Raw genomic sequence first — 144,179 nt, 5'->3', positions numbered from 1 at the left:
TGAAAGTCCTGGTGAGTGAAGCCAGGTGAAAGTCCTAGTGAGTGAAGCTAGGCAGATGGAAAACCCTAGTGAGTGAAGCTAGGTGAAAGTCCTGGTGAGTGAAGCCAGGCAAGGAAGGAAATCCAGATGGATCAAGGATGATCGGACATCTGGTGTTGGGAAGTCCAAGTAGGTCAAAGGATTGACTGGATACTTGGCAAGGAAGGAAGTCCAGATGGGTCAAGGTTGACCAGACATCTGGTGGAAGTCCAAGTAGGTCAATGGAGTGACCGGATACTTGGCACGACGAGTAAAAGTCCAAGTGGGTCAAAGGGAGTGACCGGACACTTGGTGGGGAGTCCTAGCAGGTCAAGGGAGTGACCAGATGCGAGGCATGATGTACCAACAGGTCAAGGTTGACCGGATGTTGGTTAGGAGGTTTGGGACTTGGTTTTGGGCAAAAACCAAGTCGGATCGATCCGTGGATCGATCCAGCCGTGGATCGATCGGTGGATCGATCCATTCTTCTGCAGAACGCTTGGATCGATCCGTGGATCGATCCGAGGTCCCGATCGATCGGCCGATCGATCGGATGAGTCCCCGCGATAAGCTCGGATCGATCCGTGGATCGATCCAGCGCTTCTCGCGCAGAGCGCTCCGGATCGATCCGTGGATCGATCAGCATCCCCGATCGATTCGGAACATTCGAATCAATCGGGATCCGACCGCGTCGGGTTTAAAGCCGCAGGCAAGCGTGCGGCATCGCTTTACGAGCTCTTCTCAGATTCATTCCAGCTCCTCCACAGCTCTCTACAAGCACGTGATCGCCAGTTCTTGAAGGTTCTTGGAGGCTTTCCAAGTCAAGAGGCGGATCTATTGCAAGAGGAAGAAGTTAGGGTTAGGGTTTTTACTGCACATCTTGTAAGCTTTTGCTTAACTTGTATTTCCCTTTCTTCTTCTTGTACTGAGAGTCTTGTAGGGCTTCTCCGCCCTCGGTAGTTACCGAAAAGGAGTGTTTCATAGTGGAGGGTGCATGCGTGGTGTGGATCCTTGGACTAGTCACCTCTTGTGAGGTGGATACCAAGTAAACCAACCTTGTTAGCGTTGTGTGATTTGTTTCTATATTTTCCGCTGCATATCCTTGAAGAAACAAGCAACGCCAAGCGACGAGCTATTCACCCCCCCCCTCTAGCTACTTTTGGTCCTAACAAGTGGTATCAGAGCGAGGCCGCTCTTCACCGGAATCATCGCCGGAAGGGTCAAGCATATCAAGAAAAGCTAGAGGGTGAAGAAGTTGGAGCAAATTCTTCAAGTTCAAGACTTTATCAAGCTCAACTTTAAGATGCAATTCCAAGATGGGCTTGGATTTGACACAAGGGTGGCTCCACCATACACTTCTACGAGTTTCGATTCTTGGAAATCAAGAATCGAAAATTTTCTTATGATGGAGATAGAGCAATGGTTTGCTCTAATGGAAGGCTTCAAGGCTCCAAGAAATTCAAAGGGTAAAGTTCTCAAGAGGAGCAAGTGGAGCCAAGAGCAAGTCCAAAGGTGCGAGGCTAATGACAAAGTGACCAAGCTTTTGGTCAATTTACTGCCAAGCACCATCCTTTGCAAAATTAGAGAATTTGAAGATGCAAAGGAATTATGGAGCAAATTGGACAAGCTTCATAAAGAGATCCTCCACTGTACAAGATCATGAAGAATCCAGAGGGTGACTCTTTGGAGCAAGATCAAGAGGAGGACTCCGAGGTTGAGAGATGCTCAACCTCCAGAAGAGGAAATCCAAGAAGCTTCATCCTCAAGGGAATGCAACGAAGGGAACAAGGAGGAGCATACTCCTTGTTTCATGTTCAAGATGATGAAGCCTCCACCTCTAGGATTGAGGGGGAGCAATCCTTGGTGACGCCGGATCAAGAAGAAGGAGAAGCTTCTACATCCGGGTCAAGTGAAGAAGAAGAAGATGGTGCCACCTCCGAAATTCAAGAAATATCAAATGGAGGAGCAAGTGTCATCCCTACACAAGAAGGTATAAACATTTCAATTAATAATAAAAATCATATCATATGTTTTGAGTGTAGGGAAAGTGGGCACTACAAGAGCAAGTGTCCCAACTTGGCCAAGAAGAAGGGTCAAGTGACGCAAAAGGGCAAGGAGAAGCCCGAGGAGACCATTCCCGGAACAAAGAAGAACAAGGAGCATATCATATGCTTCTCTTGCAATCAAAAGGGGCATTATCGGAGTCAATGCCCTAAGGGGAAGAAGATGGTCAAGGCTCAAGGAGGAAGCTCAAGTCAAGGGGGAGCCTCTAAGGTAAAAAGGAAGGTAACATTTATTGAGCCTACCCCTTTACATTATGGTAAAAAGCATGATAGTTCTAACTTTTATCATTTTAATGCAATTTACCATAAGAATAGGAAGCATGAGGGCTTTAAGGAAAAGCATGTGGCCCTACATGCCAAAACTACTACATCTAAGGCTAGGAATGTAGGTAAAAGTCTAGGCAAGAACTCTAAGGATTGTAGCTACAAGCCTAGAAACAAAAATGCTCATGAACTTAATGGAAAAACAAAAACTAAGGACTTAGTGATGGAAAATCAAGTCTTGAGGTCAAGACTTGATAAAATGGAAAAGACCCTAAAAAGGATGAAAAATATCCTATTAGGGCAAAAAGAGCATAACCTAGGTTTAGGGGTACAAAAGCCATCCAATGGCCATAGAGGTTTGGGATACAAACCAAAGGCTAAGAAGGATGTGCCCTCTTACCATAGAGTTCCATATAGTTATGGAACAAACCCTAGGTCTAGTGGTCAAGCCAAAAATACTAGGGAAGTCATCCCTAAGAGTATTTTTGCAATAAATGTGACTAAGGCTTCTAAGAAGTCTAAGAAAGTCACAAACAAGGTCACAAGGGAGGCTATCCCTAGAGTTGACCTAGAAAGTGTGACCAAGGCCTCCAAGAAGCCAAACAAGGTCACTAGGAAGGTATCTAGGGAAGTTATCCCTAGTGAGTATCTAGAGCATCCAAGGAGCACCAATAGGTGTTGGGTTCCTAGGAGCATCTTCTCTACCCCATAGATGGGTTAGAGAGTGTCAACTCCGCTTAGAAGGGTAGTTAACCCAACTTTGAGGAAATTGACACTCAAGGAGCATTTTCAAGGTTTTTGTTAACCTTTGAAAATGAAATGGAACTATTATTTACTCCTTGAAAGAGTAAAATGTGCCTAGTGGTGAAAATTTGATTTTAATCTTAAAAGGCACATATTGGGAAATTCATAAGAGCTACCAAGTTGGGATTTTGGTATGTTCTTAGGAAATTTAAGGCAATCCGGGCCTTAACTTTGAAGTGCTACTCTTGTGGAAAAATGAAATATGCCAACATTTGAGGATATGCTTAATTTCAATTGGCATAAATTAATCAAGGGAATTAGAAATGCCAATTTAGGTTTTGGCGTTTTCGTGACGCACTTAAGGGCAATCTAGGATTAAGTTGTAAGTTTAGCTAAGGTTTTAAGGATACTTAGATAGTTAATCTAGGTATATTTTATTTATGCTAAATCTTGCCATGATTGTTTACCCATCATATGCCATGACATCATGTCTACTTTTGCATTCATGACTTATTATGAAAAATACAAAAATACCATGTCATGACATTCATACATCATGTAATTATAGGATATTTTCTTTTGAAAATTATTTCTTTTTTATGTATGTCATAACATTATCATGCATTAAGTTTAATTCCTTGTAATTAAGGACAAAAGGCATTTAACAACACTTATTAACAAGTGACATCCTAGGTGGGTGTCTAATATCTCCAAAATGCCTAGATAGATATGCATGATCCCTAGATTAGGGCAAAACTAAAATCTACATCTCACAAAGACCTATAAGATGACTTGTATGTGTTTTAGTGCACATTAGATACAAGTGAGATGTTAGGATGATGAACAAAACTCAAGATGTTGATTTAGTGCATTCTTTTGAGTTTTAGTTTCATCAAAACACATAGATATGTGTTTTCCCATCATTGGGAAAGCTAATGTACAAGTCATGTGCATTATGCCCAAGGAACATGGTGGGATATTGGTTTTGAAAAAGTTTTTCAAAATGATTTTGGAAAACCTTGGTGAAGGCTATCTTTTGATAGTAATCACCATTGAATAGTTAGACACAAACTTGAAGAAAACACTAAAGTTTTTGCAAGTTTTCAAGTTTGTGTCAATCTTTGAAAAGATGATGTATTTTCATAGAAAACTATTTTTCCTTGATAATATATGCCCTAAACAATGTCTACACGAAATTTCATAATTTTTGGATTTTTGTAGAATTTTCTAGGGGTTTCTGAAGTTGACTGAAATGGAATTTCAGCAACTATCAGAGCTCCGATCGATCCATGGATCGATTGGAGTTCCTGAATCGATCCATGGATCGATTCAGAAGGCAACGCTGGATCGATCAGCCGATCGATCCAGGTATTCTGAATCGATCAGTGGATCGATTCAGAAAGGTTCAATCGATTGGAACCCAACTCCAATCGATCCAAGTTGCTGATTTTGGCTAGGAAAGCCTGATTTCAGCACTTTAAACCTATTTTAGTCTAGGTAACCATTCCAAACCCTTAAAATACATTTGTATACATAAAAAGGGTGTTTTTGTGTTGAAAACAAGGATGGAATGGTTAAGGAAGACTTCATTGAAGTTTAGGTTGAGGTTTGTTTCAAATTTTGAATATTTGAACCTCAAAACTTCTAAATCTGGGTTTCCTAAAGGTTTAGGGATTCCAAGTCATTGTTGGTGCAATGACAGAAGTTACCACCATGTCTTTAGGGGGAGGGACTTTTTAAAGACATGAAAATTATTTTTCATAAACCTTGGAAGGTGGTTAACCTTCTGTTAAGAGAATGCTCATGGATGAGCAGTTGAACTTGAAATGGGGAGTGGATATCCTCATTATTTCAAGTGGGAACTCAAGGGGGAACTCAAGTGGTTAGAAAATGCTCAAGGTTGGGTATTTGTCTACATTGAGGGAGAAGTTAAGGATAAATGAAGGGTATGGGACCTTCATTATTGTGTTGATCACAATGAGTGAAGTTGTGATCACGATGAGCAACTCTTCAGGGGGAGAGTCTTCAACAGATGAAGTTGTTGAAGTGTGCCCAAAATTGGAGCATAGGTTGATGTGTGTCCAAAGACGGGTTGATGTGTTTTATGAGTAGGGGGTTGATGTGTGCCAATAGGGGAGAATGAAAGGAAGTAAGTTAGGTTTTCATTACCTAGAGGAGTTTGCCCTCTTAGGGGAAAATGAAAAGCTTAACTTATGTGTTCATTACCTAGTGGCATGAAGAAGGAGGCTATAGGATTAGCCTAACTTACATGTGGGATTGTAAGTGTTATTGTGGTATTGTCAAACATCAAAAAGGGGGAGATTGTTGGTGCAACATCCCTCAGGTCAAGGTTGACCTGGTTAACCAAGCTGAGTCTTGGTTTGGGTTTAGATGTTTGACAATAAGATATTGATCGAAGAAGAGTCAAGTAGGTCAAGGTTGACCGGATACTTGACTGGGAAGTCCTAACTGGCAAGTTAGGCAGAAGGAAGTCCTAGTGAGTGAAGCTAGGCAGAAGGAAATCCTAGTGAGTGAAGCTAGGTGAAAGTCCTGGTGAGTGAAGCCAGGTGAAAGTCCTAGTGAGTGAAGCTAGGCAGATGGAAAACCCTAGTGAGTGAAGCTAGGTGAAAGTCCTGGTGAGTGAAGCCAGGCAAGGAAGGAAATCCAGATGGATCAAGGATGATCGGACATCTGGTGTTGGGAAGTCCAAGTAGGTCAAAGGATTGACTGGATACTTGGCAAGGAAGGAAGTCCAGATGGGTCAAGGTTGACCAGACATCTGGTGGAAGTCCAAGTAGGTCAATGGAGTGACCGGATACTTGGCACGACGAGTAAAAGTCCAAGTGGGTCAAAGGGATTGACCGGACACTGGGTGGGAGTCCTAGCAGGTCGGGGGTGACCGGATGCGAGGCATGATGTACCAACAGTCAAGGTTGACCGGATGTTGGTTAGGAGGTTTGGGACTTGGTTTTGGGCAAAACCAAGTCGGATCGATCCGTGGATCGATCAGCCGTTGGATCGATCGGTGGATCGATCCGCATTCCAATCGACAAAGCTTCCGGATCGATCCGTGGATCGATCGAGGTCCCATCGATCAGCCGATCGATCGGGACGATGTTGCTTCGCGCGATAAGCTCGGATCGATCCGTGGATCGATCCAGCGCTTATCGCGATAAGCGCCGGATCGATCCGTGGATCGATCCACTCTCCGATCGATTCGGAACATTCGAATCGATCGGGATCCGACCGTTGCGTCGGGTTTAAAGCCGCAGGCGAGCATGGTCTTCGGCATCGCTTTACGAGCTCTTCTCAGATTCATTCCAGCTCCTCCACAGCTCTCTACAAGCACGTGATCGCCAGTTCTTGAAGGTTCTTGGAGGCTTTCCAAGTCAAGAGGCGGATCTATTGCAAGAGGAAGAAGTTAGGGTTAGGGTTTTTACTGCACATCTTGTAAGCTTTTGCTTAACTTGTATTTCCCTTTCTTCTTCTTGTACTGAGAGTCTTGTAGGGCTTCTCCGCCCTCGGTAGTTACCGAAAAGGAGTGTTTCATAGTGGAGGGTGCGTGCGTGGTGTGGATCCTTGGACTAGTCACCTCTTGTGAGGTGGATACCAAGTAAACCAACCTTGTTAGCGTTGTGTGATTTGTTTCTGTATTTTCCGCTGCATATCCTTGAAGAAACAAGCAACGCCAAGCGACGAGCTATTCACCCCCCCCCCTCTAGCTACTTTTGGTCCTAACAGATTGGGCTATTGTTTGTCGCAACACTGTGCCCAATTGATCAGCTGATCGATTAGGCTTGGTCCAATTTGATCACTTGATCAAATTGACCAATCCTAGCTCGCCCGAGTCAAATCTAGGGCTCCCAAACCCAACATCCAATCAACCTTGACCTATTGGGACTCCTCGTGCCTAGCATCCGATCAACCTTGACCTGTTGGGACTTCTTCACCATGTGTCCGATTAATCCTTTAACCCACTTGGACTTTTCTCCTCGTGGCAAGTGTTCAGTCAACCTTGACCCACTTGGACTTACCGTCTCTTGTCAAGTATCCGGTCCTCCATGACCCACTTGACTTTTCTCCACCAGGTGTCCGATCACCCTTGACCCATCTAGATTTCCTAGTGCTAAGTATCCGGTCACTCCTTTGACCTACTTGAACTTCCTGACACCAGGTGTCCGGTCCTCCATGACCCACCTGGATTTTCACGTGTCTGGTTTTACTCACCAAGACTTTCTATCTGCCTGGCTTTACTCACCAGGACTTTCCATCTACCTAGCTTCACTCACTAGGACTTTCCGTATGTCTGGCTTCACTCACCAAGACTTTCCCACTGTCCGGCTTCACTCACCCAGACTTTCACCTACTTAGATTCACTCACAAGGTCTTTCACCTAGTTTCACTCACCAGGATTTTTCCAACTACCTAACCTCTAATTAGGACTTTCCCAGTCACGTATCCAGTCAACCTTGATCTACTTGACTCTTCTTCATATTAAACTGGTCATCCCTTGACCAGAGGGGATTGCACCAACAATCTCCCCAATTGGATGATTGCATATGCAATCTCCATATATTGTCAAACAGCGAAACCCAAACATCAAGACTCCAGCTTGAGCCAACTCAAGCTTAGTCAACTTGGTCAACCTTGACTTAGGAGATATTACACCAACAATCTCCCAATTTTTTTATGTTTGACAATATCTTTAAGTTAGGCTAATCTCATAGCCTCAACTTCTTCTTCATGTCAAATCATAAATGAGGGTTTCCTTCATTCTCTCCCATTCCTAGAGGGTAAACTCCCCCTTTGGATAATGAAGGCCTAACTTAAACCCTACATTCTCCCCCTTTGGCACATATAAAAAATTCTCCCCTTGAAGAGTTACTCCAACGTTGTTCACAACACCACAATGAAGGTATCATACCCTTCATTGTGTCCAATGCTCAACCTTGAGAATTAACCACTTCACAATGCTCATCCTAGAGCATTCATCATTCAAACAATGAAGGTCACATACCCTTCATTGTATTCACTTCATAATGCTCATCCAACATCCACAACTAAACAATGAAGATATTCACTCTCTATTGTTTTTCAATGCTTAACCTTGAGAATTTACTCTATAGTGTTTGAAAAAAAATAAATTGCATGTCCTTAAAGAGTGACTCCCCCTAAAGACATGTTCCAAACTTCTGTCATTACACTAACAATGACTTGGAATCCCTAAATCTTTAGGAAACTCAAAACCTAAAGTTTTGATGTTTAAGTATCAATATTTGAATGTAAACCTCAACTTAAACTTTAACCTAGTATTCCTTAACCATTTCTCCTTATTTTCATCATGAAAACTACCCTTAAATGCATATAAATATATTCCAAGGGGTTAGGAGTGTTTAATAAGATAAAATATGACTCAAAAATGCTAAAATCATACTTTCCTAGCCAAAATCAGCCTTCTCAATCAATTGGTTGGGACTCAATCGATTGGCACCATTTCAATCGATCCACTGATCGATTCAGTGTTCTGTTCGCAGAGAAAACTCTTGAATCGATCCACTGATCGATCCAGGCAAGAATGAATTGATTGGTTGATCGATTTAGTGAGCTTCTGCTCGTGGGAAACTTATCTCAATCGATTATCCGATCGATTAAGACACTCCAATCGATCGGGTGAACGATTGAAGGTCTGATTTCCTGAAAGTGAATTTCAACCAAAATTCAGAAATGTTCTAAAAATTATACAAAATTTTAAAAATCATAAAACTTCTTGTAGACATTATTTAGAGTATATACTATCATGAAAAAATAGTTTTCTAAGAAAATACTCCCTATTTTCAAAGATTGACACAAACTTGAAAACTTGCAAAAACTTCAATGTTTTCTTCTAGTTTGTATTTAACTTTTCAATGATGATTGCTATCAAAGATAGTCTTCACCAAGGTTTTCCAAAGTATATTTAAAATTATTTTCAAAACCAATTTCCAATGGGCTCAATGCACATGACTTGTATATTAGCTTTCCCAATGATTGGAGTACACATAAATATGTATTTTGATGAAATCAAAACTCAAATTGATGCACTAAATCAACATCTTGAGTCTTGTTCATTATCCTAGCATGTCACTTGTATCTAATGTGTACTAAAACACATACAAGTCACCTTATAGTGATTGTGAGATGTAGATTTTGGTTTTACCCTAAACTAGGGATCATACATATCTATCTAAGAATTTTAAGAATTATGAACATCCACCTAGGATGTCACTTGTTAGTAAATGTCATTGTCCTTAATTACAAGGAAATTAAAATAATTCATGATGAGTTATGGCATACATCAAAAAGGAATAATTTTTAAAAGAGAATATACTATTGTTACATGATGTATGTATGACATGACATGATATTTTTATTTATTTTTCATAATAAGCATGAATGCAAAATATGATATCATGGCATATAATGGGCAAATAATCATGGCAATTAGCATAAATAAAATATACCTAGATAATCTAAGTATCTTAAATCCTTAACTAAACTAAAATTGATCCTAGATTGCCCTTATTTTCTCAAAAAAATGTCAAAACCCAACTTGACATTTCTTTTGCTCTTTCCTACTTGTGCTAATTAAAATTAAGTCCACTTCCTCAAAGTTTGGCACATTTTACTCTTCCAAAGAGTAATCAATTAATCATTTTCATTTTCAAAAGTTATCAAAAACCTTGAAAATACCACCAAGTGTCAATTTTATCAAGGTTGGGTTAATCATCCTACCTATTTAGAGTTGACACTCTCTAAACCCATCTAGGGTGTAGAGAATATGCTCCTCGGTGTTGGTCCCCGTGGTTATTTTGATGTGATCAACCAAGTTAGGTTAGGTCCTGTTTAGTTTTGATCCCTGTGTCTAAGTGTGTAGGAGCTTAGGAGCGCAAAAAGTCGAGCAGGAGACGCAGCTAGCGAGAAGGACGGCACAGGAAGGAAGCTGACGGGCTCGGTGCGCCCGAAGGATGAGAGAGCTGCGGAAGAGTACACCGGTGGACGAGAAGAACGTGTGCAACGTTCGAGGGACAAGAAGTCAGAGCGGAAGCCTGCTCGAGGAGAAGGTCGGAAATTGGATTCGAGTGAGCCCTATTTCTATTGGCCGCAATCACCCAAGCAATCAGGACTTCGGAAGCTAAAAAGGAGAAAAAGAGAAGCTAGAGCTATTTATACCCTATAGCATTGAGGGCGCTCTCATGGCGTTGAGGGCGCCCTCCATGGTGTTGAGGGCTCCCTCAACCCAGTTTTTGTGACTGTTGGCATGCGGATAAAGCTTTATCCGCTTATCCCCTTAGAGGTGCCCTCAACCCCTTTGGAGGCGCCCTCAAGACTCGAGATAGGATTTTCATGAGCTATATAAAGATCCCTGGAGCTAGAAAATGATCATTCAACTCTGTATTCAATTCCTAGCAACGCTTAAGAGCTTTCATTGTGTAAAAGGCTTCTCCGCCTTCAAAGAAGGAGATTCTATCTGAGCTGTTTAACTGCCTTGGATTAACAACCACCTAAGTTGTAACCAAGTCAAACCCCTGAGTCTTCTTTCTTTCTTTTCTGTTATTTGTTTTTATTTTATTTTATTGTTGCTATTTTAGAGTTGAAAGAACGAGGAGGGTATTTTCTTATTGTAGATAATTCACCCCTCCCCTCTTGTCGGCCCCGCTGTGCCAACAAGTGGTATCAGAGTTAGACCGCCTTAGAAGGACTGACTGCCAACTGAAACATCAAAATCAAGATGATGGTCGGTGCAAGTATTCATCCCTCGAAATTCGATGGAGATTTCGCTACATGAAACGTCGAATGGAGGTATTTTTCAAAACAGAATTTGATATTCTTTTAGTTATGAAATATAGTTTTGCAGTCCCTAAAGACAAGGAAGAATACAACTGGACAAAAAAGGAACAAGCTGATTTCGTGGCCAACAGAAACGTAGAGTTCCATCTGCTCAGCGTTCTGCCACCCCAGGAGGTAAGTCGGATCGAAAGCTATAACTCCGCCAAAGACCTCTGGGAAAAATTCCTGGAGCTCCATGAAGGAACCTCAGAAGCGAAGTTAGCAAGATGCGACATTCTCCAGACTCAGCTTACAAATCTCCTGATGAACAATGGCGAGAAGGTGGCGCAACTCCAAGCAAAAATCAAGGAACTAATAGCTCATTTGAACAACCTCAGAGAATCAGTAACAAATCGAGACTCGATCCGGTATGCGCTCAACGCCTTTCCAAGAACTCCAGAATGGGTGTCCTTAGTAGATGCATACTACATCTCTAAAGAATTTGAGATAAGTACGTTAGAAAATTTATTCTCTACCTTCAAACTTCTCGAATTGCAGAACCTAAACAAATAGAGAAGTCAAATCTCAATGTTGCCCTACAAGCCGAGATGGACGATCCCGACTCTGAAGCGTCAATCGACGAAACTGAAGCGGCGCTATTGGTAAGAAAGTTAAATAAGTTTATTAAGACTAATAAATTTAGATCGCAGTCGAGGAAGCATCAACGCAACAGAAGGACGGTCTGATGCTACAACTACAACGAGGAAAGGCACATCAAGGATGACTATCCAAAATTAAAGAAAAAGGACAAGGAGAAGTCTCAAAGACCTACATCCTCTAAATGCATGAGTCTGAATGCTACATGGGATGAATCATCATCCTCCGAATCAGAAGTCGAAGCCTTCTCAGGAGTAGCACTGATGGCCAACCATCAAATTAAAGAAGAAACCATCTCAGAGATGAGCATAGATGAAGGGGAGAATCATCAGAAGAATGCTACGATAAAGGGGGAGCATCAGAAATAGAGGTAAGTAAGGTACGTACTCTAACCCCTAAACAGTCTTTTAATTTTATCAAAATTCTTACAAAAGACTTAGTAAAATCAGAAAAAGAAATTGTTGATTTAAAATTAATGTTAGATAATTTAAAATTAGAAAACGATAATTTGAAAATACAAATTGAAAATCTGAAAACGGATGGATACTTGAAACTAAACAAATTTTAAAAATCAAAGCTTAGAATTGGAAAGTTGAATTGGTATATTAGAAAACATCAAGGACAACTTAGAAAAGTTTTCAAAAGTTATGTACCTCCTAAATACTTGATTAATCCAGTAGAAAGGAATATATATTGGGTTCCAAAATCTTTTCTAAATTAAATTTTTGTAAGTTAGCGCTTTCAGCAAGAAAAATTAAACAATTAATTTCTTTATGAGACTTTGTCTAAGAAAGTGGTTGTTGCTCCAATAACCAAGAAGGCCTAGTGCCTCGCCACTACCTGAAAGCCAAAATATTGAAATAAAATATTTAATTAACTTACTGATAAAGCATGAAATTAGAAATTAGATTTGTGGAGGTGGCACCATCTTCTTCTTCTTCATTTGACCCGGAGGTGGAAGAAGCCCAAGGAGACCGTCCCCATGACAAAGAAGAGCAAAGAGCACATAGTGTGCTTCTTGTGTAATCAAAGAGGACATTACCAGAGTCAGTGTCCTAAGAGGAAGAAACCAGTCAAAGTCAAGGGAGGTCTACACTCACGATGTTGGTTAATCCTAGGAAAACATACCGGTTCCACTGTACAAAAAAATTTTATACCAGTGTCGAACCTTTCCTTAAATAACCTATTGTGTTCTTTAGAAGTTAAATTAGGAATCGCAGACGGAACTTAACATCATTGATTCCAAATTTAACTTATCTGTTCTTAATGGTTTAGATTTGAATCGCAAGCGGAACTTAACACTATTGATTCAAATCTACCTAAGTTATTAATTCCATAAATATTAATTTCCAAAATTGGCTTCCAGGACTGCATGGCGAGGCACATGGCCTTCTTGGATATGGGAGCAACCACCACCGCCTAGGCAAAGCCTTTTAAGGAAAGCTAATATTTTTTTCCTTAAATAACTCTAGGTTAACCAAAAAGAACAATCGAATCACAAATTCAAAAAAAAGAAAACACAAAATCAAAAAATAAATTCAATAAACTAGATCTAATTGTCTCTTGTATTTAGAATTCTTACAAAGAAAATAACTAGTATGATGCGGAAGAAAACTACTAGTTATACCTTCTCTTTGTAAGCTAATGACCTCGAGATCTTCTGCCGTATTCCTCGCCTCGCCTTGGACGTTGTGTGGGCGACGATCCTCCAAGATGAACACCACCCAAAAGAGTCCTTCCTCTTCCTCTAGAATTCGTCCACCACCACCACCAAGGAGAAGAGAGCAAAGGGAAAGGGAGAAGGGAGAAGGGAGAAGGGAGAGGGTCGGCCACCAAAAGACCTCCAAGCAATAGAATAAGAGTTGTGTCACATGAAGCCCCCTCACCCCTTCTTTTATATTACTTGCCCAAGGCAAATAAGGAAAAATTTTTTACAAAAAATAAAATCATCCAAGAGTATTTCCTTTTCCCTTTTTATTTTTCCTTTTCTTTCCTCTTGATTGAATCAATCACCAAATTTAATTTTGTGATGATTTTAAATAATTTAATATGGACGGCCACTTGCTTGGGCACCAAGCAAGGTGGTCGGCCACCTCATTAAGGGAAAAAAGGAATTTTATTTTTATAAAATTTTACAAGAAAAACTCTTATAAAATTTTACAAGCTCTCTTTCCTAAAGTAGGAGTTAAAAAAGGAAAGTTTCTAAAAATTAAAACCATGTTTTAAAATTTAGAAACTCTCTTATAAAATTTCCTTTTTTAACATGATGATAGAAAATTTTAATTTTAAAACTTATCTCTCTTTTTTTCCTAAACCATGAGGATGGTTAAAAAATGAAAGTTTTAAAACTTTTAAAACTCTCTATTAAAACATGTGGCCAAATTCAAATAAGGAAAGTTTTTAAAATTAAAATCTCTCTTTTAAAACTTATAGTTTTCTACAAAGAGAAGATTTTAAAAATTCAAAAACAACCCTCCTTGTTTGAATATTGTGGTCGGCCCCTTCATGCTTGGTCACCAAGCAAAGGGCCGACCCCTATAGGAGAGGATGTGGCCGGCCCTTGCTTGGTCACCAAGCATTAGACTGGCCCACTTCTTGGACACCAAGAAGAGCCTTACATTTGGATGGACTTGAGGCTATAATGAGGCTACGACAGTGACCTAGAGGAGAAATTGGTTTTGGCCTTCCAATGAGCTTGAGTATCCCGTGTTCGCCCCGAACACACAACTCAAGTTCATCGATAATAACTCATTCCACTAGAGAGTTATTACCGCACTACCGCACCAATCCCAAATTACATTATGGGCTCCTTCTTATTATGAGTGTGTTAGTCTCCCTGTGTTTAAGATTACGAATGTCCACTAATTAAGTAAGTTACTGACAACTCACTTAATTAATATCTAGTTCCAAGAGTAGTACCACTCAACTTTATTGTCATGTCGAACTAGGTCCACCTGCAGGGTTTAACATGGCAATCCTTATGAGCTCCTCTTGGGGACATTCTCAACCTAGATAACTAGGACACATATTCCTTTTATAATCAACAACACACACTATAAGTAATATCATTTCCCAACCTATCGGGCATATTGATTTATCGAGCTAAACCTCCCCCTTTGATAAGTCAAAGAAATAAATATTAAATATATGTGCTTGTTATTATATTAGGATTAAGAGCACACACTTCCATAATAACTACGGTCTAGTTCTTTTACTAAGTCAGTACAAAAAGAACTTACCTAAATGATCCTACTCAATACACTTAAAGTGTATCAGTGTAATTTATTAGTCAAGATAAACTAATACTTAATTACACTATGACTATTCTGATGGTTTGCTCCTTTCCATCGTAGTCGCGAGCAACTATTTATAATTTATAGAGAACCGACAACATGATCTTCTGAGTGTGACACCACACTCCATGTTGTCTACTATATAAATTAATTGAACAATTACATTTAATAAATAAATATAGATATTGACCAATGTGATTCTTTTATTTCAACAAATAAATGTTTACAAAAGCTAGGCTTTTAGTATACACTCTAACACACGAGCACTCTCCACTATGAAAAAAAACTCCTTTTCGGTACTACGAGAGATGGAGAAACCTCTTACAACACCCCACATAAGCATACAATTCAACGCAAGAAGAAAAATACAAAGAATGCAAATGAAAAATCTTCTTCTTGCTCTTTTGTTGCTTGTAGATACCTCTTGAACCTTGAAAGTGCAATAACACTTGTCTCCAAGAGCTTCCAAGAACTGGCGGAGAGTAGTCGGGAAGTCATGTGAAGATCGGGAGAACTCTTGCGAAGAAGAAATCGTGCAACGACTTTATACTTGGCGCTTCTAGGGCTCCCAATCAATTACCACGTCAGATCCCAGTGACCCCAACTGTCCAAAACCTACAACCTATGCAACGGTCATAACCCAATCAATCAACAGATCGATTTGGGAGGCTTGAATCGATCTCCCGATCGATTCAGCGCGCTTTTGTGCGCTTGCTTCCTTGTGATAATCCCAGCTCCAATCAATCGTCCGATTGATTGGCGGTGCCCAATTGATCGGTTGATTGATTGGGTTGTTGTTTATTGTAGCACTTGCCTAATCGATCAGTTGATCGATTGGGCTTGGTCCAATTTGATCACTTGATCAAATTGACCAACCCTAGCTCGCCCGAGTCAAGTCTAAGGCTTCCAAACCCAACATCTGGTCAACCTTGACCTATTGGGACTCCTCATGCCTAGAATCCAATCAACCTTGACCTGCTGGGACTTCTTTACTAAGTGTCCGGTCAACCTTGAACCACTTAGACTTACCGTCTCTTGCCAAGTGTCCGGTCCTCCATGATCCACTTGGACATTTCTCCACCAGATGTCCGATCACCCTTGACCCATCTAGATTTCCTTGTGCCAAGTATCCGGTCACTCCTTTGACCTACTTGAACTTCCAACACCAAGTGTCCGGTCCTCCATGACCTGCCTAGATTTTCATGTGTCTGGCTTCACTCACCAGGACTTTCCATCTTTCTGGCTTTACTCACTAGGACTTTCCATCTGCCTAGATTCACTCACTTGGACTTTCCGTCTGCCTGGCTTCACTCACCAGGACTTTTCCACTGCCCGACTTTACTCACTAGAACTTTCACCTGCCTACCTTCACTCACTAGGTCTTTTACCTAACTTCACTCACCAGGATTTTCCCAACTTCCTAACCTCCAGTTAGGACTTTTCCAGTCACGTATCTGGTCAACCTTGACCTAAATAACTCTTCTTCACATCAAACTGGTCATCCTTTGACTAGAGGAGAATTGCACCAATAATCTCTCCAATTGGATGATTGCATCTGCAATCTCCATATATTGTCAACATCGAAATCCAAACATCAAGACTCCAGCTTGAGCCAACTCAAGCTTAGTCAACCTTGACCTAGGAGATATTGTACCAACAACCTCCTCCAAAATTTAGGATAATTTATACTAAAATTTAGTATATTTTGTAGTCAATTAAGCACTATCTACAATAGGTCAATCAATAACTTGGGGCACTATTGCTCGAAATATTTTTAAGAGACATCATTGGTCATAATGGTACATAATTGCCAATGATGACACTATTAATTAGGTACAAAAGTCCAATATGAGGTATAGTTTCTTCTAAATTTAGCATAATTATAACTAAATCTCGTATAATTTCTATCAAAATGAGCACTATCTATAATAAGACTATCAAAATTTGTTAAAGCTATGTGACAAAATATAAGTATAAAAAGTCCAAGATCAGGTATACTTCCCTCTAATCCAGCACAATATTTACTAAATCTAGTATAATTCCTATTGAAATGTGCACTATCTACAATAAGACTATTAAAACTTATTAGAGACATGTGATAAAATGTAGCTGCAAAAAGTCTAAAATTAGGTATACTTCCCTTAAATCGAGCACAATGTTTACTAAGTCTAATATAATTCCTATCGAAATAAGCATTAGCTACAATAGGACTATCAAAACTTGTTAGAGTCATGTGACAAAATATACGTATAAAAAGTTTAAAATTAGGTATACTTCCCTCTAAATCTAGCACAATATTTACTAAATCTAGTATAATTCTTATCAAAATGAGCACTATCTATAATATAATTATCAAAACTTGTTAGAGTCATATAACAAAATATAGGTACACAAAGTCCAAAATTAGGTATACTTTCCTTTAAATCCAGCACAATATTTACTAAATCTTGTATAATTCCTATCAAAATAAGCACTATCTACAATAGGACTATCAAAACTTGTTAGAGTCATGTAACAAAATATAGGTACACCGAGTCCAAAATCAAGTATACTTCCCTCTAAATTCAGCACAATGTTTACTAAATCTAGTATAATTCCTATAAAAATGAGCACTATCTATAATAGGACTATCAAAACTTGTTAGAGCCATGTAACAAAATATATGTACTCAAAGTTTAAAATCAAGTATACTTCTCTCTAAATCCAGCACAATGTTTACTAAATTTAGTATAATTTCTATTGAAATGAGCATTATCTACAATAGGTGAATATTTTGCATATGAATATGTGATCACATGATGGTACATAATCACTTGGACAATATTTCATAAGTAGAAGAGAAAAATACATGGGATATTCACATGATGTGATATACACCCATAACCAAATTCTATAAGAGGTTAATGTTTGTGAGTTGTTTTTGGCCATATCACCTTGTGTACATACTTGATTATATAATATGAATTCAACCTATTTCTTGTAGAAATTTATGTATAAATTCACTTTATTAGTATAAGCTATGTATAAATCCATGAAATATCTCAATTCATATATAAATATAGTATAAGGTACATAATCCACTTTATTAGGTATAATTTAATTGAAATAAAGTATATGTGTACGCAATTTCAGTACAATTTGTAAAGTATCGGTTACAATTGGATGCAATATAGTATTAATTAGGATATTGTGGAACCTACTACTTTGCATTCAGTGTGGTCAATAGCATCGCCAGAGATGATTATTTTCATCGGTAGGGCAAAAGTCAGATTATCACATCATGCGAATATCCCATACATTTTTCTCTTCTACTTATGAAGTATTGACTCTCATATTGGGTCACCCATAACCAAATTCTAGAAGAGGTTAATGTTTGTGAGCTATTTTGGTCATATCATCTTGTGTACATACAACTTATTTCTTGTAGAAATTCATGTATAAATTCACTTTATTAGTATAAGGTACATATAAATCCACAAAATATCTAAATTCATTTATAAATATAGTATAAGGTACATAATCCACATTATTAGGTACAATTTAATCAAAATAAAGTATATATGTTCGCAATTTCAGTGCAATTTGTAAAGTATCAGTTACAATTGGACACTGTTGGGTTTTTCGGGCCACAAAAATCTCTTTTTGCGTTGCGGAAACCCCGAATCTCATGCCACCGAATCCGTGCGGAGTTATAAAATTTTGTAAAAACTTCGTGTACATGTTTTCTAGCTTAGATCTTCACTAGATCTACAAGGAAGAGACTTATACCTTTGTAGCGAAGCCCTTCGTGTATCCCGCTCGTCCAAGGTTCGCCGGATCTCAAGGTTGTCAAGTGTACAATCCTCTATGTGTATCCACACGAACAAATCGATGGAGAGAACCTCTAAAGATATGCTAGCAACCTTAGAGGATCAACAATGGTGGAGGAGAGGGAGAGAAGAAAGGTAGGGAGGAAGAAGATGGAGTTACACAAACCAAAATGAAACTCACACACAACCATAAAGTGGTCGGTCACTTCAAAGCCTTTTAAACCTCCATGGGATACCAAGAGTCACAACTCTTGGTCTCCCTCATGAGGTGGCACACACATGTGCTAGCCTTGATGATGTGACACATCATTATTAGCTCACTTAATGTCAACTCACATATGAGGTGGCAAATGGTCAAGTCAAACTTGACCCTTCATCTTCCTCTCAAGTCAAGTCAAATTTGACCACTTCTCTCCCATGGTTGATCAAATCTAACCATTGGTTCAAGTCAATTTTAATTTAATAAATCTCTATTCATTGAATTAAATTGGCTCAATGAGTCTAAGTCCAAATTAGACTCATTTAACACATGAACCAAATTGAGTCCAACTCAATTAGTTTACTTTGAATTACTCTTAATCCAATTTAGTTCATCAAATGAACCTAATCCTCTAGGTACATCAAATGAACCTAATCTCCATCTAATTGTCCTTTGTGTGTGACCCTATAGGTTCTTATAACGTTGGCAATGCTCCTAAACTCATTTAGAAGCATAAGTAATGAGCGGTATCTAGCAACACAACATTACTACCCAAGTTACAAGAATGTTGAGATCCAACATCACCTTGTGACTACTAATTGTGACCCCTCACAATATATTACAAGTGTCCTTCTATCCTTGACATCTAGATTGATCAATATGAGGTATAGACCGAGTCATCCTCTAATCAATCTAAATATTGAATCCCAAGTAGACTCACTCAATCAAATGAGCTCAACATCTCATATTGACTCATTTGGACATGGCCATGCACTTAGTGGTCTCACTCTATCAAGAATAATGATGTCACTCCCGTCATATAGAAGGGATAGATCTCATCTACATCACTCACATCCCTCCGCATAATTTGTTACATACCCAGTAATCGCTTTTATAGTCCATCCAGTTACGGGTGACGTTTGACGAAGCCAAAGTATGTAACTCCTTATGTAGGGAACCATGGTGACTTCAGGTCCAAGGACTAATAGTCATACTAATAGCCATATGAGAAAGTATATGACACTCATATAACGATCCATGATACTTTCTCATGGCGGGTCATTCAGTATACATTCTCCAATGCATACCCATGTGTCAACTTGATATCTCTATATCCATGACTTGTGAGATCTGTTAGCTAGAGCCCTAGAGCCAATCATTTGATGATTTTATTTTGAACTTGTTGTATCATATTCTATCTATATAAATAAAGGCATTTGGATTTTGGTTATTATACTTACTTGTATTGGTGCCAAATAAACTAAGTATAATAATGTCCTTGAGTAGACGGTTCTCACCTATATCAATCGGTTAGTTGAACTGATAGTGAGATGATATAGGGAACACTACGCTTAATCATTCCTAGTCAAGTATTAACATTCAAGGACAATGTTAATGCAATAAGACTAGCATGTAGGTCAACTCGATGACTTGATCTAACAAGTCATGGATATAGAGATATCAAGTTGACACATGGGTATGCATTAGAGAATGTATACTGAATGACCAACCATGAGAAAGTATCATGGATCGTTATATGAGTGTCATATACTTTCTCATGTGGCTATTAGTATGACTACTAGTCCTTAGACCTGAAGTCACCATAGATCCCTACATAAGGAGTTATGTACTTTGGTTTCGTCAAACGTCACCCGTAACTGGGTGGACTATAAAGGCGATTACTGGTATATAACGAATTATGCAAAGGAATGTGAGTGATGTAGATGGGATCTATCCCTCCCATATGACGGGAGCGACATCGGTATTCTTGATAGAGTTAGACCACGAAGTGCATGGCCATGCCCAAATGAGTCAACATGAGATGTTGAGCTCATTTGATCGAGTGAGTCTACTTGGAGTTCAAGATTTAGATTGATTAGAGGATGACACGGTCTATGTCTCACATTGATCAATCTAGATGTCTAGGATAGAAGGACAATATCATATATTGTGAGGAGTCACAATTAGTAGTCACAAGGTGATGTTGGATCTCAACATTCTTGTAACTTGGGTAGTAATGATGTATTGCTAGATACCGCTCATTACTTATGCTTCTAAATGAGTTTAGGGGCATTGCCAACGTTACAAGAACCTATTGGGTCACACACAAAGAACAAGTGGATGGAGATTAGGTTCATATGATGAACCAAGATGATTAGATTCATTTGATGAATCAAATTGGATCAAGAGTAATCCAAATTGGGCTAATTGGGTTGGACTCAAGTTGATTCATGTATTCAATGAGTCTAATTTAAATTATGAATCATTAAATCAACCTAATTTAATGAATTAGATTCATTATATTAAGTTGACTTGAATCAAATGGTTAGATTAGATCAACCATGGAAGAGATTTAGTCAAGTTTGACTTGACTTGAGAGGAAGAGGAAGAGTCAAGTTTAACTTGACTAATTGCCACATCATTAGTGAGATGGCAAGATGTGGACCAATGATGATGCTCCACATCATCAAAGTGTGCCACCTCATGGGAGTTACAATTCCATTCTCTTTAATGGCTACATTAATTGTGAATGGGGGGGGGGGGGGGTGCACTTGTGAATGGCCGGCCACTTTAGCATTGGAATGAAAATTGGTTTTCATTCATGTGATTATTGATTTCATCTCCTTCCTCTAGCCATTCTCTTCTCCCTCTCCTTTTTCTTGTCCGTGAGTTTCAAGGAAGAAACAAGGTGAGTGGTTTTGTGTTTCATGAAAGAAAAATAGAGTGATTGTCACATAGAAGAAGAAGAAGAGTGTTCTTGTATTTCATCTTCTCTATTTTTCCTTTCCAATCCCATCCGAGAGCCCTAGAAAGTGCTAGCACACTTGGGGTGCTCTCTTCTCCATCCTTGAGTGTTAGAGAACACATCTTGTTCGTGTGGATATCACTAGAGAGTTGTCTACGTTGACAACTTTGAGATCCGGCGTACCTTGGACTTGCGGGATTTGTGAGGGCACGCATCGAAGGTATAAAATGTTTTTCCTTTGTAGATCTACTGTAGATCGAATTTTAAAACTTGTACTCGTATTTCTGAAATTTTTCTTCGCACAGATCCAATGGTTAAGGGGGTTTCGGGGTTTCCGCGACGTGAAAAAGCGCTTTTCGCGGCCCGAAAAATCCAACAGTGGTATCAGAGCCACGTGCGAAGCGAGTACTACTTTCAATTAGTATTTTTATGAAAAATATGCATACTATAACATTCTGTGAATTTCCTAATTTTTATGATTTTATGGGTATTTTTCTCGTAGAAGCGAAGCACAAGTGTTTCGGCACTTGTAGGCTTCGACTACCGAGAAGAATTTTCCAAAACGTTAATGTTTCGACCCAAAATCTTTTGGGACAGCGGGCTAAGGCGCTCTTGGATCGCTTAGGAGCAACTCGCGATGGTTAGATCGCGGGTAGGGGTACTGCCCCTAACCCCGAAAGGGGATTTGCTCCGCGATTGCGCCCGAAATCGCTAATCGGGACCGCCGGGAAAAATTTACTCATAAAATCTGTAAAATTATGAAAAATTACAGAAAAATTATGAAAAATATATAATTTTGAATTATATATTATTTTTGTGATAGTCATGGCCCAAAGACCCAATTCGATTGGACAATTGTGTTGTAATTCATAATACGGCCTGCGTGTCGTTATGTGATGTGCGTGCTGTATTTATCTTATTTTTATTTATTTAATTTTTCGCGACCTGTGCGTCGTGCCTTCCTTTTATTCTGGTTGTAAATTAGATTTAGACTCGAATGTAACTCAAGTTTCAAAATTGTAATGTAATTTTGAAGCGGTGGAAGGTTCACACGAGACGGAGTTACGAGGAGGGCGCGAGCAACACAAGGTGGTCAAAGGAAGAAGCTTGAGAAGCTGTTGACCTTAGGTTGACCATCCGATCTTCTCATTGTCTTGAGAAGATCGTAGTAGGGCCATGACACAATCACAAAATAATTTAATTAATTGCTTATATGTATGTGATGCATGTTTAATTAAATAGTCAATTAGTGTCTAGCGATTAGATAAGATTTAAATCGTGCACATGATGCACCCCACGATTAGATTAGATCTAAATCAAGTATTTGATACGCATCATCATTTAGATTAGATCTAAATTGTTAGGATCCTTCGTACTCGGCTAGAGAGGGGGGGTGTGAATAGCCGCCCCAAATTACTCGTTTCTTCCTACAATTCGTTAGCGCAGCGGAAAAATAAAATAGAAACGAAAGGAAGAATATCAAACCTTAACACAGCGATGTACGAGGTTCGGAGATGATGCTCCTACTCCTCGGCGTGTCCGTAAGGTGGACGAACCCAATCAATCCGTCGGTGGATGAGTCCCCAGAAAACCGGCTAATAAAAACACTCCTTCTGGGTGGAGAAACCTCGCCACAGAAACTTCTTGCAACAGCAAGAAAAGAGTACAAGGAAAACAAGAAATAAAGTACAATACAAATGTAAACTTTCTTGCCTTCTCTTCGACTGGAAGAAGCAGCCGCTTCCAAGCGCCTACAACAGCAGGTGACCAGCCGGAAGCTCACGCGAAGCTTCAAAGCAGCTCAACAAAGCTCAACAGCAAGCTTAGCAGCACCAAGAACAGGAAGAAGGAAGAAGCAGAAGCTTCAGCAGCAGTAGAAAAGAAGAAGAAGAACCGTGCAGCAGCAGCCCTCGACCCCTATATACCTGCGAAGAAGACAGCGAAGAAACTAGCCGTTGCAACGCAACGGCTAGAACCTGGACCGATCAGGCTTCAGCCTGATCGGTGCCCGACGGCGTGGGGACCAGACTGACCTGATCGGTCCCCGACCGATCCCCCTCTCACCGTGAGCGCCATCGGTCGTGGAAACCGATCAGGCATACACCTGATCGGTCCCTGGACCGATCAGGAGCTTCTTTCTTCACTTCTGATCGTCACCTGATCGGTTCAGGGACCGATCAGGAACTCCACAGTATGCTACTGAGTGGAATCTGATCGGTCACCAGACCGATCAGGAAACATTGAGTTTCACTGGATCGGTCTGCAGACCGATCCAACTCCTAGGTTTAGAGTGCCCTCTCTAACCTAGTTCGGAGAACGAGCTACCGAGCCCTCTCCGACTCCATATGCCAAGCTTCACTCACTTGGACTTCTCAACACCAGATGTCCGATCACCCTTGATCTATCTGGATTTTCCCTTGCCCGGCTTCACTCACCAGGATTTCCACACTGCCTAACATCCCAGTTAGGACTTTCTCACTGCCTGGCTTCACTCACCAGGACTTTCCAACTGCCTAACATCCCAGTTAGGACTTTCCCATTGCCTGGCTTCACTCACCAGGACTTTTCCACCTGCCTAACATCCCAGTTAGGTCTTTCCCTCGTGCCAAGCTCCCTGCTTGGACTTCTCCGTGCCAAGTCTCCATACTTGGACTTTTCTAGTGCCAAGTCTCCATACTTGGACTTTTCGCGTGCCAAGCTCCCTGCTTGGACTTTTCCAGTGCCAAGTCTCCACACTTGGACTTTTCCATTGCCAAGTCTCCATACTTGGACTTTTCCAGTGCCAAGTCTCCATACTTGGACTCTTTCCCGAATCAGGTCAACCAGGTCAACCTTGACCTACGGTTGCACCAATAATCTCCCAAACATCTATTCTTGTCTCATATCAAGAATAGAACTTCTCTTGCGAGTGTCAAACATCAACATGCAACTCAACTAGGTCAAGGTTGCACCGACAATCTTCCCAAGTCAAACATCAAAATACAACTCGAGTCAAGTCAACTCGAGTCGGGTCAACCAGGTCAACCTTGACCTAAGGTTGCACCAACAATCTCCCCCTTTTTGATGTTTGACAAAACCCATAATCAAGTTAGGTTAACCCGATAACCTAACTTAGGTTTTCCAACCATCTTCCAATGTCCAATGTTCTTTCCTTGAACATTCTCCGGACATTCTCCCCTTAGGTTAACCCGATAACCTAACTTGGGTTCTCCAATAATTCTCCCCCTTTTTGAAACACATCAAAAAGAATTCCAATGTTCTTTTCTCGAACATTCCTTGACATTCTTCCCCTAGCTTAGGTTAACCCGATAACCTAACTTGGGTTCTCCAATAATTCTCCAATGAACACTCTCCCCTTTTTGACACACATCAAAAAGAAAAAGGAGGGTATCAAGGTCAAGAGTTTCTTCCTAATGAAAGTCCCATACCTCTCATTGAAACTCTTAATTTCCCCCTTGATACTAAACTCAACAATCAACTTAGTGATAATCCCATATCACTAAACCTCAAAAATCTTAAGGAGTAAAAACTCCCCCTAAAAGTCAACTTCCCCTTGACTAATAGGTAAAACTCTCCCTAAAGGTCAACTCCCCCTTGACCATTGCACCAACAATGTCTTGGAGAGTTTCAAACCTTTAGAAACCCGAAACTCAACTTCCACAGCTGAAATTTCAGACCACAGTCGAAATTCAGTAGATGAGAACTCTAGGTTGACCACAAGTCGGCCCGGACGAAAGACCTTTAGGATATACTTGTGAAATAGATGGTTGTCTTGATTTCTTTCTCCGAAATTCAGAAACTCACAACAAATTCCAGAAAATTCAAAAAATTGTGAAATTTTGAGGATACATTCCTCATACCATATTCTATCAAGGAAAAATAGTTTTCTATGAAAATAATTTCCATTTTTTAATCTTGATACAAAGTTCAAAAACTTTGAAATAGTTCAAAGTTTAACTTAACTTTGTATCACAATGTTCAATGATGAATGCTATCACGAGGATGGCTTCATCAAGGTTTTTCAAATCAATTTCAAAATGATTTTAACCCTTTTGAATTTAGGACCATAATCTTAGGGCTAGATGTACATGACTTGTACACAAGCTTTCCCTATGATCCTTAATTTCTTGAATTAGGGTCATCTAGGTACAAGGACTATGCACCTTGATCCTAACTCATGATCCTAATATCTCACACACATCTAAGGTGTATCAAACCACATTCAAGTCAATTTGATGTGAAATATGGGTTAAGGTCAACTTAGGCTAAGTTCTCATGCATTTTCTAAACACCAATTTGATCTCAATATCAAATTATATGTTTGTCCTTAAATCAATTTCATTGATTATAATGCAAGAGATGATGACATGACATATAATGATATCATAAGTAAAAACATGTGCCAATGTCATGATGTCATGGCATAAAGTTTGAAAACTTAAATAAAACATGACATATAAACTAGCCTAAGTATTATCATGACATTTCAAATGATAATAAAATAAATATGATGTCATGGCATGGCATATGGCAACCAATCATGGCAAGTTAGAACAAATAAAATACCTAAATTCCCTATCTAAGTATCCTTAGCCTTAGCTAACTTAAAATCTAACCCTAGATTGCCCATATATCCCTAAGAGAAAACCAAAATCCCAATTATGGTATTTCTCTAGGTATTCTTAAATTGTGCCAAATAAGATTAAAATCGATATTTTTCAAATATGGCACAATTTACTCTTCAAGGAGTAAATAATAATTCTTTTTCATTTTCAAAGGTTATCAAAACCTTGAAAATGCTCCTTGAGTGTCAATTTCCTCAAAGTTGGGTTAACTACCCTTCTAATTGGAGTTGACACTCTCTAACCCATCTATGGGATAGAGAAGATGCTCCTAGGAACCCAATACCTATTTGAGCTCATTGTGTTCACTAAATATTCACTAGGGATGACTTCCCTAGCAACCCTCCTAATGACCCTCTTAGGCTTTGAAGCCTTGGTCATTTGGGTCTCATCAAGGTCAACTATAGGGGTGACTCCTCTTGTAACCTTGGTAATGGTCTTCCTAGCCCTAGGTTTTGTTCCATAATCGAATGGAATATTGTGGTAAGTGGGCTTGACCACTTGGGACTTAGATTTGTGACCCAAACCTTTCTTGTCCTGGGACTTTTGACCCTTAGGCCCTAGGGTTGACTTCTCTAAATTTTTAAGGGCCTTTTCTAGGGTATCAAGCCTTGACCTCAAGACTTGATTCTCCTTTTCTATTATCTCAAGTTTTGATTTGTCATTCTTTCTTGAGGTGTTCCTAGGCATGTGTCTAGTTGATTTAGGGTTTCTACCTAGGTTTTCCTTAACCTTAGAAGTGTTAATCCTAGGGTTAGCATTCCTAGTAGTATCCCTATCTAGGTTGACATGTTTAGCACCTAAGCACATGTATTGATTTCTAATGTTAACATGCTTATCATTATTGACTAATGCAATAAAATTACTAGCATGTATCCTACTAGAATTGCACGAATGAGCCTTAAATGTTACCTTAGGGTTTGCCTTAGCTCCCCCTATCAAAGTGCTCGGTCTCTTGTCCTTGTGAGATTGCCTCCCCCTCAGACATTGACTCCGATAATGTCCCCTTCGCTTGCACTGAAAGCACACCACGTGCTCTTTGCCTTTGCGTATCGGGACTCCGGCTTTCTTGACCTTTGGCGCCGGTGGAGTCTTCCTAACCCTCTTTGGACACTTACTCTTGTAGTGCCCAAATTCCCTACACTCAAAGAACATTATGTGTAATTTGCTTGAAATCACAGTGTTTGAGTTACCTAGGGTTGTGGATGTAGATGAGCTTTCTTTTTCATCCCTTCCGGAGGTAGATGCCTCTTCTTGCTCCGATCTTGAACAAGAGCTCTCCTCCTCTTCTTCCTTGGATGTTGAGTAGCCCTCAACTTCCAATTCGCTTCCTCCATGATGTGAGCTACTTGGCTCACTAGGCTCCTTTTCATGGAATTTTGCCAAATTGTTCCACAATTCCTTGGCGTTGTTGTACTTATCTATCTTGCACAAAACATTATTAGGCAAAGCAAATTCAATAATTTTTGTTACCTCGTCATTGATTTCGGATTGTCGGATTTGCTCTTTCGTCCACTCCTTCTTCTTGATAGGTTTTCCTTCCTCATCCATCGGAGGGGAAAACCCTTCTTGTACACAAAACCAATGTAACATATTAGTTCTAAGAAAATACATCATCCTTACCTTCCAATATGTGAAGTTGTCGTGAGACTCGTAGAAGGGTTGAATCGTGACATCTTCTCCATAGAGATCCATCTCTAGCTTGTGCTCCCCCGGGTGTTGATCCGTCGAAGAGCGGCCTCGCTCTGATACCACTTGTTAGGATCCTACGTACTCGGCTAGAGAGGGGGGTGTGAATAGCTGCCCCAAATCGCTCGTTTCTTCCTACAATTCGTTAGAAACGAAAGGAAGAATATCAAACCTTAACACAGCGATGTACGAGATTCGGAGATGATGCTCCTACTCCTCGGCGTGTCCGTAAGGTGGACGAACCCAATCAATCCGTCGGTGGATGAGTCCCCGGAAAACCGGCTAATAAAAACACTCCTTCTGGGTGGAGAAACCTCGCCACAGAAACTTCTTGCAACAGCAAGAAAAGAGTACAAGGAAAACAAGAAATAAAGTACAATACAAATGTAAACTTTCTTGCCTTCTCTTCGACTGGAAGAAGCAGCCGCTTCCAAGCGCCTACAACAGCAGGTGACCAGCCAGAAGCTCACGCGAAGCTTCAAAGCAGCTCAACAAAGCTCAACAGCAAGCTTAGCAGCACCAAGAACAGGAAGAAGGAAGAAGCAGAAGCAGCAGCCCTCGACCCCTATATACCTGCGAAGAAGACAGCGAAGAAACTAGCCGTTGCAACGCAACGGCTAGAACCTGGACCGATCAGGCTTCAGCCTGATCGGTCTGGGGCTTGCCTGATCGGTCGTGGGGACCGATCAGGCCCTGTGCTGATCGGTCCCCAGACCGATCCCAGCTCTCTCAGCCGTGAGCGCACTCGTCTCCTGATCGGTCGTGGAGACCGATCAGGCATACACCTGATCGGTCCCTGGACCGATCAGGAGCTTCTTTCTTCACTTCTGATCGTCACCTGATCGGTTCAGGGACCGATCAGGAACTCCACAGTATGCTACTGAGTGGAATCTGATCGGTCACCAGACCGATCAGGAAACACTGAGTTTCACTGGATCGGTCTGCAGACCGATCCAACTCCTAGGTTTAGAGTGCCCTCTCTAACCTAGTTCGGAGAACGAGCTACCGAGCCCTCTCCGACTCCATATGCCAAGCTTCACTCACTTGGACTTCTCAACACCAGATGTCCGATCACCCTTGATCTATCTGGATTTTCCCTTGCCCGGCTTCACTCACCAGGATTTCCACACTGCCTAACATCCCAGTTAGGACTTTCTCACTGCCTGGCTTCACTCACCAGGACTTTCCAACTGCCTAACATCCCAGTTAGGACTTTCCCATTGTCTGGCTTCACTCACCAGGACTTTTCCACCTGCCTAACATCCCAGTTAGGTCTTTCCCTCGTGCCAAGCTCCCTGCTTGGACTTCTCCGTGCCAAGTCTCCATACTTGGACTTTTCTAGTGCCAAGTCTCCATACTTGGACTTTTCTCGTGCCAAGTCTCCATACTTGGACTTTTCGCGTGCCAAACTCCCTGCTTGGACTTTTCCAGTGCCAAGTCTCCACACTTGGACTTTTCCGTTGCCAAGTCTCCATACTTGGACTTTTCCAGTGCCAAGTCTCCATACTTGGACTCTTTCCCGAATCAGGTCAACCAGGTCAACCTTGACCTACGGTTGCACCAATAATCTCCCAAACATCTATTCTTGTCCCATATCAAGAATAGAACTTCTCTTGCGAGTGTCAAACATCAACATGCAACTCAACTAGGTCAACTTTGACCTAAGGTTGCACCGACAATCTTCCCAAGTCAAACATCAAAATACAACTCGAGTCAAGTCACCTCGAGTCGGGTCAACCAGGTCAACCTTGACCTAAGGTTGCACCAACATAAATCACGTCAACTCTAATGCCTACCGTGCCGTGATACCTACTACTACCTCGATCGCATGTAGTTGTTGAAGCTGCCAAAGCAGAGCAACACATACTATCTTGGTAGGGTACGGAGGGACAATCTTGGTCCCACCTATCAACGCATGGGTGAGTACAACTCAATTAGATTGAGTATTCCTAGTTAACTCGGTTGGATCGAGTATAACTATAGGCATTCTTCCAACAGTTGGAAAGTTAGGTCAAAATCACATATATATTAACTCTCAGGCGTATTAGCCAAAGCTAACTCGAGTTTTAATATAAATGCGGATTTTTGATTCTATAAACAAGAGTTGCATAGAGATGTAATTGGTAATCGTTACCTACCGATCATACTAAGTCTTGGGCGTATTAGCCAAAGCTAACTCAAGGGTTAGTATGATGTGGATCTTGTCCCACATGAATTATAGAATTTAGTGGGAGCATCATTTACTTAAAGACCTAATTAAATGATTAAGAATATGATACTTATTTCTGCATTTATTTCTGTTGTAGAATTGTCATGGCGTCAAACACGAACATCTTCTCTCTGCGCTCTGTCCTTAAGAAGGACAAGCTCAACGGATCAAATTTCCTGGACTGGTACAGGAATCTGAGAATAGTTCTCACCCAAGAATGTAAACTGTACGTTCTGGAGCAGCCCATTCTGGAGGCTCCTCCTGCCACTACCACGCGAGCAGACCGTGATGCTTACAAGAAGCATCAAGAAGACGTATTAGATGTGTCCTGTCTTATGCTCGCGACCATGAACTCTGAGCTTCAGAAGCAACATGAGTTAATGGGCGCTTACGATATGGTTGAACATCTTTGTCACCTATATCAAGGACAAGCAAGGCACTGGAAGAGGAACCCCAAAGAATACCTGGAAGATCTTAAGAAGAAGAGAAATAAGATTTCTACTTCAGGTATACATGTTATAGAAGTCAACCTCTCTATTTCTTCATCGTGGGTATTAGATATCGGATGTGCTTCGCACATTTGTACTAATGTACAAGCGCTGAGAAATAACAGGGTATTGACGAAGGGTGAGATAGACCTACGAGTAGGCAATGGAGCACGGGTTGCTACTATTGCTGTAGGAACTTACCATCTATCTCTGCCCTCTTGGCATGTACTAGAATTAGATGATTGTTGTTATGTGTCTGCTTTAACTAAGAACATTATATCTGTTTCTTGTTTGGACAAGAAAGGTTTTCGTTTATAATAAAGAACAAATGTTGTTCCGTCTATTTAAACAAAATGTTCTATTGTAGCGCACCTCTGATAAACGGACTCTATATTCTAGACCTTGAGAGCCCTATCTATAACATAAATACCAAGAGGTTCAAGTCAAATGACCTGAACCAAACCTATCTCTGGCACTATCGCTTAGGTCATATAAATGACAAGCGCTTATCCCAGCTCCATAAGGATGGTTTGCTGGACTCATTTGATTTTGAATCATATGAGATATGCGAGTCATGCCTACGAGGCAAGATGACCAAGACTCCCTTTAGTGGGCACAGCGAAAGAGCGACTGATTTGTTAGGACTCATACATAGTGATGTATGTGGCCTTTTCAATGTCGCTGCTAGAGACGGTTATAGGTATTTCATCACATTTACTGATGACTTCAGTAGATATGGTTATGTGTACTTGATGACACATAAGTCTGAATCCTTTGAAAAGTTCAAAGAATTCAAGAATGAAGTACAGAACCAGCTTGGCAAGAGTATTAAGATACTTCGATCCGATCGAGGTGGAGAATACCTTAGCCATGAGTTCCGTGACTATCTAGCTGAGTGCGGGATTCTATCCCAACTCACTTCTCCTGGAACACCACAGTGGAATGGTGTATCCGAAAGGAGGAATCGTACCCTATTAGATATGGTACGATCGATGATGAGTCACACAGATCTTCCAACATACCTTTGGAGCTATGCTCTAGACACGGCAGCTTTTATACTCAACCGAGTTCCATCAAAGGCCGTGATAAAGACACCATATAGGATATGGACTGGGAGAGATGTCCATGTGTCTTTCATGAGGATTTGGGGTTGTGAGGCTTACGTTCGACGTCAAGTCTCAGACAAGTTAGGACCCAAATCCGGCAAGTGCTACTTTATTGGATATCCCAAGGAAACTAAGGGATATTACTTCTACATTCCCAGTCAGCACAAGGTAGTTGTGGCAAAGACTGGGGTCTTTCTAGAAAGGGACTTTGTTTCTAGAAAGACTAGTGGGAGCGCGTTCGATCTTGAAGAAGTTCAAGATGCGAACAATAGCACTGATGCCTCGATGGAAATTGAACTGGAACCACAAAGTGTTGTGGATGATGTTGTTCCACAAGGAGTTGAGGAATAACAACCAGTTCAAGTAGGCATACCTCTTCGCAGGTCTGATAGGGTACGTCGTCAGCCTGAGAGATACTCATTTCTCTTGTCTGACCATGATGACATTGTGCTCATAGAGGATGAGCCTGCCACCTATCAAGAAGCTGTGATGAGACCAGATTCCGAGAAATGGCTAGAGGCCATGAGATCCGAAATGGAATCCATGTACACCAACCAAGTATGGACTTTGGTTGATCCACCTGAAGGGGTAAAACCCATTGGGTGTAAGTGGGTCTTTAAGAGAAAGACTGACATGGATGGACTTATCTATAAGGGTCGCTTGGTAGCTAAAGGTTTCAAGCAGATTCATGGTATTGACTATGATGAAACCTTTTCTCCAGTAGCGATGTTTAAGTCCATTCGGATCATGCTTGCTATTGCAGCCTACCATGACTATGAGATATGGCAGATGGATGTCAAAACTATATTTCTGAATGGAAACCTGCTCGAGGATGTGTACATGACACAACCTAAGGGTTTTGTAGATCCACAGCATACTAGCAGAGTATGCAAGCTGCATAGGTCCATTTATGGACTAAAGCAAGCTTCTCGGAGCTGGAATCTTCGATACGATGATGCAATCAAACAGTTTGGTTTCATCAAGAACGAAGATGAGCCTTGTGTCTACAAGAAGGTTGTAGGGGGCATAGTTGTCTTCCTCATATTGTATGTGGATGACATACTACTCATTGGGAAGGACATCCCTATGCTTCAAGACTTGGCTAGGGAGTTGCTTCTTAATGAAGGACTTAGGTGAGGCATCCCGCATTCTAGGGATACAGATCTATAGAGATAGATCTAAGAGATTGCTTGGCCTAAGTCAGAGTACATACATTGACAAGGTACTCCTTCGGTTTGCCATGCAGAACTCCAAGAAGGGATTTCTGCCGATGTCACATGGCGTGAGTCTTTCGAAGACTCAAGGTCCCTCTTCTAGAGAGGAGAGAGACCGCATGGATCAGATCCCTTATACCTCAGCCATAGGATCGATCATGTAGGCCATGCTATGCACTCGACCTGATGTCTCGTATGCTTTGAGCATGACGAGCATATACCAGTCAGATCCAGGTGAAAGTCACTGGATAGCGATTAAGAATATTCTTAAGTACTTAAGAAGGACTAAAGAATATTTCTTGATATATGGAGGCGAGGATCAGCTAGCTGTAAAGGGTTACAGTGATGCTAGCTTCCAGACCAACCAGGATGACTATAGATCGCAGTCGGGGTTCGTATTTTGCATTAATGGTGGTGCTGTGAGCTGGAAGAGTTCGAAGCAAGACACAGTAGCTGATTCTACGACAGAGGCCGAGTATATTGCTGCATCAGAGGCAGCAAAGGAGGCAGTTTGGATCCGCAAGTTCATCACTGAACTTGGGGTGGTTCCTAACATTGCTGACCCCATTGAGCTCTATTATGACAACAATTGAGCTATAGCACAGGCGAAGGAACCTCGCTCACACCAGCGGACCAAACACATACTATGGCGCTTCCATCTCATTCGAGAGATCATCGAGAGAGGAGATGTGAAGATTTACAGAGTACCTACAGAGGCTAACATCGCAGATTCCTTGACCAAGGCTTTGGCACAGAGGAAGCATGATGGTCACACTAGGTCATTTGGGCTTAGAGCCTACACTGATTGGCACTAGTGCTAGTGGGAGATTGTTAGCTAGAGCCCTAGAGCCAATCATTTGATGATTTTATTTTGAACTTGTTGTATCATATTCTATCTATATAAATAAAGGCATTTGGATTTTGATTATTATACTTACTTGTATTGGTGCCAAATAAACTAAGTATAATAATGTCCTTGAGTAGACGGTTCTCACCTATATCAATCGGTTAGTTGAACTGATAGTGAGATGATATAGGGAACACTACTCTTAATCATTCCTAGTCGAGTATTAACATTCAGGGACAATGTTAATGCAATAAGACTAGCATGTAGGTCAACTTGATGACTTGATCTCACAAGTCATGGATATAGAGATATCAAGTTGACACATGGGTATGCATTAGAGAATGTATACTGAATGACCCACCATGAGAAAGTATCATGGATCGTTATATGAGTGTCATATACTTTCTCATGTGGCTATTAGTATGACTACTAGTCCTTAGACCTGAAGTCACCATAGATCCCTACATAAGGAGTTATGTACTTTGGTTTCGTCAAACGTCACCCGTAACTGGGTGGACTATAAAGGCGATTACTGGGTATATAACGAATTATGCAAAGGAATGTGAGTGATGTAGATGGGATCTATCCCTCCCATATGACGGGAGCGACATCAGTATTCTTGATAGAGTTAGACCACGAAGTGCATGGCCATGCCCAAATGAGTCAACATGAGATGTTGAGCTCATTTGATCGAGTGAGTCTACTTGGAGTTCAAGATTTAGATTGATTAGAGGATGACACGGTCTATGTCTCACATTGATCAATCTAGATGTCTAGGATAGAAGGACAATGTCATATATTGTGAGGAGTCACAATTAGTAGTCACAAGGTGATGTTGGATCTCAACATTCTTGTAACTTGGGTAGTAATGATGTATTGCTAGATACCGCTCATTACTTATGCTTCTAAATGAGTTTAGGGGCATTGCCAACGTTACAAGAACCTATTGGGTCACACACAAAGAACAAGTGGATGGAGATTAGGTTCATATGATGAACCAAGATGATTAGATTCATTTGATGAATCAAATTGGATCAAGAATAATCTAAAATGGGCTAATTGGGTTGGACTCAAGTTGATTCATGTATTCAATGAGTCTAATTTAGATTATGACTCATTAAATCAACCTAATTTAATGAATTAGATTCATTATATAAAGTTGACTTGAATCAAATGGTTAGATTAGATCAACCATGGAAGAGATTTGGTCAAGTTTGACTTGACTTGAGAGGAAGAGGAAGAGTCAAGTTTGACATGACTAATTGCCACATCATTAGTGAGATGGCAAGATGTGGACCAATGATGATGCTCCACATCATCAAAGTGTGCCACCTCATGGGAGTTACAATTCCATTCTCTTTAATGGCTACATTAATTGTGAATGGGGGTTACACTTGTGAATGGTCGGCCACTTTAGCATTGGAATGAAAATTGATTTTCATTCATGTGATTATTGATTTCATCTCCTTCTCTAGCCATTCTCTTCTCCCTCTCCTTTTTCTTGGCCGTGAGTTTCAAGGAAGAAACAAGGTGAGTGGTTTTGAGTTTCATGACAGAAAAATAGAGTGATTGTCACATAGAAGAAGAAGAAGAGTGTTCTTGTATTTCATCTTCTCTATTTTTCCTTTCCAATCCCATCCGAGAGCCCTATAAAGTGCTAGCACACTTGGGGTGCTCTCTTCTCCATCCTTGAGTGTTAGAGAACACATCTTGTTCGTGTGGATATCACTAGAGAGTTGTCTACGTTGACAACTTCGAGATCCGGCGTACCTTGGACTTGCGGGATTTGCGAGGGCACGTATCGAAGGTATAAAATGTTTTTCCTTTGTAGATCTACTGTAGATCTAAGTTTAAAACTCGTACTAGTATTTTCGAAATTTTTCTTCGCACGGATCCAATGGCTAAGGGGGTTTCGGGGTTTCCGCGACGCGAAAAAGCGGTTTTCGCGACCTGAAAAATCCAACAAGATCAAGTCATCGAGTTGACCTAAATGCTAGTCTCGTCGCATTAACATTGTCCCTGAATGTTAATACTTGACTAGGAATGATTAAGAGTAGTATTCTCTATATCATCTCACTATCGATTCAACCAATCGATTGATATAGGTAAGAACCTTCTACTCAAGGACGCTATTATACTTAGTTATTTGCCATCAATACAAGTAAGCATAATAACCATAAACAAATGACTTTATATACATAAGAAATATGATACAATGAGTCCATACAACAATCATCAAATGATTGGCTCTGGGGCTCTAACTAACAGACGCAATATAGGCATTAATTAAGATGTTGTGGAACCTACTACTTCGCATTTAGTGTGGTCAATAGCATCACTAGGGATGATTATTTCCATCTGTAGGGTAAAAGTCAAATTAATATAAATATGGACGAACTAATATGAGAGTCAATACTTCAAAAGTAGAAGAGAAAATGTATGAGATATTCACATGATGTGATATACACCCATAACCAAATTTTATATAAGAGGTTAATGTTTGTGAGTTGTTTTACCATATCACCTTGTGTACATACTTGATCATATAATGTGGATTAGAGTCAATGATACTATTGCTCCACTTTATTAGGTATAAATTTTCAAAATTTAGCATAATTGTATGTTAATTTGGTATAATTAAATGTCTAAATTTTTATGTCATTGATCATATAAATGCAGTTTAATTAGGTACAAAAAGTCCAAACGGGGTATAATTCCACCTTAATTTAGCACAATTTAAACTAAATCAAGTATATTTTCTATCTAATTGAGCACTATCAACAATAGGTGATCAATCAGCAGTATGTACAAATTAGGTGCAGTTAATTAGGTACAAATTATTATAAATAAACTATAAACGTAGTTTAATTGAGTATAATTATACAAGATTTGAGTATCCAGGTATAAAGCCCTCTCATCTGAAATATGTCCCTACCATGTTGTTAAAACAAAATACTTAACAGTGGTTGTGCATGTGATTCTCACGTGCATGGGTAAAAAATCTTAAAAGCAGAAGCAGAAGCTATAAAACCCTACCAAATCCTAATCTCTCATCTCCCACCCAACTCCCTAAAATCGATCCTCTCCCTCCCAACTCCCTCTCATAAACTTTGATATGTATCCTAAAATCGACGACGACGACAACAGAGGCAGCGACAGCAAGATAAGCGGTGACGACAAGAGAGATTTGAGTGCTAAAATGGTAATCCCTAAGATTTTATTTCAACATACTGTCTTAGAAGGGATTTATGATTGAAATATTTGTTTATTATAAATATAAGGGAAAATGTATGTTATTTTTGTTGGAAGGAACCCCAGTGTTTATGATAGTTGGGAAGAAAATCATGCTCAAGTTAACAAATATAGCGGCGTGTTGCACAAATCGTATCTGAGTACAGAGGAAGCATTGACAACTTTTAATTCATACAAGGAGAGACAGCGTGCTTCCTTCACCCCTACTTTCAAAAGATGTTCGAGCTCAACTTCGGCATCAACTTAAACTGCCTCTTCAAGTTCTAGTCAAAAAAAGAAGCAAATTAAATAACTATCAAAGTTAATCAATATTCAGCTAGAGTTAGCTGATGAGTACTGTAGAAATGCATCTAAGATCGCTAACATATATGAAGAGTTAATAAACAAATTACATTCTCTATATATTAGTCATTAAATAATATATTTGTTTAAGTTAGATGCATGTATCTCTTATAAACTATAGTTGGATGAATGTACCTGTAATTGTTTTCTACATGAACTTGTTGTTGGGACCGCTGGGTCGGCTAGAAGGGGGGTTGAATAGCCCGCACAAAAAAAAATAGAAAATACCCTTCTCGGACTTAAATGAACACTTGCATAAATAATATTAGAATAAACAAAAAACAAAGGCTCAAGGGATTTACTTGGTTATAACCGGGGAGATTGTTAATCCAAGGAAGTGAAGCACACTAAATACTTCTTCAGGCGGAGAAGCCTCTTACAACAGTGAAAGCACAGAAAGATGAAGTTAAACTAACAAAGGGAAGTGCACAAGTGTCGTAAATGAAATTGCTTGTTGATTTTTAGCTTTTGGACCAAGGTTGTATTTATAGCCTTGGTCGGGGCGCCTGAAAGAGTTCCAGGCGCCTGGAAGGGGATAAAACTTTATCCCTTTCGCAACAAATCGCAGTCAACTGTGATCTGGATAATATCGCATTCTGGACACCCAGAAGGGTTCCGAGTGCCCGGACCCTTAAAGTCAACACTGTTGACTTTTTTTTATCCGGGGCCTCTGCTCCGGTACTGCTCACCTCGGTCCGGGTCTTCCGCTCCGGCTCCGCTCGCTTAGGTGATTTCGGCCAACCAAAATAAGGCTCACCCAAACCCAATTTCGACCTTCTCCTCGAGCAAGTTCTGCTCAGGCTACTCGTCCCTCGAACGTCGTGCACGTTCTTTTCGTCCACCAGTGTACTCTTTCGCGGTGCCTCTTCCCTCAGACGCATCGAGCCCATCGGCTCTCTCCCGTGTCGTCCTTCTCGCTAGCCGCGACTTCCGCTCGACTTCTTATGCTCCTAAACTCCTGCACTCTTAGACACAGAGATCAAAAATCAACAGGGCCTAACTTAATTTGTTTGGTCACATCAAAATAATCTTGGTATTCCAACACTTTTTTCTTGTTCCTTTCTTGCTTGTGTGAGCTGAATATGACCATCTCATTTGCTTATGGAGATTTTGTCATACTTAGTAAGATTAATTAAAATTCATTATCTAAAAATATCAAGCACAAGACTCCAATTTAAGTATATATTTACACAATGTCAGTACAATTTATAAAATATTGGGTGCATTTAGACAAAAGTTAGGCACTCTTATGCCACCCCACTAAAAACACTACTTGATTCGGTATAATATATCCAAATTCAAGTTGATTGAGGGATTGTACATTGTATACCACATGTTCCTAGATATTTATTTAGGGAACATTATTACATATCATATATCCAATTTGTCACACCAAACGTGTCTACGGTACCGTATTTCAGTTAATTGGTTATTATCATCATATACCTAATTTCTTAATATTTGTACTCATCCTTACACATCATATATCCAATTTATCAATATGTGTACTCAAGTTTCTATCGAAATTGGCCATGGTCATTCATAATCCCACCACTTGAACCAAAGTATACAAAATAGTGCATATCAAATATCAAAACACAAACACATATTATTCATGTTCCTATCATCATCCACAAACACAATAGTAATTATTACATGATACAAAGTCAACATAAACCACAAACACAACTCATACATGTTTACATATAAAAATATAATAGATCATAGTATACTACATAAATAGACAAACCAAGTCTTACACAAGATTTTCAAAAATAGAATTATCATACAATGCCTAAATCACCAATGCTACTACTCGGGTAGGCCTTATAGTATGTAAGATCATGTTTGATTCTCTTGATTCCCCTTCTAGCAATCTCTTTTTCTGGTGGAAGTGTAAAAAAAGTATTAGCTACCTACAAATAAACTATGTGCCATATATTTACTAACAAATGACAAATCAAACACTTAAATATCATTTTAATGAAACAATTACTAGTTTATAGCTTCTTTACAACAGCTGCGTCTATTGTGGCCTTTCTGATGACAATGACTATACTTTGACACACGTGTTTCAACTTGAGACGATATCATCTTAGTCCTCCTACGACCTGGCTGACTGCGTACATCAGGAACATTGATTACATATCCTTCATCAAGAGTTGACTCATTAATGTCAAAAGTAGGGATTGGATTAATAATTCCTTTATATGCTTGACGATACATTCCAATCTTGAAATACTTATCACAAAAATCATACAATGGCAATGACCTCGACTCAATAGCGGTGCAAGCGTGCTTGCTTGGAAGCTTATTGATCTGCCAAGCTCTGCGTGAATAACTCTTATCCATTAAATCAATAGCAAAGGATTTTTCACCATCAACTACCTCAAACCTCCAATTACATGACCAATGCACTCTCAAATTTCAGGATTCAAGATATACTCTAGCAATAGTCTTCTTCTTTCGCGAACTTAATTCCTTAACCATCGCCATTGTCGATTCACATCGCCGGTGCATTATGTTCATGATCTTCATGCATATGTGGTCCACCATAGCCACAATAGGGAGATAACGAGCTAGTTTAACCCAATTATTTCAACACTCGACTATGTTATTATTCATAACACCCCATTTATCACCAAGAAACAAAGCATTTGTCCAATTTTGAGGATGAGATTGTACTATAAACCCTCTGGCAAGTGGCATGGAGTCGATGATATTGTTTATATATTGTTCATACTCTTGCAAAGATGGAACATACACAGCTTTCTTGAATACCGAAGATCAATGTTTTTTATTATATTTTGGATAACTTCGCAACACCTAGAATGAGGCAAATAAATCATTTTAGATTCAAAACATGTATCTGGACAAAAGTAAGTAATTAATTATTTACCCGCTTCATAAAATTATCCACTAAATGACTCAAATAATAGGAATGGTGACTGCCTACAAATAATTGCTCAACTGCCTTCATAATCTCAGGATGTCTGTCGGAGAAAAAAGTGTACTCATTGAATGAAATGCTTTGACACGAAATTAGGATACTTCTCAAATGATAACAAAATCATTCCCAATTAGCATCATTCTCTGCATCCACTACAGAATAGTCAATTGTAAAAAGATCATCGTTGGCATCCTTTAACACAACAACTAAGATATAACCTTTATACTTATTCTTTATATGAGTCTCATCTAAAAAAATTAACAGCCTATAACCAGTAAGAAAACCAACTACATATGCATGGAAACAAATGAATAACCGTTTGAATTTAGATGTTACAAGATCAATCTCGCACTCAACAATACTACTAGGTTTTGTTTCTCAAATAGCACAATAATACCATCTTAGCCTATCATAGCATCCCTTGTATGTGCCATAATTATCATGCATCTCTAACTCCTTGCCTTTCCACACTTTGTGATAGTTTAATTATACCTCATAATCTCTTTGCAAATCTTTCTGAATTGTATAAGGGTGATAAGAGGGCTCTCCTCTCAATTTATCTTTCACCACATTAGCAATCCAAGTTATATCAGCTTTAAGATGCCCTCAACTACGCAAATTATTCTCACCATATGTATGTCGCAGGTTACATTTTTGGATCGTAAATATACTATCTGCTTTATATTTTGAAGAATAAATTCTTCATCCACAACTCCTTTCACTACAAATAGCAATTGCCTTCTCGCATTCTTTTTTATAAAAAATGAACGTCTTGTAGGAACAGCATAGTTTTAAACACATCTTCTAAAATCAACGACATCCTTAAAATTTTGCTCTTCGCCATGGATGCAGTTAATCCAAACATCTATAGTATGTAGCAACGAGGCATGTTCGATCTCCTCATCACTCCTTGACTATGTCTGTTCCTCCTCAACCCTTACCAATTTGATACGTTAATAGTGTCAACTTAGCTATATCATATACACTTGTACTATATGTAACATATAATATTATCAGAACCACAATATTGCCTTCCCAAAATTTAGGTATGGCCGTCTCCAAATCTCTAGGCTCAAATTGATTCATGCTCACCTTATCACTCAAGTATCATATTGAGCATATCATCATCCTCATTCAAAGTCACATACATCTTATGTTGCAGAGCTAAGCAATGCAGAATTATAGATTCGGGAGTAATCTCCGCATATTTTTTGCCAAGACTCGCATATATATATCCATCAAATTACAACCACCGAAAATTGAAATCACAAATAACTGGTTCTTGCACTTACAACTCCCAAAAATTCAAGGTTGCAAGACCCACTTCCAGAATCCATTTTAACCTAATCCACAAAAACATAATATTCGATTCAATCATATAAAAACTGAAGATCAAATCTTTATTCTTATACAATTCAAGAATTTTTTTCAGAGATTTCCTAATAATTTATGATTTTTCCTATTCAAGAACTAAACAATCAAAATTTACCATCAATTTGTCTCTAAATAACACAAACCAACTAGGAAACTAAACCCCTATCTTGTTCACAAACTCAGTTTTATTCAACATCACAAAATTTGAGCATCATACTGCTTAAATTGGGTACAATACTATATTTATTATTAATCACTATAAAATATCCACATATCTCATTCTTTTCTTGAATTGATGAAGCTGTAATATAAACTCATTCATAAATTTACAATTTCAAAACAGAAACTAAATTTTATTCAACCTCAACCTCACAAAATTGAAAACACCCATGAACTAAAACACACATGATCTAAAGCTTCGATTTTTCGCACACGAATAACAAATTAGTCGAAATATATGTCAGAAAATTATAACTTACCGATGATTCTTAGGTTGAAGGTGAAAGTAGGATTCTGTCGATTCTATGATTTCTTCCTTCAACGTCTATAGAGATGTTAGGGTCAAAAGTAAGTGGAGGTTAGGTTGTCGCCGATGGTTTGGAAAGTCAGGGTTTCGTCACCAATGACTTAGAGTCGTAGAGGCTCGAAGTAAGGGAAGGGAGTGCATCGATAATTGGAAAAGAAATAAGTAATATTTGAAGGTTTTAATTTAATATGAGGACAAGTTGGTAAATTCACATGAACTAAGTCTAACACAAAAACTGAATGCAAATATTTAGGTTTGTAAAAAGATTTTAGAGCAATTTCCCCTATAGTTATACTCCTAGTGATCCTATAACGTTATTCGTGATTTATGTTTTAAAATTTTCAAGTCTTTGAGGGTCATTAATGACTTTCTATCAAAACGTTATTGATAACTTTTAGGAGGCATTTAGTTGAAGACAATTATTAATAATTTTAATTATCGAATTAAGATTATATTATTTAATTCTATTTAATTTATATAATAAATAATTTTAAATAAGCAATCGCACCCGCCACATCAGTAAAATCATCAAAATTGGAATGGGATTAATAGAAAATATTTCTGAAATTATCCTCGTGGCTCTTGGCTCTGCGCGCGGAGGAGAGGAAGGAGCGGACAAGGAAGGAGCAGAGGGGGTTGGGGCAGGGGCAAACGAAGGGCCGAAGTGCAGGTTTTTCTTATTTCCCTTCCCGAAAACCCTAATCCCATCCCCCATCGGCTTGGCGTCCTCCTAGTACTCCACCTACTGTCCACCTCCTCCTCTTCCTCGTACTTGTAAAATGTATGAGTGTGCAAGTAGAGAAAAGTGATGGTACGCAGTTGATTTCAAGTATGTGGAGGCAGGTCAGAGAAATCCTACTGCTTGTCGCTGTTGATCACACGCTGAAACCTGCACATTGCAAAACAAGGCAATAATGAGCAAAACAATCTTCGAGACCGAATTAGGGACCCGAGCTCACCTGTGTCGGCCTTCAACGTTGTTGTTATCTCCACCTTGATTTGGGAAAAGTATTAATATTAATATTAATATTATTAATTTATTTAAAAAATTAATCAAATATTAAATTTATTTAATTAAAAAAATATATCTAATAGTAAACATCAAATTAGATTATAATATTATCTAAAATTAAACCAATCAGTATTTCATTATATTTTATTCTCCATAACTTTCGTTACATAACTTGAACCAAGCGTTCCTTTAAAAGGTTCATATTTATTTTAAATTTAGATTGGTGTCTCTTGAATCGGGAGCCCTTTGTCTATGTTAGGATGTCAAATTGGTTAGAGAGCAATACATTTATTATAATGGAATAGAGATTAATTTTTAACTGATGCATGTTTTCAGGAAAAAAAACTCCTCCCACCCCTAGCTACTTGACGATCGACTATAAACTGACCTCGTGATTTACCTCTCTTCACATAATCTAGGGATGGACTATGAGAGATGTCTAGGGTGAACGTAGAGGTGTAAACGAGTCAAACTGCTCGTGAACTATTCAAGTTTCGGTTCGAAAAAAAATTCGTTCAATTAAGTTAACAAGTCGAGCTCGAATCTGATTTCGAGTTCAAAAATATTATCAAGCCGAGCTCAAGCTTAACACTATATGGTTGGTGAGCTCGTGAAGATGTTCATTTACAGGCTCGCGATATATATATAAACGAATATAGTTCGAACCAAACTCGTTTAACCTTCAAACGCGCCATTTTCAAGTCGATCTCGAGCCGTTTGCGAATTATTTAATTTTATTATGAGTCATGGTCGAGCTTAAGAATTAAACCTCGAATCGAACTCGAGCTTAGAAAAAAGAAATGAAGCTCAAGCCACTTACTGTTTAATTTGACTCAGGTTCGATTACACTCCTAAGTCAGCGTGATCACTGTTTTATCACAATTGAATCTGGAACCATCCGGGGACAATTGTTTTTGCTAAAAGGTCGAGCCACCAATGATGTGAAATTTACATTGTTGAATTCCTAATACCCTCCTTTGCAAAGGAGCCCTTTAGACCCATTATTGACTTTGTGCCAAAAGTGTCTAATGACCCTCCACAAATATTGTTTGGTGGCTCTAAAGTTTTAAAATTCGTGCCAATGAACCCGGTTACACTCCTAATGACTCTTTTAGTTTGTCCCCTTTTTTTCAAGATTTTAAGCCCTTTAGGATAATCAGTGAATTTTTTGTTTTCAAAAATATCCTTAATAGTCTTGAAGAGTATTTCAAATTTGTATCATTGAGTGGCATCTATGTTCTTCTTTTCTCATATTTTAAGCCATTTAGGGTCGTTAATGACCTTTTACCAAAAAGTCATGACCTTAAAAAGCTCAGATTTGTTTCAAATTTATACGTTACATTCTTAATGATTCCCTGAATCCATCCATGCTCCTTTCCCCATCCAAATTTGGGGTCATTTCGAATCATCAATGACTTTGTGTTAAAAGTGTTTGATATCCTTTGATGACTAAGGTGGCGTTTGATTTATAGGTTTGGGAATGTAGGAATGGATTTATTCCCAAACCTTGTGTTTGGTTGATGGAAATGGAATCAAGATTTTAGAATAAAACCCAAAAACTTGGGTATGGATGAAACTCACCCCCTCCCTTGATTTTGATGGAATAGAAATGTGAATTAAGTTTTAGACAAAAATACTTTTAGTATATTTGTTCATTTTTTTTTAATTTCACACTCTCTCTCCTTGTTCTCTCTTATCATATTGTCTCTCCTTATTTTATCATCACACCTTCCCTCTCAACATACTTTCTCTCTCCTCATTCTCTCTTATCACACATTTTCTACCATTTTCTCTCTCTCCCATCATATACTTTCTCTCCTCATTCTCTCTCTCTTCATTCTTTTCCATCACACTTTCTCTCCCATTACACACTTTCTCCTTATTTTTTCATCATACTTTTTCTCTCATCGCATTTTCTCTCTCATCGTACTTTCTCTCTCCTCAATTTCTCTTAGCATACTCTCTCTCCTCATTTTCTCTCATAACACTTTCTCTCTCTTCATTCTCTCTCATCACACTCTCTCTCTTTATTTTCTCTAATCATACTTTCTCTCTCATCATAGTTTCTCTCTCCCAAGTCTCTCATTTTCTCTCATCACACTTTCTCTCTCATCATTTTCTCTCATCATATCTTTCTCTCTCATCTAATTTTTTCTCTTATTTTCCTGTAAGGATAAAAAAGGAAATTTAGGTTCATTCCGATGGAAAATATTTAACTAATCAAACATCATTTTTAAGAATGATACCCAAGCTCATACACATTCTCATTTCATAATACTATGATACTCATTCACATTCCGATTCCTAAGAGAGAACCAAACGCCCCCTAAAAGTGTTAGATGAATTTGTGCTAAGAATCATTAATGATTTTATCATGTATAATTATGAGAAATGAAACATAATTTGATATTATTTAATTCAATTAAGGTGATTAAATAACACTTTATTTATTTAAAGATTTTAACGTATAATCTAGTGTAATATTTTACCATATTATCTTTAATTCAATCTTAAATATGATGATATTATATGTTTGTCCAAATTTAAAATTAAAAAAGCTGATATTATATGCACGTTCGCACCCTCTATTTACGTATAAAAAATTATATTAGTCGTCGGATCGACAATCTTTGATTGTATTTATTTTAATTTCTAAAAATTAAATTATATATATATAGTGATATGTAAAAATAAATAAAATAAGATAATATTTTATTTTTTTTATTATTTTAGAATTTTTGTTTAGATACTTTTATTGAGCTTTAGATTAAGTGAATTTAGTTTATTCCAAATATAGCTAGGAGTTGGTTGATTTAATTACTAAAGTTTTCATTAAAATATCAAAGTTTCAAAAGAAAAAATCATTGTCTTCCTTCTCTCCGCTCTCGTCGTTGTTGGAGCAATTTGGTACCTTAGGTTTTGATATTTGAGTAAAGATTTAAGTTAGATTTATTATTGTATTTGATATGCATTGTGAGTGTGCAAGATACAGGTACAACAAGGAAAGTCCAAGTGTGATCTTGCAAAGGAGGAAAGTCCAAGGGTGAGTCTTAACGGTGTAAGTCCAAGCATATAGTCTTGGCAACGTAAGTCTAAGTATGACTTGATAATGGATGAAGTCCCAGAGGCACAGTCTCTTAGCAAAGAAAGACCCGACAATAATGACAAGACCTATGGAAGCTCTAGAAGGCAAGGCGTGAGGGATAAGGAGACATCCGAGGGACGCAAGGCTGATAAAAGATGCTAGAAGGCTAGGTTTAGGTTATGCGAGCAAGGACGAGTGCATAAGAAATTGTACTCAGGGTAAAATTCTAGGTCTAGGGTTTTATTGTAGTAGTTACTGTAGCAATTACTATAGCAGTTACTGTAGCAGTCGACTGGTATTTTCATCAGTCAACTGGTAGCGAACAAAATACTTTTGTTCGTTCAACCCATGTGGATCAGTCGACTAGTGCTTTCATCAATCGACTGATATCGAGTCATTGGTCTGTAACGATCGAATTCTAATTAGGACCAGTCGACTGGTGGTTTTTACCAGTCGACTGGTGGCGGAAAAATAACTTGGTGTTTTCCTCTCGAGTTCTATTTAATAGAGCTCAGGGTGTTTGGGCATGGTTGATGAAATAGACTTGGTTAAAGTCTATTAGAAGCCTCCTAGGTGCTCCAAGCCTCTCTTGTGATCTAAGGGTGTTTGGATCAAGGTTGTAGTAAGGTTTCTCCATCGAAAAAGAGGTTTGAGCTAGCCAGAATTTTTCGGGGAGTCATCCACCGACAGATCGAAATCATCCACCTTATGGACAGTCGTGGAGTAGGAGTTTTATCTTCGAACCATGTAAACAAACGTATCTTTGTAGTTTGCTTGTCTTCATTCTTCTTGTTTTAGTTTAGCTTTCTATTTGTTAGTTTGTTTTGTATTCTGTCCCCCTCTAGTGGACGTCAAGGTCCTAACAAGTGCTATCAGAGTGGGTCACTCTTCTGCGGGCTAATCGCCGAGGGAGAAAAATGCTAGAGGAAAATGGAGTCCGAAGGACCTCTTAGATGGGATATTCGGATCTCACCTCTATACAAGAAGGATGATTTCGAATATTGGAGGAAACGATTGGAGATTTGGTTCCAAATGGAGTGGAACCATTGGATGGCTTTGGAAGAACCATTCAAGACTCCAACGGACAAGAAGGGGAAGCGTCTCCGACCTTAGTATTGGACCGAGGAGCAAAGGGAGCAATCAGAGGCGAACAAGGAGGTAACTAGAATTTTAATTAATTTATTACCTTATAATGTTGTATTGAATGTAGGTGAGTACAAGAATGCTCATGAGCTTTGAAGCAAGGTGATTGTGCTCCATAAAGATCTACACAATTACAAGGAGTGGAGGAACCTAAGGAGAAGGGCTCATTGGTCCAAGGGAAGGACCAATCGGATGTTGACACATGCTCAACATCCGAGGAGAAAGAAGAGGAGGTATCATCCACATCTTCAACGGAGGAAGAAGTTGAATCATCTACATCTTCAAGTGAAGAGGAAGAAGAGCAATCTAAGAAAGAGGAGATCTTGGAAGCTCAACCCTCCACGTCAACTATCAAGAAGAGCACAAAAAATCACATCAAATGCTTTGAGTGTGATAAGATGGGGTACTATAAGAGTATATGTCCTTCGCTCAAGAAGGTAAAGGAGGTAAACTTTAAACTCACTAAAATTAATTTAGAAATTAATGTGAGTTGTAGGAAGAAGAAAGAGAAGAAGAAGAAAATTAAATGTTTCACATGTGGTGAGTATGGTTACTACCACACTAAGTGCCCAAGGAGAGGAGAGCTCAAGAAATTGGCCCACTTGAAGAAATGGGAAAAAAAGAGAAGCTCAAGTCGAGGGAGAACTCCAAAAGTAAAAAAAAGGAAGGTAATCCCTATTTTAAAGTTTAATCCAAATTCAAATTCCTACATGCTTGTTAGGAAAAATAAAAATTATGTACTCATGCATAATTATGAATTTAGGTATAATGATAGGATAGGGTTAACACGATAGATAATCCTAGAAAATCATGTACTAATGTTAGACCTAATACGACTCAAACCACTTTACCTAAGGGAAGGAAAGTTGGTGAAAATCTAGACATTAATCCCAAAAATGGGAGACATATGCCTAGGAAGATGGCTAGGTCTAGGAATGTCCAAGGTGGACAAGTTGACTCTAGGGCTAGAATCCTAGAGTTAAAAAATCAAGCCTTGAAGTCAAGGCTTGAGGAAATGGAGAAAGTCCTACATAGGTTCATTATTAGACTTAAAGGACTTGACATATGTTTGGGTAGTCAAAACTCAAAAATATCAAATTGGGTCCCTCCAAGGTCAAGAGGAGGTCAAGTGCTAGAGTGACACATGACAATGACAAGGGAGGAGTGACCAAGGGCAAGGGAGAATCATCCAAGGTCCATGATAAGAAATATATAAGGGTCGCATATGATTATGGAAAGGATGAGGTGCCCAAGATTAAGAAGAATAAGTCTACTAAGATACACCATGTGGATGTAGCCATGGTAGATGAATCACCTAGGGAGGTGATTAAGATTAAAATTTCTAAAGTTAGAAAGAGCCTCTGGGACCTATGGTTGATGGGTTATTAAATGTGCTAATTAGTTAGAAGACAGACTTAAGTCTCTAACCTAGTGGGTTGGCACAATTATGGAATGATATCATGCATAAAAATATGGCATTGGGGTCATATTGCATAAAAATTAGTTTTTGATGTATATATATGTCATATAAACCAATGCTAGGAATGCATTATGATTTGGTATGAGTAGAAACATCAAGAGAAAGCCAAAACTATGACTTTAAGTCAAGGTTCAATTGAATCATTTAAATAATTTTAAGTTTTATGTCAATCTTGGGATCCATGATAAATATATATTTTTATATATTTTTCCAAAGTAGACATTGGTAAAATAAACCTCTCCTCAAAATTTAAGAATTTTTAGAGGTCTATGAAATTTCTGGTGCATTTTTAAAGTTAGGTCAGAAATGTTATTTTTAACTAAAATAGTGTACCAGTCGACTGATACAGTTACTAGTCGACTAGTAGCACTGTTCACGAGCACAGAATATCTCTGTAAACTCATTTTAAAAATTACAATCGACTGGGGTTAATGACAGACGACTGATATAGTTTGAAAATGTGTTTTAGCAATAGAAAATGATCAAAAGGATAGTGAACATGTATGTAACTTATGGGAGATTAATACATGATGTTTATGGTCATTAGAGGTTAAAGAGTTCGACGATTGGAATATTGTTGGAGCTTTTTTTGATGTATGGTAAATGGGGAGAAGTGTCGGGTTTAAGTGGGAAACCTACACACCTTTGTATGAAATCCTAGCTCAAGAGGGAACTTAGGTGAATGGAGAGCGATTGCTCATTTATTGGTAAAGGGGGAGAAGTTTACCTTTGCGGGAAATCATAACTCAAGGGAGAGCTTAAGTAAAGGGGGAGCATAGGGATTTAGGTTCCATTATTTATGCATGAGTTAATTTACACATTTATTTGCATATGTATTGTTATATTATTTCCCTAACTTAAATGGGTTGTCAAACATCAAAAATGGAGAGATTGTTGGGGCAATTTGGGTGTCATATATAGTTTTGATGTTTAGGCAAATATTTAAGTTAGATTTATTGTTGTATTTGATATGCATTGTGAGTGTGCAGGATATAGGTACAACAAGGAAAGTCCAAGTGTGAGTCTTGGCAATGTAAGTTCAAGCATGTAGCCTTGACAACGTAAGTCTAAGTGTGACATGGCAATGGATGAAGTCCCAAAGGCGCAGCGACCTAACAATAATGACAAGGCCGATGGAAGCTCCAGAAGGTAAGGCCTGAGGGATGTGGAGGCATCCGAGGAATGCAAGGCTAATGGAGGAGACTAGAAGGTTAGGTTTAAGTTGTGCGAGCAACGAGTGCATGAGAAATTGTACTCAGGGTAAATTTCTAAGCCTAGGATTTTACTGTAGCAGTTACTATAACAATTACTGTAGCAGTACTATAGCAGTTACTATAGCAGTCGACTGGTATTTTCATCAGTCAACTGGTAGCGAATAGAATGTATCTGTTTGTTCAACCCATGTGGATCAATCAACTGATATCGAGTCGTTGGCATGTAACAGTCGAATTCCAACTAGGACCAGCCGACTAGTGATTTTTACCAATCGACTGGTGGCGAAAAAATAACTTGATGTTTTCCTCCCGAGCTCTATTTAATAGACCTCGGGGTGCTTAGGCATGGTTGACGAAATAGACTTCGTTAAAGTCTATTAGAAGTCTCCTAAATGCTCCAAGCCTCTCTTGTGATCTAAGGGTGTTTGGATCAAGGTTGTGGTGAGGTTTCTCCACCGAGAAGGAAGTTTGAGCTAGCAAAGTTTTTCGGAGAGTCATCCACCAACGAATCGGGATCATCCACCTTACGGATAGTCATAGCGTAAGATCTTTATCTCAAAACCACGTAAATAAACGTGTCTTTGTGATTTGCTTGTCTTCATTCTTCTTGTTTTAGTTTAGCTTTTTATTTGTTAGTTTGTTTTGTATTCCATTGTGCACTAACATTATATGAAGCAAACGATTTAAGTAAGACATTATTCACCTCCTCCCCCTCTAGCGGACGCTATTTGTAAAGTTTGGCGCAGTAACTATTCTATGTACGTAGGTTTAAATTATTCTTCTTGCTTTTCTTCCCATGTATATCTTTTCCACAATTATAAGTTGAAAATTTAGTATTTTAAAGTATAAATATATTATAGAATATCAAATATATTAAATTTATTTACTATAAATTTATTATAATAAAATGTCTTCATCTCCTGATCTGCATGTCTCCATGTAGTATCAGAATTGCATACTCGTTCTTTAAATTTTTCCAGTAATATAAGTAGCAACCCGGTGGCTTTCAGAAATAAATCTATAAGAAAAAATATTAAAATATAAAAATTATTAAAGTAATATATGAACTTGAATTACTAATAATAAAAAATATTTACGAGTCTCTGACAACTCTAAGAACCTTGTAGCCACGAGGTGCTACTACTTACTACTCTACATAATAATATATGTAAAATAATATTACCCACAACATAATAACTTAGTTGATGAATACAAAATAATATGGAAGCATAACTTACTTGATGAATAATAATGTTAATATTTAATCATCATTAACATCTGACTAATCAATATTGACATTTTCTAAGTCCTCATCGCTAGAGTCTGTTAGTTCAACAAAATCATCATCGTTGGACATCTCTCCATCATCTATCTCCTCGTAAGTGACATTAATATCTACAAGTAATTGAGAAATGGATTGAAGTTGCGAATCAACTGAATGTCTCTCCACTTCATCATTCTAAAATGCATCATGATTTTGAGCAGTGATTCTGTTCAACATATATATGGTTGAGCAAGGCTTGATCCAATAAATAGACAATCATTCACTATATTTTCTCTTTGTAGGATATTCAAGATAGAAAACTTGACTCACTTGTACCCCAAAAATGAAAGGTTTAAACTTGTTGAATCTTTTATTTGTATTAACCTCAACTAAATTATAATTTATGATAGGATCGAGTAGCGCGATAGAAGGGGGGTGAATATCGCGTTCTTTTAAAACTAATCGTTTCTTTGAAATCAAAGTCGTGCACAGCGGAAAGTAAATAGAGACACAAATGTTTTACTTCGTTCAGAGTCTAGCTCGACTCATACTCGAAGGCCCACGGTCCTTCACCGCACAGATGGGTAAAGCACTAAAACCCTTCTCTCCGAACTCCTCGGAGAGAAGCAGATCGTACAAGTACAATAGAATAAGATAATAACAAACTTACTATCTTATTAGCAATTAAGTATAAAACAAAAAATAAGTATACCGACAAATGAATCGAAGATGTAGCGTAGGTCGGTTCTTCCAAATGACATAGCTTTGCACTGAAGATGAGTCGCTTGCAGAGTAGTAACTTGTGATCAGAAAGTTCTATATAGTCTCTGTCTTCGAGTCTAAATTTATAGGTGGACTGAGGTTCGATCGACCGATCCCTCTGTTCGGTCGACCGAACCAGCTCCAATCACTCACAGCTGGAGTCTGACGCTGGCTCGTAAATTCTGCACTAACTGGCCTTCAATGGTTCGGTCGACCGATCCCTCTGTTCGGTCGACCGAACAGGCTCCTTCCCTGTTCGTTGAGATTTGCCGTGATCTGCATTTACTGTGCCTTTAATATTAATGGTTCGGTCGACCGATCCATGGGTTCGGTCGACCGATCAGCTTAGCTTCCTTTTGCTTCTGATCGTTGCTGACATAACTGATCTGTGCTGAGTCAACTTGGTTCGGTCGACCGATCTCTCTGTTCGGTCGACCGATCCGGCTATACCTGCAACACAGAGTTAAGTAAAGTATCCCTGCAACACAAAGATTAGAACAGTAATATATAATGCATGAGTAATATAAAGACAGTAGGACTGTCTTGATCTCAACTTGGAAACCTTCCCGATTTCTTCAGTTGGATCAGCGACCTTAGGTTGTTCCCTTTAGGAACCCGACCTCACTGTCGCTCCTCCAGTTATTTACCTCAACTTACCTGCCAAACAAGTTCCTCCAGACATGTTTGGACTTTTGCCTGCTCAGTGTCTGATCGCCTGATCTACTAAGACTTTTCCTGCAATACTACATTAGCCAACAGCAATAATAGTAATACAGAAAACAATGATAAACCTAAACCTAGATTTACCGAGATCCGCTGGTCCGGTCGACCGTGCGCGGTCGACCGGAAACCATCCGATCAACCCTGCTTGGAGTTCACTCCTCCAAGACTTCTCATTACCTAAGGTTACCACCCCTAGGATTTTCTCCACTTGGCTTCACTTACCAAGACTCAGTATTCGGCTACCCAGGGATCAAGTCCTCCAGACCTATCCACCTGGCTTCCACAACACACTGAGATTTCCCTTACCTATCCTACAACTAGGACTCAGTATTCGGCTACCCAGGGATCAAGTCCTCCAGACCTATCCACCTGACTTCCACGATATACCGAGATTTTCTCTCCTTGCCTAGCCTCCAACTAGGACTTCCCTAGATCAAGCTCCATACTAAAACATTCTTACTTAAACATATTTGTCTGACATTAAAACCTAGAAGGTCGATTGCACCAACAATCTCCCCCTTTTTGATGTTTGACAAATATGTTTAAGTTAGGTCAATTCAAAAAGATTTAGATTTCTAACTTAAACCTCTTTTCTCCCCCTTTTGTCATACAACAAAAAGAACCCCTCATAAATGACTTTTAATTGCTAAGGATCCCTAAGTTTTGCACCAACAATGATGGAATACTTATAAATATTTACAAGATATGCCTAAGGTATTCCCTCACCCATTAGATGTATAATAGAGTTTTCAAAAATGAGTCATAGAGATTTTGAAAAAGCCTTATTCCATTAAAAAATTGAGTAAATTTACAATATCTTTTTCAAAATAATTTTAAAGAATGCACTAAGTAAAATCTCTCAAGAATATGTTTCAAAAAGTATTCCAAGACTTAAAGTATTTTTGCAAAAACATGATATAAAAGTTTTAATGCTTGCAAAAATTTCTTATAATTTCATTCAAAAATACTTTTCTTATGCCCTAAGTATATTTTTTTTTCTTATTTGCAAAGAATATTTCATAGTATTTTTTAAGCTATGATTTTTCAGAAAGTATGAGTTTGAAAAATATAATTTTGAAAAGATAATGTTTGAAGAATAATTTTATAAAAGTAATAATTTTCAAAAAAAAAATTGATTAAAAGATTTTAAGATCAAAAAAGTTTTATCAAGCAATTTTCAAAGAGTGTTTTGAAACATTTTTCAAAATATGTTTTCAGAAAATATGTCCTACAATCAAATCTCTCCCCCTTAACTAAACACTATTTTTAGATATCCTTGTTACCCAAAAGGAAGACTTTTCTATGTGTGTCTAAGGGTCACGATTGGCTTAAGGTTCTAAAAACTTAGGCAGTGAATAACAATAATTTATATATATAATACACTCAATCAATCATCAATCAAAATTTGAAAATAATTCTTAAGAAAATAAGTTTTCAAAATATGTTTAAAATAATTGTAAATTTTAATACTCTTAGCATCTCACCCATTCTAAATTTTCAAGTATGGTAATCCTATAATTGTGTGAGATAACTTTATTGATTTTGAATTTGGTGAAACTTAAATTTTAGTTAACCTTTGATTATTGTAAGTTAAATAGATGGCAACATTTATTTTGTGAATTAATTGAGTTAATGTTTAGTTTAGAAATTGTAAAGTTATTAAGTGGATTTGGTTAAGAATTGTTTTTAATAGCTATGGTTATAGGTTGATTGCAAGATTATTGATTGATTTAAACATAATTTAAAATGAGATTCAATTTAATTTAGTATTATTATTAATTAGAGTAAGAATTGTTGATTAAAGTTTAGATTTCAAGTTGAGATTTATTAAGAATTAATTAAGTGTATAAGCTTTAAAATAAGTATAAAATAATTTTAATTAAGTTTTAAAATAATTTTAATTAAGTTTTAAAATAATTTTAATAAAGTTTTAAAAATAATTTTAATTAAGTTTTAAAATAATTTTAATTAACTTTTTTAAAATAATTTTAATTAAGTTTTTAAAATAATTTTAATTAAATAATTTTAATTAAGTTTTAAAATAATTTTAATAAAGTTTTCAAATAATTTTAATTAAATAATTTTAATTAATTTTTTTTTTTAAATAATTTTAATTAAGTAATTTTAATTAAGTTTTAAAATAATTTTAATTAAGTTTTTAAAATAATTTTAATCAAGTTTTTAAATAATTTTAATCAAGTTTTAAAATAATTTTAATTAAGTTTTTAAAATAATTTTAATTAAGTTTTAAAATAATTTTAATTAAGTTTTTAAAATAATTAAGTTTTAAAATAATTTTAATTAAGTTTTAAAATAATTTTAACAAAGTTTTTAAAATATTTTAATTAAGTTTTTAAAATAATTTTAATTAAATAATTTTAATTAAGTTTTTTTAAAAACTAATTTTAATTAAGTTTTTTTAAAAAAAATAATTTTAATTAAGTTTTTTTTAAATAATTTTAATTAAGTTTTAAAATAATTTTAATAAATTTTTAAAATAATTTTAATTAAATAATTTTAATTAAGTTTTTTTTAAAATAATTTTAATTAAGTAATTTTAATTAAGTTTTAAAATAATTTTAATTAAGTTTTTAAAATAATTTTAATTAAGTTTTTTTTTAAAAATAATTTTAATTAAGTTTTTTTTTTAAAATAATTTTAATTAAGTTTTAAATGATTTAATTTAATTTGGTTTGAATTAGATTTGATATAATTAATTTTGAATTAAATTTTGAATTTGATTAAATTTTGAATTAAAGTTTGAATTAGGTTTGAAATAATTAATTTAAAAAGATTGTTGAACCCATGTTAGATTCAAACTTAGCTTTGGGTTAATCAAGCAGGCTTCCTAAGGATAAGCTTTCAGTTCAGTGGCGAGGCATACGGCCTACTTGGATATCATTAGACCACTTGCTGAAGGCTTTCCAAACTGTTCCCGCCCAAAAAATTTAATACTAAATTTTGGTCTAACTAGCCCATGTTTGACTGTGGTAGCTTCGGTCAGATCCACTAAGTCTAGTGCACCAGGTAGAATTCCATATTCAGCCTAGACATGCCTTCGACAAAGTTTCCTTGACGTACTATCATCCCAATCCATTCCGATGTTATGTTGTTAGAGTTTGATAAATCGTTTTAATCTAACCATTCTAAATTAAGAAAATATGCATGACATGTTAAATAATAGATAAGTATGCATGAACATGACAAGTCATACAATTTAAACAAATCATGCATAATACAAATTGTTTATTAATATTCTTGTTTTGTTATTATTGTTTTATTATTGTTATTGTTGTTTTACTTAAATTGTTATTATTTAATAATAATATTATTATTATTATTTAGTGTTGTTGTTTTATTCACTACAAGAAAACTGATATTTAGCTACGAATTATTTCGTCGCTAACCTATTAATGTTCGTCGCTAACCGATCTTTACGACGATAATATTTCGTCGCTAGGATCGTCGTTATAAGCTTGTCGTAAACAATTTTTAGCGACGATATTTTTATGTTTCGTCGCCAATATATTAACGACATCATTAAATCGTCGCTAAAGAATTTTAATCGACGCTAATATTATGGCGACGAATGAATATTACTCGTCGCTAAGAAATTTGTTTGCGACGAATTCAATTATTTCGTCGCAAACATGTTAGCTACAATTTACCTTATTTCGTCGCTAATGTCATCGTAATGCGTCGCTAACACATTTTATTTCGCCGCAAACGACTAGGGAAGACATCAATATGTTTAGTTATTAGCGACGAATTCGGACCTCTTTCATCGCTAACACATTAGCAATGATTTTCTTAACTTCATCGCTAACAATCTATTTCGTCGCTAAACCCATTTCATTTCGTCACAAATGTTTACGATAAGGTTCGATATGTTCAGGTTGTTAGCGACAAATTTCAAAAAATTCATCGCTAACCTTCATTTTTTTTTAAAAAAAATTGTTTTAAAAAAAAATTATACACATTTACAAACTCATACAATCATCACAACTCTAACAACAATATTCACAATAATCATAACTCTAAGAATAATATTCACAAACTTATACAAATACTAACTCTAACAACAAATTCACAAATAAACTCACAAACAACTAATACTTCATCAAAGTATAAGTTCACAAATCTAGTAACATTCACAAACAAGAGATGCAAGTACTCAACATCAATGTCTAACATCAAGTAACACAACAAATTAAGTACACAAGTAACAATCCAAATAAAGTAAAAACAAGTAACAAGTTCAAAACATTAAGTTCACATCCAGAAATCCACAACATCATAATCTACAAGAAATAAACTTCGCAACATCATGTTCATATCCAAAATCCACAACATCAAAGTCTAAGAATGAGTAGGAGGAGGTGGAACCGAAGATGAATCATGGATCAAGGAATCTAATGCTCCAGGTGCCAATCGGTTAAGAATTTGTTCAAACTTATCTTGTCTTGATTTCATTGATGCTAACTCATCTTGGGTGCTTGCTAATTGAACTTTGGTGTTTGCTAACTCTTCTTGAGTGGATTCAAGCTTTTCACGTAATGCGGTGTTAGTTGATCTGATTGAGGAGGTGGCATCTGAAGAAGTTGACCTAACTGGCTTTGGCCCACTTCCAAGTCCTCTAATGTATCCCGAACGAGTACCGAGGACCTAATACAAGTTTCAACATATTTAAAAATAGCACATGACTGTTTAATAAATAGTAATTGTGAATCTCTCATTTAAGCTAGTTATTAAGGAATAAGTATGGAAACTGTGTTTGCCCAGAAAACTTCTATTATCTATGGCGAAAAGTGACAACGGTACAGTGACTAGAAAAAAACTGCTATTATCATTCACTATTCCTTTCTATCAATGAACACTGTAAAAATGAGGGTGAAATTTGTGAAAAATATAAGTAATAAAGCATGAAGTAATAAAACTTAAGTAATAAAGCATCAAGTAATAAAACTTAAGTAATAAAGTAATATAAGTAATAAAGCATGAAGTAATAAAGCATGAAGTAATACCTGCATCGTTAAGTCTCCAACATGTAAGTAATAAAGCTGCAAAATATACTTGTAAATTTACTCTCAAATTGTCATGAATTTGCTTCGTGGACTTGTAGTGGAAATCATATTAGGCTTTTGTTGGCTGGAAAGATAAAAACTTAAGTGTATCTAGAGCAGGTATCCAAGTCTGAGCAGGTATCTCCAAATTTGCTACTGGTATCCAAGTATGAGCAATATAATATTAGAACATGAATGCAACTTTACCAAAAAATGTGATAGGATAAGAGAGTAAAATTATAGCAAGCATCCTTGATATCACTATCATTATACTAACTACAATTAGCAAGTTCGTGTCTGCAATATTCTTTTATATCAATTATTAAGTATGAAAGTCGATCAAACATTGCAAATGTATTAGAGCATAGTTTAGTAATGAGATAAAGCAGAAAAAAATGAGCTGATGTAGATTTTCAAAGTGACCGAAATGTAATTAGTCATTGATTTTGTGATGCTAGATATCAGATTCTCTAGGGAAGGCTGAATACGACTGTATCTACAGGTTTAGTATGTGAATACAAATTTTAGTATGGCAGGAATGCATAAGAACGAGTATCACGGACCTGATCACAAACTGTATCTGCAATTTCAACTACATTGATGACCTCTTCTGGATTTTGTGTTTGAATACACTCATCACGTAGTCTCACCATATCATCCTAGAAAAAATAAACATGTTAAAAATATCATAAAACATAATTATACACAGTTAAGAACATATTCACTAAATATGGACATAACATACATATGCAGTTTTGGCCGTCTCATCAATCCATCCTTTTGACGAGCTATAATGAGTTTCATTAAAAACAGTAATCCGATCTTTTCTTTGTAACTGATCGGTCTGAAAAAAAATTGTTAATTTTTAATCACAAATAATATATGAAAACTATAAAAGTAGTACTTACACCATCGTAACTATATTGAATGAATGATTTAGAACCTCCGCGATGGTTATATGGGAGTTTCCCTCGATTTTCAGCATTTATGGTAGATCGTTTCTACAACATAAAATTTCGTACAAATAAAATAAAAGTTATAGACAAAATAATTAAATTTTTATATAAAAAAGACATTTATTATAGAATGAGTTACCTGAAATGACTCAGATTCAAACAAAGCACACATATAGTCCCAATCATCTTGAGTCTCACAAAACTCGATCGGAATATGTTGTCGGCGCTCAGCAGGAGGCAGGTGTGATAGCTTCTTATAATGGTTATGCATTTTGGTTCTATTATCTCTATACCGTGAACTCATTAGTCGGTCAGTCTCTTTTATGACTGACGATGCACCCTCCTGAAAATTGATATCAAAAGCAGCCTGAAAAAAATAAATTTATTTCGCATATGGTTAGTAATAAAGGAGTGGTTATAAATATGTTAAATTACTTGTACTTACTGATAATCGATCATATATCATCCTTTTGTTATCAGCAGGAACATGCTTCCAGCTCTTAACTTGTAAGGGAGCAAACTTCTTTACCGAGAGACCTAACTCGGTCATAAATGAAGCTGCGTTTGGGCCAATTGGATGTCCATCGCTTTGACGAAAAGTAATAGGTAATCTACCCTGGGCAGAGATCTGGCGTCGCAGCCGATCAGAATGTGTGCCACGTGTCTCCCTACGTAGTGGTAGGCCTGTAGATGCAAAAGTGTTAACAATTAATAAATTAAATACACAAACAAAAATTTAGTAATTTAAATATAAAACAACTAACCATTACTAGAAGAACTACCATCAGTCGATGTTTGCATAACTGGTAGATGCTCAATCCTCTTGGGCGGCATGACTGTCACATAATCATCATGTATAAATCAACAAACAAATATCCATCAACATATATATGTATCTCCAATTCTTTAACATTATCTTATATAAATGAATTAAAAATGAAGTAAAACATACATACCATGTAAATAAAAATTAATCACTATCATCATCTGAAAGAGATATTTGATCATCTGCTTCACTATCAATTTCAGTATCTTCATCTTCATCATTAAGAAAACTTTGAGCATCCCTAGTTGGCTCAACTTGTACATTTGACATATTTATATGTTGATCCTCAACATCTAATCTACAAAGTTGGGCTATCTCTAAGTCGTCACCAACTACTGAAGTTGCTTCATTAGAAGAAATTTCTTGGTTAGTCTCAATATTGAAATTATTTCCGGATTCAATTTCTTCAGATACTTCATCAATTTCAGTTACTTCGTATATTTCTCGATGTTGAACCTTTTGTACTACCTTCCAATGACCTCCACGCTTTATATCATTTAAATAATAAACTTGATTTGCTTGGTTGGCCAAAATGAATGGGTCATCAGTGTACCATGTTTTAGAAGTGTCAATACATAAGAGACCAAACTCTTCAACCATTGATTTTTTTTTTGGATTACATTGGAACCATTCACACCAGAATAATTGTACTTTATACTTGAAAGAGTAAAATAGTTGAACAACATCCTTTAACACTCCAAAAAAATCCAAATTGTCACCATCATCAGATGATGGTACGCTAACCCCACTATTCTGAGTAGTTCTACGAGAATCACGAGACCTTGTATGATATCGAATACCATTTACAATGCAGGCATCATAGAGCTGAACTTCAACATCAGGTCCCATTGCTAAATAATACAACTCGTTTGTGATTTCTGAATTTGTTAAATTCTTTAACTTTATCATTCTTTCCCTAAACCATTGTGGAAAATCTCTCTCATGATATTGGAGAAGTTGATTTGAATGAACTTTATGTGACAGAAGTTGTAGATGTTCACTGCATAAATAAATATTTAAGTTAAAATTTTATAACGAAATATAAACAATAAAATTACATAATGTAAAAACTTACTTTCTATATTGGTCAACTTCTTTACAATTGTTGAGAATATACCAATGTGCTTTCTTATACAAAGCCAAAGGTAATTTCAGATTATGTTGGTTGCCAAACACTCTTGCTTGTTGTGAGAAAACACTTAAATTGCATGCTACTGGTTGAACATCTTTGTTTCGTTCTGGCCTACTAAATCTTGTCTCAATTTGACTCATATATAAAGAACTGAAAGTCAATGCCTCATTTATAATATACCCCTCTGCAATAGATCCTTCAGGTCTTGCTTTATTCTGAACATATTTTTTTAGTCTGCCTAAATATCGTTCAAAGGGATACATCCATCGTGACGAAACAGGTCCAGCTAACATGGCTTCACGGGGTAAATGAACTGCCAAATGAACCATAATATCAAAAAATGCTGGAGGAAATATTCTTTCCATCTTGCACAATATGAAAACTATTTCCTCCTCCATTTTATATAAATCCGCTACGTGTAAAGATCTTGCAGTTATCTTTTTGAAAAAATCACATAACTCAATTAGTGTGCCACATATATCTTTTGGGAAGAATTTACGTACAGCAGCTGGAAGTATTCTTTGCAACAAGACATGACAATCATGTGATTTTAGTCCATGTAACTTTCCATCATCTACATTCACATTTCTAGATATATTAGCAGCATATCCATCAGGAAACTTCACGGATTTTAAAAATTGACAAAATGCACGTCTTTCTTCCAATGTCAACGTGTAACTTGCATATGGTTTACTGAACTTGTCTCCAACTTTCTTTAAATGCAATTCACTTCTAATCCCCATATCTTGCAAGTCTAACCTTGCTTTAAATGTATCCTTTGACTTTCCATCTATATTGAATAATGTGCCAACCAAAGCATCACAAATGTTTTTTTCAATGTGCATCACATCTAAGTTGTGTCTCAACTTTAAATCTGGCCAATACTTTAACTCAAAAAATATAGACTTCTTTACCCAATTTGATTCATCCAAAGATCGTTGTCGTTTTTACTTAATGTAGGATGCTTACTAAATGTCACCCGAGGTAATGTATCTAATTGTGCTAAAATCTCATAACCACTAAATCTTCGTGGTGGTCCTTCTTGTTCAACCTTTCCATTGAAATTCTTATTTCTACGCCATGGGTGATGTACATTCAAGAATCGACGGTGGCATGTATAACATATTTTACTCCGTAATCTTTGAGATTTAGTTTCAACTGCACATACTGGACATGCTTTATAACCCTTTGTGCTCCATCCGGATATTGTTCCATATGCTGGAAAGTCATGAATAGTCCACATCACAGCAGCATGCAATCGAAATACTTGTTCAGCCGATGCATCATATGCTTCCACCCCATCATCCCATAGCTCCTTCAGTTCGTTGATCAAAGGTCGTAAGTATACATCTATCTCTTTCCCAGGTGATTTAGGCCCAGGAATTAAAAGAGACATAATCAAATATGATGGCTTCATCATTTTCCATGGTGGCAAATTATAATTCACAAGTATAACAGGCCACATACTATAAGCATTTGACATATTTCCAAATGGATTAAAACCATCTGTAGCCAACCCTAAGCGAATATTTCGTGGATCACTAGCAAATATTTCATGTGATGTGTCAAATTCTTTCCATGATTCACTATCTGCTGGATGCCTTAATACACCATCTGTTTCAACCCGTTTTTCTTTATGCCATCTCATATCTTTTGCTGTATGTTTCGTAATAAACAACCGCTTAAGTCTGGGCTTCAAAGGAAAATATCGAAGAATTTTCTGAGCATTCTTTTTCTTATTCATCCCATCATACTTGTATCTAGGCTCCTTGCACACCGGACATGTATCCTTATTCTCATGCTCACCCCAAAATAATATACAATCATTCTTACATGCATGTATCTTCTCATATGTCAATCCTAACTCTTTTAGCATTTTCTTTGCTTCATAATGAGAGTTTGGAATCGCATTCGGTTTGGGAAATGCCTCTTGCAATAACTGGAGTAACATATCTAAAGATTTATTGCTCCAGCCATTTAACACCTTCACATGCATTAACTTAACCAAAAAACTGAATACAGAAAAATTAGTACAAGTGTGATATAACTCTTTTTGTGCTTCTTCAAACATTGAGCTATAACTTCCTCTAATATTTTCTGCATTCATGTTTTCATTAATATCATCTAATTGAGGCCCAATGGTATTGATATTTTCTGCATTTCTTAAATCAGTGAACATGTCTTGAAAATCATCTTCTTCAAAATCACAATCAAGTCCCTCTTCATTAACAATATTTATATTAACAGATGATGTAGAAGCCTCACCATGAAAATTCCAGACTTTGTATAATTTGTCAAATCCCCACCTATAAAGATGTCCTCGAACATAATCCAACTCATATTTAAATAAATTACCACACCTTCGACATGGACAACGAATATTAGATAAATTTAAATTTATCATATAATTCTCTGCCACCTTTAAAAACTGATTTAACCCATTTATATATTCAGGGCTAATCCGATTCTCAAGCATTATCCAACTTTTATCCATATTTATAAAACCTGGTTAAACATATAAAAAAACATATTATTTAATAAATAACTCTAATAAATAAGTTTGATGATAAATTTCAATGAAATTAATAAGCAACTTACATTAAATAACTTAAATTAATTAATGACATCAAAATAACTAAAAAATTATCAACTACATAGCTTCCAAGAGAAGTTCAAGAGTAATTTGGTTAAACATGATCCATCGAGGCAAAATAAGTACATATCTCTTGTTCTTCAAAATAAATACATATCTCAACTGGAAACATGAATTTGGTTATAGCATGTTGAAGTTATTTTGATGCTTGATATGTACTCTTACTATAAGCGAGAGCTACAGGAACAAAAAACTGAGGATGGGAAGGGATTGCGTATAATGTGTATAGGTTTCAATGGTTATTTAAAATTTCCATTATATCCTCCAGTTATATCCATAAAATTTCCATTATATGCGTATAATGCATATAATGTGATTGTGAATTTACTGAATGTAAATTTACCAAACTCAATGTAGTAAGAAATGACAACAAATGTGCGGAATTATATATGTAACATTTAGCTGCTTTATATTGCATTGTAAAAGTAGCCAATCAGATAGTACTTAAGAGATATTCATTATCTTTGATTCAAAATTTAAGAGTAAGATAATTTCGGAAAATGAAAAACAAGACAAGCACACTTCTAACAAGATCATATAACTGGTAACGATTATTAGAAGAAACAGCAAGGAAAACACCTGTGAATCCAAAAGAGGTTACTGCTAGTAATTACCCTTATTGAGGGACATGTATGAGATTTACCTGCATGTATTGAAGAAACCCAAATACTGCTTTTATGGTATATTAATTGAGAGCATAGAGTGACATGCAGTATTGGCTAGTATTGACATGTATTGACATGCAGTATTGGCTAGTAGGCTAGTATTGAGAGCATAGAGTCACATAGGGAATGACTGCTAAAGAAAATTACGAAAAGCTTGAATGTAGTTCCATGCATAAAACTATATATGCTTTTAAACGTGTTAATAATGAGAAAAATGATTACTAATGTTGGATACATATAGTAACCTTGATAACTTGTAGCATTAGAACATTGAAAATTCAGAGTTAATGGAAATTTGTTAAAAAGCATACCCTCGAGAGCAGCACTTTTAATCAGGGGTGGAACTGGAATATCGTCTTCTTTTTTGTTTACACTCCTGCACATGGGAGATATAGTATAAATGATGCATCATAAGGCAGAAGCACTAGAGGTGTAGGAGATTTGAATGTTGCATTTGATTCTTTGGTTTTAATGGGATAGGTGTATCAAGTGCAAGGACACAAAAGATATTTATTAGGCAGTCATAATGTCGGTTAACAATTGTACCAAACAATCAGCTTCAAATCATGCATTATTTGATTATAAAATCAAAAAGAGAAGCAAACAATTTTTATCTTAGAGGAAAAGCTCACAAATATTTTTTGAACATAGTCACTCTAGTCATTCAGTGAATCTAAAGAAGATCTTGTAATGCTATGGGTTCCATTTTCACCAGTGTAGTAGGGAGTAAAGTTAAAGACATGCTATAGATATACCTTGAACACCAAGCGCTGCCACCATAAACAAAACAAGAATCCCATGAGTAAGAGATGCAGATCTAGGATCAACTATTTGAAGGTAGTGCAAATAGTTTAGGAAAACAAATCTCGGATAAAATTTGTTTTTTTTGTTTAGGAAAACAACAAATTAGAACACCAGAGGCAAGCTCATCCAGAATCTCCCAAACCAAACAACACCAGGGCATCTCCCAAACTCAACCTTTCGATCCAAACTTTCTCAACACAAATAAATCCATCAGGAACCACCCTCTAGGGACATCCTAACATCAGAATCACCGAGTCTAACAACGGGAGAACGAAAAGTAAAATCCAGTGGCACTCACCTACAAGTGCGGAAACACGGAGAGAAAGCCTCGATCTTACGGAGGGCTCGAAGAAGGCGGCTGAGAAGTCACCGGCGCCGGAGCAGGAGGAGAAGTCACTGGAGCGGAGCAGGAAAGAAGATTCCTAGCGGAGCGGAAGTCACCGGCGTGGGAGGAGACGAAGAGATCACGCACCCAAAGCCAAACCCTAAAACCTAGCGTCCGAGGAGAAGAAGAGAGCGCACAAGCAGCAGCAAGCGGGCGGAGAAGAAGACAGCATGGAGGAGAAGAGAACGCACAGAGTAGAAGAAGAGGATAGCGATGTGGAGGAGAAGAAGATATCACGATTTGGGGAAATGCCGATTCGGGGGATAAGGTTAGGTATTAGCGACGATATTTTAATTTGTGATTTTGCCGCAAATAATAAGGATTAGCGGCGAATTGTTATAATTTTGTCGCTAATAAATATGATTAGCCGCGAATTATCTGATTCGTCGCTAATACTTATTTATTAACAACTTACAATAATTACATATTAACGGCGATTAACATAATTCGTCGTTAATACTAAACTGTTAGCGGCGACTATGCTAACTTCGTCGCAAATATAATGACCTTGTAAAAAAATTATTTTTTTAATATTATAATTTGCGACGAAATTACGTTCCGCCGCTAATAGTCTATTTTTGCTACAAATGACTATTTCGTCGCTAATATTTCGTCGCTATCTTACTGTTTTCTTGTAGTGATTATTGTTATTATTTATTTATTATTCATAATTAAAAGGTACATTATTATAATGAAAGTTTTGTTTTAAATTTGGTTTTGATTTATAATTTAAATCTAGATTTTGTGAGTTTATAAAATTATTAATAATGTTTTCTAATTTATTAATTTTATTTTTCAAAACATTATTTTGTTTTTCTAGTTTTCTAAATTTTGATTTATAGTTTAATTTCTTATTGTTAGTTAAATTTTGTTTATTGTTGGTTAAGTTTAGATAATTGTTATTTTGATTTAAATTCAAATTATCTTGAATAAATAAGTTTTGATTAACTAGATCTGAGTTTTGATTAAGGTTTGGGTGATCAATTTTGGTTATATTTAAAGTTTTATTAATTAAATTAGTTTTGTTAAGTAATGTAGGTTTTTCATGATTTTTAAAATTCTTAGCACAATTCAAACAAGAAGAGTCTAAAACATGCAAATTTTCGTATAAATTAAATTTATTTACCATATTTGCTCCCCCTGAATCCTTGGGTCTTTTCTCCGGACATTGAAACTTGTAGTGTCCCGTCTTTTTGCACTTGAAACATTCGATGTGGTCCTTCCTTTTCTGTACTCTAGGCTTCGGCTCCTCCTTTGCCTTCGGTTGTGCAGATCGACTCATCGGACATTTATTTTTGTAGTGTCATTTTTCTCTGCAACTAAAACATGTTATGTGGTCTTTAAATTTTGAATTTAAAATATTACCTTTTGAATCCTTATTAGGATTCTCCCCCTTGACCATTGCCATTTCAAAATCAGGCTCGAGTGTTTGGTCGGGCTCGGGTTTAGATCCATCAGCCTCCTCCTCAGCTACTAGTGCGATGAAGTTGATTTAGTCTAGATCTGGTTCTGAGGATAACACTCCGGATTCAGATTCAAGTTCGAATTCATTTTCGCCTTGATCTTCTAGCCTCGACGAAGTCTCGTGAAGCTCGATCAATTTGGTCCACATCTCGAATGCGTTCTTGTAATCTTGTAATTGACACAAAACATTATTAGGCAAAACACTAATTAAAATATCTATTACCCTTGTGTTTGCTTCTGAGTTTTGAGAAAACTGTCTAAGTGCGATCCAGTTGTCGAAATCGTTGCTTCCAATGAAGCATTCCATCATTTGCCTCCAGGAATTGAAGTAAACTTGATTGTACAGCGGAGGGTCGTAGATACTTCTCCCTTCTTGATAAGATGTCAACATTCTTGCAAGAAAGAAAATAACAAACCGATTTCCAAGACTTTCGTCTTGGGATTAGTAGTGCTTAAAAGAAAATTATTCTAAAAGAAAATAAATTGAAGAAAAAAAAAAGTTTTAAAAATGCTTTGAAAATCAGTTAAAAAATTTCAGAGCTAACCTGGCTCTGATACCAATTGATAGGATCGAGTAGCGTGATAGAGGAGGGGTGAATATCGCGTTCTTTTAAAACTAATCGTTTCTTTGAAATCAAAGTCGTGCACAGCGGAAAGTAAATAGAGACACAAATATTTTACTTCGTTCGGAGCCTAGCTCGACTCCTACTCGAAGGCCCGCGGTCCTTGACCGCACCGATGGGCAAAGCACTAAAATCCTTCTCTCCGAACTCCTCGGAGAGAAGCAGATCGTACAAGTACAATAGAATAAGATAATAACAAACCTACTATCTTATTAGCAATTAAGTATAAAACAAAAAACAAGTATACCGACAAATGAATCGAAGATGTAGCGTAGGTCGGTTCTTCCAAATGACGTAGCTTTGCACTGAAGATGAGTCGCTTGCAGAGTAGTAACTTGTGATCAGAAAGTTCTATATAGTCTCTGTCTTCGAGTCTGAATTTATAGGTGGACTAAGGTTCGGTCGACCGATCCCTCTGTTCGGTCGACCGAACCAGCTCCAATCACTCACAGCTGGAGTCTGACGCTGGATCGTAAATTCTGCACTAACTGGCCTTCAATGGTTCGGTCGACCGATCCCTCTGTTCGGTCGACCGAACAGGCTCCTTCCCTGTTCGTTGAGATTTGCCGTGATCTGCATTTACTGTGCCTTTAATATTGATGGTTCGGTCGACCGATCCATGGGTTTGGTCGACCGATCAGCTTAGCTTCCTTTTGCTTCTGATCGTTGCTGACATAACTGATCTGTGCTGAGTCAACTTGGTTCGGTCGACCGATCTCTCTGTTCGGTCGACCGATCCGGCTATACCTGCAACACAGAGTTAAGCAAAGTATCCCTGCAACACAAAGGTTAGAACAGTAATATATAATGCATGTGTAATATAAAGACAGTAGGACTGTCTTGATCTCAACTTGGAAACCTTCCCGATTTCTTCAGTTGGATCAGCGACCTTAGGTTGTTCCCTTTGGGAACCCGACCTCACTGTCGCTCCTCCAGTTATTTACCTCAACTTACCTGCCAAACATGCTCCTCCAGACATGTTTGGACTTTTGCCTGCTCAGTGTTTGATCGCCTGATCTACTAAGACTTTTCCTGCAATACTACATTAGCCAACAGCAATAATAGTAATACAGAAAACAATGATAAACCTAAACCTAGATTTACCGAGATCCGCTGGTCCGGTCGACAGCGCGCGGTCGACCGGAAACCATCCGATCAACCCTGCTTGGAGTTCACTCCTCCAAGACTTCTCGTTACCTAAGGTTACCACCCCTAGGATTTTCTCCACTTGGCTTCACTTACCAAGACTCAGTATTCGGCTACCCAGGGATCAAGTCCTCCAGACCTATCCACCTGGCTTCCACAACACACCGAGATTTCCCTTACCTATCCTACAACTAGGACTCAGTATTCGGCTACCCAGGGATCAAGTCCTTCATGTTGATACAGTCTGACCTGGCTGTTGTTTTGATGTTGACACTGATTTAAGTTTGTTTCAGATATTAATTAAACTCAGAATGACTACTGATCGAGGTTGATCAGTTGGGAGGGAAAGTCCTGGTGAGTGAAGCCAGGCAAGGGAAATCCAGATGGGTCAAGGTTGACCAGACATCTGGTGAAAAGTCCAAGCAGGGAGCTTGGCACGGGAAAAGTCCAAGTATGGTGACTTGGCACTGAATGGTCAGAGAGGGCTCGGTAGCTCGTTCTCTGGACCGGACGAAGTCGGAGAGGGCTCGGTAGCTCATTCTCCGGACTAGGTCAGAGAGGGCTCGGTAGCTCGTTCTCCGGACGAAGTCGGAGAGGGCTCGGTAGCTCGTTCTCCGGACCAGGTCGAGAGGGCTCGGTAGCTGGCTTGGCACGCGAAGTCGAGAGGGCTCGGTAGCTCATTCCCGGGATCAATCCTAGTATCACATAGGCGTTGGATCGGTCAATGCACCGATCCGGAGATTTGATTGCCCGATCGGTGCACCGATCCGATGAAACTAGGTTTGCCGATCGGTGCGGTGACCGATCAGAAACACCGAGCACATCGAGTAATCGGTCAGACCGATCAGAAACACCAAGAGCTCATCGAGTAATCTGATCGGTCAGACCGATCGAGATGATGTCGCGAGAAGGAAAAAGGGATCGGTGCGTGGACCGATCCATATGCACTCTGATCGGTCTGCAGCCAGACCTTCTCGATCGGTCTTGGGACCGATCAGTGACGATCTTAGGAGTGCGAGGAACCGCACTCATTAAGCCCTGATCGGTCTGCAGACGGATCAGGCCATACCCTGATCGGTCTTCACGACCGATCAGACATCAATTCAAAGGTGTGGATCGGCCCGCTGACCGATCCACCACACTGTCTGCACACACTGTCAGGTTCTGCTGGTTTCTGATTCATTTGAACTAATCAACTTCTGCTGTGAGCTTTATGTGTTGCAGGTTGCAGGTTCCATTCCAGTGCTTAATTTCAAATTAAGCCTCATCAAAGGAATAAGACAGAGCTTACTTTCTTCTGTGTATCACTGCGATGAGGGAAGATTGAGCATCAACGGATACTGATACTAACAGACTGCAATCTCTGTTCGCGATCAGCTTGACTCCTGTGGGTTGGTTGGAGCTCAGAAGACACCAGCAAGACCAAGGATGGTATTGGTGTGAGTTCAGAGAACTAGCTAAGGAGGAAGTGTGATTGGCAATGCTTGTGTTTACAGCAGAGATTCGACGCAGAGTTTCGGCAGCGAAAGAGCAGAGGCATAAGAAGAGAGACGAGGAAGCAAGGAATAGAGCTCTCGGTTGATTGTGTGAAACAAGTTGTACTGTGCTTTGTGCTTGAAGAGAGGCTGTATTCTTGTGTTCCTGCTTGTGCTTATTCTTCGCTGATTGTGGCTGTGAGCTTCCTTTGATCATTTCACTTGAGCCACTACTGTAAGTCTTGTGCTTAATTTCTTACTGCTGTTAAAGACTTTGTGGAGAGGTTACTCCACCAAGAAGGAGAATCCTTTAGCCGGATAGCTTCCGGGGTGTGATCTACCTGAAGATCAAGGGATCGTCCACCTTACGGACACGCCGAGGAGTAGGGGCAAGTTATCCCCGAACCTCGTAAATCTCTGAGTTAGTGTGCTGTGTTCTCTCGTTGTTTTAGTTTTCTAATTCCGCTGTGCTAACAAAGTTCTTGAAGAAATTTGTGTTTAGTATTTTTCAAAGAGGCTATTCACCCCCCTCTAGCCATCTAAGATCCCAACAAGTGGTATCAGTGCCAGTTTCTCTTTGATTCGGATTAACACCCAAAAGAGCAAACAAGGATGGCTATGAAGGAAGGCTTTAGCACAAATCGACCACCCTACTTCGAAGGAGCAGATTTTCAATATTGGAAGGGCCGCATGGAGTATTACCTCAAGACCGACATTGCCATGTGGTTCCCAGTCAAGGAAGGTTTCACACCACCAAAGGATGAAGAAGGTAAGGAACTCGATTCATCAAGGTGGTCTACCGAACAACTCCGCAAAGCACAAGCCGATGCCAAGGCTATGGTCACTTTGCAATGTGGAATCGCCAAGGACCAACTCGTCAAGGTAGGTCCGTTCTCGAGTGCAAGAGACCTATGGAACAAACTCATCGAGCTCCAAGAGGGAACTCGAGATTCTCGGATTGCCAAGAGGGACCTATTCTTGAATCAGCTCTAAAATCTAACCATGAAGGACAATGAAACGGTAAGTGAACTTCATGGGAGATTCAAGGAGATCATGAACGGTCTACACTCTGTGGACGAACGAGTGGAGAATCGCGATCTTGTAAGGTACGCTCTTAAATCTTTTCCTAGGAATGCCTTGTGGTCATCTATGGTAGATGCCTACAAGGTATCCAAGGATCTTTCCATTGTTAAACTAGATGAATTTTTCTGTGAGATGGAACTTCATGAGCTTGCTAACAAAGGTCAAAAAGAGAAGGGTATTGCTTTATTTGCAGGACCAAAGAGCAAGGATGGAAGAAGGAAGAAGGAAAAGGAGATTTCCTCATCCACCTCTTCCTCTGAATCCGATGATGAAAGTGGATCATCATCAAGTGAGATGGCGAACTTCGTAAGAAGGATTATGAGAAGAAGCCGAAGATACAAAGGAAAAGGTAAAACTAATGATCAAAATTTTGATAAATCTAATGTTATATGTTATGAGTGTAGCAAGAAAGGACACATTCGGAGCGAGTGTCCGAAATTAAAGAGGAAGGAGGAACGAGCCAAAAAGGAGGAAAGAGTCAAGAAGAAGAAGGCTCTCAAGGCCACTTGGGATGAGTCCTCATCAAGCTCATCGGAGGAAGAAGAGAAGATGGAAAAGAGCACACGACAATTAGCACTCATGGCAAGGGAGGTTTCGGACTCCGGAAGTGAGGGAGATTCGAGCGATGCTTCAACCGCGGCTTCATCATCGTCGGATGATGAAGAGGTAACCTCTTCTCATATAGAAAAGTGTTATAAGACTATCACTCACTTATCTACATTGCTTAAAAAGTCAAAAACAGAAAATAAATTGTTAAAAGAAGAAGTAAAAACCTTAAGGACCCTTAGGGAAGATGAGGTTGATGACCTACATCTAGAAGTCCTTGAGGATGAGAACAAGGCTTTAAAGGGTGAGGTTGAGAAACTCAAGAAAATGCTTGAGAAGTTCTCAACTAGCTCTAAGACTCTAGACATGATTCTAAATACCCAAAGGGCAGTCTACAACAAGGCCGGGCTAGGGTATCAACCCAAGGAGTCGAGTTTCATTTCTCTAATGTCTAGAACTTAAAATAGTAGATTACATGTTTCTAAGGCTCATGGAACTAGGAAAGGTATGACCAAGGCATGGGTTCCTAGGTCTTTCGTTGTAGAAGCATTAGGTCCTAAGATTTGGGTACCTAAAACCTCTATCTTCCGTGTCTTGTAGGCATTGGTCGAGGGGGAGCATCTATCAACTTGGTTTGTTGATAGTGGATGCTCCAAACACATGACCGGGGACAAATCACTGTTTACAACCATTCAAAACAAAAGTAGAGGTAATGTGTCTTTTGGTAATAATGGTAACCTTAAGGTTGTAGGAGTTGAAGACATTCATATATCCAAATGTCTCCATATCAAGAATGTCCTTCTAGTCAAGGGGATGACTTTTAATATCCTAAGTGTCAGTCAATTGTGTGATACGGGTTACACAATTGAATTTCATTCAAGTCAATGTTTGGTTAAACACATTGACACACTTGACACGGTACTAGTAGGCACAAGGGTTGATAATATTTATCAAGTATCGTTTAAAAGTGCTACTAATGCTTTGATTAAGTGTTTCATGTCAAAAGAAGAAGAGTCTTGGCTATGGCATAGAAGGTTGGCACATGTAAACATGAAGAACATCCGGAAGTTGGCCAACCAAGGATTAGTGCGAGACTTACCCAGCATCAAGTACCACAAGACCAAACTATGTGATGCATGTCAAAAGGGTAAGCAAACAAAAGTTGTTCATAAAGGTAAAAGCACTGTAAGTACATCTACTGCTTTATATTTATTGCACATGGACCTATTTGATTGCAGTAGTGTAATATCATTGAATGGAAGTAGATATTGCTTGGTAATCGTTGATGATTTTACTAGATACACATGAACTTTCTTCTTGAAACATAAGGACCAAACTATAGATATTTTTATTTCTTTTTGTAGAAGAACTGAAAATGAAAAATCGACAACAATTAAAACCATTAGAAGTGATCATGGTGGGGAATTTCAAAATCATAGGTTTCTAGAGTTTTGTCAAGAAAAGGGATATAGGCATGAGTTCTCTACTCCAAGGACCTCACAGCAAAATGGGGTTGTGGAGAGAAAGAACCGAGTCCTACAAGAGGCTGCACGAAGCATGCTCAATGAGTACTCACTACCGAGCTACTTATGGGCTGAAGCTGTGAATACAGCTTGCTATGTGCAAAATCGAGTTTTAATACATAGATTTTTAGGAAAGACTCCCCATGAACTTTGGTTTGGGAAACCGCTTACAATTAAACATCTTAGGGTGTTTGGTTGTAAGTGTTTATCTTGAACACCAAGGATCATCTTGGGAAGTTCACGGCTAAGGCTGATCAAGGGATACTGGTCGGGTACTCTCTTACCAGCAAAGCCTATCGAGTCTACAATGAGAGGACTAAATTGATTGAAGAGTCCTCGGATGTAGCTTTCGAAGAAATCCCTGATAATCAATCAAGGAATGTAGAAGAAATTCAATTCGAACTTAGAAGGCTAGGTTTGAATGATCCAAACATGGAAAGAGTCGAAATTGACTCTGATGATGATGAGCAAGGGCAACAAAGAACTCAGGCAGACCCGTTGCCTGATACTGAGTCCTCGCCTGTGCCGAGTGAGACCACTCATGAGGCACCGCCAACACCAAGGCAGTCTAGGTTAGCCTCTAGTCATCCCCAAGACCAAATTGTGGGAGACATCCAACAAGGGGTTAGGACTAGGTCATTCTTTAGAAATGAGTCTAATGAAGTCGCATTGATTTCAGAGATTGAACCAAAAATAGTTGATGAGGCATTGCACGATCCTGATTAGATTTTAGCTATGCAAGATGAGTTAGGTCAATTTGAAAGGAGCCAAGTGTGGGACTTAGTTCCTAGACCTAAGAAGACCACCATTATTGGAACTAAATGGGTTTTTAAAAATAAGTTAAACCAAAAGGGAGAAGTCGTAAGGAACAAGGCGAGACTCGTAGCCAAGGGCTATAGTCAAGTCGAAGGCCTCGATTATAATGAGACTTATGCTCCCGTGGCACGATTAGAGTCCATTCGTTTATTGCTAGCTTTTGCTGCACATAGAGGTTTCAAGCTCTATCAAATGGATGTTAAATCAGCCTTCTTAAATGGTTTCATTAAAGAAGAGGTCTATGTTGAACAACCACCGGGGTTTGTGAATACCGAAGTTCCAAACCACGTGTACAAGCTCAAGAAAGCTCTTTATGGGCTTAAACAAGCACCTCGAGCATGGTACGAGAGGTTGTCAACTTACCTATTAGAAAAGGGTTTTGTAAGAGGCCAAATAGACCCAACACTATTTCTGCGTAGAGATGGTGAAAACATTTTTGTAGCCCAAGTATATGTCGATGACATAATTTGTGGCTCAAATAACAAGGGCTATTTGAATGAATTCATTTCTCACATGGAAAGTGAGTTTGAGATAAGTCTAGTAGGAGAATTGACATTCTTCCTCGGACTTGAAATCAAACAAACTCGAGATGGAATTTATGTCCATCAGACAAAATACACTCAAGAGATGCTTAGAAAATTCAATATGAGTGACTCTAAGGAAGTGTCCACTCCAATGGCGACAAACACTCGCCTTGACAATGATGAGAGTGGAAAACCAATTGATCTAACGCAATATAGAAGCATGATTGGTAGTCTTCTATATCTCACAGCTAGTCGACCGGACATACTCTTTGCTGTGGGCATTTGCGCTAGGTATCAAGTCTGTGCCAAGGAATCTCACTTAATTGCAGTTAAGAGAATTCTGAGATACCTTAAAGGCACAATTAGAGTAGGTCTTTGGTACCCACGTACTGAGTCTTTTGACTTGATAGGTTATACCGACTCCGATTATGCTGGGTGCAAATTGGATCGGAAAAGTACTAGTGGGGGCTGCCAATTTTTAGGTTCATCTTTAGTTAGTTGGTCAAGTCGGAAGCAACATTGTGTTGCTCTCTCCACGACCGAGGCCGAATATATTGCCATGGGAGAGAGTGTATCACAGTTGTTGTGGATGACACACACCCTAGAGGATTATGGACTTTCTTATAAGGGTGTACAAGTGCTATGTGACAATATTAGCACGATCAACCTAACTAAAAATCCAGTCCATCATTCGAGGACCAAACACATTGAAGTGCGTCATCACTTCATAAGAGATCGCGTAGCTAGGGGAGACATTGCACTCACATATGTTGAGTCAAAGTCAAACATAGCTGATATTTTCACCAAACCCCTTCCGGAGAATGAATTTAGTCATTTAAGGAGGGAGTTGGGAATGTGTTTGGCTCCTTAGGTCATTAGAACTTCACCATGATCAATAAGGACTAGTAAAATGACAAGAGTAATTGGGATAATAACTTGGGCAACTTGGGAACATCTCACACAAACTATAAAGTTTAACAAAATATTTTTGTTTGCTAGAAATGGGGTGAGATGCTAGGATCAACCAAATTATTCAAAATGTATCATGCATCTCTTGAATAATTAGGTTGAAGAGACATAAATTGAGTATGGGGAAGACCATTACATAATTCATGTGTATTTGGTTCCTAGATCTTACTCATATATTCCAACCAAGGAATCTTGGTTGGACTTTTGCCTAGAAATTATCTAATTATGGTTGATGGCTGATGTGTTGATTGATATTGTTGGTTGATTCATTTCATGACTTTGATTGATTGATAATAAGATGGGTTGTTAAAGGAAATAATAGCAACTTGGATATATTTTGACAAACTTGAAACTGATCATAGCAATCCTAAGTCTTAATTAATACCTTGGTTCACCTTAGGTAATAGTTTTATAAGGTTTTCTGAGATTGGAATCCTAAGATTCCAAATGTCTGAGTTTTTGGTTTTAAAGTCTGAAACTTTCTGGCCCTAAACAAGCTCAGACCATAAGAGCTTATTTTTTTTTAATATACTTGTGGGTGTTGATTCTTAGATTCTAGGTTATGAATTTGGGAGATTCTGAATTCTTGAGTTCTGAACTTTTCAGAATTCTCGATAGATAACGGCTCATAATTTCACGGCTCATAATTTCAGTTACTGAAAATTATATCAGACACTGATCGGTCCAGGGACCGATCAGGATGATGCCTGATCGGTCTCCACGACCGATCAGGAGATTTGACGATACCTGATCGGTCTCCACGACCGATCAGGACATTCCTGACCACAGAAGGTTCACTGATCGATCCAGGGATCGATCAGGAGACACCGGCACACATCGACCCTACTGATCCACATCTGATCGGTCCAGGGACCGATCAGGAAGCTCCCTGATCGGTCCCCACGACCGATCAGGACGATCCCTGACCGATCAGGACGTTCCCTGATCGGTCAGGATTGCTCCTGTTCGGACAGCCGTCCGATCATTTCATCACTGTTTACCCATCAGTAAACCATTAAAAACATCCCGATCTCTTCTTTTCCTTTTTCACGCGGAACCCTAGCCGACTTCTTCCCTCACCTCACTCCTTCTCTTCTCGTTGCACGCGGACCACTAGCCGAACCCTAGCCGAAGCTCTAGCTCGGAAGTCCTAGCCTAAAATTCAATGGCACCAAGGTAACTTCTAACTTCTCTAGAACTTGCATTTTGTTTTCATTTCTCACTGAATCTGAATCTTCCTTTGTCACGGTTCTTGATTGTTGGTGGCTCCGGTGCTCACTCATTGCCCCATTTTACCACATTGTTAACTCTTAGAAAGAAAGTAGTGGGTGAAGGGACCTCTAAATCTAAGTCACCTGAGAAATCGAACCCTAGGGCTACTTCCCGACCTCAACCATCTGTCTCGGCTAGATTTCCAAACCAACATTATGAGGATGCCTTCAACCAAAGAACATTCAAATTACTCCCTTGTAGGTCCGTGGATCGAAAATTCATGGACGAATTTTGCCCACAAGTGTCAGAAGTCATAGCCTACTACAAACTCGATTCACTAGTCTACTTGGAACGGGATATCAACTATGACTTGGTCTCTGAGTTCTATAATAACCTTTATCAGACTAATGATCTAGGTTATAAAACAAGAGTTGCTAAGCGGACTCTTGATTTCAGTGTCTCATCCTTTTTTGAGTATCTCGATTGTCGGAGGAGTACCGGTAATGTCTCTTCGATATTTCCTGACTTACCAGATCCTTTACTTCCACCTTTTGATATCTCACCTGACGATATTTATGAGTACTTCTTCAGACAGCCTAGACAAGGGCTAGATGAGCTAGATGTTGACTTCCCTACTTTTGCAGCCTTGAGATTATCTCCTCAAGACTACATTCTTTTTAAGATTGTCACGAACTACCTTCTACCTATCACATCTAAACCATTATCTGAGATCCGATCATATCATTGTCTTATGCTTTATGGTTTGCGTCGGCGTCTCGATTTTGAAATCATGTCGAGCATCTACTCCTCGATCATATCATATTCTAAGCCTAGCAGTTCCACTATTTATATGCCTTATGGGCATATAATTACTGATTGGCTCGAGACCCTTCAGGTTGATGTCTCTAAGGGTAGAATAGTCAAAATGGTCAGGCAGGATTGCCGACTTGGGAAACGGGCATTTTCCAAGTCTGGCATCATAGGGCAAAATGGGGATGTTCGGTGGAAGGATGGGAGAGCACTAGGTGAGTTACCACGGGGAACTCCACGACAGGTTGCTCCTGTTGCTGCTCCTCCTGCTGCTGACGATGGAGAGGACGATCCTGATCTGCGCTGGCAGATCGCTGCTGAGCTCCATGGACTGCGTGTTCGGATCGACCAGCGCTACGATGACTTGCGCAGTCAGCAGCTGGTGACGCAGCAGCTACTTCTGGGCTGGATGGCCAACTACCCACCTCCGCAGCGATTCTCGGGCCATCCATCTTCGAGCTCCAGCATGCCGCCTCAGGATTACGTGCCTCCCGCAGATGATGATGATGTTCCTCATGTTGAGGACATTGATTGATACATTCATTTTGACTGTCTATGTATTTTGGATGCTATTTGTTAGTTTTTATGTCTGACCTGGATGTTTGCACTTCTGATGCTACTCATGTATTTATGCTACTCAGTTTTATATTTGCTTGCTCTTTATTATGCTTGATTTTCTATCGGCTATTAATATGCTGTTCACTTGCATGTCTTGTTTGTCCTTTATTTCCTTATTACTGTCTTATAATACACTTAGAGGGAATTCTAAGTGCTTTAAAAAACAGACAGTAAGGGTTAAGGGGGAGTTCTTTAAGTTATCTTACTTTTTTCGCACCTTTTCGGTGTTTGACAAAGGGGGAGAAGATAACTAAGTTTAGATGAATGCAAATTTGATTTTAGAAGACCCTCACATAGTGTTGTATCCGTCTTAGGGGGAGGATCTTGATTCCCCTAAAATTATGAAAATTTGAACAATTCTGATCTAAACTTAAATCGTGTTGTCAAACAACAAAAAGGGGGAGATTGTTGATACAACCGACCGTTGTTTTGATGTTGACAACGATTTAAGTTTGTATCGATATTAATTAAACTCGAATGACCACCGATCGAGGTTAATCGGTTGGGAGGAAAGTCCCGTGAGTGAAGCTGTGCAAGGGAAATCCAGATGGGTCAAGGTTGACTGGACATCCGGTGAAAAGTCCAAGCAGGAGCTTGGCACGGAAAAGTCCAAGTATGGTGACTTGGCACGGAATGGTCGGAGAGGGCTCGGTAGCTCGTTCTCCGGACCGGACGAAGTCGGAGAGAGCTCGGTAGCTCATTCTCCTGACCAGGCCGAGAGGGCTCGTGAGCTCGCTCTCCGGACCTGACGGTCGAGAGGGCTCGAGCTCGTTCCTGACTAGGCCGAGAGGGCTCAGCTCGCTCGGACCGACGGTCGAGAGGGCTCGATAGCTCATTCCCGTGATCAATCCTAGTATCACATAGGCGCTGGATCGGTCAATGCACCGATCCGGAGATTTGATTGCCCGACGCGTACGCACCGATCCGATGAAACTAGGTTTGCCGATCGGCCGGTGACCGATCGAAACACCGAGCACATCGAGTAATCGACGGCCTCAGACCGATCAGAAACACCGCAGCTCATCGAGTAATCTGATCGGCCGTAGACCGATCGTGAGATGATGTCGCGAGAAGGAAAGGCGGGATCGGTGCGGACCGATCCATATGCACTCGATCGGCCCGTAGGACCGATCAAAGATATCCCGATCGGTCTTGGGACCGATCGGTGACGATCTTAGAGTGCGAGGAACCGACTATTCTCGATCGGTCCGCACCGATCGTGCCATACCGATCCTTCACGACCGATCAGACATTAATTCAAAGGTGTGGATCGGCCCGCTGACCGATCCACCACACTGTCTGCACACACTGTCAGGTTCTGCTGGTTTCTGATTCATTTGAACTAATCAACTTCTGCTATGAGCTTTATGTAATGCAGGTTGCAAGTTCCATTCCAGTGCTTAATTTCAAATTAAGCCTCATCAAAGGAATAAGACAGAGCTTACTTTCTTCTGTGTATCACTGCGATGAGGGAAGATTGAGCATCAACGGATACTGATGCTAACATACTGCAATCTCTGTTCGCGATCAGCTTGACTCCTGTGGGTTGGTTGGAGCTCAGAAGACACCAGCAAGACCAAGGATGGTATTGGTGTGAGTTCAGAGAACTAGCTGAGGAGGAAGTGTGATTGGCAATGCTTGTGTTTACAGCAGAGATTCGACGCAGAGTTTCGGCAGCGAAAGAGCAGAGGCATAAGAAGAGAGACGAGGAAGCAAGGAATAGAGCTCTCGGTTGATTGTGTGAAACAAGCTGTGCTGTGCTTTGTGCTTGAAGAGAGGCTGTATTCTTGTGTTCCTGCTTGTGTTTATTCTTCGCTGATTGTGGCTGTGAGCTTCCTTTGATCATTTCACTTGAGCCACTACTGTAAGTCTTGTGCTTAATTTCTTACTGCTGTTAAAGACTTTGTGGAGAGGTTACTCCACCGAGAAGGAGAATCCTTTAGTCGGATAGCTTCCGGAGTGTGATCTACCTGAAGATCAAGGGATCGTCCACCTTACGGACACGTCGAGAAGTAGGGGCAAGTTATCCCCGAACCTCGTAAATCTCTGAGTTAGTGTGCTGTGTTCTCTCGTTGTTTTAGTTTTCTAATTCCGCTGTGCTAACAAAGTTCTTGAAGAAATTTGTGTTTAGTATTTTTCAAAGAGGCTATTCACCCCCCCCCCTCTAGCCATCTAAGATCCCAACACTTCAGACCTATCCACCTGGCTTCCACGATATACCGAGATTTTCTCTCCTTGCCTAGCCTCCAACTAGGACTTCCCTAGATCAAGCTCCATACTAAAACATTCTTACTTAAACATATTTGTCTGACATTAAAACCTAGAAGGTCGATTGCACCAATGGATACAATTATACGAGGCTCATGCATCGCATGGTTGATATCCTTACAACTCTTAGATAATGCTGATATTCAATTTCTATGATTTCGCCAAGTCTACCATAGTAATCAAACTCTGTGTTATTGTTGTCCATAAACCCTTTGACGAAAACATCAGAATTATAGGTTAATCTCCGTGAATCTTGTTGTATCATGTGAAATTTAAGCTATTAACATAGTAATCATAGTAGACCTTTATTTTACAAAGGGGTCCTGATGTAAGATTCATTATCCTATCATATTGCACATTTGATATTCTACGATATTTTACCTATAAAAATAGTATGCATTAGGACACTACTTAATACACATGAACTTAAAAATTTGATAAATTCTCTAACTTACATATATTTAAAATTATAATGCAAATTCGGCCTCTAACTTTTCAGCTACCTCACTTACACTCATTGATAGATTTTGTAGATATAGTTATTGTTCATATAAACTAAGAAAGAAGATAATTTTAAGACGAAATTAAATAGGGGATAAATGTTTGATTAGAGAAGTCAACTTACTTTATGTATGGCTTGACCTCATCACAGTTTAAGAGTATGTATGTTCTTGCAGCATGGCTTACCAAGAAACTTGAAAATATAAAGCATCGATGGATCTATCAGCTGAACATCATCAAAATATCTAGGGCACTTACAATGTCTGATTTTTACATTATCAGCAAAATAATAGGAACAGAAAAAAAATACTTCTTCAATTAGATAAGCATTACATATTGATCTCTCAACTCTTGCTTTGTTATAAACATTATTCTTTAATTTCCTCAAAAATCGTTCAAATGAATGCATCCATCTGTACTGCACAAGACCAGCTATTTGTGCCTCGTATGGTAAATGTACTGGTAAATATTCATTGAATCAAAAAAAAAACTAGGTGGAAATATGCGCTCCAGCTTACATAGTATGAGAGGATTGTCTATTTCTAGCCGAAACATATCATCCATCATAATGCACCTCACTGTCAAATCTCTAAAAAAATATACTCAATTTTGTCAGTGTTTGTCAAATATTATGAAAAAGTAAATCATAAAAAACTACTGGAATAAGTCTTTATATGAATATATAACAGTCATGACTCTTCATTCCAAACATCTTTAACCTAAAGTATAGACTGTTGGAGAAGGTTTTCTGACTACAACATTCTCTAGTTTTTTTTTTTTTGATTTCGCCTGAAAGGGTGATCAACTGGTAAAAATTACGGTGATTATCAAAACAAGATATCTTCCCATTGCAAGGTAATGAAAATACATCAAAATCTGTCACGCAGTGTGAGAATGTTAATTTACTAGTCGTGCTCCATCTCAACAACGTTGAGTATGTTAGAAAATCATTGATCGTCCATAATAATGCAGTATGTAATTTAAAATTAATTTTACTTGTAACATCATAAGTCATCAACTCTACATTCCATAATTCATTCAACTCGGCAATCAGATGTTGCAAGAAAATATCTATATTCTCTTTAGGATTGGTTGGACTAGGAATAAGCACAGTAAAAAACATAAATTCATCTTTCATGCACATCTATAACGACAAATTGTACGGTGCTAATATAACTGGTCAAAATAAATATTGTTATCCTGACTCACCAAATGACTAAAATCTATCTACAAAAAGTCCTAATCTCACCCTACCCTCTGAGTCTCGCCATATTCTCTTTTTTTTAAAAAATGAGCTCTTTAAACTTGTTACCAACAAAGTTGAGCACCAAGCTTCGGGAGCTCTTTATGCAATGTTCTAAGATCTTGCACACTGGATGCACATAGCAAAAAACATAGGTTAATCCTAATTTAATTCTTTTGGGGAATGCACCAAAACACCTAGTCAAATCAAATTAATTGGATCATCATTCATTCAACAAGCTCTACTTAATGATGATTGGCATATCAATCATGCGTATTAATTCAGAATATTTCTCTCCCTTAAAGTTTGGCATGTAAAAAATATGGAGACATATATTTGTATGATAAACAATCTAAAAATAAAATATTCTTCTAAGTAATTAAGTTGTAACTAATTCAATACTTAGGTTTTCATAAGCTGACGTTAGTGCTGTTCCTGAATAATCAAGCGAACATCATTTCAGCTCCAATCACATCCCAAATGTGCAGCAAGAACTCCGTATTAAAACCATTTAGTCCTACTCTTCTATCCTTGCTAAAACTTTTACTTGCCTTCAAAACTCTTTAGAAAATGAAAAATGAGTGTAAAGATCACCCCACTGCATTCATTTTTTGTTCTCTAATAAATGGCAGAGTAACCAACTTTTGACGATCTAGTCTGCCAATTTCTGCAAAACATTTAGATCCTTCAAACATTAATGCAGGCTACCTCAACCAAAATCACCCTGCAAGAGTTTCAGTCTCTCATACGACATCTAAACATTAAATTTGGATTGTTTCTACACGTTTTTAATATTAAATTCAACCAAATGAAATTTTAAAACATAATGATAAATTACATACACAATATTTACAGCGTTACCTTAACTGCTGACTGCTGTATCCCTAATTTGCCTCGACATAAAAAGTGCTAACTGTAAAGCACGTTGCTGGCAAAGTTTGAGAGGATTTTTAAACATAGTGATACTTGCTTTTTTATTGTCTGAAAGTACGACATGAGCTATGTTAAACGAGTCACCCATCTGTGCAGCAAATTGCCACTCCCGCGTTGATATTTCAAACCAGTATTTGTTTGCATATCTGGTAGTCTTCACTTCAATATATTCCTTGTCCCCTACGATCATGTCGTATGGTAAGCCAGTCTCAGTCTGCTCATTCACCCATCTCACCATATTTGGACCAAGCTTTGCGGTTAGATAGTTATAAGCAATGGCTTCTCCAACCCTGCCTGTCATAAATGTTATTGGGTCCTTAAGTGCTTGCAAATGGATATTATCTGTTTCAGGGAAAACTGATGAATATTTGAAGCTCAAATCTGGACCACATGGATCGACTAATTGATTTTTTGATTCCAATCTGGAATTAATCATACTGAAAGAATCAGAAGAATCCACCAAGAGAGGCTGCTTGTTGATTGTCTCTAAATCTTGTGATGATGATGCATTTTCTGATGGCAATCCTGATTCCACAACCCAATCTTCTTCAACTTCAATGCAATCAGAAAGAATTTCAGCTTGTTCAGTAACTCCTAGAGAACTGTTACTTTCTGTCTCAGATGCAACATATGAGCCAAACCCTTGCCTCAAAGAGATAGAAAGTTTTGTACGTGGGGCAGTTTTCCAGTCTGTAGGTGGCCAATTTGGGATAATACCTGGTTTCCTTCTAGATGTGGATGCATTTTGGTGAACATTTAAACAAGGAGTAGGATTTGGCAAGATACTATCAAAATTGAGTTCGGCCGTCATACAAGATAGAGTCCACATGGGTTCTTCATGAGGTAGGCTAGGAACTTTCTGACTATTGATAATGAAAAATTCTATCTGCTCGATGCTTGATCCAGATTCTTCCATGGTCACAATCATGTGAAGAAAATTGGCGAAGTGTAGCTCAGTTGACCCATCAAAGAAGAATCGAGAGAGTTCCAAAAATATGGAGTGTGAATCTGAAGTAGTAGTAGCATACAGAATATTCCCCTGAAAATACAAATAAATTTTAATATCATAGAAAAGATAAAAAAACGATGCAGCAAGGATCACTTAAGCATATGAGCATGAAGATCATATAAGAGCTAAATGCAATTTAGAGATACATCTTTCGCATTTACTTATTAGATGATATACAAAGTCCCATTTCATTGTACCCTGTAAAATTATTTGGAAGGAAGAGTTTGATGCATAGAATTATAACACTTTATGAAAAAGAGATTATTTTTAAGTCAACGGGCACCATTCTTCATTGGCAGTTTTCAAGATGAATGAAAAACTTAGCTAAATAATCACTCTAGCCCAATCATAAACCATAGCTTCATAAGCATTATATTTTAATAAATATTACATATTACAAGCGTAAAGTTGTGACAGTTTTCCTTTCTGAATCTGCCTAGGCAGTCACCTTTTAAAACAATGTTAAAGTACCTACTTTATTCAATCTAATATCTTATCAATCAGCATAATGCAATATGGAAATAAAATACATTATGAAAGTTTATCATGAATATGATATCTAACTTAGTAGTAATGTAAAAGAATAGGGACTTAAAGTCAATCCTAAAGTGAACTTACTTGAAAGAAAATCATATGAAAAAAAACTTACTTTCAGCTATTTTTGTTCCACTCTTTTTCAAGTATTATTGAAAGAACTTCCATTGATTCAATGAGCAAATTATTGAGGGTTCATGTTTAGATGGGTTGTCTGTAAAAAGGCAGTCCGGAGCGCGAAGCTCTTGCCAATGCAGGGGACGCAGCCATACCCTGCATTGCAAGAGGTTTCCGCAACTTCACCAAGTCATATGGTGGCAACTTTAATGTTGCACCGAGGCTCCCCTTCAGATATGTTGTCTTTGCTAGAAAATATAGTTAGCCCCACAAAATAGTTAATTCCACTATTTGCTCAGGATGAAAAAAGCTAATGGTACACCATCAAACTAGAATTTTTGGTAAATGTTCGAGGTCTCACAGCCTCTAATATTGTAATATTGTCATCAACTCTCTGCTAACAAAAGATACCTTAAATATAAGTTGTTATTAAGAAAACAACTTTTACTAACTCTTCATCTCGTTAGAAATTTAATTCTGTAGTTTCAAGTGGCATACAAGAAATAAAACAGACGTTTCTTGCATCAACGTTTCTTAATAATATTATTTCAGACCTATTCTGACACTAATTATGCAAGCTTTCAAGTGCCATTAAATGTCCTGTATAGATAGAAGCAATGTGCTGGGGATATACTATATGTCATCAAACGTTGTTGCACTGCCAGTTAAAAAATATATATAAGAAATTTTAAATAAATAAATAAGTTATGGCACGTTTGTGTGCCCTGATGTGTTTTAGGTGGTCAGAGAGCAGGACTGAGCATACCAGATACCTACCAAATAGTATTGCTGAGGAAGTTACCCGGTGAACGTGCAAGTTTGAAATGTGAGACAATCAAGTAAATGAGGGGAGTTGATTCTAGAGAAATATGATTATATAGAATCCAAAACATTCACAAATAATAGGCTATTAAATATAAAATCAACCATAAAAATTCATGTTAGATGTTGATATAGTGTAATCTAAAATTAACAGAGATAATGATAGGAGATCAACTCATGAAGACTTTTAGATCTATCTACAACATAGACACAAATATAGTTTGCCAAAAACTAAACATGAACACCTTACAGTAGGGGTGTCAAAAATGAATCCGACCCGATGACCCGACCAAGTCGATCCGAAAAAAATCAAATTCGGATTGGGGATTTTCGGGTTCGGGTTCAAGTCGGGCTCGGGTTGGAGGGTTTTCTGAGTTGAAATTTTTTGGGTCGGGTTCGGGTTGACCCAAATTTAGGGTTTATGGGGTTTTTTGAAGTTAAATCAAATTTTATTTTAAAAATTAAGATGCTTTTATAAATATTAATATTAATGTTAGTATGATAATGATAGAGTATTTAGATAAAAGTGAAAAATTATTGGGAAAATAGCTAAAAAAAGACATTTTGAATCGGATTATTCAGGTCAGGTTCAGATTGATCGGGTTCGGGTTTAGGAGTTTCCGGTTGTATTTGGGTTCGGGTGGGGATTTTTCTTTTAAAAAAAACTCTAACCCGACCCAATCCACCTAAATTGACACCTCTACTTATAGCATAAGAATAGAATAATTGAAGGATCAAGGCTAGAAATTGCCAAATGGGTAATCAAATAGATCTATTTTTAAGTTAAATGAAATCTGCCTCAGAGCTTCAAGTTAAGGAAAAAGTCCAAAGCAAAATTTTCACCTCCTTAATGGTCAGGTTAATATAGAACAGGTCAGCTTCCATATATCATTCAATTCAGGTATGGTTCAGCTAAGGTTGCATTTTTGGTACCGATTTCTGTTCTAGCTGTAATACTGCAGTTGACTCGAAGCTGTTTGGAACATACTAAACTAGCTCTAGATGGGTTTCACCTCTTTGATTTCCCTTCCCTTCGCCTATTTATAGTCACATAGAAACAGCTTGAAAAGATACCTAATACCTTATTCATCATATGCAATTTTGGTTGTGTTTAAATACGAGAATAGGGTTCAAAGGATTTAAATGCTCAATGTGTGGAATTTAGATCATGTTTCTTGGGGCCGAAGGAAACTATGGTGAAACCAACCTAGTGAATGTTTCCTAATCATGCTTTCCCTCCATCTGCACCCAAGGAAATGGAGGGAAGAAAACAGTGAGGGTATTATTTCCCCTGACATTCAGGTTTTGGCTTTTGCCCAAATCAGATGGAGCTGCAACTTAGCAGAAACTTTCCTAGTTTATTAAAAAATTTATTTCTTTATTTATCTTGCATTGAAATTAGTTTTTCTCTTTTTATAAAAAGTAAAATTTAAAATTGGAGTTTGCTTCCACATTTTCTTCCCTCTAAGGAAATGATGACAAGGGAAACTCGTCTTCTTTCCTTCTTCCTAAGGAAATACAAAAGAAAAAAAAAACTATCCTTTCACTATAAATTATTCCCCTAACCTCTTTCTTTGGGATCAATTTAGACTTTTAGTTTGCCAAACTGAACTATTTTTAATTGAAGTGAGTTCAATGTGAACCAGTTTATTTGGACAGAGGTAAACACGTGATTGCAGGAGGATACTATTAATTAGTTCCTATCTTCTTCCTTCCTGTTTGTGTTAGATAAGCAACAGAAAGAGGGAGAATGATTCAACACATCAACCAATAGTGGCAAAGGATGGATGATTCAAGTGATCCAATTGTCTTGGCAGCAATCACATAGCGGCAACCGTACTTCAGATAGTGGACGAAGATTCATGAGTAACCAACCGAGTAAACCACCAGATCAAGAAGAAGAAAAATGAGGAAGAATACAAGCTATTTTCACTCATCCTTCTTAGTTGTTGTCAGAATATGTATCACTAAATAAGCCAAATTAAAATATTAGCAAAACAAGCAAGTTTTGCTATGTCATCCTAGCTTTAATTTGGTCCACTCTGCAACAAGATCCTTCACCCATGCTAAAACAACATTTGATACTACAGGTTAAGCCCCCAATTTCAGTGTCTTTCAAGAATTTCTTTGCTGAAGTTTTTAAGATTTTATTCATGATCATTTAACCCTTTTGCATGATTTAACTTGAATTGGTAAATGGGATTATGATTGCTTGATTTAAAAAACATTTACACGCTCTTAAAATAATTTATAGGTCCTTATTTTACTTTATTTAATCAAAGTAAGGCTAAATCTTCTGAACTTTTATAACAATCTCAGAGACTAGGAATTTCCAGAAACAAACATGTAAACATATATAAATAAACCCAACCTAACCCAGATTGTTGAAAAGATTAACTTGAATCTTTTTACAAGCTAGCCCAGCTTTTAAGAGTAAACAATTAGTTAAACTATTGCAGAAGCATTGCAATATGAACAGTTGCTGTAATAGTAACAAAAAATTTATAGCATGCAGGAAAGAATTCATAGTAAACTTTGTATTTGAAATAATAAGGCAAGTGTATTGAAAAAGGTTCTGAACCTGCAAAAGACAGCTACATTCAACCCGTTTATTTGAAGTAGCATCACATCCTTTCAAAGAGTGCTTATAGAACAACTTTTCAACAACAACAACTTGTAGTTGGTGTAGCTTCTCAAATCCAGTTTGCTTCAAACGCAAATATACATCTGGATACAGTTTATGAATATAGCGTTGGGCATACCGTAGGATCCTATTTATCAAGAACATCATTCCTCTGCTATCTCCTGTGCCATAAAATATTGCTTCTTGCGACACAATCTGAAGAATACAGCAATGACGAAAGATTGAAAAATAAAGTTAACTTAAACTTCAAAGAAAAACATCACATATCTTTGAAAGATAAGGAAAAAAACAACACCACATACCTCTGAAATAGAAGGAACACCTAATTTTTTCAGTAAGACAGCAACCTTTCCTGAAAGCATTTCTTTCTCCTCATGATCAAGCTGGCCAAACTGTAAAAAGTCTATCCCTTTAGAATGTATAAATTGCTGTTTCAGGTTATCATCATCAGCCCAACATATGATACCAAATGAAGGATGGAGTGAAACCCATTTATCCAGCATGGTTGGAAGTACTTTACTTTCTAATTTATGAAGATTATTCTTCAAGTCAATAATTTCCTCAGAATTCACCAGTCCAGATTTAATATCATTACACCATTTCAAGAAAACATGAAAAACCTACAAAGAGGAATAATGGCATTTATCAACATTCTTGAATGCGAGACATAACAATCTATGAAAAGACTATCATCAAAAGTTTGATTATGCCACAACTTCTGTAATAGTTTGAGAGAACTTACTGCTTGAGCTGCTTGAGAAGGCAATGCAACACTTGACAAGAGTTGTAGTAATTGAAGATAGGTACCAAACGGAGGAACCTCAGGTACATTGCATACTTGTACAAAAAAATCATGAAGACCAGGATAAACAGACGACAGAACTTGGCTTGGAAGAGAATCTACCTCAACCCTCTGACCACACTGAAGCGCTTCTCTTATCTTATCGAAACAACCAGTAGGATCGTACCAAAACACATCTTTTGATGAAACAAAAGTTCCAAAAGTTCCATCAGGGGATCTATAGGTATCGAGAAATGGTACAAATATAAAATGACTTGAAATGAATTCCTTAGTCATGTTCATTCTAGAAGCAGCAACTCCCTCAGATATAAAGGAATATAAGTTTGACATTTGACTGACACTGAGACAATGACAAGGCAACATCTTGATGTTAGCATGAGGAAAAACAAAAAAGGCAGGCATTGCAATAAACAAATTTGACCAACTCTGATTGTAATAAATGAAATAGCATGTAATAACCTATTTGTAGAAATTAAATTGCTCCATAGAGCAATTAGATGGAACAACTTCTTAGTGGCACAAATCTAAAGATGGGGAAATGGGTAACCTGGTAAAAAATAGATTCCTTCAAGAGCAGAACTAACTTTATTAAAAAAAATAAATGTATAAATCAAAATTAATGTATAACTCACTCAACTTTTCCCTAATCACCAAAGATCTTTCCTAGTCTAATACAAACTAAGTGAATGTATGACTCATCTTTTTCCAAAAAAAAAAAAACTTTCCTAGTCACGGGGTAAGGGTTTATTAACCCATCTAGGCCTGAATTAGTGGCGCAGTTATCAGTAGTTCCCATTTCTAACAAATTATTTTCTCAAAATATACACAGACATCACTGCTTCCACATTCACTCAATTATTCTGCTCCGAAGGATTCTTCTTGCAAAAGAATTTTGAAGAAGAAAACATTTTTCCTAAGCCAATATTTCTTTTAAGATTTTAAATTCAATCAAATTTTTTTATAGAATGATGATTTGATTTATTTTTTGTCATTAAGGTTTTAGCCTTTAAGTTTTATTTAATGTGTCAAGTTAATGAAATATGATTTGATTTCTAGGGCAACTCCTATGTTGACGGTAGAATAATGCACTAGATAAATTTAGGGTTTAGTTTCAGAGTTATTTTGATTCCCAATTTAAAATTTTTAAAAAGTTTGTTGTATATATTCAGGTAAGTCGCACCTTGTATTTTAGGAGTTATAGATAAGAAGAGAAGTCTTTAATTGTTCTCAAAAGGGGCCCTAAACCTTGAATTCATCTTTCAATTTAATAAATTTTCCTCTTCTTGAGTTTTCATTCTATGTATGATTGTTTATCCCTTGTGTTGCATCAAGTGGTATTCGTGTTCCATCAAGGTATCGACTAAGAACTAGAGAAGACAAATGGAAGAACAATAAAAGAGAATGAGTTAGGGTTTTGCGGAATAGGGAGGAGGTGGAGAGGAGGAATCATGATTCTTCAAAAGAGAGGGATGGCAAATCATGACTTTGGAGATTGGGTAGGACCACATCGACATTTGGCAAGTGAATTGAGGAGATCATGATCACAAATGAAGGAGAGATGGGGGCCAAGGAGAAGGCATGAGTGAAGAAGAGGACAATCAACATGAGTCACATGAAAGAAAAAGAGGTGAATAGAGGACAAGTCTTGCACTGGGGTTAGTTCGTGATGCAGCAAAAGTGTAGGCTTGTGCAACATGGAAGGGGGAGAGAGCAACATGGTTTCAATAGAGGAACAAGGAGCATGCATTGTTAGGGAAGGAAGAGGAGGGAGTCTGATAAATTAGCGTGTGTCATGCCGCAATACAAAAATGCCAAAAAAAAAAATTCTTAACTTAGGTAGGCAAGGGAGATAAGGGAGCAAATTAATTTTCTTAGGGAACGCATAGCCACAAGGCTTCACAAAATGTCTTTGAGAGGGGAAAGGTTTAGCAATGTGATTGCATTGGGTGAATTGACAAAGTTAGGAGTGGGAAAGAATCTAATTTTTCTTCTCTTTTTTAGATTGGTTAGTACAAGGAGAGGAAAGGAAATTGACTTTAAGGGGAAAAACATTGCTGTTTTTTTAGGGGAGGCACTTGTAGAAAAGAAGAATAGAGAAAAATGTGTGCGACAAAATTTTTCTCTTCTTTACCTCGTGCTTCTTGCATGATCTTTCAAAAACTACATAATCTTAATAGAATTATTTTGTTATAGTGAGTTGCTACTAAGGATTTTCATTGGTGAGGCCTTGAGGCACTGATGGAATGGCTGTGATATCAATATTAGGAGCCTCATAAGGGATTGAGTATTATGGGTGAGTATAATTGCATTTGTTTGGTCAAAAGAGTGCAACATATTAAGGGTGTCTATTTGAGGGGAGGAAGGGGGAAAGAAAAGAAGAGAGCTGACTAAGGGAGGCGGCATTGGAAGGAAGAGAGAGGATTCCTTGTTCTGTCTACTTCAGAGGAGAGAAAGAAGGGAAGATGAGAAAAATGTCAAAAAGTGGCCTTCCATTTTGTTGTTCCTAAAGACCTACAAGATTAAATTGGTCTTTTCCAACTTTATTATTAATCCCATTGCTCCTCCATCCACTTTTGGACAGCATCAATCTGAGAAAAGGAAAAGAAGAATCGCTCCCTTGTTCCTCCTTTTTCTTCTTCAATAGAAGTTAACAAAGGATCCTTACTCCTTTCCCCCACCGTTTGCTCTACTTTGGGATATGTTCCCCTCCAGTAGACATGCCCTAAGTATTTGTCGAGAGAAGAAAACACTGATCTTCTTGGATTTGTCAAGAGAAAACAATGCAATCTTCTGATAAGAGAATATAAAGAAGAAGAAATTATTTGTGATTAGTCTTGCTTTAGGCATATCATTACTATGAAAACATTATATATACATAGTCGACTCCTACTAACATAGTGACAAGATACTTTTTTGGACTACTACAACAAAGATCTTTGGCCCATGGTGGATTGATTCCCTGTATGATTTTTCTAATTAATTATAAAATATAAAAATCAAAATAAAATCAACATTAGATTGAATGCAATAAGTAGTTTTCACTGTTGAAACGGAGCTCAAGTATGACATGAATGGCAATTATTAGAATAATAATAAAATTATTAACTTAAGCATAGTTAAGAGCATTCACTGTAAGTAGAGGAAAATGTACCTTGCACAGAAAGAAGACTTTGACATCCTCCAATTTGTAAGAATTCTGACGGCATCATCATGTGATACCTGCGTCTTGAATCCAATCTCCTTCAATAAGAAATTGCTAGCCAACTGTACATCAAAAAATTGGTGTATATCAAATATTACTGAAGCATGTATTCATAACTACCTATTGCTGAGAACAAAAATGGATCATTTCAAGAATCTGAAAAAGGAATGTGTTAGGAAGGATTATAACAACTAAGCTTATCCCACTAGGTGGGGGTGTTAGGAAGGAATCAAGTCAAAAAATGTTGTAGTTGAATACACTAAAATAACTGCTAGCAACCTGTGGGACAGCATAGGGTGCCATGTCACCTAAAACAGATCGCACATCCTCACAGTCATAAAATAGATCTTTGGCTTCATGAAGTTCACAGTCCGAGCTCGATGCTATCCATCCAATCTTACATATATTCTTCATAAAAGTTGATCTAATAGGTCTCCTGTGACCAGTAGTTTCAGAAAACAAGAAACTTTTGGCTTTTTCGCTGTAACAGTTGTCCCACATTTTATCAAGAATCTCTAGAAGATAAATGCACTTATCTCGACACTTTTTAAAAGAAAAGGTAGCTAACATATGATCAAGCTCTGCTGATTCCCAATCACTGATGAATGAAGTTTCTATCAAATGTTCCTTGTCAAGAACTGTACCAGCAGATAATAAAACGTCAGTCCCATGCTTTTTAGTGCAATTAACTTGCACAAAATCAGTGACGCCTAACTCTTTCAAGAACTCTCTCCAGACTTTAGGCACAGATGGTAATAAATGGATACTAGGATGCTTCAGATAGGCAGCATCAACCTCAAACCACTGAAGATCTAATGTCCCTATCAGCTTACAAATATCGACAGGATTTCCATACTCTTTCGAGAAATGAATTGGTTCACAGGCTGGGCATCTATAACCATCATTTGTCAAAAGTAGAGACTTTGTGCGTAGCTCAGTTATAATATCTTCCTTCTCCAAATGACAACTTGAACAAGAGAACTGAAAATGAACCATTATGAAAGACATGTATTCAATCATCCAACTTCTATCTTCGACTTCCCTGTTTTGATTTTTATCGGAGAAGGCAACCAGAATGTGACTTTTTATCACTTCATGAGCAGACAATTGTTGAACGCCAATTCTTTCTAGCATCTGTATCAGGTAGCCCACCTTTTTCTCTTCCAAACAATTTGTGATCATAGTAGCAGAGAAAAGCAATGGATTTACAATCCTAAGTTTGTCATACAGTCTAGGAAAATAACTTTGATATTGTCTGCCTTCAAATCCAACACTGCTGGTATCACACGGTAACCATATGGGTCCATCAGATGTGGACCCATAAGACCCATCCGAAAGTGGAATAATTGGAAGTTTTCTGAGTGTGTTAATTAGATTAGATTCCATCAGAGAATTTGCAGTGGAATGAATTGAAGGGGATGAAAGAGTTGAATGAAGAACAATTAACCAGGAAGATAGCCAATCTAGACCCATCAACTTGATACCATCTCTAGATTGACATAAGGAAGAGATGAAATCAATCAATACTTTAGGTCCATAATCTTGAACACCGAGGGCCTTAGCTAATGTATCAGACAAAATAATGTCCTTATTCAAATATCCAAACCCAAGATGCTTTTGAAGCAAACTATCAGGTAAAGTAATACGAGCAAGCTCATCCCAACCTCTCAAAGTTCTGCAAGGCAAAACCCAATCAAAACTATTACTGTCCAACAACAAGCAATTTGACATACGCAACTTGGAAATAATCATATAGGGAAGATGAGAAAAAAACCCATGAACTTCCCCTATAAGTGGAACAAAACTCATATAGGCTGTAACAGCCTTCCCTAGATTTTCATTATAGCAAGGAAGAGCGCAAAATGATTGTTCTGCATCGACAAATAAGGATGGAAATTCAGATAATAACCATTGATTCCAGGCGCTATCTTCATCAACCTCTTCTCTAGAAGATGGTAATGTAAAATCCCCCTGAATAATAAACTTAAGACCATATTTTCTCAGAGGAAGAAAAGCAAATACAGGCTGCTGGATTAGGAAAGGAGTATATTCTTCAGGCTCAGACTCCTGCAGTGTGAAAGCAACAGCAATCTCTGTGCTTTGTACACCAGAGCGAATAACATTTGCCAGCAACCTTTTATTTACCACCAACCAACTCATTGTCTCATTCCTATGGGAAACCTTTACAATACCATTACCCATTGTTTCTCTTCTCATAACAAGAGACGTGTTGTTGAGTACATTCTTAAACCTGATGCATCTGAGCCTATGCAAGAAAAGTAACAAGGATGGATGAAGATCTGAAAACATGGATATGATAGAGCTCATTGTTGCTTCTTTTTGGACCTTAGATCTGAATGGAAGAATAATACAGGTATTCCAAGAAGTACAACCAACTTGTGGGTCCCCTTCAAACAACATCTGTCCCAACATTGCTATATCACAAGGAGAAACAACCGTTGGCAATACAAAACCAATTTGGCCCTCAGTGATGTCAAACTTTACATGAAATCCATTAGAATGGATTTCTGGAGCATCTGTTACCTGAAGTGAACAAAAATAGATAAAAAATTATGTTAAGCCACGAATAAATTAAAATAATGATAGACTACATATGAAAGTCCTCTCGTGTCTGTTTTCCATTTTCTTCCTTGATAATTTAAACTTTCAGGATCAGTGATTATGCATCTTATTTTACACATTGTCCTCTTACATTAAAAAAAAAGCATCTTGATTATTCCAAAACCCCAACTGACTTTGGCTTGCACTCTCTTGCCATTTGGTACACAATTCCAGAGTTTAACAATTACCAAATAAAGGTCATAATTCCACTACCTAGCAATAGAAATCAATTGAATTCAACTAAATATTTTTTTAAAAAAAAATTGTGATGACAGCAAGTAGTTGGATCATTATGTGAAGGAGAATGATGTGATCTTACAACATAGGAAGGATAAAGAATAGCACCTCCATGGAATCATGGTCTATTAGTCCAAAAAAATCAAAATAGATCATATCAGACAGATAGGATTAAATCATAAAAAAATGTGATTAGCAAATGATATGCAAAAGATAAATATTTGAGCAAAGAATTAAAAGATAAAATGAATCTGGAAAAAATAGTAGGTAGGAAGAAAGAAAGTCATAACTAAGTCTAGTAAATCCAGAATAAAACAAGAATAAGTTTAGAAACCAGGAGATAATTTCAAGGGTGATAAAATTAAGTTGCAGTCTAATTGGCAAAATATAAGGGCAGCCCGGTGCACGAAGCTCCCGCCATGCGGGGTCCCGGGGAAGGATCCATTGTACGCAGCCTTACCCTACTTTTGTTGCGAGTTTGTTGCGAGTCGGCACACATACCATGATGGAACCAAAAGGCATAGACCACAGACTGATAGGAAATGGTTAAGATAGACTTGTTGATGCAAGGCTAGCGAAAACCATGTGTTTCAGTTGGTGATTTCATAGGTTTAAATGCCTCAATTGATGATCTTGCAACAAAGAGAAAAGAGAATTCTAGAACTAAAGTTTTACACTGTGCTTACATGGGACAAGAGGACGGAGAGAAAGAAAAGGAAAGAGAGGAGGAAGGCATAAGGTCAATCACTTTGTGATGGGAAAAATAGAAGGAAAGGAGGTGGGAAGGAGAGAGAACCAAATTGTCCTTGTCTTCTTTCTGTTCTCCCTTTTGTCCCAATACCGGTAATGAAGCTGACTCAACCATGCACTAGCAAGAAAGCCAACCTCCATAGCAAAACCTGCCTCCCAAGGACCTCCCACAACAGCACCCTTGAATACCAAGAAGCTTTGTGATGAACTTCTCGTACATCATCTATTGGAACTTGAATGTTTAGCATATTTAAATTTTCTCGTCTTAAATTAATTTTAAAATTTTTAGACAATAATTAACTTGAACTAAACCAACAAATTAGGTCTTGGGATTGAGTTAAAGGCAGGTCGGATTTTGATGAAACTCATTGTGTAGACATAATGAGTGGGGGCAAGTGGGTTCAAATCGGGGTTTATTGGGAATCATTTTGGCAAGTCTAGGGTTGGACCAAGATACTCCATTTTAGTAGTTGGATTGGCTTAGTGGAATTTTTAGATGCTAGAGATATAAATTCCCTTTCTTTAGCTCTCCACATAATCCCTTCTCCTACTCGGCCCTTCTCTTTCCCCTCTTTGCACAACAACGCCACCTTGACCCTCTACACACCACCCTAGCTCAGCCACAATAGTGGTCGACCATGACAGGCTCCAACATCTCCTCTCTCTCTTGCTTTTGTTTACATGGGTAACAATGTCACTGCTCAGAACCGAGACAAGTGGACACCACCATTGCTCCTCCTTTCCCTCCCTTTTGTACCCGGCCAAGGCACCCACTCCTCTATGCCTTGTCGACAACCTTAGTGTACCACCACCACTAAAGCTAAGGCAAGCCTGAGCCACCAGACACTCTCCATCTGGCTCTCTCTCCCTTTTCTATGCCCTGTGCCATGACACGCTTGTTCCCAAACCCATGCACATTCCAACATCGTCACCCACACTAGCACACACCACAACATTGTCAAACAGATCTCATGCACCTTAAAGTGAATCGCCTAACCCTCATGTGCTAGTACTAGGAAACAATCACCTATTTTGAATTAATAATTGCTTGTTATTTAGGTTTGATTCGCTCAAGTAGAGTATATCATTGAAAGTTCTATTATGTCCCATCAACATAGGAAAAATTGCAAGATAAAGTTTGATCTTATATTTTTATTTTAGGTTTGTTCTCGTATTTATGTGGTACATTTGGTTTAGGATGGGAGATTAACAAATGTTTTAGTGGTGAAAGTTGAGTTGTTTAATTTGGATTGCCTTAGGATAATTAGACTAGAAAATGGTAACAATTAATGATGGTTTTATTTGTGATAAACTAATGGTAATGATTAAGTGACTATAACTAACTATAAATATTAATATTATCCTCAAGAATAATGATGCTTATAATAAGTTAGTTGAATGTGAAAGTGCAATATGAACTTTGATTATGCTATTCCTTTGAATTTTTAAAGATATCAAATTCATGCAAACCACTTTTGTTACCCACTTTGCAATTTATGCTCACTTTCTAAAGTCCTTTGACCTCTAGGTGTTAGTGTCATTGGGGTAGTCATGCTACCGGTCATACCAGTCATGTTTTCTTTTAAGGTATGCATTTTAGTTAGGTTTAGTGTTGTAATTTGCTCTAAAATTATTGTAGATCGCGCGCAGCGAGAGAGGCTTGCTTCTAAGTGGGCTTAGCTCAGGCGAGGAGTGACCATGCTTATTAGAGCTTCAAGAAGATGTTCTTCGATCTCTCAAGGAAAATGTCATCATAGTCAAGTTCACACAAAAGGGGTGAAGGCTTAGCATGATAGGGGACCTAATAAAGAACCGACTTAAATCAATGTTTTAGGAAAAACTCACAAACCGCAAATCTAGTAAGGTCAAACAACACAAGGAGCATCATCGTCTTTTTAAGGATTTCCTTTGATTTTGCCATATTTGGTGGGAAAGTAAATTAGCTCAAATCCCATTCTAGCCGAATCATCTTTAGACTCCCTTACATTCCATTTGCAGTAATCAATGAAAAGAAAAGGGGTATCCAACTGTTCCCTTTTTGCGGATCCTCCTCCAAAGTAATTTTAAAACAGTAGAATAAAATAAAAACTTTTTACAAGTTCAATTGGTATTATGTAGTGATTATTTTCATTGACCCATTATATTTTCAAAAAATCAATAATTTTGAATTGCATCATTTTCCTCCACTAGGAAGAATTTCACCCTATCAAAAATAAAAGCAGAGTATGGAACCAAGGAAGTTGTTGGGGAAGCTGATATACAACTTGCCATTGAACTTTAGAGTAAGTTCATTTCTTGCTGCTCAATTTCAAGAATCCATCCAGTGCAATTTGGCATATATCATTCCTATGATCTAAGTGTCACCTATATCTAATAGTCTTTTCTAATGGATCTGGTATGGCTGACAGCTTCTACATGTCAATTATGTCCTCATTTGAGGTATTAACTATATTGTGTAGGAAGTGCAAACACCGGAATTGAAGCACAATAGTTTATGGGAAAGTGAACAAACATACATGAAGGCTTGAATATCCTTTGATAAGGTAACCAATCCACTGTATTAAAAATTGGCCGATATTCAATTTCAGTTGGACAGTCAAGACAATAATCATTATTACAATGTTTCTTTAAATGAAAGGGAATCCTATCTCAGGAGCAAAAATAAAGGTTATCCTTTCTAAAAAATGTGGAATCAAAATAATGAGACAGCAACTATGAATCTAGATAGCATATACCCGAAATACTGATTTAAACCCAATGCCTTTATGCCCTATATATCCTGCAGCTTCTCCTTTCTTGGTTGAGTTCCCAATATCACAAAGAGCTCTAATGTTGTCTGCAGAGAATCCAACCTCATTGTTTAAAACAACAATACCAGTCTCCTGAAGAATGAAGACTAGTGTTGGCTCCACACACTGAGAGTAAACATTGTCATCAGCATTTTGTACCTAAGTTCCCAATCAAATGTCAGTATAGAATTTGTGGCATATAAACAAATGTCAGTATAAAAACTGAAATATAGGCCACAATATATTACTGAAAGGAATTAAGATTACCTTAAATGTAGATTTTCAAGCAAAATATATCATCAAAGCTACTACAATAGTCAAAAGCAACAAACACAGTAAAGGTAACAAAAAGAACAAATGGCAAGTGATTGCTAAAGCAAGTTAAATCAAGCTATACCAAAATGTTTCACAAAACAGTGCACCAAGAGAATGTCATGTTAAGCACAAGCAAGTATCAGGGGCACAATTATCCTGAACTGAGTTTCGAAGGGTTATAGCAAATATTAGGTGCACAATTATCCTGAACTGAGTTTTGAAGGTGGGATCATAGCACACAAATAAAACCATAACAATCATGAGTTAGAAAAAATATTGGACCTTGAAGTTTACCTGTCAAACCAAGCATTACTGTCAAAATATAAATCAGCAAAGACAAGCATTTTTGCTCTATTTTTTGACATGCACTGAGTGATGAGATATACAGAATGATATACATTTCATTATCTTGACACCACGCTGATCAGCATACAAAATCCATATTGGCATAAAATCCACATTAAATTTGTGGTACCAGTTAAATCATATGTTGAAATACAACAATATCAAGGGTAAAGTCCCAGTTATTTGGTGTAGAATACCATTGGGTTGAATGAAAACATATCTTTGGTTAGCCCATTGATATTCACTAATAGTGAGCTGCATCTAGGCTGTTTGCTTGGAGGGATCAGATTGAAGAGAAAGGAAAGGGAGAAGAGGGAGAAAAGGGGGAGGAGAAGGAATAAGATATTTTTATTGAGAAGGAAGAAGGGAGAGAAAAATATTTTCTATATCCTCTTCCCAAACCTCTCTCCAGCCAAACTTGGAAAGATAAGGGCGGTGACCAGCAATGTCAGGCAATCGGCCGACAATAGGTGGCGGCTGACAATAGTTGGATGTTCACCAAAGAAAATAACAGACAGTGATGGTCAACAGTGTTCTTCAAATAAAAGAAAATCGATGGTAGACAGCCAATGGTTGATAGTGGTTGATAGTGCTGGTGTCTACCAGTGGTGGTGAAAGAAAAAGGTTATAATGTTATTTTACCCGAGGTTTAAAATTTTGACTCATGCCGAGGTTTCAGTCCGGGGCAGTTTCGATATTTTTTAAATATAAAATATATTAATTAAAAAAATAAAATATTTAAAAAATATAAAATAATCTTTTTAAAAGGGAAAAAAAGGAAAATAAAAAATAAACAATTTATTATATCCTTTTAGAATTAAAATAAATAAAATATATAATTTTTAGATAATTTTATTAGAGTTTAATAAAATCTCTTTAGATTATCTCTATCATAATTAGGAGTTGATTAAAATAAACCTAACTTTTAATTTAAAAACACTAGAGACACGCGACACCGACTCACGCGGCACTAGCACAGCAGCGCAACCCCTCAGCGGCAATCGACGGGTCACGCGGCCTTGGGGTCACACGACCCTCCGGCGCTGTCTCGAGGTTCACGCGGCCCCTCCGTGACAAATGCTGGGTCGCGCAACCCCTCCAGTGCGGTCTCGAGGGTCACGCAACCCCTCCGCAATGGATGCGGGGTCGCGCAACCCCTCCGAGGCGATCTCGAGGACACACGACCCCTCCATTGCAAACACCAGCGGCAAACACAAGGTCGCGCCTCCACGGAGGATATATTAATAACTCGAATTAAAATTGATACATCAAAATTATATAAATTAATTTTTTATTCATTAAATTAATTATTAGTTTAAATAATATATATTTAAAATAATAACAAAATAACAAAACATCAATTTAACAGTAAAAAATATAAAATGATAATAATAAATTATCAGAATATAAATATGATTTATTAGAATTTTTAAATAAAATTTAAATAGCAAAAAAGGAATTTTTATAATACCAATTAATCAAAATTTTAATTTTTAAATATATTTTTTATAGATCTTATAGAGATAATTTAATTAGGATTTATAAAAGTCTATTGGAGAGATCACACCCAATTAAATTAGGATTTATCTTATAGAGATAAATTAATTGAATCTATTTTTTCCTAACAGTAACACCATCACAGCACCAGAAGCGTCTGTAAGGCTTCCAGCGGCGACGTAGGTGTCGTGCAACGGTTCTAGCAGAGGCGTCGTGCAACGGTTCTAGCAGAGATGTCACGCGACGCTTCAGGCGTCGACGTCTCACGACGCTTCCGACGACTGGGGAGGCGTCCCGTGAGACTTCCAACACCGCTGGAAGCGTCACGAACGCTTCTGGCGATGCCGAAAGCGTCACAGGACACTTCCAGCAGTGCAAAGTCATCCTGCGATTATCAATCTTGCATAGATGACACGCATTAAGTTTATTCGCATGCAATGTCGATTTCGCTTCCGCACCAGAAGTAAATTCTAGCAATTTCAAGCGGCACAACTCGACACTTCAAACACTGGCCTAAATTAACTATTAATTAGTTAAATTTTAACTTTTACTTTTTTTATTTTTTATTTAATGAGATAAGTACCCAATCATATTGATCAACTTAAACAACCACAGTTCTTTTCATTTAGAATTCATATGAATAATCATATTTGTTATATGTAAGTCATAATCGTGTTGTATGATTCTAACAACTATGATATAAACATTAAAGTGGAGTCAATACAATGTGTATTTGTTTACAAGAAAATGCCAACTCATACAAATTCAAAGGATATAAAATCAATCAGTTGCAAGCTAAAAACATAAATCCTTGCAAAGTTTAACAAACTGGAAATATTCCATCATAAATGGCATTAACTAGTTAATCAGCATGAGGTTCAAAATGATTAAGATGATGAAGCCCTGTTTGTGTTTGTTCTTACTATTTGCAATCGGCTATAAGGGGTATTATTAATAACAAAAAAAATAACTTCACCAAAATTCATCAATGGAGTTATCAAACATTTTATAATATATTTTATTAATCATGATTAATCATAGCTAGCAATAGTTATACAATAAATATATGGGAAAATTACATGAGAACCCTAAATGGCATAAACTTGAAGATTTCAGTTTAGTACAGCTGAAGGAACTATAATGAAACCCAATTTATACTCCATTTCAGATTAGTGTTTAAGGATTTAGGATTTAAGACTTAAAAATCAAATAAATGTATTGTTATGGTCCCGAGTGCAGGATTGAGTCACAAGTCGAGATCCGAATCCGTACTTAGTCATGCAACACGTAATGGGGAAGGGAGGGGAAAAGACTCGTCCTAGACAAAGTCCAAATTACTCTATTTTTCTTTCTCTCTTCATTAATAATAGCACTCCTTATATAAGAAGTCAATTACATGGGCTATTCAAGGAAAAAAGGAAAAGATCAATCGCTAAAGGAAACAAGGAATTAAAAATAGAAAGACCCTTTATCTATTTCTACTTATAACAGTAGCAAATTTTGACAATAGTAGATTTATTCCATCAGCTAACTAGGTAATAGCAAATTTATTCCAAACTGGCAATTTAGATAGTAGCTGATTTATTCTATAACGCCACTAATAGCATGGAGGGAAATTTCCGAATCCACTTCCACCTCTTCCTCACCTTCCCTGTCATCATCAGGCACTTCAATCCAAAATAGGCGTTTACACTTGTGACCCGCGGAGTAGGACTCATCACAATTAAAACAGAAGCCTTTGGCTCTCCGTTCTGCCATTTCGGTGTGAGTCAGATGCTTGAAGAATGAAGCAGGTGGAGTATCCTTGCTGATGTTCCCTGTTATCTTGGTTTTCTCCAAAGGAGGGCCTCCACTGCTGATGTTGAGCTTGGTTGTGGTCCCGCCCTAATTCGTGCGCAGCAGCCCCCCGCCTTGATGGAGTACTGCTTCCGTTCTAATGCCCTAGCCATATTCATTACAATGCCTAGGTTTTCAGACTTCTGTAGTTCGATGTCAATACGAAGATCTTCGACTAGCCCTGCAGTGAACAAGTCAACCTGTTGTTGTGGTCCGAGGTCCGAGGTCCGAGGTCCGGGTGAGGTGGGACTGGAACTGCCGCTGGTAGTCTTCTACCGAGCCTGTCTGCTTCAGATTTGCTAGCTCTCCCAGTGGGTTGTTACTCATAGGCGGCCCAAAGCGGATATGACAATGGTTTTTGAATTACTTCCAAGTCATATCAGGTTCTTCCTGTTCCATCTGATCAAACCAAAGTTGGGCTTCCCCTACCAAGTGGAAGGCAGCAAGGCCAACCTTGTCGGTTTCTGTGGTCCTTTGATTGGCAAAGAATTTTTCGCACCTTTTAATCCAGCCCAGTGGATCCCTTTCTCCAAAATAGGTGGGGAACTCCATCTTCGAGTACCGTGGAACCAGGGTGCCACTAATTGGTGGTTCAAGTCTGACCTCCGAGGCTTTGGAAGGGTCACACTCCATGCTAGTAGGGTTGTTTGCGGTAGGCACCAGCTGTTGTCTTGTCTCTTGAACAATACGAGATAACTCGATTGTCTGCTCCTTTAGTCCCCGTTGGCGGAAGGTGATCTACTCCATGAAAAGTTGTTGTGAGATTAATCTTTCTATGAAGGTATTGAGTTTGGATGTGATTGGATCCGTGTCGCCCATGATCAACTCTGATACCAAGTTGTTATGGTCTCGAGTGCAGGATCAAGTCACAAGTCGAGATCCGAATCCGTACTTGGTCATGCAACATGTAATGGGGGGGGAAGACTCGTCCTAGACAGAGTCCAAATTACTCAGGGGGAAAGACTCGTCCTAAACAGAGACCAAATTACTCAATTTTTCTTCCTCTCTTCATTAATACTAACACTCCTTATATAAGTCAATTACATGGACTATTCAAGGAAAAAAGGAAAGAACAGTCGCTAAAGGAAACAAGGAATCAAAAATAGAAAGGCCCTTTATTTATTTCTACTTATAGAAGTAGCAAATTTTGGCAGTAGCAGATTTATTCCAGCAGTTAATTAGGTAGTAGCAGATTTATTCCAAACTGGCAAGTTAGATAGTAGCAAATTTATGCCAAGCTGGTAATTTACTTCCAATTATAGTGGCATCCAACAAAGGTGTCCATATCATGTATCTCCAACTAAATCTATAAGAAAGAGAAAGTTACTTGCATATATCATGAACTTACAAGCTCTAGAAGAAGATGTGAATCTTGTGAATATAATTCTTGTGACAAGCAATGAAGTGCTCTTCCAAGCCGAGCATGCTGCTTCTTTAACAAAAAACTTTCATTATCTGTAAGGTTTTGGTCCAAACCAAACTCCGTACGGCGAATCTCCTCAATAACAAGGGTTGCTTCGTGGATCTGTTCGTAATTTGACATGCTAGAATTCTCATTAACCACATGACTAGCAATCTCCATGCTTAACTCACCCTTCAACCTTTTATGGAAGCCATGATGCAGCTTATCGCAGTCCTCTTTACCCCCAGTAAAAGATTCACTTCCCTTATCTGGGAAAATGACATCACTTTTAATGCTAAGATTAGCAACATTATTATTAATGGAAGGATTGACAGCTAACTCTGGCACATGCCTCCCATCAATTGCAGATTCAGAACCTAAAGAATTAGAATCTGGTTGAGAGATCCTCCTGTCCATTGCAGCTGAGGAATTGAAATCATGGTAATCTTGAACCCATTCTGTTACTCTAAGTGTTAATCCAATATCATGAATCATTAAACGTTGACTTGATTGGTTACACTGATTCAAAATGATGAGAGGAGCATGTCTAGTAAAGAATTGAAGCCCAGAAAATAATATATCTGCAGCAAAACTCCAGAATTCGGGAGGTAGAAGACCAAGGCATTCAAGTATAAACCTTGCAAGAACAGCAAAAGCATTATTCACCTTGGAAATGTGTTGGCTGATCATACCATCCTGTCTAGATTGAGAAGTTGCTAGAAAATCACCAGAACAAGGACCCATATTAAAGTCTTCAACAGAAGCTGATAAATCTTGCAGAGAACATGCATCAATTGGGTTCTCTTTGGTGATCTCCATTTCACTTGAATCAATGAAATTTCTTATCACAACTTCCATGGCTCGTTGTACATAGCACTTTAGAAGGGCTACAGGAGCATGGCATGTACCTCTATACAAAGATATTAGTGATAAGAAACTTAATGCCACTCGAGATGGAGAGAGTTGAATCAAATCTTCTAAAAATTTATCAACAGTTGCTGAAGCATCAACCTTGATCACTTTCCCATCTTTTGTTGCTATACATAATAGTTCTTTAGTTTGGGCTTCATTTAATAACCACTCTATTAGTGGGCCAAATGACGGACCATATACAAGATCCCAGTGCGACCAAGAAAGAAGATCTGACAACATTGGAGCTGCAAGCATACAGTCAGTGACATTCTCAAAAGCAGAAGTCACTAGAGCACAATTTTGTTGGTCAATCAAGGCAGTAGCTCGAGATGAATATTTCACAGTGCATTCCAAGCTAGTCCATTGTTTCCCCAACAATGCTGCAGAAAAAAGGACACAACCTGGACCATCATTATCTTTTTGGCATGTCTTAAGATTTGAAACACAATTTCCAAAGTCACTTCCCAATATGTTGAAGTTTGCTGTTGGAAATTGCTTGCTAAGAAGAAAAAAAACATCATTTTTGGTCCTAACACCATCTTCCATCCAATTATAATTAGCTAGAGATATCAAACCACTCAATTGTTGCTCACACAGGGAAACATGCATAGAACACAGACCGGAAGAGCCCTCATCAAAATTTTCAAATAGTTCACGAGGCAACAATGAAGCATATCTTTCTAAAAATTCTAAGAAATTTCCATAACCAAGAGTACTGAATTCTTTGACTGAAAAATATGTTAGCAGCCATCTCTCACAATCACAAAGCTTCTTTAATGACCATAACAACTTCCCTGTATGTAAATCTCTTTTACTTCCATTAATAGTTTCCAATTCCATATAATCAGCAATCTTCTTAACTATGTCATCTACAGTTGCACCTGCAGAAGTTAAAGAAAAAAGAATGATAAGTCGAGAGACGCTTCCACAAATTTATAATTCCAGGAATCACACTTGCTAATAAAATTCTATCTTCAAAAGCAGAATTCAGGTTATCAAGGAGCTCTAATACGCAAGCATCTCATTGTAGATAAAGGTCTGAGTCATGATGCCAAACTAAAGAATCATCAAAGTTATCGCAAAACAATATTGACACCTGTTACAGATTATATTAAAAAAATAGGAAATATAGGCAATGGTTTACCTTAATTATAGGGTGTAATTTACTTTGATTGTAACAATTTGATTAAATCTAGAAACTCTATATATATATGTATGAGATTGATGAATAACAAAATATAATATATTTTAATTCCTCCAAAATTTCTTAACATGGTAGCAGAGGACACCTTAATCATGTCTTCAAACCCTAGTCATCATTCCAGACCCTAGCCTCCTCTTCTCTTGCATTATTGATTGATACTGACAACTCTTCTCTTCTATAAGTCATTGCTGGCCTAGGAGGAATCAGCAATCTGTCATTACCCAGATTGCAGTCATCAGAATCTCTACGCGAGCCGCATGCGTCGTTACGAGTTTTCTAGTCCAGTCCCACAAGTCGGTGCATGAAAGTGCATTCATGCCCAGAAATCTATTTGGTTGTTACTATTCCGTCCACCGTGCATGAAAGTCCAGTCCCACTAGATTTTATTGTAGTATGGGAAAGTCTATCATATTCATAAATCCATATATGGTTTAAAACAAAGTCCCTGTGTTTGGTTTGGTAAATTTAGTCTTTTTGGAATGAAGAAAAGTATGATTATTTTGTGTTTAAGACAATCTGCAATAGGCATCATCTTGTTGGTTATTTATGTGGACAATATTGTCATTAGCAGAAATGATATTGCAAGTATTTTGTCTCTTAAATCCTTTCTTCATTGTCAATTTCATACAAAGGATTTAAGGATTTTAAAATACTTCTTCATTGTTGAGGTATCAAGATGTAGAAAGGAATCTTCTTATCTTAGAGGAAATATGTACTTGACTTATTGTCTAGGACAGGAAAATTAGGAGCTAGATCATGTAGTACTCTAATGACTCCTACTCTACAATTCATAAAAGATGGTGAATTATTAGATAATTTGAAGATTGGTTGAAAAGTTAAATTATCTCACTATGGTTCGTCTAGATATTACATGTTTAGACACTATTGTGAGTCAATATATAGCTTCTCCAACAGTAGGCACATATAGAACAAATTGTGTTATTTGAAGCACCTAGATGAGGTATCTTATATAACAATCATAGTCATACTAAGGTTGAGTGTTTTCCATATGCTGATTGAGAAGGATCCAACAATGATCTAAGATCCGCACCTATTTATTGTGTCTTTGTTGGGAGAAATGTAGTTTTATGGAAAAGTAAGAAGAGAATGTTGTCTCATGTTCTAGTGCAAAATTAGAATATAGAGCTATGGCAAAAAGTTGTATGTGAGATAATGTGAATTTATTAGAAGTATGTCTTAAACCTTCAGTACCAACCAAATTATAGTGTGACAACCAAGCGGCTCTACATATTGCTTCCAATCTCGTATTTTATGAGTAAACTAAGCATATTATTGACTATCATTTTGTCCCTAAAAAGATTACACAAGGTTTAATCTCTACGGAATATGTGAAGACAAGAACAACTAGGAGTTATTTTCACAAAAGATTTATATGCGGTTCGGGTCAATATATATGCTCTAGTTTGAGGAGTGTTACAAATGATATAAATAAAAATAGAAAATATAACATTATGATTTACCTTGATTGTAGGGATAGGATTTAGTCTAGATATTCTCTATATATGTATGAGATTGATGAATAAAAAAATATAACATATTTTAATTCCTCTAAAATTTCTTAACACCACCAAAACAAAAACAAACTACAAAGTATCAAGTGCTCATTATCAATATTGTGATTTCATCAAGCTTGTTTTAGGAAAATATAATTTGTCAAACTACGAAGCACTACTTCTAATTTTAGAAATCATGTGGCGACTTTTTTTGAGCCAAAATGTACCACTTTTCCTAAATCTTAACTTGCACAATTATACCCTTTGCTCGATAGATGATCCTATCTCCATTTAAACATTTTCATGATATCACAGTGGTTTTCTCTCATTTTATATCTTCATTGGTCTCACAAGAATATAACATAATTACAAAAAAAATGCATGAACATGTCTCTCGTGCTTTTTGAAAAGAAATGCTTGAAAGAAACAAATTCATTTGTAGAAATTATACAAAAATATTATTATGCTTACTGTCAAAGCTCTCAGAAATATTCAGACTAGCATTTTCTTTATTTGTAGGCCCAACATTTATCATCTCAGTAGAGAATGCACAGCTGGGGTTGCTAAGTTCAGATTGACCACAGGCTTGAAAAGTATCATAAATACTATCAACGGTTCCATGCTTAATAGACATTATCTGCAGTTACGAAGTACAAATTACTGATAATTTCAAGAAAAAAAAATCACTAATATGAACAGTTATAGTAATTTCAGAATTATAAATCAAATAAAACTGAAAAGAGTAAAATTTTCAATTGTGTATAACAGACATGCTATGGAACCAAACCTTTGCTAATGACAATATAGCTTAAGACAGAATTCATATCAGAAAATTAATAGTACTGGGAATTTGGAGAATCTTTAATCCATCCAATAATTACTTGTAGCTTAGGAGCACAAGTGTCAACGTTTATAGCAAAGTAAGAAAAATACTAGAATTGACATTTCCAGAAAAATGCATTAGCACCCATCACTGGAGTATTACCAAAAACATAACTTAAGCAGCTAGTGGACAATGGTGTAAATATTATAGCATTGTTCTATATGGAAATCATTCTATAGTGTTATGCGTGTTTTCTATGTTGCACATGAGGAATAATATATTATTCTTTACAAAATTGAAGTGACAATAGAACAAGTTAAATTCATTTTAAATAGTAGTAATTTTCCAGTTAGAGATATTAACTTGAGTGGTGTCATGATTTATAAATTGCAAAGCAAGCTATTATCATGTAATCAAGGATCCAAGCTATCAGCTCATGTACTGGGGTAGTCTTCTTATATAATTTAATTATTAAATCTTGTTTTAAGTCAGTCGTACCATTGTGAGTTAAATTGAGTTGCTTTATGAATAGTGATACACTGATACCAGAATTTCATCTAAGAGTTCTGTCTAGATTTGTTACTATAGCAGTGTAGATGATTATTTGTGATTATCACTCCCAACCATCGAATCATGTTTCTGACTCTCGGTGACTTGAGTTATAATCAATTAGCTGCTATATTCAGTGACTTCTAGTGGGTTGACTTGTTAATATTTAACTTCCTAATTCATCATCAAATGATGGAATTGTGTCCTGGGCTTTTGCCTTGCTATATGGAGTAAGACAACTTGTTCTATTAGAGTTATCTGGGATATAGATTTATTAGAGGAAGTTGATAATATATTTTCAAGAGAAATTGTGAATGAAACATTATATTTGAGTTCTTAAGGTTGAGGGACGGATTTCCAAAACAATCTTTTTGATTAAATTTGTGATAATTGTGGTGAGCTATAAAAATAATAATAATAGCAGTAATGACTCTTCAAATGGTTGATTGTCAAGTTTTATGTTGGTTAACAGGATGTAAGTAGTTGTCTTTTTGTGTTAATTGAACAAATCAATTGGAATGTCAAGATGATGTTGATTGGTTTGCTACTGAAGGTATATGTAATGCCAATGTATAGATTCAAGAAAGTTGATGTGGTTGACAATGTTAACTTGTGAGGATCTTTGTTACTCTTCCCTTAAATTCTTTGGGAGAAGGGTTTGCCAAGGTTGATGTCAAAGAGTTGAAATGGTATCTTGATTATGATTTTTTTAATGGACATATTAGTGGGACTGCTTGGAATTGTGAACCATGCAAATGAAGTTGTTAAGCTATATATAGTGATCATTTCAACCCCGAAGACTATAATATTGTAGACTCCCCATTAACCCCTCATGCTCTTAATGTACAAAAGCCCTGACCAGATGGGAGGACGTCTATTTGAATGTGGTGTTTTACGATTGGTTTTGTGTTCAGTCGCTTCCTCTCCATATGCAGTATCCCAAGGAAAAGTTACAATTTAGTTTCTAGTCCCGATAACACAAACTCTAACCTCTTTTGATTGACAAGAGTAAATGTTTTCCTTGAAGGAACTATCAGCCTTGAATGCCCGACCTACAATTAAAGAGTTCACTAGTTTACGACAATATCTGAAGGCAAGGAATTCTAGATATTTCAAAAAGAGCAGAGCCAACAATAGGGTTGTAAACAAGCTGAGCCAAGCTTTGGAGTATTCAAGGTTGTTTAATAAGGTAACCGAGCCGAGTTAAGCTTAAAATGAACCAAGCTTTTGAAATGATTGTTCAAACTTGGCTTGGTTTATTTTTTATGAGATTGAACTTGTTTGAAGCTTGGCTTGAGCTTGGTTCGTTTAGATGTTATCGAGCTCTCAATTCAACCTTGGTTCGAGCTTGGTTCGAATTTGGTTCGTTTAGATATTATCGAACTCTTAATTCAAACTTGTTTGATTGTTTGAAACTTTTAGTTATTTGATTAGTTATTGAGCTTGATAATTCAAACTTATATGTTTATTTTATTTTATTTTATTGTTTATTTAGCATATTGAAAAGAGTTATTAATGAATATGGTTCATGAACATTGTTCACAAACATTGTTCACGAACACTGTTCACAAACATTGTTCACGAACGTTAACGAGTTGAACACATGTGTTCAAGTTTTTTTTGTTTAGTTTAACGAGTTGTTCAAGCTTATTTGTTTAATTAATCTTGTGTATATTGAACGAACATAAACAAGCTCTTACCAAGTCGAACACCAAATTTGTTCACGAACGCTTGGTTTATTTACAGCCCTAGCCAGCAGCTTAGGCTTTCATATTTGAATGTCTTCAAACTCATATCTAGACATGTCATGTTTATGAAGAATAAAAATAATTCTCTCACCCTCTAATTGAGCCCTCCTGTTAAGTCGGCTCTTGTGTAGTTGTAGATAAAGCTTTTGATCTTTCAAAAGAAAATAACATATGAAAGAATCAGAATAGGCAACTACTAATTCACTTGAACTGTAGAATAAATTAATTCCTTTCCAACAATTTAAATTGCGTGGCGTGCTGGTTTTCATGGGTGAAATTAATGTTATACCCGCCGATCGGCATCGCGAGAACCGCGAGTAGGGCTGCAAATGAATCAAACATTTGTGAGTAAGCTTGGTGTTCGGCTTGGTAAGAACTTATTTATGTTCATTCAATACACAAAAGGCCGATTACATTAACAAGCTTAAACACATGTGTCCTGCTCATTAATATTTATGAATAGAGATTGTGAATATTCGTGAACAATCTTCATAAACAATATTCACGAAAAAGTTTGTGAACCATATTCATCAATAAGCTTTTATCAACATGAATAAACAAAAAACTTTCAAAATGAAAATCAAACAAACTTAAAAATGTAAAACTTTCAAACAATCAAATAAGCTTGAATTGAGAACTCGATAACATTTATCAGTGTTCTAAAACTCGTCCTAGGCTGCTACCTAAGCATTACACGTCTACCACCCGTGCTAGAAACCTGTAAGGCGGATGACCTAGGCGGCCCAACCTCCTAGGCGGCCCTCAGCATCGATAATTTTGAGATTTTTATTTTAAAAAGCATGTTTGTCTGACCAATAAATCATTAAATTTAAAATCCCTAAATTACTTGTTCGTTTGCGCCGGCCTCTTCGTCTTCTCTCATCGTCTCATCACCATAGCTTCGTCGATTCTAGTAAGTTTTTTTTTTTTTTGTTATTTATTTTTTGTTTCATCTACTCATCATCGCGAGACGTCTTTGACAATGTCGGACACGTCGCGGGACGCGTTTGCAGCCGCCGGAAGAGTCCGTAGCCGCCGCAAGCGTCTCCAACGGTTCCAAATGTGTCCCACGATTCTTCTGACGCCTCCGGAAGCAACCTATGGTGTGAGTAAACATAAAAACCTCATAAAGCAAACAACATATAATTTTTTTTCACTTTCTCACTTTTTGAGTTGTTCACAGAGAAATAAAATGTCATTACTTTATTGCATGTACCAAATCAATACTGAAAAATAACAGGAAATTAAAACAAGAAGAATGTGATTACTACAAAATACAAGAACAACATTCTTGATAATCCACAAATTCCCTTCTGATAAAAACATAATATAAGTGTTTTTTTACATTAACTATTAACAACTATGTCCATTCTATATTATCCATCAATGCAATGAGAAAACTGTGGGCAAAGATTGGTTAATGGTATTTTAATCACTATTGTATAAGAATTAATGAAACTCTTGACAACCCCATGCTTCATATCTCTTTCTTCTGATTTCATTTTAAAAGTGATGGAATAACGATTTCCATTCAATGGTATTTTATGTATTCCACTAGCATTAAAGGTTCAAAAGATCCCAGGGGTTTAGATTAATTCATTATAGTGTTAGAATTATGCCCCTAAGTTTGAGATATCAAAACCTGATACCAACTTTGATTTAAGATCAGAATGGTTACATACATATATCATCCTTGGCATGCAACGACCTAGCACTTGGTGGACTCGAGGAAGAAGAAAAGGAAAAAGCGGGAAAAAAAAAAAGCAGTCACTGCCTTGATAACAAGGATCTGCTAGGAAGTTGCTATTTGTCCTTCCCAGCCACCAAAGATGTCTTGCTAAACCTTCTCCAACACTTGCCCATTGAGATCATCTCAGTATGGTAACTCATTCAGGCAATATTCCACATTTCAATATGGGATCAAAATGACACATTTCTCATATCAGATGGGAGACAACTTAAAAACTTGTTTTACCCCTTTTATAATGCTTATCATGAATATATTATTTAATCATTAACCTTTCACATATTTTCTTCCTTTGAGAAACTTAAATCCCGTAGATTGCAAATCTCTACAAATATGGAAGCCCAAAAAACGGCACTGGATTGATGAATATTCCAGATACAAGAATGAGTTTTAGCATTTTCCAAATGTAATTGAAACATGATTTATTAACTCTTTTGGAATAACCTTCCAAGAAAACAACATCCCTGGGATATGAATTCACACGCTAAACAACTTCTAGTGTTTGTCACTGCTTCCTAGTCAAACTCAAAAAACATTTGTGATTTGTGAACCATCTTTCTTAGATTTTGCACTACTATCACCATTATCAGGTAATCCACTGGCAGTGTATGTTTAACTGATACATAATGAGGAACATTGTGTTTCAAGATCAATCAAACTACAAATTAGTAATTTGTTTTTCAAAATTTGGGACCCTAGAGTAGTAAGTTATTTTATAACAAACTATTGAAAAATGAGATCCGCGGTCAGTTTACCATCAGGAAAAGGCTCATAAATGACAAGTCAATTAGCATAATCTCTTATTACAATGTGCAAGACAGGTACAAACTAGGATGAACACTGATTATACTATTAAAACAATCAAGTGGGCATGCATAAAATACCCACTACATGAACTGTATGATTGTCTCACTAGGATTTCAGTATGAAATCCCCATATGCAATCCATAACATATCTACCCTAAGAACTCAGCAATAGTAATCCATGAGACATCTACTAAAAGGATAAATAGATATAGAGATAAAGAGTATCATTAAGGGCAAACTTACAGCGATACCAATCAACCCGATTGCAGGGTAAGATGACAAGATTTTCTTTGTCTTCTTCTTTTGATATGGAGCATAGAAGTTTACCATCATGTCAAGAACCTGCAGATAATAATAAATACCAGGGCTAAGTCAAATCATTTATGAAAATGAAGGTACCTGGCCATTAATGTGACAAAAATGAGAGATGAAGAAAATAGGACTGAGAAATCAACAGGTTATGGAGGATCCAGATTGATCTTGTGCCAGTACATATCCAAAATTGAGAAGCAAGAAAGTTATGGCAACAATGGATGATCCAAGGATTTTGCTACAATCACAACTACCATATTTCACCAACATGTGAAGTTCAGAATTTAATTCTCAACCTACAAAAGTTTTTGCATACCTCAGCCAAAGAATGTTCACAACAAGCCTCCTTCCATGTTGTTATGAACTTTTCAAACTCAATACTATTGAGCTTCTGTATCCTCAACCTGTTTATGTCATTCTTTTGCAATTTACATGAAGAGTTACCTTTCTCCTCCTCAGCCTTTCTTTTCTTGCCATGAGACTTGTTACATATGCCCTTCATTGATGTGGTACTCTCAGGAATTAACTTTTCAGTAGAGTCAACTTTTAGCCCAAGTCGCATCATCTCTTCAGTTGTAGATGGATAAGGGCAGGTACTCACTCGCTTACCAATGTCGCTACTATAAAAAGTTTGAGTTTTGCACATAAGTCCACTATCATGCTTAGAATCTTCAGCATCATCAATTTCATCATCACTAGCAGCATCACTATCAGGGGAGTTGAAGCGGATGTGATTGCCAGTAAAATCATCACATTCAGATGCAAAGGTATTAATACGCTTAGCTATTAAGTCAAACCTCCCATCAAGAATCTTCTTTTCAGAAAGAATATTTTGGGATTGAGCTGAATCCATCCTACTCAGTGTAGTAATATTTCGGGATTGAGATGAATCCATCCTAGTCTGTGTGGCACTTTGTTTAATTGAATCACACGCTTGGTTGAAGGCCTCTTTTTCAGCTTTCATGGCTCCCTTAATATAGTATACATGCAATCTGTGGATAGCAATTACTTAAAAATGGTCTGATAGTTCATTAGTAACAGTCAATAAGCAATCAAGCAGGCATGTTGTTGAGTTTAATCAAGAAAATAGCAATCCATAGAAGAACTATTAGGAAATGTATGATTTATGACATCATAGTAAGAAACAATTACACGTCAAAAAATCCATAACTGTAAGATTGTAGAATTACAGAATATAATAACTACAATAAAGGGAAAGAGCCAGTAGGCAAAAGGAGGTGGAGGGGGGGCCTGGAACCAAATGGAAAGCATGTTTGGAACCGCTTTTTGGTTGATTTTTGCAGTGAGAAACTGATAACAGGAAGAAAATGTTTTCAAGTAACAGTAGTTTTTTCACCCAATAATTGAAGTTACTTTTTATTTTGTCTTTTCTTTTCAAGTTACCCAGAAACATCAAAAAATCTTTCAATTCTAATATTATTTTAATAAATAAACTAAATTGTTGCATATAAACTTTTCTGCTTTGTATTACTAAACTATACAAGGTGTGCCACAGTGATATATTGAAACTATATGGGGTGCACCAAAATCATATCTTTATTACCTCCACTCCAACATGCTAACAGAGTCCATCCTAGTTGTCAAACCACAATGGCCTCGCCTACAGGAGAAGCATCATTGTTGCTACTGTCGCTGCCCCTTCGGAACATTACGGAACTACTGCAGTAGTACAGCTACAGTCTTCTTGACTATTGTACCTATAGTAATCTGGTGTAGCCACAGTAAGTTTACCACAATGTCCACCACCTCCTTTCTCTCCCCTTTCACATGTACTCAGGGCTATGATAGTTTTAATTCAAAATCCTAACTCTGTATACCCAAACTGAACACCTCATCCTCTTGAGAGTCAATCTCTGGAATCTATCATCTATGTTTCCGATTTGAAGCTGATGGTCAATTCCAAAATAGATATTTCATAATTAAAACTACATACTTCGACGACAGGCTTTTTTTTGTATCAACTCAGAAACGAACTCCATCATCTTGATGACACTAATTCAGACAAAAAGAATATACAAATTTTGCAAGTTGCCTGACTCCCTAGTATGGCTATAATAGCATGGAATCACACATGCTCTCTAATGATTCATTCTAATGCTAAGGAAAATCTAAAAATACCTCAAGGATGTTTCTTGAGTTTATAAATTTGCAGAACAAATCTTCTGTCTTCAACAAGATGGCCAGACCCTTCAAGAATATTTTGCATGAGCTAAAGGCTAACGGGATGTTGAAGATTGAAAAGGATAAAAGGAAGACATTCTAATTGTCAGATTTCTTTCCTTATACAGATCATTGTTTTGGTGTTGCTTGCAACCACCTACTTGCTGATACCATTGTTCCCAATTTGGGGAATGATTTATCCTGACAAGTATTTACAACCTACTTCTAATCTAACTTTGTATTCATAAACACCATATGGTTTCATTATCAATGGCTCTCTCATATTCTTGTCTGGGTTACTGATTTTATTCATACATGTTCTTCCATTTTTCATGGTATTGTTCTTCATGCTCCACAATTTCCTGTTGGTTTACTTTCCATCTAAATTTTACCAAATCACAATTTTTACGTGACATTCTTTTCCACTAACTGTGCCTTTCAAGATCTACCACATTCCACGAAGGGAGATTGTTATGGTTCATGAGTCAGATGGCATCTACTAACTTCTGAATCCATCTGCACTGGCCCGCTATGTTGTTACCATTGCATCAAGTACAGTTAATAGGGCCGATGCTGTTTTGGTGGTTCATTTTCTAAGAGGATGAAACATCTTGCTTATTTTTCATTCTGAGGCTAGTAAGTTGAGCAAGAAACACATTTAAGTTAAGGCAAAAATCACCATATTTCTATTGTTTCAAATCAAATGAATAGAGTTCTTCTCCCTTTGCTCTTGTTCACTTTGATATTTGAGCATCTAAGTTTAGTTTCTACTACATTTAGTTATGTATTAGGTTATCTTCATAGTTGATTATTTTTGTATGAGACCTTGTCTCTTAAATGCTGGTACAAGGTCTACATGTACTCAAAATATTTTTCCATGAAATAAAAAAGAAATTTGGTATTGGCATGAAAATTTGCATTTTCACAATCTATTTTTACTTCCTTTTGTTAGTCTCATGGTATTAATTTATCAGAAGACGTGCTCAAACATCCTGACAAAATGGGAATGATCAACACTAGCATCGTTATTGTGTGTGCTTATTTTAGAAAAAAAAAATGTTTCCAATTTTCTGCGTATCCTTCTCAAAGAAAGAAAAATCTGCATGAAATGTGTTTGATTGCAATATTCTGATAGACAAGAACAAAAAATGATAGTTGTAATTTTATAGGAAGGTCAAAAGGATTGCAGCAAGTATCTTTTTTCACTTTTCATTTTTCAAATTCTCTTTTTTTTTCTAGAAAAGGAAAATAGAAATTTTCCAAGAAGCAAACACACCCTTCATATGCATGTTTGCCAAGATTACTAAGAGAACTTTTGTTTTCAGTATTTGATTGCCTATTAATTGAGCTTCGTTGGTTCTCCTTTTAACTTAATATTTTGTTGTCTTTTCTATGCTTTATTCAACCCCGCCAATGTCAGTCTCAAGTCCGGATGAAAAAGAGCAAGGGTTGCGCGTTAAGTTGCTAGCCAGCATGGATTTTCAGACAAATATTCAATGAACGGATCAATCAAACTATTGTGCTAATGTTAGGTTATTCCCAGGGAGGAACGTGTTGTAGGGTCCGACGGTAAGAACCGTTACGTTTCCATGAGAACTTGGGTCTACTGTTAAATATGTAAGAGTTCGCATGGCACAGCAATAACTATTGCACCTCCATAAAAATTTAGATGCAGGATTAAATATATAAGAATTCTCACACCATAGGTTAGTTATGAATAAATATTATAAGAAAACTAGCTGTCTAAGATAGAATTGGAATATGGAATCTAGGAACACTAACTGGTAAAGTAATTGAGGTAGTAAATGTAATGATTAGACAAAGAATTAATATTTTGTGTATACAAGAGACAAATTTAAATAGGAGAGAAGGCAAAGATGATAGAGAATTTGGGTTTTAAGTTATAGTAGACAGGAAGGAGTAAAATAGGAAATCGAGTAGGTATTATTGTAGATAGTTCGCTAAAGGATAAAGTAGTAGTAGTTAAAAAACGATCAAATTATATCTCTCAAGATAGTATTGGCAAAAGAAACTATTAATGTAATTAGCATATATGCATCTCAAGTAGGATTAGATGAAAATACCAAATCTAGATTTTGGGATGACCTAGATGAAGTATTACAAAACATTCCACCAAACAAAATGATTTTAATAGGAGATATAAATGGACATGTCGGAGTGAAAAATGATAAGTATAATAGGGTGCATGGGGTTATGGATTTGGAACAAGAAATGAGAAAGGGAAAACTATATTGGATTTTAAGATAACATATTACCTTACACTAGTAAATACGTTTTCCAAAAAAAAAAAAAAAGAATACCACATTTAAAAGTGGGAATAATAAGTCGCAAATTGACTTGTTAGGAAGAATGATAAAAAGATTTGTAAAGATTATAAGATTAACCCAAGAAAAAACTTAATTACACAACATAGGTTAGTAGTGTTGGATATATGCCTCAAACATAGTATCAATACAAGACAAATGTGCACGACTCCTAAAATTAAATGGTAGAACTTAAAGGATGGGAAACAAAATATATTTAAGGAGAGGATAGGACAATAAGTATTAGGAGAAATACACACGGTGACTCGAATACGACATGAGATAAGATGGCATTAAAGTTAAAAATGATAGTCAAGAGTGTATTTGATGAGTCAATGAGTCGTGCACCACCAAGTACTTGAGAAAGTAAAGGAAAAAAACAAACCACCTATATAAGGTATTATATACTTGTAAGAACAAGGAACACTTTAAAAATTATAAAATATCAAAGAAAAAAAGGCCTAGAAAGCATGAATGAAGCAAAAAATGAAACATATGAACGCTTATATTGAAAATTAGATATAAAAGAAGGGAGAAAGGATATTTACATAATAGCTAAAGCTAGAGAGAGAAAGACAAGAGATCTTATTCAAATAAGATGTATTAAAGATGAATGCAATAGGATACTTTATTGAATGGTAAGGAAATAAAAAGGTAATGGAAGAGGTATTTTCATCAGCTTTTTAATTAAGGTTTAGTGAACAACAGGTAAAATTTAAGTCACTAGTATGGAAATTTAAATTTTTATTGTAGAAGTAGAACAAGTTTTACATGAGATGCAAAATGGAAAAGTAGTTGGACTTGATGATATTCCAATAGAGATATGAAAGTGTCAAAATAAGATATTGAATGACTTATAAAGTTATTCAATTTAATATTAAAAATGAAAAAAAAATATTTAAGGGTAAGTACTCTATTTCCCGTATATAAGAACAAAGAAAATGTACAAAATTGTACAAATTTTAGGGGTATTAAACTAATGAGTCATACCATGAAACTTTGGGAAAAAGTAATTAAAAAAACTAAAGAATGAGATCACGGTGACCAAAAATCAATTTGAATTTATGCTTGGAAGGCTGACAACAAAAGTTATACATCTTCTCATACAATTAATTGAAAAGTATTGAGACATAAGCAAGACATACACATAGCATTTGTTCACCTAGAAAAAACTTATAATAAAATCTCAAGAAAAATTATATGGAGAATTCTAACATAGAGAGTTGTTAGAATAGCATATATTGAACTAATTAAAGATATGTGTGAGCATGTAATGACAAGAGTGAAGACTTCATGTGGATTAACCGAAGCGTTTCTCATAAGAATAGGGTTGCATCAAGTCTCTATCTTTTTACACTAATCGTGTACAAACTCACTTGATACATCCAAGATACGGTAACATGGTATTTATTGTTACCAGATGATATTGTTTTGATAGATGAGACTCGTGAAGGAGTAAATGTTAAACACGAATCATGACAGAAAAAGTTAGAAGTGAAAGATTTTAGGCCTAATAGAGTAAAAACAGAATATATAGAATTTAAATTTAGTAATATTAAACGTAATGAGATAATTTTTAATATAAGAGATGGCAAGTTATCTATAAGTAAGAGCTTTAAGTATTTAGGATTATTTTTACAAAAGATAGAGGGATTGAGAGATGTCTTATATAAAATACAAACAGGATGGTTCAAATCGACAAGAGCGTTAAGTGTTCTCTGTGATCGTAAAGTACCTTTAAGATTAAAAGAAAAGTTTTACAAAATGATAGTTAGACATGCTATGTTATATGGAGTTTAATATTGAATTATGACTTGAACATATAAGCAGAAGATGAGAGTTGCATAAATGAAAATGTTAAGGTGAATGTGCAAACATACAAGGATGAACAAAATAAAAAAATGAAAATATTAGAGAAAAGGTCGGGGTTGCGCCTATTAAGGGAATCCTAAACCCTAAAACTTAGGAGACATGTTTAAGATGGTATGGATATGTATATAGACAACCAATAAATGCTCCACGATGTGAAATTATGACAAATATGTACATCAAATTAGGAAGAGAAAGACTTTGTTAGCAACAATAAAACAAGATAGAGCTCAATCGTGCAGAAAAATTCATCTAGTCGGCCCCACCAAGTGGGATAAGGTTTGGTTGTTGTTGTTCTATGTTTTGTTCACTATTTAAGGATGGATCTATGCTTTGTTGATTCACTTTCTAAAAGAATTGCAGCAAATATCTTTTTTTCACTTTTCATTTTTCAAATTCTCTTTTTTTATAGAAAAGGAAAATGGAAATTTTCCAAGAAGCAAACACACCCTTCATATGCATGTTTGCCAAGATTATTAAGAGAACTTTTGTCTTCGGTACTTGATTTCCTATAAATTGAGCTTCGTTGGTATAGATATCATAATGATAAACGATCAGACATATAATCAATGGAGATCCACAAACTGGTAGACGTGTCTGTACTCTCAAAACGACATCTATTGCAACATTCCCAAGAAAATAAATCATACATTAAACAGGTCTTATGCTTTCATGATGCGTCGGTCGCCTCTATAGTGCTACTGGAACACCTGCAACAGTCTCTCCATGGTTCTGACCTCATGTCGAATGTTTAGCCATCTTCTTACCTTGTTCCATTCATTGATTCTCCCTTTAACTTAATCTTTTGTTGTCTTTTCTATGTTTTGTTCATTATTTAGGGATGGATCTTGATAAGTTTTTTAGTTCATTTGTGTTTTCTTGGAAATTCTCAAACTAAAATGCACAAGAAAACACAGCCAAAGCATCTCCTTCTAAGAGACATGTGTCGTGTTGCAGTCTAGCTATAATGGACAATACTAATTACAAGCTAACTTTCTATACTAATTTTGATGAAGAGCTCTTGCAAACTTCATAATAAATTTCTCCTCATTCGTGTGTTAGGGCTCAGCACCTGCTCAATAAGTCCTTCCCCTCCTTCAAGAGTTCCACAAAAGGACCCTTTCTTTTAATTTTGTATTCTGCAAAAGGAGCCTTTCTTCGAAGGTTGTTGCTATTAGGGAATGACACAAGACTTACATGTTTAGTCGTTACTAACCCACCTAATTCTCGTTTAAAGAATTGTTCTGTTAAGAGTTTTGATCCTCAACTAGAAAAATACAATTTTTCTAGCATACTGTGCACAGATACACGTCAAAGCATGTCTACACAAATTTACATGGGTTGACCTCATTTGACCCCTTCCTTACTATTTAGTTTTAAAAGTAAACTATAGGATTTAGATAGTCAATTAAATCAAAATTTAGCTGTGCTATTCCAGTGAATTAAGAGCAATTTTGCTCATTTAACCTTCTTCCACTTTTTTTTTGTACTTCTAAAAATATAAGTTTATTGATTAACAATAGGATAAAAATGGATTTTGCTCATTTTAATCTAGTGTCCACCTAGATGAATTTAAATGAGATTTCTACTTTAGTTCCAACCACTTAAATTATTTGTTTCCAAAAATAAGACTATAGCATTTGATCAATTGAATTAAATTTGTGGAGAATTGAATTACAAAAAAAAACAGATATCAGACAGAATATCATTAGTTGAATTCGTTCGTCATGTTACAGAGAATGTTGTAGCATGCCACTTGTCAGCACAATATCATACTCCTTTACATAGACAGCAATGAGAGATTACTTGTGATAGAAAGCATGGCACAAGATTCTACACCATATCTACTTTTATACCTACACTTTATAAGGAGATTAGAATGAGAAAATGGATGACATAATTCAGTGGAATAAATGAAAGTTAGTTTTACCTAGTGACAAGCAAATTTCTATCTGCAAAACAAAAAACAAGGTATCGCACAATTCAAATCAGGAGTATTGAGTTAAGATGCATGAAATAGAAATTTTCAAATTTCTATGGCAATTATTAATAGCTTGATAAATTATTAAACCAGGCGATCTTGATCAGGATGTAGCAATAGATGAAACATGGATGATTAAAATGGAGAGACTTTCGGAATCTTGTGTGAGTCTTGTGTTCCTTTGGCTATAAATGAAATTCTATACGATACTCTATAGAATGTTGGGCAGTCAGAAAATATAGAGATAAAATAAAATTATGTACAACCCATCAAGTTGTATTAAGGTAATAAGGTGAATGGACTACACTGAATTTAAAATTAAAAAATAGTATTGCCCAAGAACAATAAGGTGTAGCTCAGATAGATGATAAAATTTATAAAAAAAAACAGTTTAAGATTATATACATATGTTCAAAAACGTTCAATAGATTCTATGGTTAAACAAGATGAACTATTAGAGTCAAAGGATGTGTGCAGGGTAGAGGAAGACAATAAAATTCTATCAAGTAATTTAGAATAATTTGAGATATGGTTATCACTAGTGAAATAGACTTTATAGAGATCAATTGAGCTATAAAAAAAAAAATCTAGCACTGAATAGAATGGAAAGACAAAAAAAATCTGGCTCCCCCCCCCCCCAAAATATCCAAATTTTGAAACCTAATACCTCTATAAATTGTTTGAATCGATATAGGGACAATGATCAATTTTAGCATGAATTGTTTATAAGGAGACTCTCCGCTTTCTCAACCATTCGGCATGTGCAATTTCTTTTCTGTTGGTCAGTCCAGCAATTTGAACTTAAATTCCTTTTGTATTTGTTTCTTCAACTAATTAGTAGCTTTTTTCATTGCTTTCAAAATGAAACTTTATTATTTAATTATAAAGCTATCTACTTTGCAAGAATATTAGGTTACCCATAATGTTTTCCACTTTTGTAATAGCAATATTGAAATATATTTTTGAATATTCATTGTAATTCTTCTATGCCTCCTCTTTGGCCCTGTATTATGAAATTAGGAAATCAAGTATAGATTGTGACCGGTATCAAATCAATCTTTTTTTATTTTTACCCGTGAAATTCCTTCGAAGTCAAAGGATATTCTCTTATTTGTTGGTACATAATTCTTAACGCAATTCCTTTTTTTCATTTTCTTGTAAATCCCAACTTGTTGTTCTTGATGACAATGTGAACAATTCTGAACAAGTATGTGGTATGTGATCCTAGCATGCACAATGAAGGTGACATATCATACAAATTTTGTAGATTGTTTGTTTAATGATTGCAATAGAAAGAAAGTTTTACTATTGGTACAATCATGCTCTAAGAGCATCCACATCAGCTTCCCTAAACATAGAATTTACCATAAATTTTACATTTTTCGTAAAAAAAACTTTTGCATCAGCTATCCTATCTATTCCCTAAATTTAGATTTTATGAATAGTACTTCTCTAAATTTAGGAAATGAAATTTATTTCCTAAATATTAAAATATCATTTAATTTGATCGAGAGAAAAAATAAAGAGAGAGAAAAAAAGTGTGTAGATATTACATAGGGAGAGAGAAAAAATAATTTAAAAAGTGGAAGAGAGAGAAGAAAACAATAAAAAATAAAGATAATGGAAATTTTAGGGTAGCTGATGTAGTGTGCAGTGAAAAATGATTGTCTAAATTTAATAAAGTGGGTGGTTTACCCTAAATTTTAGAGATATTATAGAGAAACTGATGTGGATGCTCCAAGTGGTTGGTTTCAACCTTAGATTTTGATGTTTCAACCAAGGTTTAAAATCTCGACCTGTGCCGAGGTTTCGGTCTCAGACCGGAACGATACGGTTTCGGTATCGTATCGTGCCGATACGGTTTCGATACTTGATTTTATATATATATATATGTAGAGGTTGTTGTATTAATGTTATGTAACTTGACCATATATGTAAAAACTTCTAAAATAAAATTAGACATTTATATCAATAAAAATGTGTTTTATATGTTTAGGAACTAAGAATCTAAAAATAGAGAAGATAAGTATTATAATATTTATTATTTCAAATCTCAAATTGATTCTAAGATAAAAAAAAATATTATCTATAATAATTATATAAATTAACAAAATTCATAATATATATAATAATTATATAATTATAGTTTATAAATATTCTAAATAATATTATATATATATATACATAAAATCAAATTTATTTTAAAACATTTATTTTTATTTTATTTTTTTTAACAATTAATTTTTTTAGAATTATTTATAAAATTTTAAAATTATTATAAATTTTCAAAATTATTTGAAATTTATAAAAATTATTTAAAGTTTGTTTTTTAAATTATCTATTTTTACTTTAATTTTTTTATAATTTAAATAAAATTATAAAATTATATATTTTAATTAGATCAATTAATTAACTGTTTCTTTAATTAATTATTAATTTATATAATATAAAACTATAATTTATATAATAATTAATTAGAAATTAGAAACTATATATAAAATATAATAGTTTTATTTAAAAGTTTTAATAAACCCTAATGTTTTCTCAACCTCTCCCATCGCGATTTTTGCACTCGTCGCCACCTCACCGCAGCCACCGCTGCCTCACCGCCGCCGCCTCCTCACCGCATCCCCGCAGCCGCCGCTTCGCACCGATGATTCGAGGTAGGTCTTCATCCCCAAATTGATTCATTTTTTCTTCTTCCTTCTTCCTTCTTCTTCTTCCTTCTTCCTTCTGTTGCGCCCGTGTGACGCACGCGAAATTGTTATGCGTGCGGTGCCGGTCCCGAGTCGGAACAGTAAAAATCGCCCGTTTCGGGCGGCACGGCTCGAGATTTCATTCACTGGTTCAACAAAGGGTTTAAGTTAGACCTTCCATATGTAATATGTGTGTTAAGTTATGGAGGAACATAGCTAATGCACATGGAGTTCACGGAGGTTGTGACTTGATGGCGTTGAGTGTTGATGATGACATAGCGCGGCCAACAACATACTTAATAGCTTGGAGGTATGATGAAGTTTGAAGAAGGTTGCATAATGCATCTATGGAAACGGAGAACGAGAAGCATAAGGTGATATTGGAGCAACTCGTGGAGCTTGATTTGACACGGCCAATTTGATTGACTCGGTGTTGAAGGTCCACTGGAGATCGGAGAAGGACGGTATGAGATATTTGAACAATGGTATAAGATATTAGAAGGGCTGCAGAATAAGGAGCACCTAAAAGAAGGTAAACTACATAGAGAAAGAGTGAATGATGGCACGTAGAGCGAGTTGTGAGCTTGGCGCATCCAAGAGACTTTAGACCTACCTAATAAATGGCCTTGGAGGCGAAATCACAGATAAGCTCTTATGTGAGTTTTGAGAGTTGAGAAAGATCACAACTTACGACGAAGATTTGATCGTTAAAATGATAATAGTTTGGGATCCATTCCACTAGAGGTGGTTTCAGCCGGCTAGTGAGTTGAGTCAATTAAAGAAGCACTGCTGACTTAAAAATGAAGAGAAACAACACGTAGGCAATTAATTCAACTTGAAAACAAAAGAAGGTATCATGACTAAAAGATGTTTCAACTAAATAAGCTTATTGTCTTTTATTTAACTTCTACCATTGGATTGTCTTTATAAGTTTCACAAACCAAGAGGCATTAGTTTCACACTACTTGAATATACTGAAAACATGAATATACTGAAAACATTAAGGAACGTTAAGTGTAGTACATACCCTAAACTCTGTATGCGCACACAAAGCTTCTCCTTTGATACCACCTTTTTCTCTTCAAGAAATTCCAAAAATTTCTCCACCGATATTTTCTTGGATTTGTTCATGACAGTTTGTAACAAACAAATGATTTCCTCTGTCGTTATTTTGAAGATTTCTGTCACATCAGGAGGAACTGAGAAATAGTGCTGGATGAGTGGATGATGAAGCAACGGCCCCAGCCTAAGTTCATCAAACCGCTCCACACCTTCATTCTTGCATATTTCAACCTCCAAATCATACAGTGAAGTGATTTTCCGTGCACCAAGGAAACAGTGTATAAATGCATTTATCTGATGAGCATACGATGTTAAGATACATAAAACATGCAAACAGCCATAAATTTAAATTTAATTGCATAATTATAAATAATCATAAAACTGCGTGCAAGTGGTCTTTAAAAAGTAATAAACAACTTCTTCACCCTTCGTTTTTCCAGATTTTTGCAGAGGAAACTCACCTTCCCTTCTGTGATTATCAGGTTGTGTAGGGACGGAACATCCTGGATTTGAAAACCTAGGGAACTCCAAGATTCGATATTTAGAGCAAGTAGGGCGGCCTGCGACACTTTCCAAGTTGAAACGCTCTGGCCAGCAGCAACGATCTCCCGGTGTGCCTTCGTGGCAGCAGCGTCGACAATCTGAATAAGAGTATTGAGGTCGGAGGAAGGATTCGGTTGAGTAAAAGCGGGATTTTGGAAGTAGGGACGGGGAACTTGGGCGAATATAGGGTTTTGGAAGGGGTTGGGCGGCAAGCTGGGAAGGTAACCCTGGCTTTGAGGATTGACGAAACCATTGAAATTAGGGTTCCCGGGGGAGTAGACGGGATGGCGTTGAACGCCGCCGGCGCCGCTTGGATGGACGTATTGCGGCGGCGGCGGCCGCCGAGACATGAGAACGAGAGTGAGAAGGCGAGGGGGTCGAATCGATGTACAAAATCAGATATCCTTATAGGGGAAACAATACGTGGCATGGCGGTTAAACCTCAACGCACCGGATTGGAAATATAAATTTGATTCACTATTTGTTTTTCCTTTTTCTTTTTTCTTTTTTCTTTTTATTAAAAACTATTAAATTTGTGACTTATTATTTTATATAAAATAACACCATTTGGAAAGGCTTTAGTTAAAACAATTGGTGAGTTCAAAAAAATAAAAAATAAGCCATGCAACTCCGATTAGAGCTGATTTGGTCCAAACAGCTCAGATAGAGTTGTGAGATGGGGCGGTCATTTGACGAATTAAAAAATTTTCAACCTAACTCAATTCAATTCAAAATAGATAATTAGATGGATCAATTCATAGATCCATTAAAAATATTAAAAAATAAAAATTTTAAATTTAAATTACGAATTAGATGAGTCAAATTTTGGATTTAGCACACATATGTAATAATGTTAAGTATCTTTATATTCAAAGTTAAGTTGAGGGTGTGAACTTCGCATTCTTTATTTGATAGTTTGTCTTTCTATGTGTTTATTTTTCTTTTCTTTATTTTTTTTTTGACAATTGTTCTTTATTTGATTTAAGTACAGAAGTTGACAGAGTCCTATCCGATTCAAGTTAAAGTTCAATCTCAAAAAATCTTAAATTTTTTATTTTAATTTTAAATTTTTGGGGATTTTTTTTTGTCAACCCGAGGGTTAATCCAACCCACACGGGTTACGAGCCTAGGCGGGTCGGCCCACCTGGACTTACCTTTAAATAGATTGATAATATTTCAACTAAATATGTTTAAATTGTTTGACAAGTCAAGTCAATTTGACTGGCTCAACCCAAATTAACAGCTCTATATGTAGACTACATATTGGTATTAGGATAAAAAAAATTATAATTGAGGTGTTGTTTTGATAATTTAGATATACAATTCTTCAAATCAATTAATTATGGAGGTAACCGATTTAATCCACAAAAAATTTTCCTTGGTCATCAGAGAAAATTAGAAAGTGTTCATGAAGTCTCATCTAAATAGTCAATATTCTTAGATCCACTTCTTATTAAAGGGATTCCATGATATAAATGAAAAGGGAACTCTTTTAATTTTGATAATTATTAAATCATATAGTTAACATTTTTCTAATCTTCCATGTTTATTTACTAAAACATGTAGTATTTTTGCATCTTTATCAATTTTTCTATAATATCTCTAAAATTTATGGTAATCACCCATTTTATATTTTTATTATCCTTATTTTTTTTATTTTCTTCTCTCTCTTCCACTTTTTTTATTATTTTTTCTCTCCCTATGTAATATCTATTTTTCATTACCCAATGTATTTTCTTTATTTTTTTCTCTCCCAAATTAAATAATATTTTAATATTTAAAGAATTAATTTTATTCATTAAATTTAGAAAAGTAGTATTCATTAAATCTAAATTTAGAGAATGGATAGGGTGATTATTGCAAAAAAAAAATACGTAAAATATAAAATTTAAGATAAACTCTGCATTCAGAAAAGTTCATGCGGATGCTCTTATACTCCTCTACACGCATTACTCACGTGCTCATCCGAACCATCCCATGCGATTGAAAACACCTTTGAAATCTAAAAACATGAGTAGAAACATATACGATGATGTTTATTGTGTCACTGTCATTTCCCGAGCAACCGACTGAAACTCCCAAAACCAAAGAAGATAAAATAAGATTTCAAACACAAGAGTATGTGTATTCTAAGGTGTAGTAGCTAGTGCTGTTGTTTTTAAGGTTTACTATATTTATAGTTTTGGTACCAAACTTGGATAATCTCCACACGACCATGTTATTTGAACACAATTAACTTAAATCTCCTTCAATCGACTAAAATATTGATAATAAAAGTCCTTTCTTTCAACAACTACTCTTCATTCATCTTGACCCCTCTTTAGTTGACTCAATCTTTTATTAGTTAACTAAAATAGATAGGATGAATGATATCCAAAAATATTTTCAATATTAACATTCAGCATCAAGTCAATCAAGACTAACACCTCGAGATACCAATTTATTGGTGCAATCAACTTCTGGCTAAGATTGATTAAGCTTGAGTTGGATTTCAATATTTAATCAATATATTTAATGGTAAATGAGACATCAAGAAGGAGAGATTATTAGCAAGGGAGATTTTTTTTAATGCAATCACCATCTAATCAAGGTTGACCAAAATTGATTTTGGTTTTGATGGTTGATAGTTGAGTGAAAAGTCAAGTAGATTAAAGTTGATTAGATACTTGATAGTGGAAAAATCCAAGTGGGTCACGGTTAATCTAACGCTTGACACTTGAAAATATAACCGAGAGTTAGTAAAGGTGAAGTCTAAGTGTGTCATGAAAACTAGACACTTAGCACGAGAAGCAAAATCCAAGTGGATTATGGAAGACCAAACACTTGGTATAAGACATGAAGTTCAAGTGTATTAAGGTTGATCGAACACTCGGTAATGATGGAGGTCCTAATAGGTCAGGCATGAGAAATTAAGTATTGGCGAGTTATGGAGAACTGGATATTAGGCATTAAACAGAAAGTCTGAGCAGATTAAAGAGAATCAGATGTTCGATAATGGAAAAGTTTTGGCAGGTTAAGGTTGACAAGATATTAAGCATGAGTTGGGAAGTTCAAACATGTCAAGGTTGACCGGATGCAAATAATAGAAAATTTTTTATAGGTCAAGGTTGACTGAATTTTATGCAATAGTAAAGTCTCAACAAACCAAGGTTGACCGAATGCTAGTGAATGATGAAGTCGCGACAGGTCAAGATTGACCAGATGCAAGGAAAAAGAAAGTTCTAGTAGGCCAAAATTTATTGGATACTAGGCTAAGAAAATCCTGGTAGGTTAAGGTCAACTTGATAATTGACAAAGTGATAGTTTAGCCTTGGAAATGTTGAAAGCAAAGGTATTAGTTGTTGATGCAATCATACTCAAATTAAGGTTGACTAGTTTGACTAAGTTTGAGTTAGCTCAAGCTTGAGTTTTGATGTTGGATAATATATGAGAGATAAGTCAAGTAGGTCAAAGGGTGATCAGATACTTGTCTAGGAAATTTCTAACTAAAGATTAAGTAGTGGGAAGTCCTAACTACGTTTATGCAAGGGGAAGTTCTAGCTAAGGTTAGGCAGGATAGAAGTCTACCGAGTGATTGGTCCTAACTGAAGTTAGGCGATGGAAAGTTCTAACTGTGAATAGATAAGGGAAAATCCTAACTAAGGTTAAGCATAGTGGAAGCCTACTAAGTGATTAGTCCTAACTGAAGTCAAGTAAAGGAAAGTTCAAGTAGGTCAAAGAGGATCGTACACTGGCAAAAGAAAGTCTTAATTATTGTTAGGCAAAGGAAAGCCTTAGTTGAGGTTAGACAGGGTGGAAGTCTACCGAGTGACTAGCCCTAATTGGAGGTTGGATAAAAGAAAAACTCAAGTGGGTCAAGGAGGACAGCACTTCGTGATCAAAAGTTCAACGGAAAGTTGACAAAGAGAAAGTCCAAATAGGTCAATGGTTGACCTGACACTTAGTATTAAAAGTCCAACGAAAGTGGGCAAGAGAAAGTCCAAGTGGATCACGGAAGATCGGACACTTGGTGAAGAAGTCATGACAAGTCAAGGTTGATAGTATGCTAGGCAATTAGAAGTCTCAATATCTCACGACTGATCAAATGTTAAGCAAGGAAACCCTAGACACAAATCAAGTGAGATAGGGTTGGGAAATCAATTAGGGCAATGGATTGGCCCTAAGCCAATCGATTAGGGAATCAATTAGAAGTGTTTTGCGAAAGAACAGTAAGGGCCAGAATCGATTAGGCAATCCATTGGACTTAGAGTAATCGATTGGAGTATGATTTTCATGAAGCACGGTGGCTTTGTCGCAAAAGTGCTGAATCGATTGGAAAGATGTCCAATCAATTGGGGAGGTTTTTCGTGAGAGAACAGAGGCTTGGTGAATCGATTGAGGCAATTGATCCAGCCTTTCCCAATCGATTGAGCTAATCTATTGGGGCCTTTTTTGCAAGAAAACGAAGAGTTTAGAATCATTTGGAACAATCGATTAGGCTACTTTCTCTAGCGAATAGGAAGCTTTTGAAGTGATTTGGTCAATTGATTAGAAGCTGTCGAATTGATTGATATGACTCACCAATTAATTTCAAGTTTGAAAAAAAAAGTCATTCTATAGGTTGAACAGTCAAATGATGACTTGGAAATTGATTGAGAAGAAAAGCTTAATCGATTAGGAGGCAAAAAGTAGTTTGAACAACATTCATATAAATAGGAGTTCGTCTAGATTTTCATTGATAGTTATTAGATGTTTGGAGAAGAAGTGTTGCTGTATTTTCTTTCACCAAGAGATAATCCAAAGCAAGAAAAGAATAAGCAAAGTAAGGTTCATGTTGTAAAATTGTTTTTAATTTCTTTTGCAACCTAGTTTGCGTTTTTTGTTTGTATTTCTCCTGCTTGAGCTTGTACAAACCTTCTCTACCTCCAGGAATGATGTTTTTATAGTGCATCTATGAGCGAGGAAAGTAAATCCTTGGATTAGTCACCTCAAAGAAGTGTATATCAAGTGAAATGAAGATGTTAGCATTGCTTTGAGTTTTCTACTGCAAATCATCATCAAAGAATTAAGCGAGCTATTCGCTCCCTCCCCCCTCCTCTAGCTCTCTATGTGTCCTAACTTAGTCAACTGTTATGGAATAGCAATCGACTGATGACCTCAAAACCTTGAGTTTGAGATTTGAGGGGATTTAGGGGTTTGTAGTATATCAGTTGGCTATTGAGTATGAGTAATCGACTGATGATATTAATGGAGCAAACAAAGAGTTTTTAAGTCAATTCAAAAATTATTATCCAATAATTGACTAATAGGGTATAACAGTTGACTATTGTGATCAATACTGAATTAAAATAGTCATTCTGTAGGTACAACATTCAAATTATAGAAAAACAATCAAGCGATATTGACAAATAGTCAACTATTAGGCAATTTTCAATCATCACAGCAACACTGTTCACTCTCACCTCTAGCGATGTCATCGATCCCAACAAAATTCACTACACCTTAACCTAAGCTTTCAAATCTCAAGTTCACCAAGCTCCACAACAATTCATCCCAGCCAAGCTCTCAAGCACACAATCTCTACAATCACCACATCACAACTAAATTCAATCCTATTAACTCCAATGAGTTCCACGCTCCGCGTGATCCAAGCCTCTAGGTTTTTTTTTAATAATTAAGGTAGTCTTGGACTTAGGGATGGATCCACGAATTAAACATGAACTGGATTGATCTCGAGTTAGCTAAGTCCGTCATAAAAGAGGTCCGAGTTCATTTGGTGCAAGCATGTTACCATCTCACCATTTCCTATATTTCACCGAATTTTAAATTTTAAACGAATATATTTTTTTAGTATTTATAAAATTATTAAATTAAGTTACTAGTAATTATATCTAATCTATAGTCGTTGAAAATTTGGAGGCCTACCATTGATGTGGTGTTAGAGAGTGTGTCGTCGACAATAAGATATAGAGACAGTCAGTTTAAGAGCATAGTGCAAGGTCGTGCTTGAGTGTCTTATACAAGACCTCAATCTACAGTTGTTTGTATTCGACATCAACTTAACTTGTAAAAATACGACAATGTGGAGGACACCGATTCAACCGTGACATCTACGACTGAGGGTGGCAATGTCAATGACTATGCTTCTGGGACAAGAGTCTGACCACGGAGGAAATGACCATAGTCACAAGCAAGGATGGATCCAGAATTAGAATTAAGGAGGAAACATAAATTTTATTTGTAATAGATTCTATATGACTATATCTATATCTGACTTAAAATCTAGTTCAAGAGTGTCAAGAAATAAATTGAAACCCCCTCCCCCCTCCCCAAAAAATCATCCTTTATGTTATTACGAAGTTTCGTTTCACACATGCTTGCTCGAAACGCGTACACATTCATTTCCACCCACGTTTTTTACCCACTTTCTCTCCAATAGTTAATGAAAAAGTTATTGGTCTAAGAAATAAAAAAAGGATTCTGCAACTCCACTTGAGAGAAATGAACAATTAGGGGTGACGACAGAGGTCCGTGGTGAAAATGGATTCTTCGATGGAGGACGATGCAGATTACCGAGGAGCAGCGGAAGGAATGGCAATACTAACCATCCTCCCCTTACACGAAGGAGCATACTTATTATTGAATAAGTGAATGGAGAATAAATGGAATAGGAAAGAGGTTTCATTGTGAATGGGACTTTAGTCCCACATTGGAAGTTTCAAGAAACTTTTGTTGGTTTATATTGATTCACATACATTGAGGTTGTGAACAAATACATGGGGAGAGACTCTCTCTCATGCGTGGGTGCGCAGGGGGGGTGCAAATCCAGGGCCCGGATTTGCACTGAACCAAGTTGACTCGTGTGCAAGCGCGATCTGCGCACACGAATGTCGGACCGGTCGGGGAAAAATTCGCCCAAGTGGAACAGCCAACATTAATCGATCATTAATTTTGTCGTTCATTTAAGCTCCTATAAAAGGAGGCTGTGATTACAGGCAAAAGGGTTACGCACATAGCATAGCAAAGACTCTCCATTTTCTTCCTCCTCCTCTATCGTGCAGCTCCTGCTCGGCGGAGTGCCCGTGATAGCAATCGGGTGCCACTCAGTTCGCTGTGACCACAAGTACTTGGTCGGGTTCACGGTCTATCATTGTATCCTAGGAAACAGATAATCCTTGTAAGCCTCGAAGCACAGTCAGAGGTGGGTGAATCTGTTTAAAGGAAACTGCGACTCTCGCAGGCCTCGGTCAGTTTTCCCGGTTGGCCAGTCTCCTCGCCCGATTTATCTTTTGCCAGATCAAGTGCAGACCTGGTCTTCCTCTCTGCAGACCAGCCCTATAGTTCCGTTCTGTAGACCTGGTCTTCCGCTCTACAGATTTGGTCTATCGCTCTGTAGACCTGCACTACCTCTCTGGTCTTCCACTCTGTAGACCTGCCCTGCAGCTCTGGTCTTCCGCTCTACAGACCTGCGCTACCTCTCTGATCTACTGCTCTGGTCTGCTGCTCTGTAGACCTGCCCTACAGCTCTGGTCTTCCACTCTGCAGACCTGCGCTGCCTCTCTGATCTGTCGCTCTGGTCTTCCGCTCTACAAACCTGCGCTGCCTCTATGATCTGCTGCTCTGGTCTGCCACTCTGCAGACCTGCCCTGCAGCTCTGGTCTTCCGCACTGCAGCTCTGGTCTGCCGCTCTGCAGACCTGTCCTGGTCTTCTGCTCTGCTGACCTGGTCTTCTGCTCTACTGACCTGGTCTTCCGCTCTGCTGACCTGGTCTTTCGCTATGCACTTTACAGAAACCAGCCCCTACTAGCAGCCTGAAATTATCTGCTCAGGTCATTTCGACTATAAGTTGAATTTAATTCAATGTAGCTTAAATTCAACTAATACCCATAAATCTCCGGCATTAGATTGTTTGTGTCCAACACTTATTCTCATAGTTTGAATTTTTCCATGAGTATTCAATCACCCTGACTTACTCTGGACTTCTCTGTGAGCATCCACATTCATTCACTTTTGACCTACTCCGGGCCTCCATGTGAGCATCCGGTTATCCTGACAAACTCTAGGCCTCCTCATGAGCATCCGGTCACCCTGACCTACTCACCCCCTATAAGTATTCGGTCACTCTGACCTGCTCCGAGCTCCACACAAGCATACAGTCACCTTAACCTGCTCTGGGCCTCCCCACGAGCATCCGGTCACTCATGATCAGCTCTGGGCCTACCCTCAACTTCAATTCAAGGTCTTCCCATATTACATCTGGTCTAGACCATGACTCTTATATCATTTGTTGTGCAAAAAGATGTTCATATATCTCCACAATGGTATGATATTGTCCACTTTAGGCCTAGACTCTCATGACTTTACTTTTGGGCTCTCTCCAAAAGACTTCCTACTAATGAAAGTATCCTATGCCTAAGGAGCTCGATGACAAAAGGCGAGCACCAAAGACTGATATACTAAAAAGGTGTGGCAGATCTAGATGTCGACCGCTTGTGCTGCCAGGATCTTCCTGTTGGGACTTTCGGGCCGCAAAAACCATTTTTTGCGTTGTGGAAACCCCAAAGTCTTGCCACCAGATCCGTGCGAAGATATAAAAATTTACATGTACATGTTTCCTATCCTAGATCTACAAGAAAGTGAGTATACCTTTGAAGCGAAGCCCTTCGCAAATCTCGCTCGTCCAAATGTTGTCGGATCTCGAGTGTGTTCAAGTGTACACACCTCTAGTAGTATCCACACGAACAAGAAGTGATTCTCAAACCACTCTAGATGGAGAAGAGAGCACAACAAGTGTACTAGCACTCACAAGGGCTCTCGGGTAGGATTGAAAAGGTGAGAAAAGGAGAGAAAGTAAGAAGAAGCAATGACTTTCATACACTCCTCTAAGTACCCTCCTTGTGACTTTCACTCCACCCTATTTTCTTGGAACTAAACTCACCTACCATCACCCACCTTGCTTGGAACTCTCGCCCAAGAAGAGAATGAGAAGAAGAAGAAGCTAAGGAGGAAGAAGACAACCACCAATTAATCATAAATCAATGCCAATGAATTCTATATTCATGTGGCTGGCCACACATGGAATGCCAAGGGTCTTTGGCTCTTGGCATTCCATGCCTCTAGCTCTCTCTTGATGATGTGGAGATGATGTGGCAATGATGTATTGGTTAGTCATGCCATGTAGGATGAGTCAACCTTCACTAAGTGGCATTTCATCAAGTCAAACTTGATGTTTCAACTTCCAATTTGGTCAAGTCAAAATTGACCACTTCTCTTCCTTGTTGAGTTAAATCCAACATTTGATTCAAGTCAATTTCAATTTAATGAATCTTATTTCATTAATATAAATTGACTCAATGAAGCAACTCTAAATTAGACTCAATCAACAATTGAATCCAATTGAGTCTAACTCAATAAGTCTAATTTGGATTACTCTTAATCTAATTTTAGTTCATCATATGAACCTCATCCAATTGGTTCATCATATGAACCTAATCTCCATCCACTTATTCTTTGTGTGTGACCCAATAGGTTCTTGTAACGTTGACAATGTTCTTAAACCAATTTAGAAGCATAAGTAATGAGCGGTATCTAGCAGCACATCATTACTACCCAAGTTACAAGAATGTTGAGATCCAACATCACCTTGTGACTACTAATTGTGACGCTTCACAATATATGACAATGTCCTTCTATCCTTGACATCTAGATTGATCAATTTGAGGCATAGACGGTGTCATCCACTGATCAATCTAAATCTTGAACTCCAAGTAGACTCACTTTAATCAAACGAGCTCAATATCTTATATTGACTCATTTGGGCATGACCATTCACTTAGTGGTCTCACTCTATCAAGAATAACGATGTCACTCCCGTTATATAGGAGGGATAGATCACATCTACATCACTCACATCCCTCCGCATAATTTGTTACATACCCAGTAATCGCCTTTATAGTCCACCCAGTTGCGGGTGACGTTTAACGAATCCAAAGTATGCAACTCCTTATGTAGGGAACTATGGTGACTTCAGGTCCAATGATTAATAGTCATACTAATAGCCACATGAGAAAGTATATGACACTCATATAACGATCCATGATACTTTCTCATAGTGAGTCATTCAGTATACATTCTCCAATGCATACTACCCATGTGTCAACTTGATATCTCTATATCCATGACTTGTGAGATCAAGTCATCGAGTTGACCTACATGTTAGTCTCGTCGCATTAACATTGTCCCTGAATGTTAATACTTGACTAGGAATGATTAAAAGTAGTGTTCTCTATATCATCTCACTATCGATTTAACCAATCGATTGATATAGATAAGAACCTTCTACTCAAGGACGCTATTATACTTGGTTATTTGACACTAATACAAGTAAGTATAATAACCAAAACAAATGCCTTTATATACATAGGAATATGATACAATGAGTCCATACAACAATCATCATACGATTGGCTCTAGGGCTCTAACTAACACTTCTAGCTCACAAGCGAGCTGATAAATTGATACAGATTATTGATGAATTTTTTATGTATTTAACTGGTAAACATTTCTATCATTAATTATAATCAGGGATGTAAATGAATCAAATGGTTTGCGAGCTATTCGAAGCTCGATTCGGTAAAAAGCTCGTTCGAGTTCATTCATTTATCTTAACGAGCCAAGCTCAAGCTCGATTTCGAGCTCGACAGTTTTATCAAGCCGAGCTCGAGCTTAAGGATATTCGGCTCGTGAGCTCGCGAACATATTCGTTTATAGGCTCGCGAGCCAAAAAAACAAGCCTTAAACCGAGCCAAAAAACGAGCTCTAAAACGAGCCAAAAAAATGAGCTATAAAACGAGCCTTAAATGAGTTTTAAAATGAGAAGAAAAAAAATAGCTCTAAAACGAGTCAAAAATGAGGCCGAAAATGAGCCCGAGCTCGCTTAACGAGTTAGGCTCGTTAACTTTGATAATCGAGCTAATAACGAGTCGAGCTCGAACTGTTCGCGAGCTTGATAATTTTAAAACGAGCCGAACTCGAGCCTTGTGATAAAAACTCGATTCGAACTTGAGCCCGAATATTCCTTAAATGAGTCGAGCTCGAGTCTAATACTGTTCGGCTCGGTTCAGCTTGTTTACATCCCTAATTATAATTAGCCAAACTTTTCAAACTTATATTTGCTAGTAATTTTTAAAAAAATTTATCAATTAAAGTTAAATTTGATATATAATATTAAATTTTTTACAATTCAAATTTAAATTTGGCTATTAATTTTAAATTATTTCCGACCAAAATTAGATTTGATAAATAATTTTAAATTTATTGCTAGCTAAAGTTTAATTTGGCAGTTGGATTTCACTTGAAATTTATATTATTTTTTTATGTTCAAAGTTTGTTTTGACAAGTAATTTTTAATTTTTTTTATCACAGTTTAATGTACTATTCAAAGCTATAGTTGATGGTAAAATAAATTATTTATTATAATTATTTTTTTATAAAAATATTTTTAGGACCCATTAAAGATTTTAAGTTTTTTTTCATAAAAATATATTTAATATTACACTATTTATTTTTCTTTAATTTTATTTTTTTTTCTCCAATTTTCTTCTCTTCATCATCATTTTTATACTGCTATGTCTGTGCTCTCGCTCTTCTTTAATTTCTTGTAATTCAACATTGATGTCATAAAAGATTAATTATTAGCTAAATATTTTTACTAAATAAACATAGTTGACAATTTATGAAAGTTAAAATTCAACAATATTAAAAAAAAATAATGATTAAAGTATATTAATTAGTATTATAATAATCTATCATTGATGGTCAAATTTAACTAGAATTTTTTTTTACAATTTATTAGTTAAATTTAACTTTATTTAGTTAATTAAAAATATTTATTAGTCAAAATATATTATTTTTTAAAATAAATTATGCTTGAAAGTTTAAAGCAGAAAAAGAAATATTTTAAAATTTTTACTAATACATTTTGATAAAGATACTATAAAAATTTTAATAAATAAAATTAAATGTCATTAATAATATTTTATAAATAATCATATTAAAATTTATCAAGTAAAAGTTAAAAAATAAATTTGCTTTTATTTTACCTTCTCACAATAAGTAACCTCTTTCATCCTTTTTTTTTTCGTCTGGCAAAAATATAGTTAATAATTATATTAATTTTATTTTCTAAAAAATTACAAATATCATCTATATTTTTTTTGATAGTTTTTTCTTATAAAATTTTATCACCATGTTAATTTTTTTAAATAAAAAATATAATAAGATTTTATAAGACTATCAACAAAAACAATTGATTAGTCGTTATAATAAATACAAATTAATATTTCAATCATATTGATAATATCTATATTTATTTTAATCAATATATTTTTTAAAATATTATTAAAAAAATTAATGATATATTTTTTTAATAAAACTTTGACTATTTTATTTTTAAATTTTTTTGATAAATTAGTTTCCTTTTTTTATTTATATTTTCGTTATTTTATTTATAACATTTTTTACTTTTCCTATTTTTATTTTCGTTAATTTTTTTTTCTTAATTTTACTTTGCGTGTAACCTTCATTCCTCGTAAACATAACCTCACGTCAAGAGCAAAACCTAATTCTATCTGGAAATACTCCACCCTATTAATTCCTCCGCTCAACACCATATCAATAAGCAATGACATTATCCTCTATTTTATTGATACAATTTTCCCTAAATTAAAATTGATCAAGTTGATTAAACTTAAATTGATTCAAGCTTGAATTGACTCAAGCTTGAATCTTGATTTTTAAGTTTACATATTTGACAACGTATGAAGATTGTAGATGAAACTATCTATATAAGACCAGAAGAGTTAAGTAGGTCAAGATTGATTGGATACTTGACTGAGAAGTTCTAACTAGAGGTTAGGTAAGGGTAAGATCAACAGAAATATTGAAAGAAGAAGAAAATCCAATTGGATCAGTGTTGAATGTGTTGGTTGGTCCTAGGAAGATCGTACCGGTTCCACTGTACAAAAATTTTGTACAAGTGTCGAACCTTTCCTAAATAACCTATTGTGTTCTTTAAAAGTTAAATTAGGAATCGCAAACGGAACTTAACATTATTGATTCCAAATTTAACTTATTTGTTCTTAATAGTTTAGATTTGGATCGCAAGCGGAATTTAACACTATTGATCCAAATCAACCTATGTTATAAATTCAATTAAATATTAATTCCTAAAATTGACTTCCAGGGCTGCATGGCGAGGCACATGACCTTCTTGGGTATGGGAGCATCCACCACCGCCTAGACAAAACCTTTTAAGGAAAGCTAATATTTAATTTCCTTATATAACTCTAGGTTTAACCAAAAAGAACAATCGAATCACAAATTCGAAAAACAAAAAGAAAACACAAACTCGAATTACAATTCGAAAAACTAGAATCTAATGCCTCTTGTGTTTGGAATTCTTACAAAGAAAAATAACTAGCATGATGCAGAAAACAATTACTAGTTATACCTTTTTCCTTATATGCTAATAACCTCGAGATCTTCTGTCGTATTCCTCGCCATGTCTTGAACGTCGTGTGGGCGACGATCCTCCAAGATGAACACCACCCAAAAGCTCCTCCTCCTTCTCTATAATTCGGCCGCAACCAGCACCAAGGAACAAAAGAGCAAAGGGAAAGGGAAGAGGAGAGATCCGGCCATAAGGGAGAGCACAATCAATGGAATAAGAATAGATGCATACCCTACTTCTCCTCTTCTTCTCCTTCTCTTTGTATCCGGCCACACCAAGCAACCACAAGAGGTGGCCGGCCCTAGCATGAAGAAAAGCAAGGGTCACCCCTTAGGAGAAGACTTGAAGAGAAGAAAGAAAAGAATAGAATTCTTACATGAGACCTCTCCTCCCCTTTTTTTATAATACTTGCCCAAGGCAAATAAAGAAAGACTTTTTATAAAAATTAAAATCTTCCTCTTATTTTTCCTGTTCCCCTTTTATTTTTCCTTTTCTTTCCTCTTGATTGAATCAATACCAAATCATGGATTGACTTGATTGGTAGGCCCCTTGCTTGGGCACCAACAAGGGCGACCGACCCTAAGAGGAAAAGAAAAATAATTTTGTAAAAATTTACAAGCAAAAAAGGAATGCTCTTATAAAATTTTACAAACTCTCTTTCAATTTCCTAAAGTGGATGTTAAAAATGAAAGTTTTAAAAAATTAAAACCAAGTTTTAAAATTTAAAACATCTCTTCTAAATTTTCCTTTTTTAACATGGTTACAAACAAATAGAAAATTTCAATTTTAAAACTTCTCTTCCTTTTTTTCTAAAAAACCATGAGGATGGTTAAAAAAGGAAAGTTTTAAAACTTTTTAAATTTTCTTTTAAACCATGTGGCCTAATTCAAATAAGGAAAGTTTTATATTTTAAAATCTCTCTTTTAAAACTTGTAGATATCTACAAAGAGAAGATTTTAAAAATTCAAAACACCCCCTTATAATTTGAATATTGTGGTCGGCCCCTTCTTGCTTGGGCACCAAGCCTTGGGCCGACCCTTGGCTTGGTCACCAAGCCTTGGGCCGACCCCCTCTTGGACACCAATATGGGCTTTATATGGATGGACTTGAGGCTTTAATGAGGCTACGACAGGGACCTAGAGGAGAAATTGGTTTTGGCCTTCCGACGAGCTTGAGTATCCCGTGTTCGCCCCGAACACACAACTCAAGTTCATCAATAATAACTCATTCCACTAGAGAGTTATTATTGCACTACCGCACCAATCCCAAATTACATTATGGGCTCCTTATTATCATGAGTGTGTTAGTCTCCTTGTGTTTAAGATATCGAATGCCTATTAATTTAATTGAGTTACTGACAACTCACTATAATTAATGTCTTAGTCCAAGAGTAGTACCACTCAACCTCATTGTCATGTCGGACTAAGCCCACCTGTAGGGTTTAACATGACAATCCTTATGAGCTCCTCTTGGGGACATTCTCAGCCTAGATTACTAGGACGCAGTTTCCTTCTATAATCAACAACACACACTATAAGTAATATCATTTCTCAACTTATCAAGCCTTTTGATTTATCAAGCTAAATCTCACCCTTTGATAAGTCAAAGAAATGAATACTAAATATATGTGCTTGTTATTATATTAGGATTAAGAGCACACACTTCCATAATAACTAAGGTCTTGTTCTTTTATTAAGTCAGTATAAAAAGAACTTACCTTAAATGGTCCCGCTCAATACACTTAGAGTGTACTAGTGTAATTTATTAGTAAAGATAAACTAATGTCTAATTACACTACGACTATTCCAATGGTTTGTTCATTTCCATCTTAGTCACGAGCTACTGTTTATAAGTTATAAAGAACCGATAACATGATCTTCTGTGTATGACACCACACACCATGTTATTTACAATATAAATTAATTGAACAACTACACTTAGCATATAAATGTAGACATGTGACCAATGTGATTCTTATTTCTAAATAAATGTTTATACAAAAAAAACTAGGCTTTTAGTATACACTCTAACAGACTGGACACTTGGTGTGGAAAGTCCTGTTGAGTAAAGCTATACAGATTGGAAAGTCCTAGTGAGTGAAGCTAGACAGTTGGAAAGCTCTAATGAGTGAATCTAGGCAGTGGGAAAGTTTTAATGAGTGAAGTCAAACAGTTAAAAAATCCTAGTGAGTGAAGCTAGATAGTGAGAAAATCCTAGTGAGTAAAGTCAGGTGGTGAAAAGCTCTGGTGAGTGAAGTCAGATATGTGAAAATCTAGGTGGGTCAAGGTGTAGGATCGGCGGCGTTGATAAAGGGGGTGAATATCGACTCATCGTTTTTCGCTATGCTTTCGTTCGTTCTTTTGATCAAAGTATTAGTCACAATAGAATATAATAAAAACTTAAAGGAAATAATATTCATGGGATTTACTTGGTTCTCAACCCCTGGTCAGTACATCGAAGGCTTAATCATGGGAGGTGTCTATCCACTAGTAGTCTCCTTTCTGAAACTTTCTGAAGGCAGAGAAACTCGTCTTACAATTTATGATACAAACATAAATAATAATAAATTAAGTACAACCTATAATAAACAAACCAAACAAAAGATAACGGTCGATCCGGAAGTCCTGAGCGCAACGCACCACCTAGAGCTTCCCCGGTCATAGAACTTTACAGCGTAGCTTTCTAAGCACAGAGATGGAGAGTGGAATTGAAGAAGTTATCTTGAATGTAGAGCCTTCATCTCCTTTTATAGAGTTTGATCATATCCTTATCTAGATCAACTCTTATCTGGATAAAGCCATATCTAGATGAACTTATATATGGATCAAGCTTTATCTCTATCCACATTATCTAGCTTATCCTTATCCTCATCCAAATTATAAAGATAAACCATATCTTTTGCCACATCATCTTCTATCTCAATATTTCTGACAACTCAGCAATCTGAACCGAACCCAGTTGGTCTACTAAATTGTTGGTTCAGTCTACTAAACTGGTGTGGGTCCGGTACGACATGAGTCAAGTCTGGTTCACCCATTTGTATTTGTCTGCTCTTTGTTTTACTTCCAACTCTAGATTCTTGCTAAACAATCATACAAACACAAACAAGCAACCTAGCCTATATCTGTAAGTTAACCTGACATACTAGGCTTACTTTTTCCTTAGAGGTCCCTCCTCCAAGTCTACCATCTAAGGGTCAATTCTTTAGAATCAAGCCACACATTTGTAAATCTACCTGACCTACTGGGCTTACCTTTTGCTTGGAGGTCCCTCCTCCAAGTCTTCCACCAACCTAGAGTTAAGCCAGACTTCTGTAAGTATACTTAACCTACTAGGCTTCATGCTTAGACTACATCTAAGACTTTACCATTACCTAGAGTTACCTCCTCTTAGAATTTCCACTGTCTAGCTTCACTCACTGGGGCTTCCGCTACCTAAGTGTTGGAACCCCAAGGTTATTTTGATGTGATCAACAAGTTAAGTTAGGTCCTGTCGTGTTTTTAACCTTGTGTCTAAGTGTGCAGGAGCTTAGGAGCACAGAGAGTCGAGCAAAAGACGTAGCTAGCGAGAAGGACGGCACGGGAGGGAGCCGACGGACTCAGTGCATCTGAGGTACAAGGCGCTACGGAAGAGTACGCGGGCGGACGAGAAGGAGGTGCGCGACGTTTTCGAGAAACGATAAGCCAGAGCGGAAGGTTGCTCGAGAAGACCGAAATTGGGTTCGGGCAAGCCTTATTTTGGTTGGTTGAAATCACCCAAGCGAGCGGAGTCGGAGCGGAAGACCCGGGCCGAGGCGAGCAGCACCGGAGCAGAGGACCCGAACCAAAAGTCAACCCTGTTGACTTTACTGGTCCGGGCGCCCGGAGTCATTCCGAGCGCTCGGAGTTGGATTTTGACCAGGATCACATCAAACGCGATCCGTTGAGAAGGGGATAAAAGTTTATCCCCTCCCAAGCACCTAGACCCCTTCCAGACACCCCGACCAAGGCTATAAATATAGCTTTGGTCCAGAAACTTTCAATCAACTAAAAAATTCTGTATTCTAACACTTGTGCACTTCCTTGTTAGTTTAAACTTCTGTTTTTTGTGCTTTCACTGCTGTAAGAGGCTTCTTTGCCTGAAGGAGATACTAGTGCTACACTTTCCTTGGATTAACAACCTCCCCGGTTGTAACCAAGTAAAACCCCTTTGCCTCTTCTTTCCTGTTTTATTATTTACTTTATTTATACAAGTGTTGTTTTGAAAGTTCGAGAAGAGTTTTGTTTTAATTTTTACAGGCCTATTCAACCCCCTTTCTAGCCGGCCAACGCGATCCAACAAGTGGTATCAAAGCGAGGTTGCTTCAGAAGGACTAAC

At 37.0% G+C, this 144,179-nt stretch overlaps 3 protein-coding genes across 6 annotated transcripts; all 3 read right to left on the bottom strand.

Moving 5' to 3' along the window:
* Positions 1 to 57,203: 57,203 nt before the first annotated feature.
* LOC121975118 lies at positions 57,204 to 57,998 on the bottom strand. The gene is made up of 2 exons (XM_042526529.1): positions 57,926 to 57,998; positions 57,204 to 57,566 (listed from the first exon to the last, which is right to left on the bottom strand). The coding sequence occupies exons 1-2, from the start codon at positions 57,929 to 57,931 to the stop codon at positions 57,261 to 57,263; spliced, it is 312 nt and encodes a 103-aa protein (XP_042382463.1). The 5' UTR covers positions 57,932 to 57,998; the 3' UTR covers positions 57,204 to 57,260.
* A 3,790-nt stretch (positions 57,999 to 61,788) lies between these two features.
* LOC121978296 lies at positions 61,789 to 63,247 on the bottom strand. Its single transcript, XM_042530661.1, has 2 exons — positions 63,234 to 63,247; positions 61,789 to 63,184 (listed from the first exon to the last, which is right to left on the bottom strand). Exons 1-2 carry the CDS (start codon positions 63,245 to 63,247, stop codon positions 61,789 to 61,791), a joined length of 1,410 nt encoding a protein of 469 aa, XP_042386595.1.
* A 1,254-nt stretch (positions 63,248 to 64,501) lies between these two features.
* Positions 64,502 to 126,751, bottom strand: LOC121975117 (protein NO VEIN). Of its 4 annotated transcripts, XR_006110261.1 has the most exons (15): positions 126,253 to 126,751; positions 125,757 to 126,085; positions 113,995 to 114,670; positions 113,610 to 113,708; positions 108,164 to 108,329; positions 104,009 to 105,855; positions 98,614 to 98,826; positions 92,549 to 94,813; positions 92,219 to 92,331; positions 89,008 to 89,407; positions 88,568 to 88,885; positions 88,203 to 88,460; positions 83,068 to 84,178; positions 81,482 to 81,552; positions 81,308 to 81,395 (listed from the first exon to the last, which is right to left on the bottom strand). XR_006110261.1 is itself a non-coding variant. In XM_042526527.1 (14 exons), exons 1-13 carry the CDS (start codon positions 126,682 to 126,684, stop codon positions 83,069 to 83,071), a joined length of 8,226 nt encoding a protein of 2,741 aa, XP_042382461.1. In that variant the 5' UTR covers positions 126,685 to 126,751; the 3' UTR covers positions 64,502 to 64,572; position 83,068. The 4 variants fall into 4 exon arrangements, 3 of the variants coding, with proteins under 3 accessions (XP_042382461.1, XP_042382460.1, XP_042382459.1); XM_042526527.1 differs by lacking the exons at positions 81,308 to 81,395; positions 81,482 to 81,552 and adding an exon at positions 64,502 to 64,572; XM_042526526.1 differs by having other exon boundaries at positions 81,308 to 81,552.
* Between the last annotated feature and the right edge of the window lie 17,428 nt (positions 126,752 to 144,179).

The sequence above is a fragment of the Zingiber officinale genome, chromosome 4B, assembly GCF_018446385.1.
Source record: "Zingiber officinale cultivar Zhangliang chromosome 4B, Zo_v1.1, whole genome shotgun sequence".
Classification (NCBI taxonomy): domain Eukaryota; kingdom Viridiplantae; phylum Streptophyta; class Magnoliopsida; order Zingiberales; family Zingiberaceae; genus Zingiber; species Zingiber officinale.
This window is presented reverse-complemented; position numbering and strand designations above follow the sequence as displayed.

What these genes read in the sequence shown, in the direction of transcription:
- LOC121975117 (XM_042526527.1), bottom strand. Translation starts at nt 126,684, where the DNA reads ATGTCTCGGCGGCCGCCGCCGCCGCAATACGTCCATCCAAGCGGCGCC. An exon ending in GTGAACATTCTTTGGCTGAG is followed by an intron (nt 113,709 to 113,994) that starts GTATGCAAAAAC and finishes TATTATCTGCAG; the next exon opens with GTTCTTGACATGATGGTAAA. An exon ending in AAGTCTTCTTTCTGTGCAAG is followed by an intron (nt 89,408 to 92,218) that starts GTACATTTTCCT and finishes TCATTGTCTCAG; the next exon opens with TGTCAGTCAAATGTCAAACT.